Source organism: Crinia signifera, chromosome 2 (assembly GCF_055691185.1).
Source record: "Crinia signifera chromosome 2, ASM5569118v1, whole genome shotgun sequence".
In the NCBI taxonomy this organism is placed as follows: domain Eukaryota; kingdom Metazoa; phylum Chordata; class Amphibia; order Anura; family Myobatrachidae; genus Crinia; species Crinia signifera.
In genome coordinates, this window is record NC_139218.1 from 390,551,494 (window position 1) to 390,668,494 (window position 117,001).

Consider the following 117,001-nt stretch of genomic DNA (forward strand, 5'->3'; position numbering starts at 1 on the left):
CAGGGGCCCCACTTGGACCGCCTGCAGGTGCCGCCACATATTCTGTAGAGGCCGCATGGCCATGCAGGTGACTCTATCAGCAGAGTCTGCCTGCTTCTCACCACACTCCATCGGACTGACTGGAGGGGGTACAGTCTCTGTGGGCTCATCTCCACGGGTCAAGCAAGCAAGCTGGGCTCCAGCACTCGGATTTGTAGCGCGAATCTGGGGTGCCGGCAGTGTGGGACAGTTCATCCTCAGATGTCCGATTTTCCCACAGCTGTAGCACTTCTTGACCAGTCGGGGCTCCGATGATCCCTGATTACTCGCAGGGACGCTGCGGGGCGATTGCTGGCCAAGAGCACCCGGGTTGGAAGATGCTTGCTTTGGGGGGCGATGAGCTGAAGAGGGTTGTCCCCCTGGTGGTACAGTCCTTTGTAGTGGGCTGCTACTTGGGCGTTTCAGCCCCTGTGACCGAATGGCCACATACTTGTCCGCTAGCTGGGCAGCCATCTTTATGCTCGGAGGCTCCCGATCTAGCACCCACTCCTTCACTTCCTGGGCACACCTGCGGTAGAACTGCTCCCTGCAGATCACATCAATCAGGGTGTCCCAGGTTGTGGCCTTTGATTCCTGCACCCACTTCACCAAGTACTACCGCAGCTGGGTGGCAAACTGCTCGTGGGTGCTGCCCGGATTCTTTGGCAAGTCCCGAAACTTTTTCCTGTAGGACTCAGGAGTTACAAAAAACCGTTGGAGGAGGGCCTTGGCGACAACATCATAGTCCCCACAGTCCTCATTGGCCACTCCTCGATAGGCCTCCAAGGCCTCTCCATACAGGGTGGGTACAAGGTGTCTTACCCACTCCTGTTTGGGCAAATCATGTAGTTTACAAGTCCTCTCAAAAACTTGCAAATGTCCATCAATGTCCCCATCGCTGTCAGCAAACTTAGCAAACTGAATCCGTCCCACTCGGTGGGTAGCAGCTGACAACGGTCCTCGGGGTACCACGACCTGTGGTGCCCGCTCCGCATGCCACATCCGAATGATGAGCATGCGTTCTTGTTCCGTTGCCCTCTCCCCTAATTCCGCTAGCCGATCCGCTAGGCTATCCGTGCCGCCCACCCTGGGACACACGGATCCTGGCCCTGCTAGGGAGTATTGGAAAACATGGCTGCTGCTAGCGGGGGCGGGGCTTGTGAGTCTCACCGGGTCCAGATGAAGGTCCTCTGTGTGGCTGTCCTCCTGGACACGGTCACCATCAGCGTGCTGCACCTCCTCCCGACTCGACTCCTCCAAGCGCTTGAGCGCCGCCCTCATTTCGTTTACAGTTGCTTTGGAAGAATTATCCACACCCTTCTCCCGACACACGATCTCGAGGTCATCCTTCGACATTCCGCTGAAGTCCGCCATCTTGCGCGTTCTCCTGGCTGCAGTTACTCCTCCCTGAGTAACTCGGCTTCTCCAATCGGGTGACTGAAGAGCCGCCTGGGTTATCCCACCGGCTTGCCACCAATTTCTGTGACCGGACGCCTGCCCTTAGCTCTGGCTACGCCCTTCGGGTCCACAGATAGCGGTTCCTGGTCTCACGGGACCTGGCCAATAGGGGATTCCCTGTTACCGTCAGTAACCACCTGTTACTGACTCCACCCACTACGCAGTGGGCGGGGTTATCGCTGCCACCACCAGACTCCTCCTACGTGGCGTCTGGAACCACGGATACCTCCTCAGGCCCAACCGCGGGCACCTGAGTACTACCTGCGTCGACACACTGCTGGTGTCGACTGGTCCCCCACTGGTCACGGACCAGACCTCTGCTTTGGTAGCTGGCAGAGCGGAGACTCGGAGACGCTGGATGCTATGCCCAGAACAGCCGGAGAACGGAATTATTGTAATTAATTCTGTTGGTCGCAGATGAAGCAGACTTCTTGGGCAAAAGATGGTTTATTTGCTCAAGTAGAAGCTCTGAAAAGAGCCCTCTCCTAGGTCCCTAGGAGGTACAGCATACAAGTGATGTTACAGCATTCAGATACAGGCAGAAGTACAACAACTTGGGCTCACAGGCCCTGCTTATAAAGACAGAAAACACACTGGCATTGTCAGATCCTCCCACATACATTTACAATTTGCATCTCAATCTGACATGTTACTTCTAGTGCATAACGAACCAAGATTACATACTACAAAGGATGAGTCCAATTTCCTTAGAATATATAACCTCCAGGAACAGGGGAGATATTAATCTCCTGGACATGTTTACATAAAGAAACACAAATGTCTGCATTACCAACACCTGGCACACAGGATGGCCTGGGTTCAGTGACCCATCACATTTAGTACATAAATGTCCTTGTTATCCCCTTTTACACAGGGCTTCAGACACAGAGCCTACTCCCTGCTGTGTATTGGACACTCACAGACCTTCTGACAAGAGGGTCAGATTAGCATTTCATTTCCCCATCACCAAGATTTGCTAAATTCCTTCCCCCCAGAAATGTACAAAGTGCATTGTAAGTCCAGAATGCATTCCTCAATATTCAATACAATATACACAATATATGATGCAGTCCTAGCTCAGTGCCAAACATATATTTCATAAGTACATATAATCTGTGCCTGGTGCCCAGCAGCAGGCTACAACTTACATCAGCACTGCAGAAAGGGTCCTGTCCCAGCTCAGTGCTACTCATACAGTTTAAAACATGTCAAGTGCCCTTGTTCTGAATAACGGCAAAGCACGGAGAGTTAACCCCTTCAGTGCTGTAGCCGCCATTAACCCCGTGTGCCGGGCTCTCCGGCCACACTGGGTCTTTAGCTAAATTGTATGTGTTTAATTGTTCTGCATCTGCTGTCAGCCCTAAGAATTCAGACTGATGAGAGTACAGACCGTAAAGCTGGGTACACACCATACGATTCAGAGCACTGCCGATATTGGCAGTGCTTCCAGATGAATGATCTTGCGCAAACACACTTAGCGATATCGTGCATTGACATTGCCTGACCCCCACTGAACCTGCAATCATTGACGATATATAGGCAGATGAACAGCTTTAATGACCAGCGGCAGCGCACACTGTGGGTACACACTAGAGGATATGTACCATAATAGTGTTAATGATTACGTTATCGCGCATATCACTTAAATAAATCGCAGTGTGTACCCAGATTAAGGCTCAAGTACAAAGGTTGAGTGTAATAAACAGCAAAAATATGTGTGATCTATTCAATTCAGTAAAGTAAAATAAGAAAAATAATTAGAGATGTGCGGCGGCCACTTTTTGGTTTTGGTTTTGGATCTGGATCTCCCTTCGTGTTTTGGATCTGGATTGGTTTTGGCAAAACCACCCTTGTGGGTTTTGGTTTTGGATCTGGCTTTTTATGAAAAAATGCTAAAAATGGCTAAAATAACAGAATTTGGGCCTGTTTTTGCCCCTAAAGTATTATTAACCTCAATAACATTAGTTTCCACTCATTTCTAGTCAATTTTGATCACTTCACAGCTTACAAAATAGTTTTCATTTACTGTAGTTGGGCCAAAAGGGTATACCGAGGTAGCTGGATGACTAAGCTAAGCGACAGCAGTCGGCATCACATACATGTGGACCTTACACTTCCAACCTGGCAGAGCGGCACTGCAGGGGCAGACAGGGTGGCAGTTTAATAAACTATCCCAAAAAAAGAGAAATGCTCCAAAGAGCAAATACAAAGAGGTATCGGCCTTGTCATGACTGGTGGTAGAAGCTTCAGCACTTCTATCAGGTTGCTGATCTCCCACTATTTCCTCCTCCATCATCCTCCAAAAATGTGTTTTTATTTTATTTATTACTTTTATTTGTTTTTCTTAATTTACACTGGACACAGCCTGTCACACTGGACACAGCCCCTTGGATACTGGACACTGCCCCTGGACACAGCCCCTGGACACTGGACACAGCCCGTCACCCTGGACACAGCCCCTGGACAATGGACACAGCCTCTGGATACAGCTCTTGTACACTGGACACAGCCTGTCACCCTGGACACAGCCCCTGGACAATGGACACAGCCTCTGGACACAGCTCTTGTACACTGGACACAGCCGTCACACTGGACATAGCCCCTGGACAATGGACACAGCCGTCACACTGGACACAGCCTCAGGACACAGCTCCTGTACACTGGACATAGCCTTCACACTGGACACTGCCCCTGGACACTGGACACAGCCCGTCACCCTGGACACAGCCCCTGGACAATGGACACAGCCCGTTACCCTGGACACAGCCCCTGGACACAGCTCCTGTACACTGGACACAGCCGTCACACTGGACACTGCCCCTGGACACAGCCCCTGGACACTGGACACAGCTCCTGTACACAGCTCCTGTAAACTGGAGATAACCCCTGTACACTGGACACAGCCCCTGTACACTGGACACAGCCCCTGTCACACTGGACACTGGATATATGTAGTCACACTGGACAATGTATATATGTCACACTGGACACTGGATATATGTCGTCACACTGGACAATGGATATATGTCGTCACACTGGACACAGGATATATGTTGTCACACTGGACACCGGATATATGTCGTCATACTGGACACCGGATATATGTCGTCACACTGGACACAGGATATATGTTGTCACACTGGACACCGGATATATGTCGTCATACTGGACACAGGATATATGTCGTCACACTGGACACAGGATATATGTTGTCACACTGGACACCGGATATATGTCGTCACACTGGACACAGGATATGTCGTCAGTCGTCACACAGGACAGGAAACAGGATATATGTCGTGAGTGACTTGTGACACTGGACAATGGATAAGATATAGGCCGTCACACTGGACACAGCCCCTTGTATTAATGCTGCCCCTGTACACAGTGTACTACTCAGCAGCACTGCAGCCCCTGTGTGTGAGCACTGCAGCACTGAGTTAGTTAGTTAAATCACAAAAAAAACACAGGGTTCAGGGCTAAATAAAATAAATCACAACACAGGGCTTAGGGCTAAATAAATCACATCAGGGCACGGGCCACAGGACAGCCCCTGGACAGTGGACACTGCATAGGGTTACCACCTTACCCCTTTAATTCCGGACACATATTAATTACACAGGTTCTGTGGAAGTTTAAAACCAGGTGATATGGAGTCTTGAAGTCAGCCAGCCACAGAACCTGTGTAATTAATATGTGTCCGGAATTAAATAGGAAAGGTGGTAACCCTAACACTGCAGCCCCTGCGTGTGAGCACTGCAGCACCTAGTTAGTTAAATCACACTACAGGGCTCAGGCAACAAGTCTACAACACAGGGCAGTGAGGGCAGGTCACGGAGCACAGCACAGCACGGAGCACATGGCACGGAGCACAGCACAGGGCAGTGAGGGCAGGTCACAGAGCACAGCACAGCACGGAGCACATGGCACGGAGCACAGCACAGGGCAGTGAGGGCACAGGTCAGGTCACGGAGCACATGGCACAGAGCACAGCACGGAGCACACGGAGCTTCCCAACCACCCTCTTCCCTCTCCAAGATTGGAGTGAAGATGGCGGGCGCGCGTGCGTCTTTTATAAGATCCCGCGAGAATCCGACAGCGCGATGATGACGTTCGGCCTCGTTATTGGTCCGGAATTCAGGCGGGAACACCCGAGCCGGCTCGGATCTGGCCCGGATCCCTGATATTCGGATCTGTCGGATCTCGGGGATCCGGACCCGCTCATCTCTAAAAATAATCAATTTATTATTTTTGACATCAGACATTAATCAAATTAAAAAGTCTCCCATTATGGTATTGGCCACTTTATATGTATTTGTGAGTATAATAAGAGTTGTCAAACAGGAATAGATTGTTAAGGAAAGAAAATAGGAAGTGAGACCTTTTCCATCTGATTCTGTTGTACTTGTGCTGTACATGTTTACAAGCTTAGCAGGTAACAGCTGAGTGACGTCCTGGGAGGTACAAGTAAAAAAACTCCTCAAAAAGAGTATGGGGATTAATTCTATTGGTGAGTTTGATCCAGAAAACCCACTACCCATAAGGGAGTATTTTGATAAATAAAGAGTGTCAGTATAAGAGAAGGAGGTGCAATCTGTCAGTGGAGACCAGGTGTGTGCACAGCATGTCCCCAAAAAACGTACAGGTTTTTCATCCTTAGGGCTTGATCATGGTCCATAGACTGTAACCAAGCCCCAAGGGTGAAACGTGCGTAGGTTTTTGGGTCATGGACCGTGACCAAGCTGCTGGGACTTTTAGTTCCACAGCCAAACCCAATATTTTTTTATTTTATTTTTTACAACAAGTAGACTATCAATTAGGCACCCCCCACCCAGGCGTGCTAAGGATAGCCCCAGGCTTCGGCTCTGGCCCTTAGGTGTCCTGGGGGGGTGAAACCCCTTTATTGGGGAGGTCCCCATGCCCCTAGCCAGGGCTGACCAGTTAGGACGTAATGCCACGTCTATTTATATAAAAGTTACCTCTGGCTGTGGCTTTACCTTACTGACTGGAGCATTGTGCTGGTTTCAAAAATACAGGGAACCTCACACAATGGCCCTTATTCAAATCTGATCGCAGAACAAATTTGTTCTCAAAATGGGCAAAACCATGTGCACTGCAGGTGGGGTAGATGTAACATGTGCAGACAGCGTTAGATTTGGGTGAGTTATTTTGTTTCTGTGCAGGGTAAATACTGGCTGCTTTATTTTTAAACTGCAATTTAGATTTCAGTTTCAACACACCCCACCCAAATGTAACACACAAATCTAACTCTCTCTGCACATGTTACATCTGCCCCACCTGCAGCGCACATGGTTTTGCCCATTTTGAAAATAAATTTGTACTGCGATCAGATCTGAATAAGGGCCCATGAAAGTATAACTTTATTAGCATGCATGCACACACCCATACATGCCGACACACGCATACTCACCTATGCTGACACGTAAGTAGTTAGTAAGTGGCTAGTCTGGTTATACTCCTGCCAGCTGTGCTGCTGTGGGCAGCAGAGAACAATGGAAACATAAGACAAATAAGATATAAACCTTTCTTTGCCTGACAGTGGCGGCCATTTTGTTGGCTACCTTTGCTACTAGCAGCCTTTAGTTTTCAGAAAGATGGCCGCCGCCCCATGCGTCCTACAGACATAAGTTACCAGTTCTGTAACAATAATTATACACTTCGTGGGAATTGTAGTTTAATGCCGCCTTCTTGTGGACCGGGAAGGACTACAGCTCCCATGAGCCCTTGCGGCGCTCTGGCGTACAGAGGAAGTGGAACTAGGTGTTACTGTGCGGAGTGTCGCGTAGTGATTGTCCGTCAGCCGAGGACACTTCCTGCTGCAGGGTGAGGTACTGTATGAGCTGATGTTATTATTATCATGCAGGAGGTACACAGTGCAGGGGGGATTCATAGTGCAAGCAACCCCATCCTGTGTCACATGGCAGCTGGCTGGGGCCAGGGTTATACATGGTCAGCTGTTATATAGTGCAGTCCCCCCACTCCATACCTCCCAACATGACCCTCTCCAGGAGGGACACCATGCTCTGCTCCTGGACCTTCTTAATGCATGATTACCTTCATCTGTGTTAAACAGGTAAATTACTAAGAAAGGTGCTTCACTACAGGTGCTGGCAATCATACATTAATAGAGAAGTGCAGGAGCAGAGCAATGTGTCCTCCTGGAGAGGGTCATGTTCGGAGGTATGAAGTGTGTCATATCATCTGTTGGGGCATTACAGTGTGGCATATTATCTACAGGGCAGTATGGATCTTGTAATGGTTAGCATTACTGCCTCACAGTGCTGAGGTCATGGGTTCTATCCCCACCATGTGTTATATATACGGGGCAGCACGGATGGTGTAATGGTTACATTACTGCCTCACAGCACTGAGGTCATGGGTTCTATCCCCACCATGTGTTATATATACGGGGCAGTACGGACGGTGTAATGGTTAGCATTACTGCCTCACAGCGCTGAGGTCATGGGTTCTATCCCCACCATGTGTTATATATACGGGGCAGTACGGAAAGTGTAATGGTTAGCATTACTGCCTCACAGTGCTGAGGTCATGGGTTCTATCCCCACCATGTGTTATATATACGGGGCAGTACGGACGGTGTAATGTTAGCATTACTGCCTCACAGCACTGAGGTCATGGGCTCTATTCCCACCATGTGTTATATATATGGGGCAGTATGGACGGTGTAATGGTTACATTACTGCCTCACAGCGCTGAGGTCATGGGTTCTATCCCCACCATGTGTTATATATACAGGGCAGTACGGATGGTGTAATGGTTAGCTTTACTGCCTCACAGCACTGAGGTCATGGGCTCTATTCCCACCATGTGTTATATATATATATGGGGCAGTACGGATGGTGTAATGGTTACATTACTGCCTCACAGCGATGAGGTCATGGGTTCGATTACCACCATGGCCCTGTGTGGAGTTTGTATAGTCTCCCCGTGCTTGCGTGGGTTTCCTCCAGGTATTCCGGTTTACTCCCACAATCCAATAATATACTGGTAGGCTAATTGGCTCCCAACAAATTAACCCTAGAATGTCTGTGTGTGCGTGTACATGTGGTAGGGAATATAGATTATAAGCTCCACTGGGGCAGGGACTGATGTGAATGTTCAAATATTCTCTGTAAAGCGCTGTGGAATATGTGTGCGCTATATAAGAAACTGGTAATAAATAATAATAAATACAGGGGGCATTACCGTGTGGCATATTCTCTAGAAAAGTCACCTAAAACGTAAAGCTTTGTGCCGCTTGGGGCGCGAGTTGTCCGATTAACTTCATACTTTGCATGGGCTCTCAGAATAGCAAAAGGAAAAAATAGAGGATGTCCCATTGATTTTTTGGACCTTCAATTTTAAGGGACACTCTAGAGGCGGGCGGGGGGTTTGGTGCAGAGGATGGCAGCCCAGGCAGTATCCCCAACAGGCAGAGAGTGTTTTCTGTAGTTGCTGCTCGCGTGTGCCGGGCTGCCTTTGTCCATGCCAGCCGCTTTCCCTCCCTGCCAGCTAGGGATCCTGGGGCATTTTTTTTAAATCTTGGGAATCGGGATTGAAAAATGCTCATTCCAGGGATTGAAATCCTGGGAATTTTGGGGCCAAATCCCGGGATCTCGCTGATCCCGAGCCAGGGATTGGCCACCCTGTCGTTACAGATGCCCGGGAGCCGGTCCTGCTTACCGAGTGCCTAAATGCCGCACATCGGACGAGCAAATCCTCCAGCCCTCCGGATGCCGGCGATTGTGCAGCGAATCCTAAACAGGATTCGTTGCGCATATTGAACGCCAGCATTGAATACTGGCCATAGACGGTGGTCATCTAGTGTCCTGTGACATAGGGAAGTGACAACTCCTGTTATAGCAGCTTTATATAATTAGTATTATAGTCATAATCACCTGATAAATCATAGGATGCTAAGATAATGGGGGTTATTCTGGTTCACTCCTGGCAAATTCCTTCTTAGATGGACAAATCCATGCTGCACTGCAGGGGGGGGGGGGGGGCAGATGTAACGTGCCAAGAGAATTAGATTTGGGTGAGTTATTTTGTTTCTGTGCAGGAAAAATACTGGCTGCTTTATTTTCACACTGCAATATAGATCTCACTTTGAAGAAAACCCCTCAAATCTAACTCTATCTACACAAGGAACATCTGCCCCACCTGCAGTGCACATGGTTTAGTCCATTTGAGAAGGAATTTTCCAGAAGGAGTGGTGGTGGTGGGGGGGGGGGGGGGTGGGGGGTGTAAAAGTAAAATGGCTGGAGTGGAAGAGCTGATGGTGCGGTGATGTTAGAGGAGGGTATATGAGGCCTCCGAGCTTCTGTTACACCCAGGTGCTGCTGGGAAATCCCATAATCCCCCACATTACAGATGCCGTGTAGTGCAGCAAGTGACTGACACTGATGTCTTCTGTGCCCGGAGTAGATGAGCGATGCGGCTCCCTCTATGTGGCAGAGACTATGGCAGCAAATGACCTATATGGAGCTGACATTGTATTCCCTTCCCTCAGGAGACGTCACCTGAAGACCAACCATGGAGGTCCTGGTCCTGGAACATATCCGGCACTCGCTACTGACTGACAGGAACAAAGACCTGATCATAGACAAGCTGCTGAGCCTCACCATGGAGATTATCTGTCTGCTGACGAGAGAGGTGAGAGGCGCTGAGCAGTGGCCGCCAGGAATTGTGGGTAGGAGCAGGCAGATGCCCTCTGTGTGTGTGTCTCCTGCCTCTTATGGGTACAGCCATATATACAGCACAGTCTTTGTTACACAGAGATGGTGCAGAGCTGCTATCCCGTCTATATACAGCTGGGATTACTGTATATGTGGAGAATACTGTATTATATACACAGGGCAGTGTCTTACATATTGGTGCTCTCATAGGATTTCATTGTTGTGAGAAAGTCGGGGGACCAGGTGACAGACATCAGTGGCCGTCCTGTGCCAGACAGAAGCAGCTGCACACAGAGCCCAAACACAGAGGCTCCGCCTCGTGCACCAACAGAGGAGAGGAACCGTATCCGGGCACCTACTGAGGTACATCACAGAGAGACAGAAGAGGTGAGCGCTCTTATTGTACATATAGCTGTATATTTCCAGGGAGAACGCTGAGTTTAATGTTGTTGTATTATAAATGCTATAAGGGATTTGATTGATCACTGATTTATGTTGTACTATAATGTAACAATACTGATATCACTGGCCCTCTATAATCCTTGACCCATCGTCTCCTATGGTGCCCTGCAGGGGAATGTATTACACAATACTCCTAGGTGTGTGGGTAAGTCATGTAACCAGCTCTCCTATGCTGCAGGTGCCTGGGAAGTGTAAGGATATGGAGGTCTCGTTCTCTGTGACAGAGTGGGACTATTCAGGCGGACACAAGGACGATGTAATGGACCCTCCGCAGCTGCCTGACTCAGTGGGTAAGAGAACGTCTGTCATGGGTTGTGTCTGTATCCTGCACCATCCAGTCACTTCTCCCCGCCCCTCTCCCAGGTGATTGGCTGTTACTGAATGCGGCAGATTGGCCCTAATTGGCCTCCATCACTTTGCATGTGGGTCCGAAGCGACTGCCAATTCCAGCCGACATCTGACCACCGTCTATCGGATGTTGGGGCTGGTGGAATGTTGGATGACACATTCTTCCCCCAGTGTCATGATGACCCTCGGGAGGTGACATCCCACCCAGATACACGTAACGGTGCAGGGCTGTTACTCCCGACACCTAGTGACAGGTCCTGTGCAGTGATATGTGCTGCTGTTATTACTAAGCATTGCTATATGGCTGTCATTGTCTGTTCTCCCCGCAGGTGAGTGTAGCTCTAGAAGCCCCCCAGGACGATGTGAGACCCCTCTGTATTCCCGGCATCATATAAAGGAAGAGGACTGTATTCTCATAGAGGATGATCAGGTAGCGGGACTGGCTACATTATCTCTTCTGTATTATGTTACTGTCATATCCTTATCCTGTGTATCCTTCTGGTATAGACGCTCGGTGTAATAATATCTCTGTCCTTGTATGACAGGATGAGCCGGGACACAGGATGTATCACCCGCAGTGTAAGGAAGAGGAGCCGATCCCTGATCCCAGCAGCTCAGGTGAGACCGCAGCGGGATTGGGTCACATGACTGATACATTGCATTACACATTGGATAAGTAAAGGAAAATTGCATGTACTGTGGGGCCTATGGTAGCAATGGATTATTATATTACTGATTAGTGTATCTTTAGCTGCTGCCAGTGTTACAGGTGGTGACGGTGTGTGCTAGGAAGGGGAAATAGGTTCCTCATACTGTTATTCATACTGCCGGTGCCCGTTGCTCCTGCTGTCAGACCTCCAATGACCCGGGGACTGCCATAATGGTGGGCAGCCTTTCTGCATGAGACAGCAGTCCGGAGGTATGGCAGATACAGGTCTCTCCTCACACTGGGTGTATGGAGCTGTGGTAAGCTACGCTCTGCACCCGGTCACTGGGCTGGCACACATAAGAGCATAGGGGGCAGGTGATGGGTGACCTCAGTCATCTTCCTCACTCAGCTCTGACAGGAGACATTGTACCGCTGCAGCCTAATTCCTGTCAGTGTATGTAGTATCAGTGCTGAGCCAGAGGAGGGGAGGAGCCTAATTCCTGTCAGTGTGTGTAGTATCAGTGCTGGGCCTGAGGAGGGGAGGAGCCTAATTCATGTCAGTGTGTGTAGTATCAGTGCTGGGCCTGAGGAGGGGAGGAGCCTAATTCCTGTCAGTGTGTGTAGTATCAGTGCTGAGCCAGAGGAGGGGAGGAGCCTAATTCCTGTCAGCTGTATGTAGTGTAGTCAGTGCTCGGTTTGAGGAGGGGAGGAGCATAATTCCTGTCAGTATATATCGATGCGCTCTTTGACCTGTAGATAACCCCACTATCCACTACGCATGGAGTTGATTTTATATAGTCTGGCGAGCACAGTAATCCGCGTCGCCACGCTTCGGGCTCGCACTATATAAAATCAACTCCATGCGTAGTGGATAGTGGGGTTATCTACAGGTCAAAAATCGGATAGCATCGATATATCAGGCGCCGTGAAGCTACACAAGTACCGGAAGTCCTCCCCTCCCCACATCGCTATATTTACTGTAATGTAATGCTCTGTATCCATTACCCGCAGGTGGGCGCAGCACTATATATCCAGCAGACCCCTGTGAGACCCCTCTGTACTCTCCGGGCTGTATATAGAATAACTATACCTACTGTAATGTAATGCTCTGTATCTATTCCCCGCAGGTGGGCGCAGCACTATATATCCCGCAGACCCCTGTGAGACCCCTCTGTACTCTCCGGGCTGTATATAGAATAACTATACCTACTGTAATGTAATGCTCTGTATCCATTACCCGCAGGTGGGCGCAGCGCTATATATCCCGCAGACCCCTGTGAGACCCCTCTGTACTCTCCGGGCTGTATATAGAATAACTATACCTACTGTAATGTAATGCTCTGTACCCATTCCCCGCAGGTGGGCGCAGCGCTAGAAATCCCGCAGACCCCTGTGAGACCCCTCTGTACTCTCCGGGCTGTACAAAGAATAACTATACCTACTTTAATGTAATGCTCTGTACCCATTCCCTGCAGGTGGTGGCAGCGCTAGAAATCCCGCAGACCCCTCTGTACTCTCCGGGCTGTACATAGAATAACTATACCTACTGTAATGTAATGCTCTGTACCCATTCCCCGCAGGTGGGCGCAGCACTATATATCCCGCAGACCCCTGTGAGACCCCTCTGTACTCTCCGGGCTGTATATAGAATAACTATACCTACTGTAATGTAATGCTCTGTATCCATTACCCGCAGGTGGGCGCAGCGCTATATATCCCGCAGACCCCTGTGAGACCCCTCTGTACTCTCCGGGCTGTATATAGAATAACTATACCTACTGTAATGTAATGCTCTGTACCCATTCCCCGCAGGTGGGCGCAGCGCTAGAAATCCCGCAGACCCCTGTGAGACCCCTCTGTACTCTCCGGGCTGTATATAGAATAACTATACCTACTGTAATGTAATGCTCTGTACCCATTCCCCGCAGGTGGGCGCAGCGCTAGAAATCCTGCAGACCCCTGTGAGACCCCTCTGTACTCTCCGGGCTGTATATAGAATAACTATACCTACTGTAATGTAATGCTCTGTACCCATTCCCCGCAGGTGGGCGCAGCGCTATATATCCCGCAGACCCCTGTGAGACCCCTCTGTACTCTCCGGCTGTACATAGAATAACTATACCTACTGTAATGTAATGCTCTGTACCCATTCCCCGCAGGTGGGCGCAGCGCTAGAAGTCCCGCAGACCCCTATGAGACCCCTCTGTACTCTCCGGGCTGTACATAGAATAACTATACCTACTGTAAAGTAATGCTCTGTATCCATTCCCCGCAGGTGGGTGCAGTGCTAGAAATCCCGCAGACCCCTGTGAGACCCCTCTGTACTCTCCGGGCTGTACATAGAATAACTATACCTACTGTAATGTAATGCTCTGTACCCATTCCCCGCAGGTGGGGGCAGCGCTAGAAATCCCGCAGACCCCTGTGAGACCCCTCTGTACTCTCCGGGCTGTACATAGAATAACTATACCTACTGTAATGCTCTGTACCCATTCCCTGCAGGTGGGCGCAGCGCTAGAGATCCCGCAGACCCCTGTGAGACCCCTCTGTACTCTCCGGGCTGTATATAGAATAACTATACCTACTGTAATGTAATGCTCTGTACCCATTCCCCGCAGGTGGGCGCAGCGCAAGAAGTCCCGCAGACCCCTGTGAGACCCCTCTGTACTCTCCGGGCTGTATATAGAATAACTATACCTACTGTAATGTAATGCTCTGTACCCATTCCCCGCAGGTGGGCGCAGCGCAAGAAGTCCCGCAGACCCCTGTGAGACCCCTCTGTACTCTCCGGGCTGTACATAGAATAACTATACCTACTGTAATGTAATGCTCTGTACCCATTCCCCGCAGGTGGGCGCAGCGCTAGAAATCCCGCAGACCCCCTGTGAGACCCCTCTGTACTCTCCGGGCTGTACATAGAATAACTATGCCTACAGTAATGTAATGCTCTGTACCCATTCCCCGCAGGTGGGCGCAGCGCTAGAAATCCCGCAGACCCCTGTGAGACCCCTCTGTACTCTCCGGGCTGTATATAGAATAACTATACCTACTGTAATGTAATGCTCTGTACCCATTCCCCACAGGTGGGCGCAGCGCAAGAAGTCCCGCAGACCCCTGTGAGACCCCTCTGTACTCTCCGGGCTGTACATAGAATAACTATACCTACTGTAATGTAATGCTCTGTACCCATTCCCCGCAGGTGGGCGCAGTGCTAGTAATCCCGCAGACCCCTGTGAGACCCCTCTGTACTCTCCGGGCTGTACATAGAATAACTATACCTACTGTAATGTAATGCTCTGTACCCATTCCCCGCAGGTGGCTGCAGCGCTAGAAATCCCGCAGACCCCTGTGAGACCCCTCTGTACTCTCCGGGCTGTAGATAGAATAACTATACCTACTGTAATGTAATGCTCTGTATCCATTCCCCGCAGGTGGGCGCAGCGCTAGAAATCCCGCAGACCTCTGTGAGACCCCTCTGTACTCTCCGGGCTGTACATAGAATAACTATACTTACTGTAATGTAATGCTCTGTACCCATTCCCCGCAGGTGGGCGCAGCGCTAGAAATCCCGCAGACCCCTGTGAGACCCCTCTGTACTCTCCGGGCTGTATATAGAATAACTATACCTACTGTAATGTAATGCTCTGTACCCATTCCCTGCAGGTGGGCGCAGCTCTAGAAATCCCGCAGACCCCTGTGAGACCCCTCTGTACTCTCCGGGCTGTATATAGAATAACTATACCTACTGTAATGTAATGCTCTGTACCCATTCCCCGCAGGTGGGCGCAGCGCTAGAAATCCCGCAGACCCCTGGGAGACCCCTCTGTACTTTCCGGGCTGTATATAGAATAACTATACCTACTGTAATGTAATGCTCTGTACCCATTCCCCGCAGGTGGGCGCAGCGCTAGAAATCCCGCAGACCCCTGTGAGACCCCGCTGTACTCTCCGGGCTGTATATAGAATAACTATACCTACTGTAATGTAATGCTCTGTACCCATTCCCCGCAGGTGGGTGCAGCGCTAGAAATCCCGCAGACCCCTGTGAGACCCCTCTGTACTCTCCGGGCTGTATATAGAATAACTATACCTACTGTAATGTAATGCTCTGTACCCATTCCCTGCAGGTGAGCGCAGCGCTAGAAATCCCGCAGACCCCTGTGAGACCACTCTGTATTCTCCGGGATGTATATAGAATAACTATACCTACTGTAATGTAATGCTCTGTATCCATTACCCGCAGGTGGGCGCAGCGCTATATATCCCGCAGACCCCTGTGAGACCCCTCTGTACTCTCCGGGCTGTATATAGAATAACTATACCTACTGTAATGTAATGCTCTGTATCCATTACCCGCAGGTGGGCGCATCGCTATATATCCCGCAGACCCCTGTGAGACCCCTCTGTACTCTCCGGGCTGTATATAGAATAACTATACCTACTGTAATGTAATGCTCTGTACCCTTTCCCCGCAGGTGGGCGCAGCGCTAGATATCCCGCAGACCCCTGTGAGACCCCTCTGTACTCTCCGGGCTGTATATAGAATAACTATACCTACTGTAATGTAATGCTCTGTATCCATTACCCGCAGGTGGGCGCAGCGCTATATATCCCGCAGACCCCTGTGAGACCCCTCTGTACTCTCCGGGCTGTATATAGAATAACTATACCTACTGTAATGTAATGCTCTGTATCCATTACCCGCAGGTGGGCGCAGCGCTATATATCCCGCAGACCCCTGTGAGACCCCTCTGTACTCTCCGGGCTGTATATAGAATAACTATACCTACTGTAATGTAATGTTCTGTACCCATTCCCCGCAGGTGGGCGCAGTGCTAGAAATCCCTCAGACCCCTGTGAGACCCCTCTGTACTCTCCGGGCTGTATAGAGGAAGAGAACAGGACAGTGACACAGGAATATCAGGTAGAGGAACCTGCTCCGACCTCTCCTCCTTGTACATCCGCTTCTCACAGTGCAGGATATTGTGTTATTCCCATGTCCCCGCCCTGTGTGTGAGTCCTATAGTCCCGTGTAACGTGTGGGTGGGACACGTATGTGACACATGTCCTTGTATGACAGGCTGAGCCGGGACCCGTGATCTATCACCAGCAGTGTAAGGAAGAGGCCGTTCCTGCTGAGATCAGCCCAGGTGAGAGAGACAGACGCTCTGGGGGTACAATATTGCTGTATGGGGGGATATGTTATTACTAGGAATGTGGGGTATACAGTATGTTACATTACGTATATGTCATCCCTGACCGTTCCCTGGTCCCATCACAGTAAGTGTAACAGTCTGTGTTTCCCGGTCGCTGGTGACTGCGGTGCTGCAGGAGAACGGACCATTAGCCGGGAGTCGGGATACGGTGGTTTTTATTTGCATGACTTTGGTTCTATGTTACTCCGCCATATCCGTCACTATAATGTGTTTGTATAAATTGTAATGCAAAAGAAGAACTCAGCCGACACAGATACATGTGTGTGCCCCTTCCCCACAGGTGGTTGTAATCCTACACATCCCGCAGACCCATATGAGACCCCTCTCTATACTCCGGGGTGTATGGGAGAAGAGAACAGGATGATCAGCCAGGATTATCAGGTAGGGGAACCCGGTCTGACCTCTCCCAGCTCTGCTTCCTCACATGTCTCACAGTGAAGGATATTGGGCGGTATTCAATGTGGATTTTGGCGATGTGCAGCGAATCCTGTTTAGGATTCGCTGCACATTCGCCACTGCTCGCTGCGTTCCGGAGCCTTGCCGGCTCCGGTATTCAACGAGTCGGGGTTCGCTGCCCCTGACCGGCGAATTTGAGCTCCTGCGGCGGACGCCGCAGGGAGCCTGAGTACGGTGGCAGGCAGGGAGATGGAAGTCTCCCTGCCTGCCCCAGAACGTTTGTGGGGGGGAGGTGGGCTCCCTGGGAGCCAGGCAGCACAGCTGCCCCACGGGGGTGCCAGCAGGGGACGGGTATATTCGATACACTCGATCATGAATATGTAATGATCGGGTGAAGTGAATATATGAATATCTAATGTGCGGCTCGGCTCCGGCCCCCTGCTGGCTGGTCTGTGTAAAAAAAAAAATATATATATATATTTTTTAAATTAAATATATATTCATGTGCTTACAGCACATGAATAAAAATAGCATGCCCCTCCTCAGAATAAAATTCCTGATTTTTTGACACCAAATGTAAAAAACAAAACACTTTATTTTAAAAGTTCACATTCCACTTCACCATAAAAAGATAGCGATTGCTACTCAGTGAATCATGGCGAAAAAAAACTTGAAATGTATTCGCCATCTGGTCATTGAATAGGGTGATTTACCGTTTTAGTCAGAAAATCGCCTTACAGTACAAAATCGCCATAAAAACCTGGCAAATCAGCCTCATTGAATACCGCCCATTGTTTTATTCCCGTGTCCCCATCCTGTGTGTGTCCTATAGACCTGTCCTGTGTAACATGTGGGTGGGACACATATGTGACACATGTTCTTGTATGACAGGCTGTGCCAGAAGAAGGGATGGGTTACCAGCAATGTAAAGAAGAAGCCATCCCTGCTGAGATCAGATCAGGTGAGAGAGGCTGACATACAGACAGTAGTGTCATACAGGTGATACACACAGAGGTCTATGCTGCTGAGATCAGATCAGGTGAGAGAGGCTGACGTACAGACAGTAGTGTCATACAGGTGATACGCACAGAGGTCTATGCTGCTGAGATCAGATCAGGTGAGAGAGGCTGACATACAGACAGTAGTGTCATACAGGTGATACACACAGAGGTCTATGCTGCTGAGATCAGATCAGGTGAGCGAGGCTGACATACAGACAGTAGTGTCATACAGGTGATACGCACAGAGGTCTATGCTGCTGGGATCAGATCAGGTGAGAGAGGCTGACGTACAGACAGTAGTGTCATACAGGTGATACGCACAGAGGTCTATGCTGCGGGGATCAGATCAGGTGAGAGAGGCTGACATACAGACGGTAGTGTCATACAGGTGATACGCACAGAGGTCTATGCTGCTGAGATCAGATCAGGTGAGAGAGTCTGACATACAGACAGTAGTGTCATACAGGTGATACGCACAGAGGTCTATGCTGCTGAGATCAGATCAGGTGAGAGAGGCTGACGTACAGACGGTAGTGTCATACAGGTGATACGCACAGAGGACTATGTGCTGGGATCAGATCAGGTGAGAGGTCTCCAGCGAAGGTCACTATATTGCACAGATTTTATAAATCAAATCAAATCTTATTTGTCACATACAAAAATCATACATAGTACAATATGTAGTGAAATGCTTATTATACTACTGTCCTACATTACCATAGATCGGCTGAGTAGGAGTGTAGAAAAAATGTGTGGGGTAGGTCTAGAAAAAGAAAAGAAAAAGTCCCAGAACAAGGAGGTCTGTGGGAAGAAGCTTCTTCTCATTCGCTCTGTTGGCCTTCAATGAGCGGTAGCATTTCCCTGACAGAGAGAAGAGTCCATTGTTGGGATGGCTGAGGTCCTTCATTATCTTCCTGGCTTTGGTCCAGCATCGCTTGCTCTATATAGTGTCCAGGTCAGGCAGCTCGATACGGATGGTACGCTCTGCCGATCACACAACCCTCTGGAGAGCTTGTCTGTCATCTTTGTGCTGTTGCCAAACCATGCCGTGATATTTCCTGTCAGGATGCTCTCAATGGTGCAGGAATAGATGGTTGCCTATCCGTACCGCCTGCGGTCTGTCTGTCAGAAAGTTGGATATCCAGCAACACAAGGATCGGCTGAGGCCCAAGATCTCCAGCTTAGTGGTAAGTATGGAGGGGATTATTGTATTAAATGCTGAACTATAGTCAAAGAACAGCATTTTTGCATAATTCCCCCTTCTGCTGTCCAGGTGGCTCAGGGCTTCATGATGGAGGTATGCAATGGCGTCCTCAGTAGATTGGTTAGGACGATACGCAAACTGTAGCGGGTCCAGGGTGGATGGTAGAGAAGACGTGATGAAGTCTCTGACTAGTTGTTCGAAGCACTTCTCACTACTGTGGTAAGGGCCACTGTTCTTGGGAACCGGAACAATGATGGACTGTTTGAAGTATGTCGGGTTGATACATTGATCCAGTGAGAGGTTGAATATCTCAGTGAACACTGGAGCAAGCTGGTCTGCACAGGTCCTCAGGTCCCGACTCGTAATGCCATCTGGTCCTGCTGCCTTCCTTATGTTTACTCTCGTGCTCTGAGATGATGAATTAGTTTGCCACTCTGGTACGCTCCACTAGTGGGCCACCCATGGCTCTGTTTGTGCTACCACTGTTAGTGTTGTGAGCTGCAGTCTCGAAGCGAGGAAAAAAAGGAGTTTAACTTCTCAGCCAGAGAAGCGTCTGCATTCACTGATCTGGAAGATGGTGTTTTGTAGTCCGTCATAGTTCTTAGTCCCTGCCACAGACTCCTAGAGCCGTTCTGGTAAAGTTGTGACTCTAATTTCTCACAATAGCCCTGTTTAGCCTCCTTCACTACTCTGCGTACGCTATAGGATGCAGCCTTATACTCTGACATGTACCCACTGGACTGAATGGGGTAAAAATCTCTTTTCGACATGGACAGACACAAAAGATCAGTCGCTGGTGGGGGATGGGGGACGATAGTTTGAGTTGGGAGGGTAAAACTGGGGACAAAGGTCCTGCGCCTGTCACTGCTCTTAGATTATTTTTATTCTTCAGGACACGTCAGTGGCCACAGGCTAACAATGGGTAGTTGGAGTGGGAGGAAGCTTCCAGCACCCAAGAAGTTAAACTTCTTCTGCTTCCCAGGCAGACCAGGCCCCTCCCCTCCTCTACCCCGCCTCCAGGCCAGGAAGCTCAATTTTTTTTTTCGGTGCTGTCAGGAGTCACACGCACCATAGAGAGGGGCAGCTGTATGCAGTTTTCCTTTTTATTTTTTACTTTTACACTGACTGGGTCAGTGACAGAGCAGCAGCGCAGGTGGTCTATCAGATACCAGCACTGCTGCTCCACCACCCGAGCTAGCTGCTGTATCACACATGGGGCTTGTTGCAGGATCGCCAGGCTGTGCTAAGAAGCTGACGGCTGGTACACCACCCACTCCTGCTGGACCATCAGGGAGATTTGTGTGTGGGCAGTAGCAGGGGCAGCCCGGCCAGCGCCGGATACCTGCCGATATACTGGTGCTGCATGAGGCAGATTGCTGACTACCATTGGTTAGTGAGGGAAGTGGGCTTTCCTCACATAGCCACTCCCCTGGGGACAGGCCGACATCCAACAGTAGAGAGCCTTGGCTTGTCATCCCTTTACCTCTCCTCCAAGGACAAAGGTTACAGAGTGTGCTCCAAAGGGGCAGACTAGATGGGCCAAGTGGTTCTTATCTGCTGTCAAATTTTATGTTTCTATCGGACTCTCTCTTTAGCCCTTCTCAAATGGACAAAACCATGTGCACTGCAGGTGGGGCAGATGTAACTTGTGCAGAGAGATTGTTTTGGTTGTGTCCTTTTGAGAAGGAATTTGCCTTTGCCAGTAAACCAGAATAAGGGCCTTTGTCCTTTTACAGGTTTCTAAAGAGGGGATGGCCTGCTAAGCAGAAGATTGCCCGCTGGCTTTGCTCTGTCATCAGGCAGGCATACTTGGATGCTTCCCTCCCAGTTCCTGCAGGGGTCCAGGCTCATTCCACTAGGTCTGTGGATGCGTGTTGGACTGTTAGGGGTGGTGCAACAGCTGAGCAGATTTGCAAGGCGGCGACTTGATTATCCGCCAATACCTTTTGGTGCTTTTATGCCTTGGATACGTTTGCCTCCCAGGACTCGGGCACAGGTGCGTCCCCACCCGTAGGTGGATGCTTTAGGGCGTACCAGCGTTGGCCTGTGGCCCCTGACTTTTCCTGAAGAATAAAATGAGATTTATGTATTACCTGTTAAATCTTTCTTTGAGGACATCAGGGGCCACAGGGATCCCTCCCTGCCGCGCCTGCTTTAGTTACTTTACTGTTCTAGTTACCTAGTTCCTCTGTTGTGTGAATTAGGATGTGTTTCTGTGCGGTGTTTCTCTTCTTTCTCTCTTGTCTCCTGCCTTGGCTTGTTAAAAAAACTGAACTGCCTAGCCTGGAGGTGGGTTAGAGGAGGGGAGGAGCCTGGTCTGCCTGGGAGGCAGAAGGTTAACCTCTTGGGTGCTGGATGCATCCTCCCACTCCAACTACCCAGCATTAGCCTGTGGCCCCTGATGTCCTCAAAGAAAGAGTTTTAACAGATAAGACAAATTTCCTTATCAATGTGTTCTGTCTCTGCACACGTGTATCTATGTGTAACATTGGCGTCTTATTGTCATACACAGAAGCCGAGGCCGGTGTAGAGCTGGATGCTGGTGACCATCAGGAGCTGCAGGAATTCCTCCCAGAATCCAGTGCAGGTCAGTGCTGCTCGCTCTCCTATAATGTGACTTGTACCAGACTGCCCTATATCACATTGCTGGACAGAACGGGAGGCCATAGACTGTGCCCGGCGGCTGTTCTGGGTGTGAGCCGGTTCTATGGCTGCTCTGTAATATCTTGGGGAATAGATGTGTGACCTTCGGCTCTCACCCTTCCACACAACGTCACTCAGCTCACCGCTACGTGCAGGTTGGTTTTCCAGGTCATCTCTAGGACGTCACCCACATAGAGATATTTGCATGCCCGACTATGAACTGGAATCTCACACCAGACCCTCATTGGGGATGGAGAACAGGCAGGGGAGGCCCATTAGGACATGTAATGATCTTGATCCTTGTTGCAGGTTGAGGGTGGTTGTGCTCCTACTGGCTGTGCTGGGGAGGCAGCTTGTGGTTGCCAGTAGTAGCAGACAGTACTGAAGGGGATGGCCTTTCCTATGGCGCGTGTACAAAAGGGCCGCTGGGATTTGCTTCCTCCGCTGTGTAATACTCCAAGGGTGCTGTCCCAGCTGGAATTTACTGAACCTGCGGCCAGCACGCCAGTGGTCAGTATTGTTATGTGCTGCTCTGAGTACAGATTCCACCTCGGACAGGTTTACTCCCAGCATGCACTTCCACGCCTCCATCACTGGCTCATCAGTGGACTCTGTCAGAGTGGTCTCAGAAACAGCCGCCCTCTCCCACTGGACCTGGGAATACTTTGCTGCTTCCAGAATTTTGCATCACATTCCAAAGATAATTACAATTTTTGGTACAAAACTGATCAGAAACCGTAAAAAACATTTTTTTAAATAAACCGACAGAACAGCTTCAGTGTAATATTGCTAATGATGCCATAAGTAACGTTCCCCATCACAGTGACCTTGATGGGGTGTGAGGATCATTTGAGACAGCACAGAACACTGCTGGACATGGGCCCTTATTCTGGTTCACTAGCAAAGGCAAATTCCTTCTCAAATGGACAAAACCATGCTGCACTGCTGGTGGGGTAGATGTAACATGTACAGAGAGAATGAGATTCGGGTGAGTTATTTGGTTTCTGTGCATGGAAAATACTGTCTATTTTATTTTTACACTGAAATATAAATCTGGCTTTCAAGTAAAACCCCACCCAAATCTGACTCTCTCTGCATGTGTTACATCTGCCCCCCTGCAGTACACATGGTTTTGTCCATTTGAGAAGGAGTTTACCTTTGTGAGTGAACCAGAATAAGGGCCAAGGTGTATACACGTTGCTGCATCAGCCGTCATGGTAACCAAAACAGCAGCAGCGGAGTGGCCAGACACAGGTTTGCTTCTGCTGTAGGCAGTAGGGAGGAGATGATGGGGAACCGTGATTGGGGAAGGTGATGCACAGGGGGCGGGAGGGATCGATGAAACAATGTGTTCACAGAACACTTATTTATCCCTGAATAATTGTGAAGGAAGAAAATGAAGGACCTGATATTCATACAGTGGATTTCAACTGAGGATCTTCCATGCAACCCAACTTGCTGAGATCTACTGTAAGTCACGTTAGAGCTACAAATAGGGCCTCACCATCAAAGGACAGGACTGCAGCATAGCCACCAAACTGGACAGACATTTTTGGGTACAGAGTTCTAAAACTCTGATCACATGCCAAATGTTGGCTTGATGCTGGGTGGTGGCATATGACACTTAAACTTCAGATATCTAATGCAATCAAATCAAATCAAACACTTAATCCCCTCTGGGGATCTGCCAAAAGTCATACGTGCATTTGTATCTCAATTGGATTACTGCAATTACTCTACCTTGGTCTCCCAGCAATAGAACTGCACCAATTACAGCTGGTACAAAACAGCTGCCAGGCTGTTACCCAACCAACATCGTTCTAGCCACATAACTCAGATTCTCTACTCCCTCCATAGGCTGCCTATAACATGGCAAATCCTCTTCAAGATCAACTTACTGCGTTAATAAGCCTTACATGACCAAGGCCCAATGTACCTGACGCAGCTTCTGATTCCATACTGTCCCAGCAGAGAACAGTAGATGAAGGACTTAACAGTACCTAGGATCTCCCGTAATTCATCTGAGGGTCGAGCTTTTAGCCATGCGGTTACAACTTGATGGACAAAACTCAAGACTTTTTCCTGTTTTTAAAACACAATTTTTCTATTCTTTATCACAACCTATAATATATATTTTTTGAACTACCAATGAGTGTACTTTAGCACTAATTTTAATAACAAAATAATAAAAGTTCAATTTTAGGAATTACTTTTTCAATAGTGGGTCAATTTACGGAAGTGTCACTTTGAGTGCACCCTTTTCTCTCTACCAATCCTCTTTTTTTGCTCTTTATAAGCTTATGAAAATTAGAGATGGGTAGCACCACCATATAATGAAAAGTTGGTAAAAATATACAAAAAAATAACAAAAGGATAAGTGATTACCTCCTGTAATTTGTATAAAAGGAAAACTCGGTGCAGAACAAAAACTTCACTCCTAAGAAATTGCATTATACTGAGTTCTCTAGCTGTGGATGAAGAAGACCAAAGAGGGGAAGAACACGTAAAAAGACACTGCTACGAATGATTTATATTGTATCATCTGGTACTGTATCACTGTATTTTGTAAGGATACTCGCGTTATATACACCTTTAACACTGAAGGCGCAGCTGTGTACCATTGCTATATATTTTGAACTGGCCACATCAGAAAACGGGGCTTTTTGAGACTTTCTGCGGCCACTTGGATGGTTTTTATAAGTTTGGATTATGGTTATAAATGATATCACTTTATAATACACTATATTTAGTATAAGAAACAATATTACACTGTAACTCACTGTATTTAGCACATAAATAATACTACTATTAAAGGTCGCTCAGTGCACCACACACGTTTGTGTGTTTATAATAAATATATATATATATATATATATATATATATATATATAGTATGCAGAGTCTGGCACTCTCACGGTCTTATCAGTAAAGAAGACACAACACAGCAATGGTGGGTCAACGTTTCGGAAGTCGGTTTACTTCCTTTTTCAAGACAAGGTGCAATACAAAATACAAACATGCGTGTCTAACCTATAAGTGTACCTGGAGGGGTTGGTCTCATCACGTGCGGCGCTGGTCCGCCCTCGACCGCACCTCCGGCCCGGCATCTCCCAGGGGCGCATGGCTATGACGTCAGTCCCAGCTGGGAGCTTCTCAGTGCATCAGAGAGTGGGGGAGTGGCTGGACAGCGTCACTGTTTCCTGAGCAACCAAACAAAACAAAAGCAGTGCATAAGAACAGTCTGTGATATACGTGGCTGTAAAGAATAAAGTATATAAACAGTGCATAAATAAGGCTGAAAGTAACGGGTGAGTATAAGCATGGGATACACAATGAAAATATGCATGATATCCAAATTTAAAATGCATAAGCAATATAGTCGACAATGTAAAGTCGACATACACGCTCCTACTAAAGAGCAGTCGACATGCCTGTGTCGACAGGTGCAGAAAAAGGCAAATCTGCGCAAAAAAAATGCGCAAACATGGACAGAGAACCTGTCCATAAATATAAGGTATAAATGTCCACGGGACCACGGGAGAAAAAACAGTTAGAGAAACATATTAAACGAGAAATGTTCATTCAACCCCTTAGGGCTCACAGTGTCCAATGTATGAATCCATCGGGTCTCCAATTGAATGAGCCTCTTGCCCCGATCTCCTCCTCGAATATCAAAAGGCACATGATCAATAATAGTATGGCGGAATTGGGCCAGATTATGCTTGGCAGCAGCAAAATGTTTAGCCACTGGCTGGTCAGATTCTTTCTTGCTGTTGAGGGCAGCTCTGATGGAGTGACGATGCATGGCCATCCGCTCTTTAAAAGAACGGATGGTCTTGCCCACATAACATAAGCCACAAGGGCATTTTATAAGATACACAACGTAAGTGCTGGAGCACGTGAGAGGGTATCTAATAGAGAATCTTTTCCCAGATAAGGGGTGTGTAAATGTCCTGCCAGTGATCATATGGCTACAGGTAATGCAGCCAAGACATTTGAAGCAGCCATCAGGTCTGCTCTGTTTAGGTGGATTTCTCTTAGTGACGTCGGTGCGTACGAGCATGTCCCTGAGGTTGCGTCCACGGTTGTAACATGGCATAATTCTGGTATTCTTCAAATTTTTAAGGTCACGGTCATTTTGGACCATGGGCCAAAGATGTTTGGAATTCTTCTTGATAGTCCGGTCTCCAGTATCGAACATCCTCACCCAGTGTATCCGGTCATCATTGCTCACAGTGGTATTCTTCTTCTGTAGTAAGGTGGCCCTAGGTATGTTCTTCAATTTTTCTGTGGCAGCATGTAATAGAGGTTTGGGATATCCTCTATGTTGAAATTTCTCACACATTTTATTAATGTTCAGTTCCAGTTGTTGGTCAGAACTGGTAATGCGTTTAGTTCTTATAAGTTGTGAGAACGGAAGACTTCTGATGGTCGCTGCAGGATGGAAACTCTGGGCAGAGAGTAGACTGTTGCGATCTGTGGGCTTTGAATATAGATCTGTACTCAAAGTCTCGCCATTATTGATGATGGTAACGTCCAGAAAATGAATTTCACTTTGGCTCATGGACATGGTGAACTTGATAGGACAGTCGCGTTGGTTAATGTCATCGATATGATTGATGAGTTCAATGTCTGACCCTTGCCACAGAAGTAAGATATCATCGATGAATCTACAGTAGAAGAATATCTTGGATTTCACAGATGATTGGAGGAACAGTTCCTGCTCAATGGTGAACATATATGAGTTAGCGTACGAGGGTGCGACAGGAGAACCCATCGCACACCCCGTACGCTGCTGGAAAAACTCCCCATTGAATAGGAAATAATTCCTGGTGAGGGTGAGTTTGAGTAGATCCATCATGAGCTGGATAGAAGGACCACCATAGTTGTCACTGGCTCCTAAGAGATTTTGCATGGCTTGGATACCTTCAGGGTGGGGAATACTGGTGTAAAGGCTCGTGATGTCGAGAGTGCAGAGCCAAAGATTCGTGGGTAGAGCAGGCAAATTTTGTAACTTGACGAGCAGATCAGAGGTGTCACGCAAATAAGTGCTCTGTTCTTGGACACAAGGCTGTATAAAGTGGTCTAAAAACTGTGCCACTTTAGAGTAAACAGAGTCACTAGCCGAGATTATTGGTCTCCCCGGTGGTCTAGTGGGATTCTTATGAATCTTCGGGAGACAGTAGATGATGGGTACTCTCGGAAATTCAATAATGAGTGCCTCAGCAATGTCTATCGGTATCAGATGATTGGTGGCTGCCTCACGTAAGATGGTGTCAAGTTCTTTGTTGTACTGAACAGTAGGGTCACAAGGTAATTTATCATAGACACTATTGTTGTTAAGTTGGGAGTACACCTCATTGATGTAGTCATCAAGTTTTAACAAAACTGTGCCGCCCCCTTTATCAGCTGGAATGATGAAGACATTATCAAGATTTTTTAGTTTTTTAATGGCCTGCCATTCTTCTGCTGATAGATTGGATCTAGTCAGTTTACGTGTGTCATAGGTTTGAGAACACACATTATAGTCCATGGTTTTGATGAAGCTGTTAATTGAAGGGTTGGGGCATGGTGGGTCGAATGTTGATTTCTTTTTAAAAGCAGAGTATTTAGAATCAGAAGGGGGATTTGCAGTTTTATCTTTGAAGAAGTCTCGTAATTTGAGCTGTCGGTGGAATCTGGCTAAGTCGACCTTCCAGCGAAAGTCGTCGAATCTGTTGGTAGGGATAAAGGAAAACCCCTTATTTAAGACCGAGATTTCGGCTGTAGTAAGAGTAATGTCAGCCAAATTGAAGATTACATTCTCTTCTTGCTGCCCTTGTTGGTTTTCGATCCGCTTGTACTGGCCTCCTCTTCTAGTGGGTCTCCGTCTCGCTCGCGCCCGGCGCGAGTCTTTACCCCTAAAGGGGGCTTGGTAGAATATTTGGCGGAGGAATCTCCAGTGTCACTATTGGAGGAATAGGTGTCACTATTATTTGGCCGATTGCGGTTTCTTCTTTTGGTGAATTTGCGGGCATATGGGTTGGGACCCCTTTCAGTATTATTGCCAGTGAGCCATCCGTAAACTTTATATTCATCATAATCACGGTTTACCGTGTCGAATTTCTTCTTTTTGAAGGCTGTTAATTCTTTTTTATATGAGGCAACAAGTTTGTCTAGTTTGTCAAGCCAGTTCTGGGATGTGTCTGACTGGAGTTGGGGTATCTGCGTCTCTTCAAAGGCTGCTAGCTTAGTCTTGGTCAGGGTTAATTCCTTCGCAGATTCTTCTATGACCAGGGTCATAAGGTCGAAAGAGCAGTTGTTGAGAACTGCTACCCACCGTCGGCAGAACTCATCATTGTATCTGCCTATGGTGGGTATGTTCTTAACGCGAAAGCCTCGCGGAATTTTGCGGTCGCGGTAATATTCTGATAGCGTGATGCCATGCATCAGAAAGTCCACTTCGCGCTTTTTAAGCTTTAGCAGATTGTTGAATATCTCATCATTCGATGTCGACTCCACTGTGTCAGCAAATCTTTCTTTAAAGAGCACAGCTTCTGATTCGCTGTCTGAGAAGCGAAGTCTCTCTCCCAATGGTAGCTGGATTCTATTGCCGGTATTTCTGCCCTGCCGGTCAGGCGCCGCTGCAGGTGCCGCCATGGCTGTAATACAATCCGTTATAAACAGCGTGGGTGGTGAAGACGTGAAGGGTTAAAACCACACTCGCTATACCTTATGTCCCTTAAGCAGGGAAATAGCGAGGGAGAATGTCCTTAGTAGCAAAGCACATTGATCTGTAACTTCAGTCACACAAGCGGGTGACAGATAAAGGTTAGGACGGTGCCATGCAGGATGACGGTTTCCTGTGTTGAAGAAGCCGGCTCCGTATGTAACTTGCAGAGGGCAGGCACTCAGTCGAATCAGGCTGGTAAATGCGCCGGGGTGCCGGAGGGGAGATGAATAGTATGGCACTCTCACGGTCTTATCAGTAAAGAAGACACAACACAGCAATGGTGGGTCAACGTTTCGGAAGTCGGTTTACTTCCTTTTTCAAGACAAGGTGCAATACAAAATACAAACATGCGTGTCTAACCTATAAAAGTACCTGGAGGGGTTGGTCTCATCACGTGCGGCGCTGGTCCGCCCTCGACCGCACCTCCGGCCCGGCATCTCCCAGGGGCGCATGGCTATGACGTCAGTCCCAGCTGGGAGCTTCTCAGTGCATCAGAGAGTGGGGGAGTGGCTGGACAGCGTCACTGTTTCCTGAGCAACCAAACAAAACAAAAGCAGTGCATAAGAACAGTCTGTGATATACGTGGCTGTAAAGAATAAAGTATATAAACAGTGCATAAATAAGGCTGAAAGTAACGGGTGAGTATAAGCATGGGATACACAATGAAAATATGCATGATATCCAAATTTAAAATGCATAAGCAATATAGTCGACAATGTAAAGTCGACATACATACATTCTCGAACATTAATAAAATGTGTGAGAAATTTCAACATAGAGGATATCCCAAACCTCTATTACATGCTGCCACAGAAAAATTGAAGAACATACCTAGGGCCACCTTACTACAGAAGAAGAATACCACTGTGAGCAATGATGACCGGATACACTGGGTGAGGATGTTCGATACTGGAGACCGGACTATCAAGAAGAATTCCAAACATCTTTGGCCCATGGTCCAAAATGACCGTGACCTTAAAAATTTGAAGAATACCAGAATTATGCCATGTTACAACCGTGGACGCAACCTCAGGGACATGCTCGTACGCACCGACGTCACTAAGAGAAATCCACCTAAACAGAGCAGACCTGATGGCTGCTTCAAATGTCTTGGCTGCATTACCTGTAGCCATATGATCACTGGCAGGACATTTACACACCCCTTATCTGGGAAAAGATTCTCTATTAGATACCCTCTCACGTGCTCCAGCACTTACGTTGTGTATCTTATAAAATGCCCTTGTGGCTTATGTTATGTGGGCAAGACCATCCGTTCTTTTAAAGAGCGGATGGCCATGCATCGTCACTCCATCAGAGCTGCCCTCAACAGCAAGAAAGAATCTGACCAGCCAGTGGCTAAACATTTTGCTGCTGCCAAGCATAATCTGGCCCAATTCCGCCATACTATTATTGATCATGTGCCTTTTGATATTCGAGGAGGAGATCGGGGCAAGAGGCTCATTCAATTGGAGACCCGATGGATTCATACATTGGACACTGTGAGCCCTAAGGGGTTGAATGAACATTTCTCGTTTAATATGTTTCTCTAACTGTTTTTTCTCCCGTGGTCCCGTGGACATTTATACCTTATATTTATGGACAGGTTCTCTGTCCATGTTTGCGCATTTTTTTTGCGCAGATTTGCCTTTTTCTGCACCTGTCGACACAGGCATGTCGACTGCTCTTTAGTAGGAGCGTGTATGTCGACTTTACATTGTCGACTATATTGCTTATGCATTTTAAATTTGGATATCATGCATATTTTCATTGTGTATCCCATGCTTATACTCACCCGTTACTTTCAGCCTTATTTATGCACTGTTTATATACTTTATTCTTTACAGCCACGTATATCACAGACTGTTCTTATGCACTGCTTTTGTTTTGTTTGGTTGCTCAGGAAACAGTGACGCTGTCCAGCCACTCCCCCACTCTCTGATGCACTGAGAAGCTCCCAGCTGGGACTGACGTCATAGCCATGCGCCCCTGGGAGATGCCGGGCCGGAGGTGCGGTCGAGGGCGGACCAGCGCCGCACGTGATGAGACCAACCCCTCCAGGTACACTTATAGGTTAGACACGCATGTTTGTATTTTGTATTGCACCTTGTCTTGAAAAAGGAAGTAAACCGACTTCCGAAACGTTGACCCACCATTGCTGTGTTGTGTCTTCTTTACTGATAAGACCGTGAGAGTGCCAGACTCTGCATACTATTCATCTCCCCTCCGGCACCCCGGCGCATTTACCAGCCTGATTCGACTGAGTGCCTGCCCTCTGCAAGTTACATATATATATATATATATAACAGTGTTACAGAAACAAGCAGAGGCACTCCAGCGGTCTTGTGAAAAGCAAAAGGTTTTACTGTGATACGACGTTTCGGGGATACAGACACCCGCATATACTGTGCTGTAGGATTGTGCCCTGAGGAAGGGGGTTATACCCCGAAAGCTTGGCTATGCTGAAATACACATCCTTGTTGTTTTGCTGAAAAATTGCCACCCGAGTGCCAATCTTTTTTGGATATTGTTTAATGTCCTAGGACCTATGGCAGGGTCCAGAAGAAGCCGGCGGCACTCAATTGGCTTGGGTGCGAACCATATTTACATAAAGCACAAGGGTTATACATACAGCCCTCTTACTCTGCTTTTTTCATTTGCACAGCACTTTAAGCGCACGTCCTGATGCAAATACCACGCACAGGTCTAGAAATGTTGACAATGACGCTGTATGTATAACCCTTGTGCTTATATAAATATGGTCTGCACCTAAGCCGATTGAGTGCCGTCTGCTTCTTCTGGTCCTGGGACTATATCTCTATATGAATATATGAGGAAGGCACCATGGCGCTTGCCCCAAAGTGAGTGCCGAACAAACATACCTCTATCTATCTGTCCAGGGAGGAGGCGGCACTCCAATTTCAGAAAATAACTTTTTAGTACTCATGATCATCCAGCTTAATCCTTTACAGTACATGATTAACACAGCATGGTGCGAAGTCAACGTTTCGGGACTTATAAACCCCTTTTCTCATGACTACCATGTATAGATTAATCCTCCTCTCTTACGCAGACACAGCATTGCCAACATCACTGTATTTTTATCTATGTAGATTTGATGCTTATAAGCTGATGTACATATGCAAAACTACACAGAATGTCTCGCACATGATGACGCGACCCATCCGCTGATGTACAGAGGGTTTATCTCAGTACTTTTGTCCCCAACAGGTCCGCACGCCTCCTCACACTATCCTGAGATGACGCATCAGTGCTCGGAGTGTCAGCAATGTTTCCCTAATCATTCAGCCCTCGTCACCCATCAGCAAACGCATAGTGCCAGTAATCTGTGTAAGTGCTCGGTCTGCGGGGTGTGTGTCAGCTCTAAACTGGCTCTTACCACCCACCAGCGATCTCACACCGAGGACAGAATGTTTCACAGTGGGAAATCCTTTCATCAGAGGTCCCGTCTCCTGTCACATAAGAGGACTCACACTGGTGAGAGTCCATATTCATGCACGGAGTGTGGCAAATGTTTTGCTTCCAGATCTGCTCTCATCATGCATCAGCGGGTTCACACTGGCGAGAAGCCATATAAATGCTCGGAATGCGGCAAATGTTTTGGCCAGAAATGTAGCCTGGAGAAGCATCAGCGCATCCACACAGGGGAGAAGCCGTTTCCATGCCTGGAGTGTGGGAAATGTTTTATAGACCAATTTGGTCTCGGCCTACATCAGCGCACTCACACCGGGGAGAGGCCGTACCCATGCATGGAATGCGACAGATCTTACATTAGCAGATCTGCTCTCGCCAGTCATCAGAAGACTCACACTGGGGAGAGGCCGTATCCATGCATGGAGTGTGGTAGATCTTACACAGGAAGAACTAATCTCATCCTGCATCAGCGCACTCACACCGGGGAGAAGCCGTATCCATGCCTGGAGTGTGGTAGATCTTACACAGGCAGATCTGCTCTCCTCTGTCATCAGAAGACTCACACCGGGGAGAAGCCGTATCCATGCATGGAGTGCGGCAGATCTTACACCAGAAAATCTAATCTCATCCTGCATCAGCGCACTCACACCGGGGAGAGGCCGTATCCATGCATGGAGTGCGGTAGATCTTACATAAGCAGAGCTGCTCTCCTCCGTCATCAGAAGACTCACACCGGTGAGAAGCCGTTTAAGTGCCCAGAATGCAGCAAATGGTTTTCATACAGATCCAACCTTGTTTTGCATCGGCGCACTCACACCAGATAGAGGCCGCTTGCGTGTTCCCAGTGTGAGCTTTTCTGATGGTTCAAGTCTTCGACGACATGAGAAGGACGGTTGTAGAAGATAAAAACAGCACGTCACATACATAACAAGTCTTAGATACGAACTGCGGGCAGACGTCTTTTCCTGCCAAACACAAGGAACTCTATCCCGCTACAAATCCATTGAAAAATGCGCATTGTGGATACAATAGAAAGCTCCCTTTTGAAAGCATGATGTGTTTATTTGGCTGACCACTGCATCTGCGTTCCTCAGAGTTTTCAGTTGCTTTATGCTACTTTAGAAGAGCTTGGACAGCCCATCTTAAGACCTCAGTCTGCTTTGAAATCTTTGCCTGGGAGAGACCTTGCTGATGCAGTACAACTACCTTGTGTCTTTTTGCTGTGCTCTGTCTTCCCGTGATTTATAGCCTGTGACCATGTTGCGTTGCAGGAGTGGCAAATGTAATGTGCGGAGAGTTTTAAATTTGGGTGTCCGTATTTACCCTGCACAGAAACCAAATAATTAATCCAAATTTATCTCTGCACGTGTTACATTTGCCCCACCTGCACTGCAGCATCGTTTTGTCCATTAGAGAGAAAAATGTCTTTGATAGACTCTCTGAACAAGGTTCTACAATCCTTCAACATCCCTGACACTGCAAGTCTACCTAGAAGAAATGATGCTTTATTGAAGACTAAGGACCGTCACACCAAATATTAGTTATGATTTACATTTCTCTTCTGTTCATTCACTTTGCTTTTCATTCATTGATAAAAAGAAACTATTAACACTTGTATTTTTAAATGATTTCTTGCTTTGTAGCATTTACACATTTGCCCAAAGTGTTTGCACAATAAAATACTCTGTTCTCCACTCAGCAAGAGGACTTCATTCTTCTAGGTGCTCTGAGATGGTATTGGGCCTTATTTTGTACTTATCAGGTGTTCATGTTGCACTGTCCATTTGTAAACCGGAATAATAAACCATTGTATTCTGGGCTACCATTCTAAAATTGTGGGACCCAGTATAAACTGAAGAAGACAGGGTTCTTTCCTCCAATGGTCCGGTAGTTGCAAAGAACCAGGTACAGACAGTGCGACCCTAATCTATGCTGCCTATGGTGCTTGTCCCGACAACGCATCGCACCTAGACGGACGGTGGCGCAATAAGCCGCACAGCATGGTGTTTGGTGTTACTGGATGAGTGCAATTCCAGAGATCATCCACCAGATGACGTTTTTTATAATCAACGCTGCTCATGAGTCAGATGCTTAATGCAATGCTATAGTGAAATAATTCACATTGCGCGTGAAGTCTCCATTGAAATGCACTATAGCGCAAGAGCTACTTTACTGTACTGTTCTGTATGTTAGACATTTTTCTCTGAAAATACTATTGCATAGACCTGCTTCTCATTACGCTATTTATAACGGTTTATCGGGATAAGGAGCGAGTCTACAGTATGGTTGAAATACTGTATATACTGTAGGCCAGACTCGGGTTAACAAAATGGCATAGGTTACACTTGTGTAAGGGCACTGATGTTCGTGCGTTTCGTTACTCTACTGTACACTTTACTGTACACTGGTTAAACAGGATGCTAAAGTGTTATTGACATACAGACTCAAGCTACCGGGTTTCAGCCAGGGCTTCATGGGAGCTGACATCTATGGAGCTATTGACGGCATAGGTTACTGTAACTATTGGGTTTCAGCCAGGGCTTTCTCCTTCCCTGAGAGACTGCTCTTTTCGCAGAGAGGGAAGCAGGCGTAAATGTAAATGAAATGCTGATACAGCACTTCACTCGCTTTGGCCAGGTGAAGGCACTAGAGAGAGAGCACGAGTTCTGTACAGTATGTTAAAGAGTTCACTACTACAGTATGCTGTGGATTGTGCGTATTGAGATGCTCGGAAAGTTAGTTATGGAGTTTTTATTCTTCACTCCATGGGAGACACAGGGCTGATGTTGGGTAGTAGTATTGGAGGAAGGACCTGGCACAAATCGGGTTAAACTTTTGCCTCCAGGCAGCCCAGGCTGCTCCTCCTCTTTACCCCGCCCAAGGCAGCCAGCTTTCAGTTTGGTGCCGGCAGGAGCCAGATGTACCTTTCTATAGCTGGGTGTTGCTCTAAGCAGCCTGTTTTTATATTTATTTGTATCTTAGTTTTTACACTGGGTGGCAGTGCCGGATTTCCACCACATTACTGGCAGTGTGAGGAGTTTGTCTTCCCGAGGGGAATTTCTGTCCCCAGGGGGAGGTGGGCTCTCCCCATTCGTCTCTCCCCCAGCCTTGTGGAGCCTTCCCACCCCAGGCTTCCCACTCCCTGTCTCACACAGAACCTTCTTTTGCGGCACTTCTGGAGAGTTGGGATTTCTTCCCATGTGTGCCTCTCCTCTATTAAGGTCAGGTCACACTTTTTTTCATACCACCCTCTGATGTGGTTGTTTGAACAGCTTAATTACAGATCAGGTAGAATCACTGCGCTTGCCTTATGTTGGTCAGTTTGGAGCCTGGCACTGCTTAGCCTGACCCTTTTGGTTCAGTGGCAGTAGATAGATGGGCTTATACGCTGCCAGTGTGTGCAGAGTGTTAGATATTGTGTAAAACGTCAGTGTGGACACCCTGAGGAAGGACAATAACGTCAGAAACGTGTTGGTGTAGAAGGACGCTGGACCCAGGAGTGACCAATATCCACCCTCAAACATCAGGGTACACCTCTCAATTCCAGCTCATCCTGGGTGAGAAGTATAAGATTGTTGTTTATTGGTCCTACCTGCTAAAGCTCCTATTTTTATCAGTATTATTCTGTTTTGGATTGCTGGATTAAATATCTTTGGAGAAAAGTGCTATCTCTTGCATCTTAATTCTGGGAGGATCCAAACCGAAAAGATACTGCTACGTGAACTTAGGGGCCAGTGTTCTGGTCAGTTGACTTTCGGTTGGAGCATGCTGTGTAATAGATGAGGTAATACCTATCCCCAAAGATACCTTTATGTGACTATAAGGACCAGTTCCAAGGTCAGTAACTTACCTACTGCCCCTTATGTAAAGTGTGATCCATAAAGTGAGAGCCACGGGATAAAAAGAAAACGTTATGTGCACATAGGGACCAGCACTCAGATCAGTGTGGTCCTGTAGGAATCCCTTGAACCCTCAAAGAACTACAAGGGGATCTAGAGAGAGTGTCTACAAACAGATATATATATCTATCCCTTATATGTAGATCAGCGCCTGGTTAATATCCTATTGTTTGGTGTTTTTGAGGATTTGTAAAGGAGTGGTGCTCCTTGGATAGGAAACCGACTGAAAGTCTGAGAGCGCAGTTAGACTGGAAAAACCTTGTATTGCACTTGGTGGGTCTCCGTTGTATGGTGGAATGCCACATTGGAGATTTTCAGTTATTTCAGTGGTCTCAAGGAGACTACGCATTCAAGTTTCAAGGTTGATATGCCAGCCTGTTCTTGGTTTCAAGCTACAACATGCTATAAGCTGTGCCTAGGGTTTGGATACTAAGCCACTCATTTATATATCTTGGCGATCATTAAACTGGGGACGAAGGCCCTATGCCTGTCACTGCTCTTAGATTATTTTTATTCTTCAGGACATGTCAGTGGCCACAGGCTAACAATGGGTAGTTGGAGTGGGAGGAAGCTTCCAGCACCCAAGAAGTTAAACTTCTTCTGCTTCGGGGGGCGTGGCTACGGCGGCAAGGGACTGAGACGTGTGGCGCGGGGGCTCCCTGGACACCCATCCTGAAATAACCTCCTGGTCCGACGGTCCGCTCCCCCTGAGCATACACATACCTGAGGTAACCCCCGCTGTACCCGGCGCACTGCTTGAGACTCGCGGGCGCTGCTCCTGGAGGCTGAGTGTGCAGTCGGCTTCCCCTGATATCTCCAGCACTTCCGGCCGCGCGAGGCTCCTGCGGCTGACGCGGATGGTCGAGGGTGAGCTGCGGCTATCGGGACTGGGACGGCCATCTCCCCCCGCTGAGTGGCTGACATATACCCGGGATAGCCCGGTGGCAGGCGCAGATAAGCCCCGTATCAGGCCGCAAATAAGGCCTTCCTATCCTCTGGAGCTCCGGCGGCCATATTGGAGTTGGCGGGCTGTGGAACAGTATATATAGGAGCTATACAGCACCCTGCTGTTGTTTCTGAGTGTTGAATAGCAGTGGCTTGGCTGTGTCATAGCTGTGGCTGCTATCTGCACGCAGTTTGATGTGCCCGGTCATTTGGACTTTTAACCCCCTGTCTGCCACACAGAACTTCCTGCTCACTGTCTCTCAGCTCATCCTATAAATTACACTAAGCCCTACAGCACCCCGCTGTTACTCCCGTGTCCAATAAGAGTGGCTTAGCTGTAGCATAACTGTGGCTGCAGCCTGCTGTCTATTTGCACGCAGTCGGATGTGAATTGTCATTTGGACTTTATCCCCGTGACCGCCACTGTCATACAGAACCTCATGCTCACGGTCCCTCAACACACCCTATATATTACAATAAGCTCTGTGCTTCACCAAATACCACTGCAACTTAGCATCCTGTCCACTGTTGTGGAGCCTGCCTAAAGGGTATACGGGAAGTTCCCACTCCTGCTTCCACTTACCATGGTGAAACAAAATCATACTCCTGCGGCCAAGCTGGCTAAATATGCAAGAGTCCCTGGGGCGCAGAATCAATCTGCATCTAATGTGGAGGACCCGCCTGATTCCGAGGTTCCAGCTGACCCCAAGGAACTGAATGCTGATGCACCACCTGAACCTGCCTCCTTACAGCAAATTCTAGATGCTATATCAGGTACGGAAAAGAGGCTGTCGGACAAGATCGAAAAAGTACAATGTGACCTGTCACTGCTCCGACAGGATGTGCAACGCATTCGTGAACGGGTGGGGGAGGTTGAGACTCGTGTTTCTACAGTTGACGTGATTGATCCCCTAAAAACCACGGTGTCTACTCTGACACAACAGGTCTCTACTATCCAGAACAAGTTAATGGACATGGAGGGCCGCTTGAGAAGAAACAACGTGCGGTTTGTCGGTCTACCAGAGAAGGAGGAAGGCTCAGCACCTGAGACGTTCCTGGAGGAATGGCTCCTAACAACGTATGGTAAAGAATCCTTCACTCATCAGTTTGCAGTCGAGAGGGCACACAGGGACCCTACTCGGCCTCCTCCACCCGGGGCCCCTCCTAGGACATTTATTGCGAAATTTCTACACTATAAAGACCGAGATACAGTACTACGGTTAAACCGCATCAAGGGCCCTATGACCAGGAATGGTGTGAACATCTCTACATTTCCCGACTTCGCCATGGAGGTGCAAAAGGAAAGGGCTTTGTTTGGGCCCGTGAAGCGCAGGCTGAGAGATTTGAACCTCCCATACTCCATGTTGTTTCCAGCCAGATTGCGGGTGGTGGCAGACGGCGAAACAAAGTTCTTCAGCAGTCCCCGTGAGGCGGCGGCATGGCTGGACCGCTTTGCACCCGGTGCTAGACAGCTGGCCCCGGCCTGATTCTCCGTATGACTGTGTGTGTGTGTGGTAAAATGTGGTTTTTCAAATCTTGATAATGACACAATGTCTTCCTCTCTATTGCAAATGGGTTGGGGAGACTCTAGAGATAAGTAGCTGTGGACATTGCCTTGCATATTTTTGATATTGCCGTTATCAGTTTGTTTTATATAAGTGATGCAGTTCCTGTTGGGTCTATAAGATTATCTATAATCTATGCTCTGGGGGGGGGGGGGGGGTTTGGGGGGATTTAGGGATCCTACTTATACGAATATGTGTCTGGGGGGCTCCCTTGCTTGTATTGGTAGCTATTACTTAATTGCCCTCAGAGTTTATTGGGGGAGGGAAATTATTGTATTTGCTCTGTTCCGATAGTTAGTTGTTTAGGGATTCAAGTATGCACTGTTCGGGGAGGTATACAGGGAAGGGGGGGGAGTTATTGTGGGATCTTCTCAGTTATATTTTTTTCTATCTCTTTTTTCTTTTCTTGTCTATACTATGTAGAGTATCATGCATTCTATTTTAATGTATATTGCTTATACCGGGGAGATTCAATGGTTCTTGGTTGGGTGATGGTGATGCACCTCACAACCCAAGGGGACTATCGAGGTGACGATCCTTATTACTGTGTTGTGCTTTTCCCTCCATGACGACACACCTCACTGTATTAACCTGGAATATCCGGGGAATCAATGATAGGATCAAGCGCTCCCTAATACTTAAGCTAATCAAACAATATGGCTCAGATATTACATGCTTGGTGGAGACCCATCTGGAAGGAAATAGGCTACTTTCATTACGTAGGCCCTGGGTGGGCTGGGCTTATCACGCCTCTCACACCACACACTCCGGGGGGGTTTCCATTCTTATAAAAAAGACGGTGCAGTTTGTACTAATTTCTGTTAAAACAGACCCTCTGGGACGATATGTTTTCCTGCACTGTAAAATACACTCCCGACCTTTTTTTGTTCTGGCAGTCTATATTCCTCCTCCCTTTAATTATGAGGTCTTGAGGCATGCTGTTACGTTTGTTTCCCAGTCGCCTGACACGCCAGTTATATGTCTTGGGGACTTTAATAACCTAATGAATCACGGTTTAGATAAGTGGAGACCTCCTGGCTCTGTCCGCCTCGAGGACTGCCCATCAAATTTTGCAAATTACATTACATCGCTTGGCCTGGGGGACGCGTGGCGTGTTAAACACCCGGACGCGGTCCAGTTCTCTTGTTACTCCAGGACTCACCACTCCTTTTCACGAATTGACCTTGCCCTGGTCTCCTTGTCCCTGTTACCTAGAATTGTGGATATATGCTACAAGGCTAGAGGTGTTTCAGACCATTCTCCTCTCATGCTGACAGTGGATGTGGAGTGCCGGAGGGGACAGTCCCACTGGAAACTACATCCCTCATGGTTGCTCCAATTTGGTGAGACCTCGGATCTCCAAAATCTATGGGAGGGGTACTTTAATGATAATGTGGGCTCAGCTACTGTTCCAATGGTTTGGGAATCATTTAAGGCATATATGCGAGGCACCTTGATATCTAAGATTGCATCTCTCAAGAGGTCTGCTAGGGCTAGGGGTGAAGAACTGGAGGAGAGGTGTCGGGACCTGGAGATTAGATATTTAGACAGTGGCCTGGAGGGGACTAGAGTGGAGTGGGACCTGGCACAAGCTGAGTGGATCACACATCTAGAGGACCGAAATGCCCGTAACCTCCTATTTAGATCCCATCGCATATATATGAGTGCTGATAAGACAAGTAGTCTTTTGGCACATTTGGTACATTCGGACCGCCCCGCAAACTCGGTTTCCCAGATCTATAGACCTGATGGTGTACTGCAGACCTCTACTGTGGATATAGCCGGAGTATTTTTTAACTTTTTTCAAGATTTATACAGTTCTAGACTGACATGTTCGGAGGGGGACCTCTGTAGATACCTAGGGTGCATTGAATTATCCCTGTTATCCACTGAGGCTAGAACTTCTTTGGATGCCCCTATTACGGTGGCCGAGGTTGAGGTCCGCTCCTTTTCCGGGGGGAAGGCCCCGGGTACCGATGGCATACCGGTGGAGTTATATAGGTCAAATTTAGACCTGTTTGCCCCCAAACTGCTAGATTTATTTAATAGTCTTTTTGACCTTAATGTCCTGCCAGACTCTATGGGCAGTATTCAATGTGAAAGTTCTCCGTGCATGGAGAGCGTTTTATTTCGCTCTCCATGCACTCTCCGTGTTCCGGAGCCTCCTGCTCCCACTATTCAATGTGGCTGATGCTCGCCGCCACTCGCGGCGAGTCTTAACCCCTGCAAAATTTAAAAAAAAAAACCTTTTAGTTTAAAAGTTCACATTCCAGCTCTCCATTAAAAGATGGAGAATTGCTACACGGAGAGAGACGGAGAAAATCACTTAGAAAGACGGAGAATATTTCACATTGAATAGGGTTGCTCGCTTTTGGAGAGCAAAATGCTCCGTCCAAGGCGAACAAAGCACAAATTCTCCATAAAACACGGAGAACTTTTCTCATTGAATACTGCCCTATGTCGGAAGCGGTCATAATAGTCCTCCCTAAACCTGGGAAGGACCCTGAGTACCTGGATTCCTATAGGCCTATCTCCCTAATTACGACAGATGCTAAAATCCTGGCTATACGGCTAAATAGAGTAATTCTATCCATAATTCATCCGGACCAGACCGGCTTTATGCCAGGCATGTCCACCTGCACTAACTTGAGGCGCCTGTACACACATATTCAGGCTGTCCATATGGAAGAGTCGCATTCGGTTGTGGTCTCATTTGATGCTAATAAGGCCTTTGACTCTGTCGAATGGCCCTATCTGTGGCAGGTAATGAAACTTATGGGGTTTGGACCTCGGTTTTTGAAATGGGTGCAGCTGTTGTACCTTCACCCGATGGCCAGGATTTCTGTCAATGGCCATACGTCACCCCCTTTTCGGCTGGGACGAGGTACTAGGCAGGGATGCCCGCTCTCTCCTAGTTTATTTGCCATAGCAATTGAGCCATTGGCGTGTGTGCTCAGGAACCATTCCGATATAGTAGGACTAACATTGGAACAGAGAACTGACACTGGCGCTTTATGCAGACGACTTGTTATTGCTCCTAAATGACTACAGGTTATCTATGCCAATTGCCTTACAGATGATGGAGGAATTTGGTAGATTCTCAGGCCTTACTATAAACTGGGCAAAATCATCCATTATGCCCCTGCGGGGTTCCCCACCTCTAGACCCGGGTATCCCTCTTCCACTTCGCTGGGTTTCCCAGTTTAAATACTTGGGAATCCTTGTCACTAATAATAGCCACGATTTTATTCCTCAGAACTTAACTCCGATTCTATCCTATATTAAAGACAAAACTTCAGTTTGGAGCAAAATGCCCCTAAACGTTCTTGGCAGGGTTAGTTTGACCAAAATGATCATACAACCTAAGTTGTTATATGTTTTACAGCAGGCGCCAATCTATGTCCCGGTCTCCTTTTTTCGACATCTGAATAGTTTGCTGTCCTCCCTGATTTGGGCGCCCTAGGATTAGCATTGATACACTTACCAGGCCGAGACCAGATGGGGGTCTGGCCCTGCCACAGTTTAGACTTTACTACCACGCTAGTCAACTTTCCCATATTAGGCTTTGGATACAGGATAATGACCGGTCATCACTTCCCGCTGTGTTCCTACATCACATTTGCCCCGAGGTGACACCCCTACAGTTATTATTAGGCGGCAAGATGCCCAGATGTGCTCCCCCACTGGTTGTCCAAGCCGTCAAGATTTGGCAGGAGGTCCAGCGGATAGTGGGCTATACTGATATTGATCCGGAGACTCCCCTCTGGCACTCCATGCAACTCTCTGAAACCGCGTGTATGTCGGGTAGGCGGCTCTGGTCGTCTCGGGGCGTGGTGACTATTGGGCAGCTCTATGAGGCCAGTGTGCTAAAGTCATTTCAACAGTTAAAGGAGGAGTATGGACTGTCTCAGCTATATTTTTTTAGGTACCTGCAACTGCGACATGCCCTGGGTACACAATTTAACAATAGTCCCCCTGTATTGACACCTTCCCCGACAAGGACTTTTATAAGTAACTTGGGTCAGACTAAGACCATCTCTTTGACATACTCACTTTTACTGTCCTATTTACATAAGGACCCCCTGCCCACTCTGAAGTCTAAGTGGGAGGTGGATATTGGGCAGCTTGGGGAGGAAGAATGGGAGGAGGCGTTAGCACTTCCCAGACATGCTACGGTCTCTGCGAGATTTCAGCAGGTGCAACTATTCATACTGCACAGGACATTTCTCCTTCGGGAGACATCAGTGGCCACAGCGTTACAGTGGGTAGTAAGGAGATGGGAGAGCACCAGCACCCTAGAGGTTAAACTTGAACTGCCTCCCAGGCAGCCGGGCTCCTCCCCTCCTCTACCCCGCCTCCAGGCCAGGAAGCTCAGTTTTTTCGGGTGCTGGCAGGAGCCAGATGCACCTAATAGAGGGGCTGCTATTTAGCAGCCTAACTTGATTTTTATATTTTATTTTTCATTTTTCTTTTACACTGACTCTGTCAGTGACAGAGCAGCAGCACTGGGGGTCTGCACAGACACCTGCGCTGCTGCTCCATCACCCGGGTCCGGAGCTGCATCGCCACTCGAGGGTGGGGACCTGCAGCGGCCCCCGGGCACTGGGGAGCCACAGCCGCCACCGGACGCCGGGGACCTGACAAAAGGTAACGCGCTCCCCGCTGGGAGCGCGCGCGATTGCGCTTGCTGGGCATTGCGGCTGCAGCAGTTCGGCGGGGGGGACCGCCGACTGCGCTGACAAGCGGACGGCTGGTTCGCCACCCGCTCCCGCTGGACCACCAGGGAAACGGTTTGTGGGCAGCGGCGCCAGGTATGCGGGGCCGCCCGGTAGCGCCGGACCCCTGCCATTTTTACCGGCGCCGCATGTGGACACCTCCCTGGGGGCCATTTGTCAGCAGGGGGAGAAGGCTCCCCCCACATCAGCCTCTCCACCCGGGGACAGTAGGCAGGGAACTGTGCTCAGCACAGAGAGTTCCCGCCACTGAGATCCCTTCCTGCCTGCCTGCGACATGTGAGGAGGGACACGGAGGAGCTCATAGCCACCCGGAGTTCCACTCCTTCACTGCCAGGTCATTTGGGCATGTCCCCCCTGTACCCCTCCTTCGGGATACTGTACAGTACTGTGCTCTGAAAGGAGCCTTGTGCCATTAATTGCATTGCCCTTGTATGCTGCATTGTTTGTTAACAGTTTAGCTGCCTGTCAGTTTAATCTGTGTTACACTGTACTATATGGCCATGTATTGCTGGTTAGGTCATGCTGACTTAACATGTGTGGAGGGACACAGAGAGCTTAACAGCCAGTCTGGGGTTCCACTCCTTCACTGCCTGGGCTCCCCTGTAATAATCTCCTCCAGGAGTCAGGTTCAGTGTTGCCAACTCTGAAATGTAAAACAAGCAACTGATGACCAAAAAACAAGCCCAAAACAAGCCCAACATAATCCTAAAAAGCCCCAAAACAAGCCCAACTTACATTTGATTATAGATAGATAGATATTTTACGTTTTATTTATACAATCTACATGTAATGTCTTTACAATGATATTTTATCAGCACAAAGCTGGCTTTTAAAGAATACTGTAATACTTCCTGCTTTGCCTCATTAACGAGGCGAAGCAGGAAGGGACATCAACAAGATGTATTACCATATTGTCTGCGGAAACGGGCGAGCACAAACTCCCCCCTCTGGCAATGTCCCCTTGAGGAGACAGCGCATCAGTTAACACTGACGCGCTGTCTCCTTCCCCATGGCCGGCTGTACTGGGCATGCGCAAGATCTCGCTACTCACTTGAGATCCGCAGGGACAGTGATGTTGCTGTTTTGTGTACAGGGCTTCGTCACCCTGCAGCTCTTGAAGTGGATAGCGGCAGGGGGTGGAACAGTCAGCGCTGTGGACCGTTCATATCGGCCTTGCATATCGGCATGTGCACACCGGCTCCTTCTTACATGGGGGAGAAGCGGTATCAGTGCACATAACATGCGCTGATACCTCCTTCTTCCCTATAGCGTGCCTTCATACAACTGCCCCAATATGAGATATTTTACTTTCATTTTTTCTCTAAATAAAAATCTCAAGTGAACATTTTCCTTTGTACGCACTGAGAAATATTTACCATACATGGTGCGACAGTCGCTGTACATTTTGTACTAGATTGCATGCGTTTTGAATGCGATGCAATGCAATCTAGTGAGAACATACTTTTCGTGCTGTGCAATGTGCGCAGGAGCGCACATCGCCCCCATTAAATTGTACCATGTGTGGACATCTTAAGAAAAGATAGAACAATCTTACTACAAGCATCATTGTTAAAATCAGATTAGCCCTACTGAATACACACAAGCAGCAACATAGATAATGGGAGTCATTACCATTTCTATAAACCCTGTGTTTGTCCCTTATCTCTGTGCTGAACAACTAAATTACAGCGAAAAACAACACCAAGCCCAAAATAAAACAAGCCCAAAACAAGCTACTAAAAAAATTATAAGCCCAAAAACCAGCAACAAGCAACCATCAAAAAAAATAAGCAACTCACGAAAAAAACAAGCCCAAATCCGCTTGTTTCAAGCTGACTTGGCAACTTTGGTCAGGTTACAGAGCAGACAGAGTTCAAACTGTGGGCACAGCAGAGCCAAGTGCAACATTGTATCCTGTGAATTAACACCATCACTGCCTGTCAGAAGCATAAAGGACAGAGCGGATGGTGTAATGGTTAGCATTGCTGCATCACAGTGCAGAGGTCATGGGTTTGATTCCCAACATGACCCAGACTGTGCAGAGTTTATCTGCCTGTCAGATACAAGCTGGCTGTCAGATGCAGACTGCGTTGTCTGTACCATATAGACTGCCAGTATATCTACTGCACCTGTATATATAACTGCACTGTATGTCTATATCACTGCTTTGTATGTCTATTACAAGCTGGCTCAGATGCATACTGCATTGTCTGTACCGAATAGACTGCCGGTCTATATCACGGCAGCTGTCTATTGTATGTATATCACTGCACTGTCTATATCACTGCATTGTATGTATATCACAGGCTGGCTGTGCACTGTGTAACACTATCACTGCCTGTCAGAAAGGCTGCCTGCCAATGATTGCTATATGTGCCTAGTACTAGCTTACTGCGTACTGTGGGGGCAGCACAGCTCGGGTCGTGGGTTCAATTCCCACTATGACCCTAACTGTGCAGAGTTTGTACGTTCTCTCCGTGTTTTAGTGGGGTTACTCCGTGTACTCCGGTTTCTTCCCACAATGCAAAATTTAAAACAGAAGTATGCTACGGCTAGTACATATGGGCCAAATGTCTACGCCACCGCAAGGTATACGTAGTACCAGCTTACGGTGTATGGCTTGAACACGATCTCTGTTGGTCAGAGAATACTGTGTTAGCGGTACCATATAGGCTACCCGCCTATTCTATGGCATTGTATGCCTTCTATACTTGTAGTACATTGTCTTACCTGTGCTTTAGTAGCCGGTTCACAGTGCTATAATACTGCAACGTCTTCCAGGGGTACCAGTCCCAGTGACTCTGGGGCTCCGGCGCGGATGTCTTGTACATCCTGTAATGCTGGCCTATGCCCCCATTACTAGTACAGGACGGCTTATACGCAGGCTGCTACAATGCCTGGGCGATGCCCACAGGTACAGCCTCCTCTAGAAAACAGGAGCCTGCTTGGGCCACGTTCTTTACTCCGTTGCCGGTGCAGCTAGTAGCAGCCTTGGATCGGCATTATCCCTTGGGTGAGTGCTTATCTGCCTCCGGACAAGGTCCCCAGAAATGCCATCCCCATCCTTGGCGGGTGTAGCTCCCCGCACAGTGGAAGCGCTCTGTACCTGCAGGTAGACGCAGATACCCCCGTCATCCAGACTCCTCCGTCAGCAGACACAGAGAGGAGGACACCTGGGATTAGCATTGTCTAGAGGGGACCGTCGATGACGGTATGGAAGATGGGGGGCCTGTGATAAGGTGAATCCCCCCCAGATCGTCTTGAGGTGCCGACCTTGGTCTCAGCTGTCAAATAGGTCCTTACCTTAAACGACCCCGCTGAGCTGCCTACACCTTTTGGGTGTCTCCCTAGGTGTATTCTGGGTTTATTCCGTAAATCTGTGAACTCGAATAAGGTCATCAGTTGGGAGATTCCTAACAGGAAGTTTAGCTTGCCATCGGCAGTTTCCCTTCCTTTTACCCCCTTCCACAGGAGGACATAGTCCCCTGGGAGACTGTCCCTAAAGTGGACGCACTCCTGCCCCAGGCATCTGCTTGGGTGGCTAAGGCCTTAGTTGCTTGAGCAACTTCTCTCACAGCGGACGCTGCATAAGGGGTGTCGGAGGAAACCCTGCTGCCTTCTATTGAGTTTTAGGTGACACTTTACCTGGGGGTGACGGCTCTAGAAATTACACCAATCGCCTCCAGGGGGTCACCCTCGGCCATAGCTGCACATACATACCAGTGTCTGTGCTCTTGGAAGGCCTGAACTCAAAGTCCCTTTTGAGGGTTCCTTTTTATTTGGGCCAGTGCCAGATATGGGGGCCGGTTTAGATACCATTCGGCAGAGGATATCCCTTCTGGGGGATTGCCATCTGGCTCTACAGTCCAGGATCAGACATCTCTTGTCCCCCTGGCAGGTGTCTGTGCATGCCTGCGTGGGGTCCCTGGGGTTGGTGGATCGGCCTTCGAATTGGCAGAATAGGCTCAGTTCCATGCCAACCCTCTACAATACTGTCCAAGGAGCAGCACGGATAGTGTAGTGGTTAACATTACTGCTTCACTGCGCTGAGGTCATGGGTTCGATTCCCACCATACCCTCAAACCACCACTGTGCGGGTCCTGGTCTTGCGACCCGGAGGGGGGGCTTGCCTGGTAGACGCCCTGTCCGCTCCGTGGCCGTCCACACTGATGGCGCCTTTCCACCACTTTCCTCCTTGTGCGAATGTCTCGCAAGCTGAAGCCGGAGGGCAGCACGTTGATTCTGGTTGCTCCACCTTGGCCCAGACGGATCTGGTTTTCGGATCTGCAGTCAGTAGCCCCTCCTATTCGCTTACCCCTGGACACAGGCATGCTCTCATGGTCCGCCTCTCTCTCTTTCGGCTTTGAGGCACTTGGCTTTGACGGGGTGGCTGTTGAGACCTCCCGGGTAAGACCCAGCGGGTTTCACTCCACCATGCTCAGGGCGAGGAAACCTCCCTAGATGGGGTGTACCATCGCATATGGAGGGCTTACTTTTCCTGCTGCGAACTCTACGCTTCAGATTCCGGGACTTACTACCTGGCTAGGGTTCTGTCCTTCTTGCAGAAGGGTCTGGAGGCTGGGTTGCGTTGATCATCTTTAAAGGTTCGGATTTCAGCCTTGCACATCTTGTTCTGTCGACGGGTGGCCCTGTCGACGGATGTCTGTACATCCCTGCAGGATGTCTTGCATATCCAGCCTCCCTTAGTTACCCCAGTTGCCCCCTGGGATCTCTCTAATCCTGACTTCTTCAGGGCCCACCTTTTGTGCCCTTGCGGTCGGTGGACCTGTGTTGACTCGCCTGGAAGATCGTTTCCTTGTTGGCGATAGCTTTGGCCAGGGGAGTCTCTGACCTGTCAGCTCTGTCCTGTAAGTCCTTGGTTATAACCGGGCGGTTTTTCCTACCGTCCCTTCTCACCTACCTTAGGTGGTGTCCGGCTTTCAGGTCAACCAGGACATTATTGTTCCGGCATTTAGACAGTCTGTTGTTACTACGGCTTGGTCCTCCTTGGACGTTGTCCGGCCGGGGCGCATTTATGTGCTATGTGCACCGTTCTAGGCTGTTGCACTAGTCAGACTCTCTCTCTCTTTGTACTATATGGTGTTCGGATGAGAGGGTGGCCCGCCTCTACGCAAACTACTGCCCGCTGGAGTCGCTCTGGCAGGCATATTTGGACACCTCCCTCCCGGTTCCGGCAGGGATTCAGGCACATTCCGTTAGGTCTGTGGAGGTGTCCTGGGCTGTAAGAGGCGGTGCTAAAGTTGAGCAAATTTGCAGGGCGGCGACTTGGTCGTCCGCCATTACTGTCTTGCGTTTTTACGCTTTTGACACGTTTGCCTCCCAGGACTCGGCCTTCGGCCAGAGTGTGTTGGCTGCGGCACAGGCGCGTCCCCACCCATAGGTGGCTGCTTTAGGACGTCCCACTGTAACGCTGTGGCCCCTGATGTCTCCCGAAGGAGAAAATGAGATTTATGTCTTACCTGGTAAATCTCTTTCTTCGAGGACATCAGGGGCCACAGGGATCCCTCCCTGCCGCGCCTGCTTACTTCCGTTATGGTTAAGTTATGATTATGTTATATTATCCCTCGGTTGAGGGTACTAACATGTTCAGAATGTGTTTCTGTGCGGTGCTTCTCTTCCTTCTATCTTGTCTCTTGCCTTGGCTTGTTAAAAAAACTGAGCTTCCTGGCCTGGAGGCGGGGTAGAGGAGGGGAGGAGCCCGGCTGCCTGGGAGGCAGTTCAAGTTTAACCTCTAGGGTGCTGGTGCTCTCCCATCTCCTTACTACCCACTGTAACGCTGTGGCCCCTGATGTCCTCGAAGAAAGAGATTTACCAGGTAAGACATAAATCTCATTATCTGACCCCAACAAAATTGGTGACCTTTGGAGGACGTGCCACCCCAGACTGTCCTAAATGCCACTCCCTGCAAGGGAGCTTTTGGCATCTACTGTGGGATTGTCCCTTGGTCTCCTCTTTCTGGGCTGGTGTTCAGGCGACTGTGGTTTCCACTGGGCTCTCTGATCAGGCACTGACCCCCAAGCTATGTGTACTGGGCAGTAGGGAAAATACCCCTCTTACCAATACAGAATGTCAGTATGTAATAAATCTCTGTTCTCTTGCGAAGGTGGTGATAGCTAGGCACTGGATGGCTAGTCTGGGACCTACATTGGTGGAGTGGAAGGCCCTGGTAAACACTACTGTACAGAGTGAAAAATATGTATATATGTCCTGCGGTACTATGGCTAAGTTTGATAAAATTTGGAACAGATGGTTGGAATCCCCACACTCTTCATTTCATTCATAATATCACTGGGTCCGCATTCTAGTAACCACTTTGGGGAAATAGGGATGTGTCTGGACTAGGTTATTACTATTTCGCGCCGACCGGCTCCTACCTATCTATTCGTTAGGAGATGTTGTTTCAATGTGATGCTCTCTTGGTATGTGGGTTATATCCCCTCATCGATGTTTGCATGATACCCTCTTTTCTTATATACTTTCTTTTCCTTTTCTCTTTCTTCAAATATTAGAAATTGATATATTGGTATAGATATTTCAAATGTACAGAACTCAGACATTAAGAGTTTAACGTTGTCTTTATTTCTATAAGTGCATAACACCATACACAATTGTATGCAGATTATATTCATGTTCGAAATGGATATGCATAATTATCTTTGTATGTGTTTGATCAATGTGTTACGATGATCTGTACAGTTTTTATTTTATTGTCTAATAAAGAAACTTTATTTAAAAAAAAAACGTCTTCTGCTTCCCAGGCAGACCAGGTCCCTCCCCTCCTCTACCCCGCCTCCAGGCCAGGAAGCTCAATTTTTTTTCGGTGCTGTCAGGAGCCACACGTACCATAGAGAGGGGCTGCTGTATGCAGTTTTCCTTTTTATTTTTTACTTTTACACTGACTGGGTCAGTGACAGAGCAGCAGCGCAGGTGGTCTATCAGATACCAGCACTGCTGCTCCACCACGCGGGCGAGCTGCTGTATCACACATGGGGCTTGTTGCAGAATCGCCAGGCTGTGCTAACAAGCTGACGGCTGGTACACCACCCACTACTGCTGGACCATCAGGGAGATTTGTGTGTGGGCAGTAGCAGGGGCAGCCCGGCCAGCGCCGGATACCTGCCGATATACTGGCGCTGCATGAGGCAGATTTCTGACTACCATTTGTTAAGTGGGAAGTGGGCTTTCCTCACATAGCCACTCCCCTGGGGACAGGCGCCACATCCAACAGTAGAGAGCCTTGGCTTGTCATCCCTTTACCTCTCCTCCAAGGACACAGGTTACAGAGTGTGCTCCAAAGGGGCAGACTAGATGGGCTAAGTGGTTCTTATCTGCCGTCAAATTCTATGTTTCTATCGGACTCTCTCTTTAGCACTTCTCAAATGGACAAAACCATGTGCACTGCAGGTGGGGCAGATGTAACTTGTGCAGAGAGAATTAGATTTGGGTGGGGTTTTAGTTCAAAGTGAGATCTATATTGCAGTGTAAAATAATGCAGTCAGTATTTTCCCTGCACAGAAACAAAATAACTCAAATCTAACTGCACAAGTTACATCTGCCCCCCCCCCCCCCCCCTGCAGTGCACATGGTTTTGTCCTTTTGAGAAGAAATTTGCCTTTGCGAGTAGACCAGAATAAGGGCCTTTGTCCTTTTACAGGTTTCTAGAGGGGATGTCCTGCTGCTAAGCAGAAGATTGCCCGCTGGCTTTGCTCTGTCATCAGGCAGGCATACTTGGATGCTTCTCTCCCAGTTCCTGCGGGGGTCCGGGCTCATTCCACTAGGTCTGTGGATGCGTGTTGGACTGTTAGGGGTGGTGCAACAGCTGAGCAGATTTACAAGGCGGCGACTTGATTATCCGCCAATACCTTTTGGTGCTTATATGTCTTGGATACGTTTGCCTCCCAGGACTCGGGCACAGGTGCGTCCCCACCCTTAGGTGGATGCTTTAGGACGTCCCAGCGTTAGCCTGTGGCCCCTGACTTTTCCTGAATAATAAAATTAAATTAATGTCTTACCTGTTAAATCTCTTTCTTTGAGGACATCAGGGGCCACAGGGATCCCTCCCTGTCGCGCCTGCTTTAGTTACTTTACTGTTCTAGTTACCTAGTTCCTCTGTTGTGTGAATTAGGATGTGTTTCTGTGTGGTGTTTCTCTTCTTTCTCTCTTGTCTCCTGCCTCCTGCCTTGGCTTGTTAAAAAAACTGAGCTGCCTAGCCTGGAGGTGGGTTAGAGGAGGGGAGGAGCCTGGTCTGCCTGGGAGGCAGAAGAAGGTTAACCTCTTGGGTGCTGGATGCATCCTCCCACTCCAACTACCCAGCATTAGCCTGTGGCCCCTGATGTCCTCAAAGAAAGAGTTTTAACAGATAAGACAAATTTCCTTATCAATGTGTTCTGTCTCTGCACACGTGTATCTATGTGTAACACTGGCTGCTTATTGTCATACACAGGAGCTGAGGCCGGTGTAGAGCTGGATGCTGGTGACCATCAGGAGCTGCAGGAATTCCTCCCAGAATCCAGTGCAGGTCAGTGCTGCTCGCTCTCCTATAATGTGACATATACCAGACTGCCCTATATCACATTGCCGGATAGAACGGGAGGCCATAGACTGTGCCCGGAGGCTGATCTGGGTGTGAGATGGTACTATGGCTGCTCTGTAATATCTTGGGGAATAGATGTGTGACCTTCGGCTCTCACACTTCCACACAACGTCACTCAGCTCACCGCTACCTGCGGGTTGGTTTTCCAGATCATCCCTAGGACGGCACCCACATAGAGATATTTGTATGCCCACCTTTGGACTGGAATCTCCCACCGGACCCTCATTGGGGATGGAGAACAGGCAGGGGAGGCCTATTAGGACATGTAGTGACCTTCACCCTTATTGCAGGTTGAGGGTGGTTGTGCTCCTACTGGCTGTGCTGGGGAGCAGGCTTGTGGTTGCCAGTAGTAGCAGACAGTACTGAAGGGGAGAGGCCTTTCCTATGGCGCGTGTACAAAAGGACCGCTGGGATTTGCTTCCTCCGCTGTGTAATACTCCAAGGGTGCTGGCCCAGCTGGAATTTACTGAACCTGCGGCCAGCACGCCAGTGGTCAGTATTGTTATGTGCTGATCTGAGTACAGATTCCACCTCGGACAGGCTTACTCCCAGCATGCACTTCCACGCCTCCATCACTGGCTACTCAGTGGATTCTGTCAGAGTGGTCTCAGAAACAGCCGCTCTCTCCCACTGGACCTGGGAATACGTCGCTGCTTCCAGAATTTTGCATCACATTCCAAAGATCATTTCAGTTTTTGCTACAAAACTGATCAGAAATATAAAGGAAACCGCAGAAAGCATTTTTAGAATAAACCAAGAGCTTCAGTGTAATATTGCTAATAATGCCTTAAGTAACGTTCCCCATCACAATGACCCTAGATTTGGTGTGAAGATCATTTGAGACAGCACAGAACACTGCCGGACATGGACCCTTATTCTGGTTCACTAGCAAAGGCAGATTCCTTCCCAAATGGACAAAACCATGCTGCACTGCTGGTGGGGTAGATGTAACATGTACAGAGAGAATGAGATTCGGGTGAGTTATTTGGTTTCTGTGCATGGAAAATACTGTCTACTTTATTTTTACACTGAAATATAAATCTCACTTTGAAGTAAAACCCCACCCAAATCTAACTCTCTCTGCACGTGTTACATCTGCCCCCCTGCAGTACACCTGGTTTTGTCCATTTGAGAAGGAGTTTGCCTTTGTGAGTGAACCAGAATAAGGGCCAAGGTGTATACACGTTGCTGCATCAGCCGTCATGGTAACCAAAATAGCCGCAGCGGAGTGGCCAGACACAGGTTTGCTTCTGCTGTAGGCAGTAGGGAGGAGATGATGGGGAACCGTGAGGGGGGGAAGGTGACGCACAGGGGGCGGTAGGGATAGATGAAACAATGTCTTCACAGAACACTTATTTATCCCTGAATAATTGTGAAGGAAGGAAATGAAGGACCTGATATTCATACAGTGGATTTCAACTGAGGACCTTCCATGCAACCCAACTTGCGGAGATCTACTGTAAGTCACGTTAGAGCTACAAATAGGGCCTCACCATCAAAGGACAGGACTGCAGCATAGCCACCAAACTGGACAGACATTTTTGGGTACAGAGTTCTAAAACTCTGATCACATGCCGAATGTTGGCTTGATGCTGGGTGGTGGCATATGACACTTCAACTTCAGATATCTAATGCAATCAAATCCTCATTCTTTCTTTTGAGGAACATAGCCAGAATCAAACACTTAATCCCCTTTGGGGATCTGCCAAAAGTCATACATGCATTTGTATCTCGATTGGATTACTGCAATGCCCTCTACCTTGGTCCACCAGCAGAAGAACTGCACCAATTACAGCTGGTACAAAACAGCTGCCAGGCTGTTACCCAACCAACATCGTTCTAGCCACATAACTCAGATTCTCTACTCCCTCCATAGGCTGCCTATAACATGGCAAATCCTCTTCAAGATCAACTTACTGCGTTAATAAGCCTTACATGACCAAGGCCCAAGGTACCTGACGCAGCTTCTGATTCCATACTGTCCCAGCAGAGTGCAGTAGATGAAGGACTTAACAGTACCTAGGATCTCCCGTAATTCATCTGAGGGCCGAGCTTTTAGCCATGTGGCTCCAACTTGATGGAACTCCCTTCCCCACACAGTTCGAGACCCCCGCTCTTGAATACTTCAAAAACAGACTCTTTTTCCTGTTTTTAAAACACAATTTTTCTATTCTTCACAACCTATAATATATATTTTTTGAACTACCAATGAGTGTACTTTAGCACTCTTTTTAATAACAAACTAATAAAAGTTCAATTTTAGGAATTACTTTTTCAATAGTGGGTCAATTTACGGAAGTGACAATTTGAGTGCACCCTCTTCTCTCTACCAATCCTCTTTTTTTTGCTCTTTATAAGATTATGAAAATTAGAGATGGGTAGCACCACCATAAAAGTTGGTAAAAATATACAAAAAAATAACAAAAGGATAAGTGATTACCTCTGTAATTTGTATAAAAGGAAAACTCGGTGCGGAACAAAAACTTCACTCCTAAGAAATTGCATTATACTGAGTTCTCTAGCTGTGGATGAAGAAGACCAAAGAGGGGAAGAACACGTAAAAAGACACTGCTACGAATAATTTATATTGTATCATCTGGTACGCATATCACTGTATTTTGTAAGGATACTCGCGTTCTATACACCTTTAACACTGAAGGCGCAGCTGTGTACCATTGCTATATATTTTGAACTGGCCACATCAGAAAACGGGGCTTTTTGAGACTTTCTGCGGCCACTTGGATGGTTTTTATAAGTTTGGATTATGGTTATAAATTATATCACTTTATAATACACTATATTTAGTATAAGAAACAATATTACACTGTAAGGCACTGTATTTAGCACATAAATAATACTACTATTAAAGGTCGCTCAGTGCACCACACACGTTTGTGTGTTTATAATAAATATATATATAACTGGGGTTTGGCACTCCTTGTAACAGCATTCAGTTGCGCCGGTGCCAGCACTGTAGAGATATGGAAGACTTGTGGTGGGGCACTCGTGGCTTTTATTCAATAGGCAATAAAATAGCCGATAGCAGCAAATGCAGCAACGTTTCAATTTATTATTCAAATTGTCGTCAGGTTACAATAAAAAGAGAAAACTACATACCTTTATAGGACATCACACCTGGGAAGTGAGGCTGAGACGCCGGGTGTTCGAGAGGCCGCCCACAAGAGGCAGCATAGTGACGTCATGCGCTCAGCTAGTGGACAGCGAATGGAGGGCCTGGTTGTCATGGAAATGACACTCAAGCTTACTCCAGTGCTGTAGGGGAAAAAAAGACCAAAGTGAAAAAAAAGGCGGAAGTAATGGGAGGCAAAAACTGAACGGTAGAACTTGCTATTTAAATATCACTTGTTTTTTGTATTGTACACTTGAAGAAGGGGGGTCTGTATCCCCGAAACGTCGTATCACAGTAAAACCTTTTGCTTTTCACAAGACCGCTGGAGTGCCTCGGCTTGTTTCTGTAACACTGTCTATCCATTGTGCCCGGAAGGCACCCGCGGCAGCTGCCCTGTTGTCTCTGGAGTGCTGGGCTGACACACACTCTCTCTATCTATCTATCTATCTATCTATCTATATATATATATATATATATATATATATATATATATATGTCCAAGACTGCCGGCACTCAACAGTAGTATGCAGCAGGCCCCGGTGCCAAACGAGTAAACATACACAATATCCAAAAAAGAATGGCACTCGGGAGGCAATTTTTTGGCAAAACAACAAGGATGTGTATTTCAGCATAGCCGAGCTTTCGGGGTATAACCCCCTTCCTCAGAGCACAATCCTACAGCACAGTATATGGACAAACAACACACATAAATACCCTAACAAACAAGCTCACCTGCTCCATGCTCCAGAAGCCGGCCGCATGTACTGACCGGAAGTTGTCATCGGGACGCGCACTTCCGGGTACACTCTGCTCAGCGTTGCTAAGCAACGGGCAGAGCTTGCGTTCCACTGCAGCCATGTTCCAGACATCATCACAGTCCATAGGCTGCAGCGTGACTCTAGGAGCAGCTGGAGGGGGAGAGACAACCGACATTACAGATTATTACCAACATAACATATAGGGCGGTATTCAATGAGGCTGATTCGCCAGGTTTTTATGGCGATTTTGTGCTGTAAGGCGAATTTCTGACTAAAACGGTGAATCACCCTATTCAATGACCAGATGGCGAATACATTTCAAGGTTTTTTTCGCCATGATTCACCGAGTAGCAATCGCTATCTTTTTATGGTGAAGTGGAATGTGAACTTTTAAAATAAAGTATTTTGTTTTTTACATTTGGTGTCAAAAAATCAGGAATTGTATTCTGAGGAGGGGCATGCTATTTTTATTCATGTGCTGTAAGCACATGAATATATATTTAATAAAAAAATATATATATATATATATATATATATATATATATATATATATATATATATATATATATATATATAAAATTTTTTTTTTTTTTTACATGAGCAGGTGGCCGGGAGCCGAGCCGCTCATTAGATATTCATATATTCACTTCACCCGATCATTACATATGCATGATCGGGTGTAGTGAATATACCCGGTCCCCTGCTGGCACCCCGGGGGGGGGCAGCCTGTGCTGCCTGGCACCCGGGGAGCCCACCTCCCCCCCACAAACGTTCTGGGGCAGGCAGGGAGACTTCCATCTCCCTGCCTGCCACCGTCCTCATGCTCCCTGCAGCGTCCGCCGCAGGAGCTCAAATTCGCCGGTCAGGGGCAGCGAGCCCCTGACTCGTTGAATACTGGAGCCTGCGAGGCTCCGGAACGCGGTGGGCAGTGGCGAATGTGCAGCGAATCCTAAACAGAATTCGCTGCACGTCGTCAGTATTCTCATTGAATACTGCCCATAGTGAAAACAAACAGTGAAAAATATAAACATAACATAATGCAAGTACAAGCAGCAGTAAATATATTTACAATAGAGAATTCCGGTTAATTTTATCATTTAAACCGTGTGGAGATATGGTACCTAGACGGTATATCCATCTGGATTCCATTACCAGCAATCTTTTAGCCCTATCTCCACCATGGAGAGATTCCGGCACATGATCAATGATAAAATATTTAAGGGCAGATGGAGGATGATTCATATTCTTAAAATGACGTGCCGCAGGCTGATCAATGTCACGTCACGGGTGGCTAATGTGTATACTAAGCCACCCGGCTGTTCTAGCTGCCACAGCTGCGTTACATGTAAATACTTGGTTGTGTGTAAAAGTTTTTTGCATCCCCACAACGGAAAGGAGTATTTGCATTATGTTATGTTTATATTTTTCACTGTTTGTTTTCACTGTATGTTATGTTGGTAATAATCTGTAATGTAGGTTGTCTCTCCCCCTCCAGCTGCTCCTAGAGTCATGCTGCAGCCTATGGACTGTGATGATGTCTGGAACATGGCTGCCGTGGAACGCAAGCTCTGCCCGTTGCTTAGCAACGCTGAGCAGAGTGTACCCGGAAGTGCGCATCCCGATGACCACTTCCGGTCAGTACGTGCGGCCGGCTTCTGCAGCATGGAGCAGGTAAGCTTGTTTGTTAGGGTATTTATGTGTGTTGTTTGTCCATATACTGTGCTGTAGGATTGTGCCCTGAGGAAGGGGGTTATACCCCGAAAGCTCGGCTATGCTGAAATACACATCCTTGTTGTTTTGCTGAAAAATTGCCTCCCGAGTGCCATTCTTTTTTAGATATTGTGTAATGTCCTAGGACCTATGGCAGGGTCCAGAAGAAGCCGGCGGCACTCAATTGGCTTGGATGAGAACCATATTTACATAAAGCACAAGGGTTATACATGCAGCCCTCTTACTCTGCTTTTTTCATTTGCACAGCACTTCTGCACTTTAAACGCACAGCATCACCAACATCACTATTTTTATCTATATAGATTTGATGCTTATAAGCTGATGTACATATGCAAAACTACATAGAATGTCTCGCACATGATGACGCGACCCATCCGCTGATGTACAGAGGGTTTATCTCAGTACTTTTGTCCCTAACAGGTCCGCACGCCTCCTCACACTATCCTGAGATGATGCATCAGTGCTCGGAGTGTCAGCAATGTTTCCCTAATCATTCAGCCCTCGTCACCCATCAGCAAACGCATAGCACCAGTAATCTGTATAGGTGCTCGGTCTGCGGAGTGTGTGTCAGCTCCAAACTGGCTCTCACCGCCCACCAGCGATGTCACACCGAGAACAGAATGTTTCACAGTGGGAAATCCTTTCATCAGAGGTCCCGTCTCCTGTCACATAAGAGGACTCACACTGGTGGGAGTCCATATTCGTGCACGGAGTGCGGCAAATGTTTTGCTTCCAGATCTGCTCTGATGATACATCAGCGGGTTCACACTGGCGAGAAGCCGTATAAATGCTCGGAATGCAGCAAATGTTTTGCCCAGAAATGTAGCCTGGAGAAGCATCAGCGCATCCACACCGGGGAGAAGCCGTTTCCATGCCTGGAGTGTGGGAAATGTTTTATAGACCATTTTGGTCTCAGCCTACATCAGCATACTCACACCGGGGAGAGACCATACCTATGCATGGAGTGCGGCAGATCTTACACAGGAAGATCTAATCTCATCATACATCAGCGCACTCACACCGGGGAGAGGCCGTATCCATGCATGGAGTGCGGTAGATCTTACATAAGCAGAGCTTCTCTCCTCAGTCATAAGAAGACTCACACTAACCAGAAGCCGTTTAAGTGCTCAGAATGCGGCAAATGGTTTTCAAACAGATCCAACCTTGTCTCGCATCGACGCACTCACACCAGATAGAGGCCGCTTGCATGTTCCCAGTGTGAGCTTTTCTGATGGTTCAAGTCTTCGGCGACATGAGAAGGACCGTTGTAGATGACAAAAACAGCACGTCACATACATAACAAGTCTTGGATACGAACTGCAGGCAGACGTCTTTTCCTGCCAAACACAAGGAACTCTATCCCGCTACAGATCCACTGAAAAATGCGCATTGTGGATACAATAGAAAACTCCCATTGGAAGCATGATGTGTTTATTTGGCTGACCACTGCGTCTGCGTTTCCTCAAAGTTTTCAGTTGCTTTATGCTACTTTAGAAGAGCTTGGACAGCCCATCTTAAGACCTCAGTCTGCTTTGAAATCTTTGCCTGGGAGAGACCTTGCTGATGCAGTACAACTACCTTGTGTCTTTTTGCTGTGCTCTGTCTTCCCGTGATTTATAGCCTGTGACCATGTTGCGTTGCAGGAGTGGCAAATGTAAGGTGCGGAAAGTTTTATATTTGGGTGTCCGTATTTACCCTGCACAGAAACCAAATAATTAATCCAAATTTATCTCTGCATGTGTTACATTTGCCCCACCTGCACTGGAGCATCGTTTTGTCCATTAGAGAGAAAAATGTCTTTGATAGACGCTGAACAAGGTTCTACAATCCTTCAACATCCCGGACTTTGTGCAAGTCTACCGGGAAGAAATGATGCTTTATTGAAGACCAATGACCGTCACACCAAATATTAGTTATGATTTACATTTCTCTTCTGTTCATTCACTTTGCTTTTCATTCATTGATTAAAAGAAACTATTAACACTTCTAATTTTGAATGATTTCTTGCTTTGTAGCATTTACACATCTGCCCAAAGTGTTTGCACAATAATATACACTGTTCTCCGCTCAGCAAGAGGACTTCATTCTTCCAGGTGCTCTGAGATGGTACTGGGCCTTATTTTGTACTTATCAGGTGCGCATGTTGCACTGTCCATTTGTACATTTTAAAACCTGAATAATAAACCATTGTATTCTGGGCTACCATTCAAAAATTGTGGAACCAGTATAAACTGAAGAAGACAGGGTTCTTTCCTCCAATGGTCCGGTAGTTGCAAAGAACCATGTACAGACGGAGCGACCCTAATCTACGCTGCCTATGGTGCTTGTCCCGACAACGCATCGCACCTAGACGCACAATGGCGCAATAAGCCCGCACAGCATGGTGTTTGGTGTTACTGGATGAGTGCAATACCAGCGATCATCCACCAGATGCTGCTCTTTAAAATCACCGCTGCTCATGAGTCAGATGCTTGATGCAATGCTATAGTGAAATAATTATTTATTTATTTATTAACAGTTTCTTATATAGCACAGCAGATTCCGTTGCGCTTTACAATAGTAGACAGTGATAAAACAAACTGGGGAACAGACAGACTTGGGGGTAGGAGGGCCCTGCAGCAAGCTTACAGTCTATTAGGGATATAGGAGGGAAACACAAGGACAGGCATCAGTAAAAGCAGAACAGTCCCACCAAGTTACAAGTCCAGAAGGGAAGCTATATAGTACATAAGTGCCTCAGAGGGTTATGAGTGTAGAACTTAAATATGATAGGCTTGCCTGAAGAGGTGAGTTTTCAGGGAACGCTTGAAAGTTTGGAGGCTAGCGGAGAGTCTCCATTGAAATACACTATAGCACAAGAACTACTTTACTGTACTGTTCAGTATGTTAGATAGACGTTTATCTCTGAAAATACTATTGCATAGACATGTGTCTCATTGAGCTATTCATAACGGGTTATCGAGATAAGGAGCGAGTCTACAGTATGGTTAAAGTACTGTACATAGTGTAGGCCAGACTCTGGTTAACAAAATGGCATAGGTTACACTTGTGTAAGGGCACTGCTGTACGTGCGTCTCATTTCTCTACTGTACACTGGTTAAACAGTATGCTACAGTATGTATGACATACAGAATGGAGCAGCACAGACTCAAGCACCGAGTGGGTCAAAAAAATGGCTACCGGGTTTCGGCCAGGGCTTCATGGGAGTTGACCTCTATGGAGCTATCGGAGGCATAGGTTACATGTGTAACTACCGGGTTTCATCCAGGGCTTCCCTGAGAGACTGCTCTTTTCACAGAGAAGGAGGTCGGAGTAAATGTAAATGAAGTGCTGATACAGCACTTCAGTTGCTTTGGCTGGAGGAAGACACTATAGAGAAAGCACGAGTAATGTACAGTATGTTAGAGAGTTCACTACTACAGTATGCTGTGGATTGTGCGTATTGAGATGCTCGGAAAGTTTGTTATGGAAACAGTTTTTATTCATCACTTCATGGGAGACACAGGGCTGATGTTGGGTAGTAGTATTGGAGGAAGGACCTGGCACCAACGGGTTAAACTTTTGCCTCCAGGCAGCCCAGGCTGCTCCTCCTCTTTACCCCGCCCAAGGCATCCAGCTTTCAGTTTGGTGCCAGCGGGAGCCAGATGTACCTTTCTAAAGTTGGGTGTTGCTCTAAGCAGCCTTTTTTATATATATTTGTATCTTAGTTTTTACACTGGGTGGCAGTGCCGGATTTCCACCACATTACTGGCAGTGTGAGGAGTCCATCTTCCCGAGGGGGATATCTGTCCCAAGGGGGAGGTGGGCTCTCCCTGTTCATCTCTCCCCAGCCTTGTGGATCCTTCCCACCGCAGTCTCACACAGAACCTACTGCTTCTGCAGGACTTCTGGAGAGTTGGGATTTCTTCCCATGTGTGCCTCTCCTCTATTAAGGTCAGGTCACACTTTTTTTTTTCATACCACCCCCTGATGTGGTTGTTTGAGCAGCTTAATTACAGATAAGGTAGAATCACTGCACTTGCCTTATGTTGGTCAGTTTGGAGCCTGGCACTGCTTAGCCTGACCCATTTGGTTCTGTGGCAGTAGATAGATGGGCTTATACGCTGTCAGTTTGTGCAGAGTTTTAGATATTGTGTAAAACGTCAGTGTGGACACCCTGAGGAAGAACAATAACGTCAGAAACGTGTTGGTGTAGAAGGACGCTGGACCCAGGAGTGACCAATATCCACCCTCTAACATCAGGGTACACCTCTCAATTCCAGCTCATCCTGGGCGAGAAGTATAAGATTGTTGTTTATTGGTCCTACCTGCTAAAGCTCCTTTTTTTATCAGTTTTATTCTGTTTTGGATTGCTGGATTAAATATCTTTGGAGAAAAGTGCTATCTCTTGCATCTTGATTCTGGGAGGATCCAAACCTGAAAGATACTGCTACGTGAAGTTAGGGACCAGTGTTCAGGTCAGTTGACTTTCGGTTTGAGCATGCTGTGTAATAGATGAGGAAATACCTATCCCCAAAGATACCTTTATGTGACTATAAGGACCAGTTCCAAGGTCAGTAACTTACCTACTGCCCCTTATGTAAAGTGTGATCCATAAAGTGAGAGCCACGGGATAAAAAGAAAATGTTATGTGCACATAGGAACCAGCACTCAGATCAGTGTGGTCCTGTAGGAATCCCTTGAACCCTCAAAGAACTACACGGGGATCTAGAGAGAGTGTCTACAAACAGATATATATATCTATCCCTTATATGCAGGGCTGTGGAGTCGAAGAGTCGGAGGCAATTTTGAGTACCTGGGGTCGGAGTTGGCAAACAATGCACCGACTCCGAAAATTATAATTAATGACTTCTCTACTGTAAGAATAAAGACCAATGCATGCAGTGCCTCACGTAACCGCAAAACGAACACGTTAAGTGACCGTGAAAAAGCATGCTTTTCATGTGCTTCACTATATGGCACACAACGCACAATTCGGAGCACCAATACTTATAAATGTATTCTCCCTTGTAGTTTACAACTTATTTCCAACGTTCAATAAGGTTTTCAATACCTCGTTGGTAGAAATCACCTGGTGTAGACTCGAAAAATTCATTCAACCAAGCTCTCCCATCATACGCACAACAACTTTTTGCGCGGATGAAGATCTTGTTTCATGCGCGGGGTCGTTTGTTTACCTTGGCTAAACCATTTTTCGTCGCCAGTAACGATTCGGTAAAGAAATTGTTCCTTGTGTCCATGAATTGAACAGTGATAAGCAAGCAACCCAGCAGAGATTGTGGCTCGTTGATTTTTGTTGTCACAAAGCATGCAGAACTCATGCTCCACACTTCTGAACTTTTCCTATTGTTTTTGTTCCCAAAACAACCAAATAATGTGTTTTTTATCTTTGAACTGGTAAAGTTCCTGTTCCTGATGTTTATGCCTACTGCTACTATCCAGCCATTTAATTAATTAATAAAACTTTGTTTTCATTGTGTTTGTCCTTTGCTTAAACCAGGCATGTCCAACGTTGGCCCTCCAGATGTTGTGAAACTACACATCCCAGCATGCTTTGCCACAGTTTTGCTATTAGAGAATGCTAAAACTATTGCAAAGCATGCTGGGATGTGTAGTATCAAAACATCTGGAGGGCCAACGTTGGACATGCCTGGCTTAAACTGTTCAATACAATAGACTGTTGGCTTCCCAGCCTCTAGTTTCTGTAGTAATAATATGTATGTTGCCTTTCTTTCCTTTAAGGAATGTATCAAATACATTTGCATATTAATACAGAGGAGTCGGAGTCGGCATCAGAAGTACGAGGAGTCGGGGTCGGAGTCGGAACATTTATCTACCGACTCCACATCCCTGCTTATATGTAGATCAGCACCTGGTTAATATCCTATTGTTTGGTATTTTTGAGGATTTGTAAAGGAGTGGTGCTCCTTGGATAGGAAACCGGCTGAAAGTCTGAGAGCGCAGTGAGACTGGGAAAAACCTTGTATTGCACTTGGTGGGTCTCAGTTGTGTAGTGCAATGCCGCATTGGAGATTTTCAGTTATTTCAGTGGTCTCAAGGAGACTACGCATTCAAGTTTCAAGATTGATATGCCAGCCTGTTCTTGGTTTCAAGCTACAACATGCTATAAGCTGTGCCTTTGGATACTCAGCCACTCATTTATATATCTTGATGATCATAAGGGCCGATCTTGGTCGGCAGGGTATCTAAGAGTTAGAGTGGCTGGACGACCTGCTGATTATTGTACAGTCCACAGGGCTCGGTGAACTGCAAACTCCTTCGGTGGTGTTGCACACCGCTCACAGTGGGTTTATTGAATGGCACAGATCATCGATCATTCCCTCAGTCTGCGCTGCACTTTCTGCTCTCCTGGGAGTTTTCTCCCCAGATGGCAGATACAAGGCTCCCCAGTCACGCTTACAGAGTTTCCCATCCCACGTGGCAGAATCTGTACATCTATGCAGGTCCGTCATAGAAACACCTGCTATCTGATCAAACATGGATCGATAGCTTGAAACCCTCTCCTCAAATGGTGGGTTATACCTCAACTCTTGACGGGCCATTGAGGGCATTGTTTCGCTTGGGTCCCTTGCAGGGGGTGATAATAGCCGAATACACAAACTCATGCCTGGCTCCCGTGTCCATAAAAGTTTTGTCTCCGAAGGATCGTCTTTCCATCTCATGAGTTGGGTGCTGTCACCTTTCCTCAGATGTTTCAAAGACATGTAGTCTCCACAAGACTGTCACTTAGCTATCACCCTGTTGAAGTTGAGTGCGATCTTCTGGCCAGAGATTGGCATTCCAGCCTTATCGGACATCTTCCAAACAGGAGTCTTCAATGTGAAGGTGAATTTCCTGATTGGTCAGTACCGTTTACGTATTGCAGAGGGTATACTAATGCTAGTTTAGAGTATACCAGAAATGGTTAGGGCATCCCGCCACAGTTACAGGGTTTCCTAGTAGAGCCCTATCAGTCCAGGGGACCTCCCGCTTGATGTACAGGTTCCCTGCATTATCAGATTAAAGCCAGTTGGCCATCTGTGGCTGTGGTGTTCTACAAAATCTGAGGAAGTATTTTTCCTTGGGATCCCCTGGAAATTTTAACTCCATGACTCCTGTCTTTTTCTGGTTGTGGCCATGCCTGTAGTAGGGCTTAAAAGAGGGTTATGACTTTCTTCTCTGAAAGTCCCAGTTTTCTGCTTTACCTATGCTTTGTTCTAAGAAGTGTTTCTTGATTACCTACTAGAAGAAGGTCTATTGTGTGGCATTTCACAGTCAGACACATTTTGAAGCCTAGGTGGCTGTTTGATGCTTCTGGTGTTCTCTTTCATTCAGTGATACTTTTTTGCTTAGGGCAGTGGTTCCCAAACTGTGTGCCGTGGCTCCCTGGGGTGCCTCAGGACACATGCAGGGGTGCCGCGGGTTGGTGGTCCAGGAACAACTCAAATTATTAATGGTTAATTATTTATGAGCAAAACCAGTGCTGGTGGCTGCCAATCATAGAATGTGTACAAACAGAAGCAAATCATGCCCTTTACCACATAACTGTCGCTAAGAATCGCATCTAAACCCAATCTACTTAATTTTTTTGGGACCTAGGGGTGCCGTGAAAAAAATTCTGATTCTCTAGGGTGCCGTGAATCAAAAAAGATTGGGAACCCCTGGCTTAGGGGAAGACTATATTTCTATAGCCTTGGCTAGGTGAGTCTCTGCTTTTTGTGCTCTTTCCTGTGGCTTTTCATTCTTAGGTTTTTCACCTGGATAGAGTGGTCCTCCGAATCCCTGTGGTGTGGATTTCACATCAGCATAAGAACGTGTTCCAACCTTCTCAGTGGTCTGGGTCCTCTTCAGGAGTGGTCTTTCTGAGGCTCGTATAGTCTATCCGTATATATGTCAGGTGTACCAGGGCATTCCGTAAGGCGGCTGCCCTCTTTGTTCTGTGTGGTTTCCAGCAGTATATTTGGCCTGCAACTGTTGCTCTCTGGCTCTTTCATTTAAAATTAACTCCTTTTCTTCCTTTTCCAGCTGGGTTGAGAGCTTCTTCCACTTGTCCGTAAGTGACTCATGGACTGGTTGAGCTAAAACGGAACAGATTTGTAGAGCGGCGATTTAGTCATCCGCTAATATGTGTTTGCATTGTTGTGCAATTGAAACTTTTGCTTCCTTATGACTCTGCCTTCAAGCAGGGAGTTGTTAGTGCAGGATGTTCAAGCGTCAGCCCTGTGTCTCATATGGAGCGAAGAATAAAAGGAGATTTGTCTTACCTGTTAATTCTCTTTCTTCGAGATCCATGGGAGACACCGCTGGGGGGCTGCTGCCTCGTCCTGGGCCGCTGCAGCATACACCTCCTCGCCGGGTGTCTTCTGCCGTGGATCTTGTGCTGTGGCCGGGGCCTCCTCCTAGAATGACAATCTATATTTGTTTGATATTCCCAATGTCCTTTCCTAGTAATGTGCTGTATTATTAAAAGATTTTAAAAGAATCACAGGTGCAGTTAATTGTACTTGTGATTTTGTGAGGAGACCTGAAAAAATGCATTGTTGGGGGGTCCTTAAGCACCAAGTTTGGGAACCACTGGACTAAGGTATTTGAATAAAGTATTTTTATTTTGCAGGTCGTAAATACAGAACAGAACAGCATATCAGACTTTGTGCATGTGAATCGGCCAATCCAAGTCAAGCATATAATGTTAAAATGTACATTGCTTTCACATACAGTGTCACCATCTTAAATATATATCAAAATACATTGTAGAATCAATTGAATAAAAGGAGAGAGAGGAGATGATATCGCCCTTCTGTTCTGACTGAGTAGCATTATTAATTTTCTTTGTTGATTTTGAAATAAACCTTAAGAGAACGAACAATAGAAGAGAAGAGGAGAGAAATAGAGATGAAGAAATAGAGAAAGAAGAAAGATCATTAGTCACGAATGGGTGCGCATATTAGGGGTTCAGTCCCATTCAGGGTGGCAGACCAGTGTGTACTCATAGGTTAAGCAGTTCTTAGACGAGTATGAACGGTATGGTTATCAGCGTCCACAGTCAACACTGCAACCAAGCCCCACACCATCAAACATGTGCAGAGTGCGGAGACTCCAGCCACCTGCCCCATATCTTGTCAAATTTAGGGAGGGTGCCCCGAGACATGTATACATATTTTTCGTGCTGTACTGTGGTGTTAACCAGAGCTTTCCATTCCATTACCGTGGGTCCCAGGCTAGCCATCCAATGCCTGGCTATAACGACTTTAGCTAGGGAACACAAATTGGTCACGTATTGTCCTTCCGTATTATTTAGTGACGTATTTGCTTTACTACCCAAAATACACATCTTGGGAGTCAGGGCTTGCCCAGATATTCCCGTGGATGTAATGACCGACCTAACCGTCACCCAAAATGCGTTAACCAGAGGGCATTCCCAGAGGAGGTGCCACAGGTTCCCCTGTGTGGAACCGCACTTTGGGCAGGCCGAAGAGGCCAGTCCACCGAATTTAACCAGAGTAGATGGAGTGAGATACGTTCTGTGTATGATAAATAGCTGAACTTGTTGAAATCTTGCGGAGACCGTGGCATAACGTGGTGACGCCAGTGTCTCCTCCCACTCCTCCTCCTCAAAGGCACCCACATCAATCTCCCACTTGGTCTTAAGGGCGGGGAGCGAATCTTTATGTAAGAAGGATAGTAGAAATGAATAGGCCAGAGAGATGGTCTTGACCTGTCCGAGATTAGCCAGGAAAATTTTTGCCGGGGAGGCTAGCAGCTCAGGGGGGCCGTTGTTAAACTGGGTATTTAAGGCGTGGCGCAGTTGCAGGTACCTAAAAAAGTGCACCCGGGGCAGCCCAAACTCCTCCCTTAGCTGCTGGAAGGACTTCAACACAGCTGCCTCATACATTTGTCCAATCGTCACCACTCCCCCAGACGACCACAGACTCCTACCCGACAGACAGGCAAGTTCAGGTAATTTGGTAGAATGCCAGAGGGGAGCTCCAGGATCTATAGCCGTGTATCCCATCAATGATTGGGCCTCCTGCCAGATCTTGATGGCCTGAACCACCAGAGGAGGGGCACCCCGGGGTATCCTCCCACCCAATAGTAGCTGCATGGGTGTGATGTCGGGACATATTTGGTGTAGGAATGTGGTCGGGAGCGAACTCTGATCAGTGTCTTGCGCCCAGTGCCTTAGGTGCGAGAACTGGCCAGCGTAGTAGTACAGTCTGAACTGTGGTAAAGCCAGACCCCCATCTGTCCGTGGCCTAGTAAGAGTGCTGATACTGATTCTGGGGCGTTTATTGGCCCATATCAATGAAGACAGAAGACTATTTAGATGTCTGAAAAAGGAGGCAGGCACGTACACCGGGGACTGGTTTAGGACATATGTTATTTTAGGCTGTAGGATCATTTTTACCAAATTGACCCTGCCAATAACGTTTAGGGGCAACTTGGTCCATATCGACAGTTTGTCTTTGACGACGGACAGCAGTGGATCCAGGTTCCTTGGTATAAAGTCCTGACTAGTATTAGTGATAATAATCCCCAGGTATTTGAAGTGGGATACCCAGCTAAGTGGGAGAGGCGTGTCTAGGGCCAATGGTGGTGGGCCTCGCAGGGGCATTATGGAGGACTTGGACCAGTTCACAGTGAGACCGGAGAAACTGCCAAAGTCCTCCATCAGTTGCAGGGCGATCGGTACAGACAGTCTATAATCTTTTAAAAAAAGAAGTAGGTCATCAGCATAGAGTGCCACTGTGTCCGTCCTCTGACCCAATTGGAGCCCAACTATGTCTCTGTGTGTCCTAAGAATACAGGCAAGCGGTTCAATAGCTATAGCGAAAAGACCAGGGGAAAGGGGGCATCCCTGTCTAGTACCCCTTCCTAACGCAAAGGGAGGTGAGACATAGCTATTGACAGAGACCCTGGCCATCGGGCGGATATACAACAATTGGACCCAGCTTAAGTATTGTGGACCGAAGCCCATACGTTTCATTACCTGCCATAGATAAGGCCATTCAACTGAGTCGAAGGCCTTATTTGCGTCGAATGAAACAATGGCAGAGTACATTTCCTCAGCATGGGTGGCCTGAATATGTGTGAACAGCCGTCTTAAATTAATACCGGTGGACATACCTGGCATAAAGCCGGTTTGGTCCGGGTGAATAATGGACAATATTACACTATTTAGCCGAATAGCCAGGACCTTCGCCAATATCTTAACGTCTGTGGTGATCAGGGAAATAGGTCTGTACGAGTCGGGGCGCTCAGGGTCTTTCCCAGGCTTAGGTATAACTACTATAACGGCCTCAGACATAGAGTCCGGTAGGACATTAAGGTCGAGAAGATCGTTAAATAGCTTCAAAAGTTTAGGGGCAAACGAGTCCAGGTGCGTCCTGTATAGCTCCACTGGGATCCCATCTACCCCCGGGGCCTTACCCCCGGGGAATGACCGGATCGCTGTCTCTATCTCAGTAATTGTAATAGGTGCCTCGAGGGAAGATCTAGCCTCCTCGGACAATGTGGGTAGGTCAATACGGCCTAAATAGTCGGTGAGTTCCCCCTGCGAGCATCTTAGGCGTGAACGGTACAGCTCCTTATAGAAGTCAAGAAATACATCTGCTATTTCCCTCGGGGATGTCCTCATTACCCCATCAGAATCAAATATTTGGGCTACAGAGTTGGCAGGGCGGTCCAGGCAAACCAGGTGAGCCAGGAGGCTGCCTGTTTTGTCAGCATTCATGTACAGTTTGTGGGATTTGAATAACAGGCTACGAGCGTTACGGTCCTCCAGGTGAGAGACCCAGGTACTCTGCGCTAGCTCCCATTTTACCCTGGACTCCTCCGATCCCTCCTCTAAGTGTGTAATCTCTGTGCTCCGACATTCGTCCTCCAACTCTACACCCTTTGCTTTGTGTGTTCGTTTAACAGAGGCAATTTTAGATATAAGGGTGCCCCGCAGGTAAGCCTTGAATGCCTCCCACACTATCGGGGCAGGGGCTGTGCCTGTGTTTATGTCAAAGTACCCGTCCCACAAGGACTGGAGGTCCGGGGACTCACCAAGCTGCAGCAGCCAGGAGGGATGCAACTTCCAAAAGGACTGTCCCCTCTGGCATTCCATCCCCACCGTCAGCATCAGAGGAGAGTGGTCTGAGACGCCCCTCGCTTTATAGCAGATATTTTGGAGTCTGGGCAGTACTGAGGGAGTAACGAGGGCCAGGTCAATACGTGAAAAGGAGTGGTGAGTCTTAGAAAAGCAGGAGTACTGGGCTACCGCAGGGTGCCTCATTCGCCAGGCGTCCCTATAGCCAATTGACTCTACATATTTAGCAAAGGCTGTGGGGCGGTCTTCAGTAGGGACGGAGTCAGGGGGCCACCATCTGTCTAGCCGTTGATTCATTAGTTTGTTAAAATCCCCAAGACATATGACTGGTGTATCAGGAGATTGGGCCACATAGGCAGCCGCTTGTTTTAAGACATCATAGTTAAAAGGGGGGGGGACGTAGACCGCGAGGATAAAGAAGGGCTGGGAGTATAGTTTACATTGAAGAAAAACGTACCTGCCCAGTGGGTCAGTTTTCACGTCTAGTAGCATAAATTGTACAGACTTGTTTATTAATACTGAGACCCCTCTGGAGTGAGTAGTGTGGGAGCTGTGGTATGCCCATCCCACCCAGGGCTTGCGTAGTGACATTAGTCTGTTTCCCTCAAGGTGGGTCTCAATCAGACAGGTGATGTCCGAACCATACTGCTTAACCATCTTGAGCACTAGGGAACGTTTAATTCTATCATTCAACCCCCGGACATTCCAGGCTAAAATATTAAGTTGCGTCATATTGAATTATAGGGTGCGGGCCGTAAGGAGCTGTTGTGGCAGTGCCTCCACCCTGTGGACCTAAGTAAACTACAACCATCACCTGAATAAACATCGCGCCCCCCAATGGTATGCATATTGAGTCAAAATCCCTAGCATGACTAATAGAGAGAAAGAAAGAAAAAAAACAAGAAAACATAGAAAAAACAATCCCAACAAAATACACCCCCTCCCTGTATACCTCCCCCAACCTAGGCATACTTGTATCCCTAAACCTAATAACTAAAGAGACCGAGAAAAGGTCACAATATCTACCGAACTATGGGAGCAGTCAGTTAATAGCTACCAATACGAGCACCGGGGCCCCCTGGCCGTATATTACCTTCACTTGCCTAAAACAACATTTATGCAGAAAAAACATACACAGCATTTGTCAAAGTTCCCCCCCACCACCCCCCCTCCCCCCCCCTCCCCCGCATAAGGCATAACAAATCAAGTCAAATGTAACACAGCTCTAATCATATTCACGGTAGTCAGCAGCATCGGCACCACTCTTGTGACTTGGGATCTCCTGGAGGGCTCATAGGAGATGAAAAGAAAAAGGGTGGCTAAGTAGGTGAGGATCAAGTCCTGCTTCTGGCTGCTGCAAGGTATCAGGCCGGGGCCATCTGGCGAGCACCAGGCGCAAATCTATCAAGCCAGGCTGCCGCCTCGCGAGGGCTGTTGAAGAATTTAGTCTCTCCCTCCGCCACCACCCGCAACCGGGCCGGAAACAGCATGGAGTATTGAAGGTCTAGTTCTCGCAGTCTGCGCTTCACGGGGACAAAAGAGGCCCTCTCCTTCTGCACCTCGATGGCGAAGTCGGGAAATGTAGAAATGGTGGCGCCATTTCTAATCATAGGGCCTTTGGTGCGGTTCAGACGCAGGATCGTGTCACGGTCCTTATAATGTAGGAGTTTGGCTATAAGGGTCCTGGGTGGAGCCCCCGGAGGTAGCGGACGGGTGGGGATTCTGTGGGCCCTCTCGACAGCAAATTGGGAGGTGAAGGACTCTCTGCCAAATGTCTCAATAAGCCAGGCCTCCAAGAAAGCCTCTGGCGTGGCGCCCTCCTCCTTTTCCGGCAGGCCTACGAAGCGGACATTGTTTCTCCTCAAACGGCCCTCCATATCCATTAATTTATTTTGGATGCTTGTGACCTGTTGTGTCAAGGTAGAGACTGTGGTTTTCATAGGGTCGATTGCGTCTTCAACCGTTGAGACCCGGGTCTCTACCTCCCCCACCCGCTCCCTGATGCGCTGCACATCCTGTCTAAGGAGGGATAGATCGCACTGTACCTTTTCCATTTTATCAGATAAACGCTTCTCAGTGCCAGCAATGGCCTCCAGGATTTGTTGGAGAGATGGGGGTGCAGGAGAAGTATCATCAGAAGGGGCTTCAGAGTCAGCTGAGTTGCCAGGGTTCTGCCCAGAGTCCCCCTGGGGTGCCTGCGGGCCCTGCGCCTCTTGTCCCCTTGCAAATTTGGCTAGCTTTGCTGCCGAGGTGCTATGATTCTGCTTCACCATGATTATATATTGCCGGGGTGTTAATCCCGCTCCTCAGCAGAGGCAGGCTCTATTGATGCAGATTGTAGTGCTAGCTCAATGGGTGGGGTGTGGGAAGATATAGGCTACCCTCACCAGGGCATACAGTACAGGGCAATGGGAGGTCTGTGGTGATGTGCCCCGAGCAGTTGCAGCAGGTATAGGATATGGAGTCCCACTGAGGGGCTATTGCAGGCCCGCTTCCTTATGTAATTGTATGTGGCCTGCTGAGCCTAAAATGGCGCCCGCAGCACAGGGCGCACCTGACACCAGGAGGGTAGAGACAGGCTGTTTCCTCCACACTGGACGCCGCTTCAGGCGAGGGGCATTAGCTGGTGTGTTTTACCCTCACCAGGGCAGACAGTGCAGGGCGGTGTCAGGCTATAGCGGTGGTCCCTGGGCAGGTCAGCTAGTTGGGGATGTGAAGTCACGCTGGCAGGGTTGCTGCAGGCTGTGTGGCTGTGTGAGCGCTGCTGAGCCCAAGATGGCGCCCGCAGCGCGAGACTCACCAGGCTCCGGGCAGGCAGATTCGGGATATCCTCCCCACAGTGGGTGCCGCACTCAGGACGATGTTGCCGGCGGGTGAGTGTTTCGGAGGAGTCACCCCCTCAATGCAGCCTCAGCAGCGGGCGTCCGGGCGGAGGTACGCTGTGCGGCGGGGGGAGGCAGGCCGCAGTCCTCTCTTCGGTCCGGCGGGCTGGTAACGGCGCCGGGACCAAGACTGTCAGGCGGGCGGCTCGTGTGGGGTAGGGTTAAGTCACCGGGCAGCTGCTGGCGGTGTTATCGGGTGCCGTCCAAAGCTCAGGATGGGTAAACGGATGGGCGACCAGGGAGCTCCGTTCATACACGTCCTACACGCTCGCCGCCGTAGCCACGCCCCCACTGGACTAAGGTATTTAGTACCTCTCATGTTACATAAGTGAGAGGTATTCATTAAAATACTAAGAAGTGTTGTGTTCGAAAAAACAAAAGCGCTAAATGAAGTCTTATACTGTGCAGCCCCAAATCAGCTCGGCCACACAAAGTATGGGACCCCATGCCCCAAACTTATCTCTAAAACTGACAGTGTATAAATCTGTAGGACTTCCTGTCAGTGCCTCTCAGTGTGCAGTCTGTGGATGATTAGTTAAGAACAGGAAAAGTGTGGGGGAGGGGGCCACTCCAAGCTGAAGAACTCCTGACCTTGTACACTATATAGGTGTTACGATCCGCCTCCAGCGGGTCGGTGTAAATATGCAGTTAATAAATTATGTATGTAGTTTATATGTTTCCCCTGGATCAGTACTCTGTGGTTTGCTGATCCATCTTGCCTGGGTTTCATGCACACCTTGGTCTTGGGTGTGGCTGCATGCTAGGTTATTCAGCTGTGCTTCCAGCATGCAGACCCTGCCAGTTCTAGTTCTGTTTAAGTCTTGTCTGAGTCCTGTCATAGTCCTGAGTATTCCAGCAAGCACTCCTGCCTGTCCCTGTGTACCTTTGCTGCAGTCTGAGAGACCCTGTTTGAACACAGACCCCGTCTGACAGAGATAAGTGCTAGTTTTTCCACCTTCAGTATTTCAGCTATCCCTGTTAGAGTTTTGCTGTGTGGAGTATATGTCCCCTCTTTTTTAGGGGTTTTGCCATCCAGCTTCTCACAGATTATACAGTATATGGTTTATTAACATCTTCATGCATTGTTGCATTTATGCCATTAGCCAGGACATACTGTGTTTACATCCACCTGTGTCTCTGTAATTACAAGTGTGGGTGTGAGGAATTATTTGCATAACATCATCTTGCATGGTTGCATTCCTGGGAGTTCAGTAGAGGATTGTTCCCATATACTTCCACTCAACTCACTTGTGTTTCTGACCACTTTTTATGATATGTTCCACTGTCTGTCTGTTTGTTTCCATAAGTTTAAGTCAGTTAGCCTTTTGTCCGTCTATCAATCACGGTTGATGTATTGTCCTACATAAGACCTGGCGGCATCTGGGTTGGAGTGGGCCTAACTCACTCCTTCGGACACGGCTGCTATAGGTGAAGTCTAGCACTGCATGCATCAATCAACCACTAGGAGAGACCACAGAATCAGGTGTGGTGCGTGGTCAGTCTACCTCCGTATTTGCACACGGGGACTCCCCAGAGTCCTAAAAATAGAGTTTGGCAATGCTGCAATAATAGCTTTGGTGTGTGACAAGTTCAAGTTGTGCCAGTGTTGGCAGTCCTGTGGGTACTTTGACTGAGGCAGGTGGGATGTTCTCTCCTCCGCTGGCACAGCATTGCAGACACCACTGTGTTTCTATTTATATACATTTGATGCTTGCAAGCTGATGTACACATGTATAACTACACAGAATGTCTCATACATGATGGCGCGACCCATCTGCTGTTGTACAGAGAGTTTATCTCAGTACTTTTTTCCCCAACAGGTCCGGCCGCCTCCTCACACTATCCTGAGATGATGCATCAGTGCTCGGAGTGTCAGCAATGTTTCCCTAATCATTCAGCCCTCGTCACCCATCAGCAAACGCATAGCGCCAGTAATCTGTATAGGTGCTCGGTCTGCGGTGTGTGTGTTGCCTCCAAACTGGCTCTTACCACCCACCAGCGATCTCACACCGAGGACAGAATGTTTCACAGTGGGAAATCCTTTCATCAGAGGTCCCGTGTCCTGTCACATAAGAGGACTCACACTGGTGAGAGTCCATATTCATGCACGGAGTGTGGCAAATGTTTTGCTTACAGATCTACTTTCATCATACATCAGCGGGTTCACACTGGCGAGAAGCCGTATAAATGCTCGGAATGCGGCAAATGTTTTGGCCAGAAAGCCCACCTGGAGAAGCATCAGCGCATCCACACTGGGGAGAGGCCATACCCATGCCTGGAGTGCGGCAGATCTTACATTGGTAGATCTGCTCTCCTCCGTCATCAGAAGACTCACACTGGTGAGAGGCCGTATCCATGCATGGAGTGCAGCAGATCTTACATAGGCAGATCTGATCTTATCATACATCAGCGCATCCACACTGGGGAGAGGCCATACCCATGCCTGGAGTGCGGTAGATCTTACATAAGCAGATCTGCTCTCCTCAGTCATCAGAAAACTCACACCGGTGAGAAGCCGTTTAAGTGCCCAGAATGCAGTAAATGGTTTTCAAACCGATCCAACCTTGTCTCGCATCGGCGCACTCACACCAGATAGTGGACGCTTGCGTGTTTCCAGTGTGAGCTTTTCTGATGGTTCAAGTCTTTGGCGACATGAGAAGGACCGTTATAGATGATAAAAACAGCACGTCACATATATAACAAGTCTTGGATACAAACTGCGGGCAGACGTCTTTTCCTGCCAAACACAATGAACTCTATCCCGCTACAGATCCATTGAAAAATGCGCATTGTGGATACAATAGAAAACTCCCTTTGAAAGCATGATGTGTTTATTTGGCTGACCACTGCGTCTGCGTTCCTCAGAGTTTTCAGTTGCTTTATGCTACTTTAGAAGAGCTTGACCAGCCCATCTTAAGACCTCAGTCTGCTTTGAAATATTTGCCTGGGAGAGACCTTGCTGATGCAGTACAACTACCTTGTGTTTTTTTGCTGTGCTCTGTCTTCCCATGGCTTATAACTTGTGACCATGTTGCATTGCAGGAGTGGCAAATGTAAGGTGCGGAGAGTTTTATATTTGGGTGTCCGTATTTACCCTGCACAGAAACCAAATAATTAATCCAAATTTATCTCTGCACGTGTTACATTTGCCCCACCTGCACTGCAGCATCGTTTTGTCCATTAGAGAGAGAAATGTCTTTGATAGACTCTGAATAAGGTTCTACAATCCTTCAACATCCCTGACTTTGTGCAAGTCTACCGAGAAGAAATGATGCTTTATTGAAGACCAAGGGCGGTCACACCAAATATTGGTTTTGATTTAGATTTCACTTCTGTTCATTCACTTTGCTTTTCATTCGTTGATTAAAATAAACTATTAACACTTCTATTTTTGAATGATTTCTTGCTTTGTAGCATTTACACATCTGCCCAAAGTGTTTCCACAATAAATACACTGTTCTCCACTCGGCAAAATCACTTCATTCTTCCAGGTGTTTTGAGATGGTACTCGGCCTTATTTTTTACTTATCAGGTGTTCATGTTGCACTGTCCTTTTGTAAACAGGAATAATAAACCATTGTATTCTGGGCTACCATTCGAAAATTGTGGTACCAGTATAAACTGAAGAAGACAGGGTTCTTTCCTCCAGTGGTCCGGTAGTTGCAAAGAACCAGGTACAGACGGTGCGACCCTAATCTACGCTGCCTATGGTGCTTGTCCCGACAACGCATCGCAGCGCACCTAGACGCATAGTGGCGCAATAAGCCGCACAGCATGGTGTTTGGTGTTACTGGATGAGTGCAATTCTAGGGATCATCCACCAGATGACGTTTTTTTATAATCACCGCTGCTCATGAGTCAGATGCTTAATGCAATGCTATAATGAAATAATTCACATTGCGCGTGAAGTCTCCATTGAAATGCACTATAGCTCAAGAACTACTTTACTGTTCAGTATGTTAAACATTTTTCTCTGAAAATACTATTGCTAAGACCTGCTTCTCATTACGCTATTTATAACGGGTTATCGGGATAAGGAGCGAATCTACAGTATGGTTGAAATACTGTACATACTGTAGGCCAGACTCGGGTTAACAAAATGGCATAGGTTACACTTGTGTAAGGGCACTGCTGTACGTGCGTTTCGTTACTCTACTGTACACTCTGCCTCCAGGCAGCCAGGCTCCTCCTCCTCTTTACCCCGCCCAAGGCAGCCAGCTTTCAGTTTGGTGCCGGCAGGAGCCAGATGTACCTTTCTATAGTTGAGTGTTGCTTTAAGCATGAAGATTGGAAAAATTGTGATATAGACAAACTAGCGCAGTGAATACTTGGAGATATATGTTCGGGTTCCTCCCTTTCCAAGACAAACTTTCTCTCAAGCAGGATATTGGTTATCAGACCATGATGAGTCGTGAAACATAAGAATAAATAAACAAAAATTACAATACAGATATTGTGTATGTGTCTCTTAATATAAACCCCCTAACTGGTGGTATATTCAGTGTGCAAGATGAATTTGATTCCACGGGGTGTACCGAAACTCACGTTGGTTTAAGATGGTACTCCTCTTATCAAGGTTTCTTTTGGTATGGCCCCAGGGAACTCAACTTCTCAACATAGATGAACGTTTTCTTATATATGTAGGTGACGGGATAGGCAGCAGTGGGCAGCTGAACAAAAATGGTATATTTTGACCGCGTACCTCACTTACATGTAAATTAGATGGAGAACATATATAAAGGTTTCTTTTTGTTGAAAAGAAGGGCGTACCCCTACTCACGGTGTAGTCTGTGATATTCAAACCTATAAAGGTTTATTTTATATATGTTTCTCCTTAGTGCAGTTTAGAAGATTGGGTGACGTCAACTGTGTCTCAACAGACCCGATAACTCCAATGCCCCGAAATCCAAAAAAGTGTGGCTGTTCACTCTCCTCTGACAGGATCTACGCATTTCGGTCAGGATGACCTTTATCAAGATGTGTCAGAGTAGAGTGAGAAGCCCATATTTATGTGATGAACAGCCAATAGAGGAAAGGCAGGAAGTGACATGTACAATTTTTCAATATTGTCTATTTTCCATATAATTCACTCTAAATATATATTCCAACCTAGATGTAGGCAGTTTAAATACAACATTCTGTAAAACAATTAGAAATTCGACATATTTAAAATAATTAAAATGTCCACATAGTATATTCATGTTCATAGGCATCCGTTGCCATGGGAACCTGTTTTTCTACATCCGGTCACGGACCTCTTCGTGAGGACTATATAGTGATATATACAAGTTGGTCAAACCTTCCAATGTGTATATTAGATGGTGGACCTGGTGAAACTAGATTAATGCTTGTGGGTCCCGGCGATCGTGAGTCTGTAATGTTTTTTCAAGACTCCGGAAGCACCGCTGACACGCAGCCAGCCGGAAGTGCGGCTCTCTCATAGGCAGACACTGGAACGCAAAGGCGCGTGTCAGTGATGAGGTAGAATAGACTGGCGGGGAAATAGATGGAACGCACACGAGGGTTAGGTGGAACGCACGCCGGGGGATGTGCTGTGTTGTCATCAGCTCCTGATTGAATAATATAGGATAGATCTTCCGGATTAATTCACGGGTCTCCATGGCAACCGGATGTTTCAATATACATGGACTATATATATGGACTAAAGCAGCATCGATCTGACTCTAACTTCACAGATGACTACCTATGCTGTGAGGGCTCTGTGCCTGACAGGCAGACTCCAGCTACATTTGAAGTGCTGCCTTTCTCTCACCCCAGCCTAACTACAATCTGAGGTTTGACACAAGCTCCTAGATAATGTCATTACAAAGGCGTGAACACAACAATGGGGCATGGCCTTGTGGGAGCTAGGACACACCCATTTTCTGCATGGTATCTGCTTTTTGTCTTACCATAATTTTGGTCTCATTGCCTCTGATTGGTTGTCCGCGAGGTCTCTCATGCCAAATGCCACCCAACTCAACTGACAGTTCTCAGGCAGCAGGATCACATACGATACACCAAATGCAGACCTTTTAGCATATATTGTATGTATTGTATGCGATCCCAACCATGGCTGCGAGATCTGACAAATCCTTCTGGCAGCCAGGCAATCGCCGGATCCGATTGGATACACAGGGGACATTGGATCGGACATAAAACACATACGATATGACACAAGTTTAGACTTTGGGTTATAGGGGTATTAAAAGTAAAATGACCATCTCTATTTGTTTAATATCCCCAATGTTTATTCCTAGTAATGAGCTGTAGCATTAAAAGATTTTAAAAGAACCACAGGTGCAGTTAATTGTACTTGTGATTCTGTGAGGAGACCTGACAACATGCACTGTTGGGGGTCCTTAATTACCAAGTTTGGGAACCACTGGACTATAGTGTTAATTAGATGGCTATATGTTCATACATGTTACATAGGTGAGAGGTATTCATTAAAAGACTAAGAAGTGTTTTGTTAGGAAAAACAAAAGTTATAAATGAAGTCTTATACTGTGCAACCCCCAAATCAGCTGGGCCACACCAAGTAGGGGGCCCTGTGCCCCAAACTCATCTCTAAAACTGGCAAACTGTATAAATCTGTAGGACTTCCTGCCAGTGCCTCTCAGTGTGCAGTCTGTGGATGCTGGAGACAAATACTAGTTAAAATCAGGCCAGGTGAGGGGGAGGGGCCACTACAAGCTGAAGGACTCCTGGCCTTTAAATGTTCTATGTACACAATATAGAGTTTGGCGATGCTGCAATAATAGCTTTGGTGTGACACAAGTTCAAGCTGCGCCAGTGTTGATGCTCCTGTAGGCACTTTGACTGCGGCAGGTGGGATGTTCTCTCCTCCGCTGGCACAGCATCGCCGACATCACTGTATTTCTATTTATATACATTTGATGCTTATAAGCTGATGTACATATGTATAACTACACAGAATGTCTCGCACATGATGCTGCGACCCATCCGCTGATGTACAGAGGGTTTATCTCAGTACTTTTGTCCCCAACAGGTCCGCACGCCTCCTCACACTATCCTGAGATGACGCATCAGTGCTCGGAGTGTCAGCAATGTTTCCCTAATCATTCAGCCCTCATCACCCATCAGCAAACGCATAGCGCCAGTAATCTGTATATATGTTCGGTCTGCGGAATGGGTTTCAGCGCCAAACTGGCTCTTACCGCCCACCAGCGATCTCACACCAAGGACAAACGTTTTCACTGCTGTTACTGTGGGAAATCCTTTCATCAGAGCTCAGATCTTCTGTCACATAAGAGGAATCACACCAAGAAGAAGCCATTTTCTTGCACGGAGTGTGGGATGTGTTTTATCAGCAGATCTGCTCTCACCAGACATCAGCGGGTTCACACTGGTGAGAAGCCGTATAAATGCTCGGAATGCAGCAAATGTTTTGCCCAGAAATGTAGCCTGGAGAAGCATCAGCGCATCCACACCGGGGAGAGACCGTTTCCATGCCTGGAGTGCGGGAAATGTTTTATAGACCAATATCGTCTCATCTTACATCAGCGCACTCACACCGGGGAGAGGCCGTACCCATGCATGGAGTGCGACAGATCTTACATTAGCAGATCTGCTTTCGTCAGTCATCTGCAGACTCACACTGGCGAGAAGCCGTTTAAGTGCATGGAATGCGGCAAATGTTTTAACAAAAGATTTTGCCTTGTCACGCACCAGCGCACTCACACCAGATAGAGGCCGCTTGCGTGTTCCCAGTGCGAGTGCTGCTTTTCGGATGGCTCAAGTCTTTGGTGACACAAGTGGGATCACGCTGATGCAGTAGAACTACCTTGTGCCTTGTTGCTGTGCTCTGTCTAGCCATGGCTTACAGCCTGTGACATGGAACGGTCGGTCTTCCACAGCCGCACCTTTCTAGCATAGTTTGGCTGTTCCTCACCCAGTGTTAAACCTACACAGCTGTTTCTGTTTCAGTTAATGACTGTGTTTCTACCTACATATGAAAATGATGATCATCATCACCTGTTTGGTATGATTGGTTCATCATACATTGGACTATGGGCCAGATTCAGAGTTGTATATTTGGGTGTCCGTATTTACCCTGCACAGAAACCAAATAATTAATCCAAATCTATCTCTGCACATGATACATTTGCCCCACCTGCACTGCAGCATTGTTTTGTCCATTAGAGAGAAAATTGTCTTTGTGATCAACTCTGAATTAGGCCCTACATTCCCATACCTCCCAACTGTCACGATTCCGTCGGTAAAGTCCCGATTTTCGGGTCCTGTCCCGACGTCCCACCCGCGGCAGGCATTGTCCCGCTGCGGGGGGGTGGCAGTTGGGAGACCCCCCAATGTAGTAGAATAGACGCTGTGCGCATGCGCACAGCGTCTATTCTCGTATGAAAATGAGGTCGCGGCTAATTAGCATAAGCCGCGCCCTCATTTGCATACGCCACGCCCCCTTTTCGGGCGCTCGCGCGGCTTCGCCGCGCGAGTGTCCCTATTTCTTCACATGAAAAGTTGGGAGGTATGCATTCCTTCCACATCCCTGACTTTGTGCAAGTCTACCTAGAAGAAATGATGCTTTATAGAAGACCAAGTACGGTCACACCAAATATTGGTTTTGATTTAGATTTATCTTCTGTTCATTCACTTTGCTTTTCATTCATTGATAAAAAGAAACTATTAACACTTCTATTTTTGAATGATTTCTTGCTTTGTAGCATTTACACATCTGCCCAAAGTGTTTGCACGATAAATACATTGTTCTCCGCTCAGCAAGAGGCCTTCATTCTTCCAGGTGCTCTGAGATGGTACTGGGCCTTATTTTGTACTTATCAGGTGCGCATGTTGCACTGTTCATTTGTAAACCGGAATAATAAACCATTGTGGTCTGGGCTACCATTCAAAATTGTTGAACCAGTATAAACTGAAGAAGACGGGGTTCTTTACTCCAATGATCCAGAAGTTTCAGTGAACCAGGTACAGACGGAGCTAGAGTATCTTAATCTACGCTGCCTATGGTGCTTGTCCCGACAATGCATTGCAGCGCACCTAGACGCACGGTGGCGCAATAAGCCGCACAGCATGGTGTTTGGCATTACTGGATGAGTGCGATACCAGCGATCATCCACCGCTGCTCATGAGTCAGATGCTTAATGCAATGCTATAGTGAAATAATCCACATTGCGCGTGCGTGAAGTCTCCATTGAAATGCACTATAGCGCAAGAACTACTTTACTGTACTGTTCAGTATGTTAGATAGACATTTTCTGTGAAAATACTATTGCATAGACTGGCTTCTCATTACACTATTTATAATAGGTTTGAGTTTCATTTTTTTATTTTTCCAAGATATGTTTTACAGAGGGTACTTTCAAATGATTAATCTTGCAGAAATTAACAACGAGACCTCATCGCAGTGAGGCATGATTATAACATAACAATGAACTACGTCTGAGTCGTAGGCTGAAACACATATACATAGAATGGAAACCAGCGGAGCATGTAAGTATTTAAAAGGCGTGCTCCATCTCTACATTCAAAGTTGTGCGTGTTGCATTGAGCAGCAAGTGCACTTTATTAATAAGTAATGTTAACTCCTTTAGAGTTGGAACAAAAACTGTATATAATTAGTATCTATAACTAATTTCTATTGTTAAGAGAGGGGGGGAGACAATTTGAGACAAGAGGGTAATAGGGGAAGGATAAAGGAGGGGGGGGGGGGGTCAGCCATCACAGTAGACATTATTATCGGAGGGAGTTACAGAAGTGTGTGTTTGGTCTCATGCAGTGTGTCGTCATAGCAATCATGGATACGTTTGTCACTAAGAGGGAATGGGGTTGGTGGTTTGTGACGTGATTCTAGAGTGAGTGGTGGGTAAGTGGATCTTCATCTGTCGTTATTAAATTCAGCGCCGTCTTCTTCTGAGATTCCGAGATCATCCTCAAATAAGGGGACCATTTTTGAGAAAGAAAATGGGGGAGGTTGAGTTTGATAACAGTATTGAGCGCTTGTCGAATAAGAGAATTTGGTAGAGTCTGGAGTGTAGCTCAGTCAACGTCGGAGAGGCCGGGGTTATCCAGTGTGTCAGGATGAGCTTTTTTGCTAAAGTAAAAATTATCGTGAGTAGGGGGATGTATTGAGAGCAGTTAGATGCAGACGTCCAGTGGTCAAAGCGCAGGCATAAGCATACTTGGGGATCAAGAGGGAGGCGGGTGTCATACATGGAGTTGATGAAGTTCATTACTTTCCTCCAAAATTGCAATATCTTGGAGCAGCTCCATAAGCAGTGATAAAGTTTTGCGTCTGTCATGCCACATTTTGGACATCGACCAGTAGCATCTGGAGACATGTGTTTGGATTGGGCGGGGGCGATGTATAATCTATGAATGGTTTTAAAGTGTACTTCTTGCAAATATGAAGACTGTAGTTGTTTCATCATGGAGGGGATCGCTGAAAGCAGTAGGCACGGATCGGTGAGGTCTGGGATGTCAACTGACCAGGAAAGTGTAGAAGAGGATAGGTTTGTGGGGGTTATGTGGGACAAGAGAATGTCATAAAGGTGCTTCATTTTGACAGTGTGGTTGCGGGAGAGCATAAATATGGGTAGAAGGGGATCCGTATCCTGTGTAGCTATTATTTTAGGTCTGATTGTGTCTAGGAAATGTCTGGCTTGCAGATACATGAAGAACTGGTTATTGGGGAGATCATAAGTAGTTTTTAGAGAAGCAAAGGACAGGGTAATTCCTCCTGGATCAAACATTTTGGTGGCCAGGTCTAATCCCTTGCGCTTCCAGGTGAGGTACTGGGCGTTTTGTAGGGAGGGTCGAAAGGAGGGGTTGCCCCATAATGGAATGAAGAGTGTAATTGAGTGGTCTCTGTGAAGGGAGTTGTTGATTTTGATCCAGGCTTCATAACTGCTACTAAATAATACATGTTCTCTAATGTGAGGGGGGATAAGTTTTCCAGGGGTATGCAGTAATGCAGCAGGTGAGTAGGGAGCAAATAACTTTGCTTCAAGTTCGATATTGGTGTACGTGGAGGTGGATGTTAACCAATCTGAAATTATACGAAAGTGGGCTGACCACGAATATAGCTGAATATTTGGTATGCGGAGTCCTCCATCTGATTTGTTTAGCATGAGTTTGTGTATAGCCATATGGGCTCTCTTACCGTTCCACAGAAATTTAGACATGAGTCTATTTATTGTTAGAATATCGGTTTTGGGGACAGTACACGGAAGGAGTTGTAGGAGGTACAATATCTTCGGGAAAATGACAGATTTTAGGACTGTGGCTCTATTTAGAAGAGATATGGGTCATCCTTCTAGTTGCGTTTTAATGGAGGATAGCATGGGTGTGAAGTTTATTTTATATAGGGAGTGGAGTTTTTGGGGGATAAGTACACCAAGGTACTTTAGGCTGGTATGTTGTAGTTTAAATTGGGACAGGGTTGGATGAGATATTATGTCTGGGGTGATGGGAGAGAGCGGGAGGATTTCAGACTTAGTGATGTTAATTTTGTATCCTGATATAGGGCTATAAGAGGAGATGATATCCATGATTGCTGGGATAGAGGTGAGAGAGTTTGAGACTAGCAGGATCATGTCGTCCGCGAAGAGTTCGAGTTTTAGTTCTATTGCACTGACCATGATTCCTGTGTATTTTGTAGATGCTCTAAGTGCCATAGCTAAAGGTTCCAGGGCGATTGCGAAGAGGAGGAGGGAAAGAGGGCAGCCATGCCTAGTTCCTCTAGTAATCGGGAATGGGGGCGATAAGAAACCGTTACAGGCTATTTGGGAAGATGATGATTTATATAATGTCTGGAGGAATGAAATGAATTGGGGGGGGGGGGGGGGAGACCGAATTTCGACATGGTGTTAAAAAGATGTGGCCATAAAACAAGGTCAAAAGCCTTTTCTGCATCAAGGGATAAAATTAAATCTAGGGAAGAGGAAGTAGAGGTTTGATATTGGGTTTGGATAGCAGCTAGGATTTTTCGTATGTTTTTGACGGGGTATCTACCTGATATGAAGCCTGCTTGGTCTGGGTGTATGATATGGGGGAGAATGAGGGCTAATCTATCTGCTAGGATTTTTGTCAGGAGTTTGTAGTCACAGTTGAGTAGAGATATCGGACGATAAGATCCCGGGTGCGATAAATCCCTGCCTGCCTTGGGTAATACCTTTATTATGGCTGAGTTGAAGTGAAACGGGGTTTCATTGTTTTGCAATATGTAATTGAATACTGAGACTAATATTGGGGCCATTTTGTCTATATGGGTACGATAGAAATCTCCAGTGTATCCGTCAGGGCCTGGGGCTTTTGCTGGTTTTAGGTGTTTAATCGCTTTCGTTACTTCCTCTAAGGTAATGGGAGTCACTAAGTTTCCTAGAAGCTGTTGTGGAGGTTGAGGATAATTCAGAGAGGACCATCGGTTGAGATAGAAGGGTCAACTGTAGTGGGAGTGGATTGGGAGAAGGATTCGTTATAGATTGAGGAGTAAAATTGAGCCATAACGTGGGAGATCTGGGTATTTGAAGTAGTCAGTGTACCATCTGGAAGCTTTAGGGGGTGAACTATCATGGGGGCTCTGGAGGAATTAAGGATGTTGGTTAGAAGTTTGCTGGTTTTGTTGCCAAACTTATGGTATTTATAGTTAGCTGAGAATTGGATTTTGTCCACCATGTTTTGCAAGGTTTCATCTACAAGTGCTTTATCATGTAGATATTTGGTTTTAAGAGCTAGGGATGGGTGAGTCGTGTACGCTGAGTAGGAGTTAGTGAGAGCTTCCTGTTGGAAGAGGTAGGACTTAGTGTATTGTTTTTTTAGGGCGGTTTCAAATGTAATGATAGCTCCTCGAAGAACTGCCTTAGCCGACATCCAGTAAATGGCTGGGTTTTCGGACAGTGTATGTAGGTTGTGCGTGTCAGGTTTTTAAGAGAAAGGTTTGGAATTTGGGGGAGTGTATGAGGTGTGTTGGGAAGCGCCAGGATTTGTAAGTGGAGGATTCTTTGGATATTTTCAGCAAAATGGAAATAAGGGCATGGTCTGATAGTATGATAGGGTGTATTTGGGAGTCACTAAGCTGGGAGAATAGAGAGATAGATATGCAAATGAAGTCTATACGAGAAAAGGTCTTGTGGGCTGCCGAAATACATGTATATTCTTTGAGAGTCGGATGGAGTGCTCTCCATGAGTCGACAAGTTGTAGGGAGTTGAGTATGAACGGGATGCCTAAATTAGGTAATTTTCTATTATGACTGGATGTGTTAGATCTATCTAGGATAGGATGGGAGGTAAGATTAAAGTCTCCACATAGAATTAGTGAGGTCGAGGCGTGTGGCATGAGGAGGCTTATAATTTTCTTGTAAAAGGGTTTGGAATAGTTGTTCGGGGCGTATACCGAGCACAGGGTATAATCTGTGCCCTGGATTGAGCAGTGTACTACTAGATATCTGCCCTCTGGGTCTGGGGTAATCGAGTTGACTGATATTTGGAGTGATTTTGATGCCAAAATGACAATGCCCCTTGCTTTGCTATTGTATGGTGCCGAGGCAATTACTGACCACTGGAACATCTGCAGTTTGGTGATTTCAGAGGGGAGGAGGTGAGTCTCTTAAAGACAAACTATATCAAGAGCTTGTTTGCGTAAGTATAAAAGTACTTTCCTGCGTTTTACTGGAGAATGGAAGCCTCCGACGTTGAAAGAGCCCAGCTTGAGGTCAGTCATATAGGAATGGGAGAAAGATCCATCTGGTTTCCTTCAGTTGGTTCGTGGGATATACTGCGTGGTCTGGGCTGGGAAAAGGAGGATGAGAGGAAAGTGGGGGAGGGGAGGACAAAACAACACAAGACATAGAACCTGTAGAACATAGGAAAGTTAGTACGATCAACATACTATACTCCTTCGAACCAATATGGGCATTCCGGGAGCAGTAATAGTGAAACATTTCAATGTAATACTTCTAGAAATAGGGTCAGAATTCTTATAAAACTCGGTGGGGTGATAACTAACGGTACACTGCAAGCTTGTGACCCATTTGTGTCCTGGGTATTTCCCTGAGATGGGCTTTCCAAATATATAAAAACTGAGGAAAGGCTTCCTAACAGGGTAATGCAAGGGATAGGGGAGGGGAGTGGGGGGGGGGGGGAGAGAGGTAAATATAAATTTGGCAACTATGCGTCTAGTTATCCCTGCACAATCATCGTGGAAATTAACAGGAAGTGTCTAATTAGAGATTTGATCACTAGAGGATATATGCATATAGAGAGTTCGCATTCACTAAGTCATTAAGGGTATACAGGATTAGTTGGGGAGTTAGATGGGTTGTACATTACTGTACTAGTGGTATGTCCATGGGGGATCAGCGTTGAAGCATGAGGAAGGATCAGCAATCAGAGGGTTATTCAGGGCTGTCCATGATGTCCGTAGCATCTGGGTGGAAGTGTTCTTTGAGGAACTCACGCGCGTCATCGGGCGTTGAGAAATCGTAGTGGGTGTCGTTCAGGAAAATCCTCAATCTCGCTGGGTACATTAGGGCAAATCTGTGCTTTTCTGCAACTAGCGCCGAGCAGATGGGGGAAAAAGCTCTGCGCGCTTTCGATAGTTCGACTGAAAAGTCTTGGAATAGTCTCAGGACATTACCTTCCCATTTCAGGGTTTGGACTTTGCGGGACGCTTTCCAGAACGAGAGCTTATGCACATAACTGAGGCATTTAAATAGAACTGCACGCGCTCGCTTGTCGTGTGATTTTGGTGGAGGGCCCACCCTGTGCACCCGTTCTACTACGAGGCCTTTACATTCTTCCTGGATGCCCAGTAGTTGAGGCAGGGTAGTGGTGACAAATGATTCTAGTTCAGGGCCTTTAACAGTTTCAGGCAATCCCACTACTCTAATGTTATTGCGCCTGGATCTGTTTTCGGCATCGTCTATTCTATTCCAGAGTTGATCTTTCTCCTTTTGGAGCCTCAGAATGTCTTTCTGAGCATTATGTAAATCATGGGAGATTGCTCCTATGTTTTGTTCATTATCTGTTACCCTCACCGTCAGGTGTTGTAGCTGTTGGGTTATCTCTGTAACCGCCTTATTGAGAAGCGGTGTCATGGCTGCAGATATGACATCCACTATGTCTCTATATGTAACTAGGGCCTCAGGGTCGCGGGGTACCTGTGTGTTGCCTGGAGCTTCGAGAGTGCCAGCAGTTTTCTTAGATGCTGGGGGTTGCGGTGCTGAGCCCGGAGCCGGCGCCATCTTGGATTCGGCACGGCGTTTCTCCTGTCGCGGCGTGTGCGCCTGGGGGAGGCTGCTGCCGGCTAGAAGTTTCTCCATCGGGGTCAGGGGAGTGTTAGGAAGCCTCCGGTATCAGTAGTGGAGCGGGGAGTTGCCCGGAATGTTGGCGGTGAGCGGGTCAGTAAGCGGAGCTGTGCGCTCACGCTGCTGCTTGCATGACACCGGAACCGGAAGCCCTCACTATTTATAATAGGTTATCAGGATAAGGAGCGAGTCTACAGTATGGTTGAAGTACTGTACATACTGTAGGCCAGACTCGGATTAACAAAATGGGATAGGTTACACTTGTGCAAGGGTACTGCTATATGTGCGTCTCATTACACTACACTGGTTATACTCAGAATTATGCTACAGTATGAATGACCTACAGTACGAGCAGCACAGACTCAAGCACCGAGTGGTTTAACAAAATGGCTACTGGGTTTCAGCCAGGGCTTCATGGGAGCTGACATCTATGGAGCTATTGACGGCATAGTGGAACTGCTGGGTTTCAGCCAGGGCTTTCTCCTTCCCTGAGAGACTGCTCTTTTCACAGAGAAGGAGGCCGGCGTAAATGAACTGCTGATACAGCACTTCAGTCGCTTTGCCTAGGGGAAGACACTATAGAGAGAGCACGAGTTCTGTACAGTATGTTAGAGAGTTCACTACTACACTATGCTGTGGATTGTGCGTATTGAGATGCTCGAAAAGTTAGTTATGGAAACCGTTTTTATTCTTCACTCCATGGGCGACACAGGGCTGACCCAGGGTAGTAGAATTGGGGGAAGGACCTGGCATCAAACAGGTTAAATTTTCTCCCCTCTACTCTGCCCATGGCAGACAGCTTTCAGTTTGGTGCCGGCAGGAGCTAGATGCACCTTTCTATAGTGGGGGGCTGCTCTAAGCAGCCTGTTCTTATATTTATTTGTATCTTATTTTTTACACTGCTTGGCAGTGGTGGATCCCCTCTGCATTTCTGGCGCTGTGAGGAGTTCATCTTCCATGGGGGATCTCTGTCAGCAGGGGGAGGTAGGCTCTCCCCGTTACCCTCTTCCCCGGCCTTGTGGCTCCTTCCCACTGCAGGGTTCCCACTCCCTCTCTCACACAGAACCTTCTGCGGCACTTCTGGAGAGTTGGGATTGCTGCCCCTGTGTGCCTCTCCTCTATTAAGGTCAGGTCATACTGTTTTGCTCATACCAGCCTCTGATGTGGTTATTTAAACCGTCTAGTTGCAGATAAGGTAGATACACTGCGCTTGCCTGTTGTTGGTCAGTTTGGAGCCTGGCACTGCTTAGCCTGACCCTTTCGATTCAATGCCAGTAGATAGATGGGCTTATACACTGCCAGTGTGTGCGGAGTGTTAGATAATGTGTGAAACGTCAGTAATTGTGTGTGCAAAGAAGGAAATAATCATGAGCACGTTGCAGGTTCATTTACTTAATGCAAATGTATACAGCAGAAAAAGTATCAAAACAAAAAATGGGCATAGTGTCTGTTAAACAAAATGGGAAGGTGGGGGAAGTTCCTTAGATTCCCCTCAGATGTGGGGTTCCCGGATGTCTTTGGGGATTTCACTGCAGTGTTGCCTCAGGGGGATTCCCAGTAGTAGTTCAGACGGTCCTTTAGGGATCCCTTCACAATCCCATAGGTTCCTCACCTGGAGCCTATGGTCCCCCTCAGCGATTTGCAGTGTAAAGATAAGTTGGGGAGCTATTGCGGAACTCAGCAATAGTCGCTCAGGCCCTGCGTAAATAGGCGGATTCTGTTGCTAGTGGTTTCCTGTGGGTACCCCCATATGCAGAACTATTATGGTGACGAACACTACGCATTGCCTTTTTTTGGAGTGAAGCAGCATTAATGTGACTCTAACTTCACAGATGACTACCCATGCCATGAGGGCTCTGTGCCTGACAGGCAGACTCCAACTACATTTGAAGTACTGCCTTTCTCTCACCCCCAGCCTACAATCTGAGGATTGACACAAGGTCGTGCTCCTAGATAATGTCATTACAAAGGCGTGAACACAAAATATGTGGCATGGCCTAGGGCCAGCTAGACCACAACCCATTTTAAAAATTTGGCGTGGCCTTGTGGGAGCTAGGACACGCCCATTGTCTGCATGGTATCTGCTCTTTGTCTTGCCATAAAAAAATTTGGGCTCATTGCTTCTGATCTCGCCCAACTCAACTGCAGTTCTTGGATCGCACACCAAATGAAGTCTTTTTACCATACAATGGGGCAGATGTATTAAGCCTTAACAAGAGATAAATGCAAGGGTGATAAAGAGAGATAAACGCCCAGCCAATCAGCTCCTTACTGCCATGAAACAGGTTGTGTTTGAAAAAAGTCAGTAAGGAGCTGATTGGCTGGATGCTTATCTCTCCTTATCACCCTTGCATTTATCTCTTGTTCAGGCTTAATTCATCTGCCCCAATGTATTGTATGCGGTCCCAGCCATGGCTGCGAGATCTGACAAATGAAGTCTTATACTGTGCAACACCAAATCAGCTGGGCCACACCAAGTAGGGGGCCCCGTGCCCCAAACTCCTCTCTAAAACGGACAAATTGTATAAATCTGTAGGACTCCTTGTCAGTGCCTCTGTGTGCACTCTGTGGATGCTGGAGACCAATACTAGTTAAAAACAGGCCAGGTGGGGAGGGGGGGGGGGGGGGGGGGCAGCGCCATGCCACTCCAAGCTGAAGGACTCCTGGCCTTTAAATGTTCTATGTACACAATATAGAGTTTGGCGATGCTGCAATAATAGCTTTGGTGTGCGACAAGTTCAAGTTGTGTCGATGGTCCTGTGGGCACTTTGACTGCGGCAGGTGGGATGTTCTCTCCCCCGCTGGCACAGCATCGCCGACATTACTAATTTCTATTTATATACATTTGATGCTTATAAGCTGATGTACATATGTATAACTACACAGAATGTCTCACACATGATGACGCGACCCATCCGCTGATGTACAGAGGGTTTATCTCAGTACTTTTGTCCCCAACAGGTCCGCACGCCTCCTCACACTATCCTGAGATGACGCATCAGTGCTCGGAGTGTCAGCAATGTTTCCCTAATCATTCAGCCCTCATCACCCATCAGCAAACGCATAGCGCCAGTAATCTGTATAGGTGCTCGGTCTGCAAAATGAGTTTCAGCGCCAAACTGGCTCTTACCGCCCACCAGCTATGTCACACCGAGGACAAACCTTTTCACTGCTCTTTCTGTGGGAAATCCTTTCATCAGAGCTCAGATCTCCTGTCACATGAGAGGTATCACACCAAGAAGAAGCCATTTTCTTGCACGGAGTGTGGGATGTGTTTTATCAGCAGATCTGCTCTCATCAGACATCAGCGGGTTCACACTGGCGAGAAGCCGTATAAATGCTCGGAATGCAGCAAATGTTTTGCCCAGAAATGTGGCCTGGAGAAGCATCAGCGCATCCACACCGGGGAGAGGCCGTATCCATGCCTGGAGTGCGGGAAATGTTTTAAAGACCATTATGGTCGCGTAATACATCATCGCACTCACACCGGGGAGAGGCCGTACCCATGCATGGAGTGCGACAGATCTTACATTAGCAGATCTGCTCTCGTCATTCATCTGCAGACTCACACTGGCGAGAAGCCGCTTAAGTGCTTGGAATGCGGCAAATGTTTTAACAAGAGATTTAGCCTTGTCGAGCATCAGCGCACTCACACCAGATAGAGGCCGCTTGTGTGTTCCCAGTGCGACTGCTGCTTTTCGGATGGCTCAAGTCTTTGGTGACACAAGTGGGATCACGCTGATGCAGTAGAACTACCTTGTGTCTTGTTGCTGTGCTCTGTCTAGCCATGGCTTAGAGCAGGGGTGTCAAACTCAAATTCATCGGGGGCCGCATCAGCAGTTTGGTCACCCTCAAAGGGCCGCTGTATAATAATAATGCAATGACACCACAGGCTGCTCCCGCTGTATAATAATAAGGCAATGACACCACAGGCTGCTCCCGCTGTATAATAATAATGCAATGACACCACAGGCTGCTCCCGCTGTATAATAATAATGCAATGACAGCACAGGCTGCTCCCGCTGTATAATAATAATGCAATGACACCACAGGCTGCTCCCGCTGTATAATAATAATGCAATGACACCACAGGCTGCTCCCGCTGTCTAATATAACAATAGTAATGCCATGACACAAATTATTATACAGGGGGAGCAGCCTGTGGTGTCATTGCATTATTATTATACAGAGGGAGCAGCCTATGGTGTCATGGCATTACTTTTATATTATATAGGGGGAGCAGCCTGTGGCGTCATGGCATTATTATTATACAGGGGAAGCAGCCTGTGGTGTCATGGCATAATGCCATGACACCACAGGCTGCTCCCCCTGTACAATAATAATGCCATGACATCACAGGCTGCTCCCCCTGTACAATAATAATGACACCACAGGCTGCTCCCCCTGTATAATATAAAAGTAATGCCATGACACCACCACCAGATATATAGTTTTTTTATGTAACTTACTGTATTTTATCCCTCAGGCTCCTTTACTGCTGCTGTGGCTCTAGTAATTTCAATTCCACTCTCTGCGCCGCGGCCTGTCCTGCTGCGGCCCCCCGACTCGGCCTGCCTTCCTTCCTCTCTGCAGGCGCATGGGTGGGAGGCGTCATCGTCATGACGTCCCCACCCAGCATCTGCCACTGCCTCGATAAGAGGGAACAGGCTGCCGGGCCCTCCTCCACGTAGCCGTGGAGGCCGGCGGCCATGTTCCTGTGGCTGCAGACATCTTAAAAGACCACAGGAACATGGCCGCCGGCAGTGAAAAAAAAACCTCTCAAAAAAGATCTTAAAAAAGAAAATAAAAGGTGAAGGCTGGCGGCTGCGCAGGCCACATGACGAGGTCTGTCGGGCCGGATTTGGCCCGCGGGCCTTGTGTTTGACACCCGTGGCTTAGAGCCTGTGACATGGAACGGCCGGTCTTCCACAACCGCACCTTTCTAGCATAGTTTGGCTGTTCCTCACCCAGTGTTAAACCTACACAGCTGTTTCTGTTTCAGTTAATGACTGTGTTTCAACCTACATATGAAAATGATGATCATCATCACCTGTTTGGTATGATTGGTTTATCATACACTGGACTATGGGCCAGATTCAGATTCGATAGCAATTTTTTTCTGTAATGTTGCGCTGCAGGTGGGGCAAATGTAACGTGTGCAGAGAGTTTTATAGTTGGGTGTCTTTACCCTGCACAGAAACCAAATAATTAATCCAAATCTATCTCTGCACATGTTACATTTGCCCCACCTGCACTGCAGCATTGTTTAGTCCATAAGAGAAAAAAAATGTGTTTGTGATTGACTCTGAATAAGGTCCTACATTCCTTCCACATCCCTGACTTTGTGCAAGTCTACCTAGAAGAAATCCAATTAACCCTAAGGTTAGGAAAGCTGCGCTAATTTGTTACTGTCTCTTTAAGACACACACCATGGGGGTTATTCTAGTCCATTCTTTCTGACAAAATCCTTCTTAGATGGACAATACCATGTGCACTGCGGGTGAAGCAGATGTAACTTGTGCAGAGAGAATTAGATTTGGGTGGGGTTTTTCTTCAAAGTGAGATTTATATTAAAGTGTAAAATCATGCAGTCAGTATTTTCCCTGCACAGAAACAAAATAACTCACCCAAATCTAATTCTCTCTGCACATGTTAAATCTGCCCCCCTGCAGTGCACATGGTTTTGTCCATCTAAGAAGGATTTTATCAGAAAGAATGAACTAGAATAATGCCCCATGAGTTGAATTAACGTACAATGACAAGCTGGAGACTGTTTTAGAAGAATATCAAAAAAAGAACATTTATTTACATATATATATATATATATATCTCTTGAGTGGTAGGCGGCCGCCTATAAAACACAATATTTTATATATAATGAATTTTTTTAAAAACAAACATGATGATAAAACGCATATAATATAATAAAACCATGCACATTTGATAAGCCTTAAAATATATTATTACTGGGCTTTTTTCATTCGGAATAATACTAGAAATCTCCAATTTGCAACATCGATGTTTCCACAATTGTGTATATAGTGATAGTCAAATTACAAAGTGCCGGGTGGGGAATAATGACCCCGGGCCACGGCACTTCACAGTGGGGAGTCTCTCAAGATTGAGGGATTTTTGGGACAAAGGCAGTTCTTTATATGCTGGAGGTGAGTGTAGCGTGTTATGCGTATCTCACCTATAACTCCAGATAGAGATGTCCTTTCTCCCTTGGTGTTAGGACGGAGTGTCCCGCCGTATGCAGTGATGACAAGGAGTTTTTAGCCGGGGGGGGGGGGGAGTGCAGTCGAGTGTTTTGCACTTTGGCGTTAGGTCTGCTTACCACCTGGTATCAGCGTGTCTCTCACCCACGCTTGTCTGCTCTCTACTGCTGGCAGTCTCCGTCAGATGACTCTGGCTTGGCGGCTCAACACAGAAGTGAGTGGAGCTGATGAGTTGGTATCCACAGGATTTCTGCAAGTAGGGCAATATATATCAGATGTCCTGGTCTGTTGCAGGTATGGAATATCCAGTCGCTGGGAAATGCTTCTAACTAGTTTCGCCCTCCAAAAGGGCTTTTTATTTTCAATTTAACTTTATATATTATTTACTCATCAATACATTAGCGCCTGATTTAGGTCACCGAAATTCGCTGACCATTGTTTTGTTTTGATTACCTAGAACAGTGTTTTTCAACCACTGTGCCGTGGCACACTAGTGTGCCTTGAGCTGTTCTCAAGTGTGCCCCCAGATCTAGAGATGCCCAAACCAGTTTACAGCCACCACCAGTTCTACTGTTATTTACTGGTCTCTTCTTTTCATGTAAAGGGCCAATGTATTTTATTTTTGTTACCTGTGGGGACCAGTGTGATTGTTTTTTATATGGGGGCCAATAGGTTTGGTTTTTTTCCTCTGGGGGCCGATGTGTTTTGTCCTGTGGGGATCTCATGGTGTGCCTTGGCAATTTCAAAATCTTATTTAGTGTGCCGCAAGGTAAAAAGGTTGAAAATCACTGACCTAGAAGAAATTATGCTTTATTGAAGACCAAGGACGGTCACACCAAATATTGTTTTTGATTTAGATTTATCTTCTGTTCATTCACTTTGCTTTTCATTCATTGATAAAAAGAAACTATTAACACTTCTAATTTTGAATGATTTCTTGCTTTGTAGCATTTACACATCTGCCCAAAGTGTTTGCACAATAAATACACTGTTCTCCGCTCAGCAAGAGGACTTCATTCTTCCAGGTGCTCTGAGATGGTACTGGGCCTTATTTTGTACTTATCAGGTGCGCATGTTGCACTGTCCATTTTGTACATTTGTAAACCGGAATAATAAACCATTGTGGTCTGGGCTACCATTCAAAATTGTGGGATCTAGTATAAACTGAAGAAGACCGGGTTCTTTCCTCCAATGATCCGGTAGTTTCAGCGAACCATGTACAGATGGAGCCACCCTAATCTACGCTGCCTATGGTGCTTGTCCCGACATCACAGCGCACCTAGACGGATGGTGGCGCAATAAGCTGCACAGCATGGTGTTTGGTGTTACTGGCTGAGTGCAATACCAGCGATCATCCACCAGATTACGCTTTTTAAAATCACCGCTGCTCATGAGTCCCATGAGAGGGAAGCAGGCGTAAATGAAATGCTGATACAGCACTTCACTCGCTTTGGCCAGGTGAGGGCACTATAGGGAAAGCACGAGTTCTGTATAGTATGTTAGAGAGTTCATTACTACAGTATGCTGTGGGTTGTGCGTATTGAGATGCTTGGAAAGTTAGTTTTTATTCTTCACTCCATGGGAGACACAGCGCTGACGTTGGGTAGTAGGATTGGAGGAAGGACCTGGCACCAAATGGGTTCAACTTTTGCCTCCAGGCAGCTCAGGCTCCTCCTCCTCTCTACCCCGCCCAAAGCAGCCTGCTTTCAGTTCGGTCCCAGCAGGAGCCAAATGCACTTTTCTATAGTGGAGGGCTGCTCTAAGCAACCTGTTTTTAATATTTATTTGTATCTTAGTTTTTAACCTGCGTGACAGTTGTGGATCTCCACCGCATTACTGGTGCTGTGAGGAGTCCATCTTCTCTGGGGGATCTCTGTCAGCAGGGGGAGGTGGGCTCTCCCTGTTAGTCTCTCCCCTGGCCTTGTGGAGCCTTCCAGCACAGGCTTCCCACCCCCTGTCTCACACACAACCTTCTACGGCACTTCTGGAGAGTTGGGATTGCTGCCCCTGTCTGCCTCTCCTCTAATAAGGTCAGGTCACACTGTTTTGCTGATACCAGCCTCTGATGTGGTTATTTGAGCAATTTAGTTACAGATAAGGTAGATACACTGCGCTTCCTTTTGTTAGTCAGTTTGGAGCCTGGCGCTGCTTGGCATGAAGGGTGTCTCTGACCCTTTCCGTTCAATGGCAGTAGATAGATGGGCGTATGCACTGCCAGTGTGTGCTGAGCTTCTTAGTCTGCTTTTAGCCCTCTATGGTTCCTCTGGGCTCTGTTCCATTACCTCTTGCCACCTTTAGAATTCAGACAAGCATAGGGGTCAGAGTTTCTTAAAATCTCAAATGCAGATCACTGGACCCTCCAGGCTTGATGGCAAGCAGAAAACAAGGTTTTGATGGCAAGCAGTCCTGGTTGTTTTGGGGAATGGGCTCTAAGCCTTCAGCCAAGTTTTTCCTCACTGAGGAAGCAGATGCACTGGAGGACTCCACATTAGGAGGTCATCCTTGTTGGGTCTCAGCTGTATGGCGGGAGGCAGCATCGCAGATTTTCAGTTATTTAAGTGGTCTCAAGGAGATTACGCATTCAAGTTTCAAGGTTGATTCTTGGGTTAAAGCTACAACATGCTATATGCTGTGCCTTATTTATGTTGGCGATCATGAAGGCCGATCTTAGTCGGCAGGGTATCTAAGTTATGCCCCTTTCCCACTGCAGGCTTTACACGTGTAAATGCCGTTTTTTTAGCCTTTTTAAACGGCTAGAGCTGCAGTGGGAAAGCTCCAGGTTGCTTTACACGGGTAACAAATACCGGTTTTTGTTACCCGTGTAAAAAGCAGTGTTTTTAACGTGTAAGAGCCGTTTTTTCGGCAGTGGGAAAGGGGTAGCCCTTACACGTTAAAAAAAAAACGGCATGGGGTCCCCCCCCACTGCCGTAACCAGCACCAGGCTGAAGGAGCCGGGGCTGGTATTAAAAAAATCAGGAAACCCGACAAATAGGGGTTCCCTGATTTTTTACAACCAGCCCCAGGCTCCAGGTCCGGGGCTGGTTCCCAAAATACGGGGGACAAAATGACTAGGGGTCCCCCGTATTTTAAGAACCAGCCCCAGACCAAACAAGCCAGCAGGGTAATGTCACAGCCGGGGGACACTTATAATATAAGGTCCCGCGGCCAAAACATTCTCCCTACCGACCAGTCAGCCTGGCCAGGGGCCCTGGGGGAGTGGGGACCCCCCCAATAAAGGGGTCCCCCCCCTCCAGGACTTACCTGACCAGGCTGAAGCCTGGTGCTGTCCTCGATGCCCCTGGGCGGTGGGCATCGAGCTGATGGTATGGTGTAAAAAATAGAATAAAAACCATTGTCTTTTACTGGTGAACTATGAGTCCCAGCAAGCCTCCCCCGCAAGCTGGGACTTGGAGAACCACAAGTCCCAGCCTGCGGGGCATTAAAGGGCCCGCTGGGTCTTGTAGTGCCACAGTAAAAGAAAGAGTTAAATAAACACACTGACACACGTGAAAAATAAAAGTTTAATACATACATAACACATACATACTGATACTTACCTATCTTGAGCCCGTAGGTAGCCCTGGTCCTGATGTCCTGGTCCGTGTCGGCGTCTGTATCCATGTCGGCATCCCTGTCGGCGACGGCGTCGGCGGTCCGGAGTCCGAAGAAATCCATTTGGGAAGCTGTGGAAGGAAACCATACTCACCTGTCCCAGCGCGACGTAGTCCAGGTAAGGTCTTTGCAAAAAAAAAAAACCGACACCCGAAACCAGACCGGACTGACGGAGACGCACGTGTGTTTGTTTACATCGTGCGGCTCCGCCTCCCGAATGCCGCTATTGGCCGCCTTGCGGCCTAGCGGCTCCTGATTGGCCGCTAGGCGGCAAGGCGGCCAATAGCGGCATTCGGGGGCGGAGCCGCACGATGTAAACACACCGTGCGGCTCTCTGCCTGTTCGCTTGGTTCGGGTGTCGGTTTGTTTCTTTTGCAAAGACCTTACCTGGACTACGTCGCGCTGGGACAGGTGAGTATGGTTTCCTTCCACAGCTTCCCAAATGGATTTCTTCGGACTCCGGACCGCCGACGCCGTCGCCGACAGGGATGCCGACATGGATACAGACGCCGACACGGACCAGGACATCAGGACCAGGGCTACCTACGGGCTCAAGATAGGTAAGTATCAGTATGTATGTGTTATGTATGTATTAAACTTTTATTTTTCACGTGTGTCAGTGTGTTTATTTAACTCTTTCTTTTACTGTGGCACTACAAGACCCAGCGGGCCCTTTAATGCCCCGCAGGCTGGGACTTGTGGTTCTCCAAGTCCCAGCTTGCGGGGGAGGCTTGCTGGGACTCATAGTTCACCAGTAAAAGACAATGGTTTTTATTCTATTTTTTACACCATACCATCAGCTCGATGCCCACCGCCCAGGGGCATCGAGGACAGCACCAGGCTTCAGCCTGGTCAGGTAAGTCCTGGAGGGGGGGGACCCCTTTATTGGGGGGGTCCCCACTCCCCCAGGGCCCCTGGCCAGGCTGACTGGTCGGTAGGGAGAATGTTTTGGCCGCGGGACCTTATATTATAAGTGTCCCCCGGCTGTGACATTACCCTGCTGGCTTGTTTGGTCTGGGGCTGGTTCTTAAAATACGGGGGACCCCTAGTCATTTTGTCCCCCGTATTTTGGGAACCAGCCCCGGACCTGGAGCCTGGGGCTGGTTGTAAAAAATCAGGGAACCCCTATTTGTCGGGTTTCCTGATTTTTTATTACCAGCCCCGGCTCTTTCAGCCTGGTGCTGGTTACGGCAGTGGGGGGGACCCCACGCCGTTTTTTTTTTTTTTAATTCTCCCCCCCCCCCCCTATCTTTACACTGCTTAAACGGGTTTTTAAACGGGTAAGTGGGAATGTGACAAAAACAGCTTTTAAACGGTAATTTACCGTTTAAAAGCTGCAGTGGGAAAGAGTCTTATGGCTCTTACCCGTTTAAAGACCCGTTTAAAAAAAACGGGTCATTACCCGTGTAGGCAGTGGGAAAGCAGCATTAGAGTGCCTGGACCACATGCTGATTATGGTACAGTCCGCAGATGGGCTCCGTGAACTCCGGACTACTTTGATGGTGTGACAGTGGGTCTATCGAATGACACAGATCATTGATCATTCCCTCAGTCTGCACTGCACTTTCTGCTCTCCTGGGAGTTTTCTACCTAGATGGCAAATGCAAGGCTCCCCAGTCATGCTTACAGAATTTCCCATCCCACGTGCCAGAGTCTGTACATCTATGCAGGTCCGTCATAGAAACACCTGCTATTGGATCAAGCATGGGGCGATCCCTCGAAATCCTCTCCTCAAAGGGGAGTATACTGGGTTATGAAAAGGGTAATTGCCTTGACTCTTTATGCGCCATTGAGGGCGTGGTTCCTTGCAGGGGGTGATGCTAGACTAACAAACAAACTCTTATGCCTGACTCCCGTGTCCATTAAAGTTTTGTCTCTGAAGGATCGTCTTTTCATTTCATGAGAGTGGGGAGCTGTCCCGTTTCCTCTGATGTTTCAGAGACATTTAGGGCCTTATACTAGTTCATTCTTTCTGACAAAATCCTTCTTAGATGGACAAAACCATGTGCACTGCAGGTGGGGCAGATGTTACTTGTGCAGAGATAATTAGATTTGGGTGGGTTTTACTTCAAAGTGAGATCTATATTGCAGTGTAAAAATAAAGCAGTCAGTATTTTCCCTGCACAGAAACAAAATAACTCACCCAAATCTAACACTCTCTGCATATTTTACATCTGCCCCCCTGCAGTGCACATGGTTTTGTCCATCTAAGAAGGATTTTGTCAGAAAGAGTAAACTACAATAAGGCCCTTAGTCTCTATAAGACTGCCACTTAGCTATCGCCCAGTTGGAGTTGAGGGCGATCTTCTGGCCGGAGATTGGCATTCCAGCCTTATCTGACATCTTCCAAACAGGAGTCTTCAATTTGAAGGTGGATTTCCTGAGTGGTCAGTCCCTTTTATGTATTCCAGAGGGTATACCAATGCTAGTTTAGAGTATACCAGAAATGGTTGGGCATCTTGCCACAGTTACAGACTTTCCCTGTAGGGCCCTATCAGTCCGGGGGGACCTCCGGCTTGATGTACAGGTTCACAAAATGGGGGAAGTGGTTGTGGAGTCTGCTTATGACTGTATTAATACCCTATGGTGTGGTGGGTAGAGAGAGACGCTTAAAGTTTAATAGCTATCCTGACCAACTTGAATACATGGGCACAAAAGCAAAAATAAAAGAAGTTGAAAGGCGGATGCATTCCATTTAACGATTTGGTTCAGAGAAATCTGGTGGGGATCAATATCCCTATTATAAAAAGTAGGGGATCCTACCATCTTTATTGGTAATATCTAATAAGGAAACTCCCACTGTTTTGATGCGAAATAAAGAGATTCAAATCAAGACATATACATCACATTAAGGAGCACAGTACAGACTCCACAATCGCAGAGTAGAAGAGGAGCAGAAGCTTCTGTGGGATGTTGAACTTCCTCAGTTGCCTCTGCTGCACTTTTCCAACAATAGTATAGTATTGTTGGGCCCCCATTTAAGGTCTCGGGATATTGTGGTTCCTAGGAACTTGAAGGAGTCCACTAGCAACACCACACTGTTAGCAATTGTTAGCGGAGGAACACCAACAGCCTTCTTCCTTGAGTGGGTTGAGCTCAATATGGTTGCTGCTGCACCACCGGGCCAATCGGTCCACTTCTTGTCTGTATGCCGATTCATCCCCGTCCTTGATAAGGCGAATGACAGTAGTGTCATCTGCGAATTTGATTATCTTTACTGATTGCGCTTCTGAGGTGCAGTCATTGGTGTTCAGGGAGAAGACCAGGGGTGAGAGTACACAGCCCTGGGGGGCTCCTGTGCTGATGGACGGCATTTGGGAGGTGAATTCCCCTGCTTTCACAACTTGTTTTCTATCAGTCAGAAAGTCCACAATCCGAGAACACGTGGCTTCAGGGACTCCTAGATGGAGTAGTTTGGGGTGGAGGATGTTGGGGATGATTGTGTTGAAAGCCGAGCTGAAGTTGACAAACAGAACCCTTGCATAGGTCCCAGGCATATCCAGGTGCTGCAGAATGTAGTGCAGGCCCAGGTTGACTGCGTTCTCAATGCATCGATTTGATCGGTAGGTGAACTGGAGGGGGTCTAGCTAGTGGCCAGTCACAGCTTTCAGGTGGTTCAGTACCAGGCGCTCAAATGTTTTCATGATCACAGTCGTCAGAGCTATTGCCTAGTAGTCGTTCAGATTTGTAATAGTGGATTTCTTGAGGACCGGAACAATAGTGGAGCTTTTGAAGCAGGAGGGAACCTCGTGTAGCTCCAGTGATTTGTTGAAGATCCTGGTGAATATGGGGGAAAGTTGACCAGTGCATACTCTCAGGGCAGATGGTGACACCCCGTCAGGACCTGGTGCTTTCCTTGGTTTGGCCCTCTTGAACATCTCCACTTCTACTTGGGTGACCTGGAGTGACTGGAGTTGGCTGTCGACATTTGGGGCAGCACAGAGGGTATGGTTTGGTTCACAGTGGACTACTTTTTTAACCTGCAATAGAAGTTGTTCAGCTCATCAGCTAGGTCTTGGTACATGGCCGTGGGTTTGGGTGTTTTCTTGTAGCTGGTTATAGATTGCATTCCTTTCCACACAGACCCAGGGTCATAGTGGACAGGTCATTTGTCAGCTTGTCAGAGAATAACTTTTTTGCTAGCCTGATTTCTTTTGTGAGGGAGTTCCTGGCTCAGTTCTTTTGTGCTCTGTCACCACTGCTGTAGGCCTCTTTGGCTCGGCAGAATTGTCTGATCTCGGCGTTGAACCAAGGCTTGTTGTTTTTGAAGATGCGGTAGGTCTTGGTGGGTATACACATGTCCTCTCCTCACAGTAGCTTATGTGACAGTGTCAGTCAGGCCATTAAGGTCAGTTGCAGAGGCTTCATAGACCCTCCAGTCTGTGCAGTCGAGGCAGGACATCTTCCCCTCATTAGTCCATTTCTTAACTGTCTTGATGACAGGCTTAGCCGCTCTCCACTTTTGCATATAGGTAGGGAGTAGGTGGGAGAGAGGCAGTGGTCAGATAGTCCGAGTGCAGCATGGGGGATTGACCGGAAGGCAGATTTAAAGGTGGTGTAGCAGTGGTCAAGGGTACGCCCTTCTCTGGTGGGGCACATGACTTGTTGTTTGAACTTAGGTATCTCCTGGCTTAGGTTAGTTCTGTTGAAGTCACCCAGCACTATGAACAGAGTCCGGGTGTTTTTACTTCATGTCAGATATGCTGGCGGGCTTCCTTTGTGCAGGAAAGGATGGATGTGCACTCTCACTAGGCCAGAATAGAAGGGTTTGCAGTTGATACATAGCATCTCCAGGTGAGGATGTTAATGTTGTATACTTTAAGTAGGTCTCATGTGCAATTTGTATCAATTTATATTACTGGCTTGCTGCCCAGACATGAATAGAAACAAACGTAACAGTATAAATTGAATAATTCACAATTCTCCACACTTTGATCTTTGCAGTCTAATTTTAGTGGGACAGTGCCATCCTTTGGTGCTTCCTGGTATTGTCAGCTTCTTAATAATTTTCTTTGTTTAATGGTCCAGCATAGATGGGCATTCAGCAGGCTGTTCCTATTACAGCAATTTACACAGGGGTCTCCTGTGAGATATGTGAGTGAGACTGTCATGATTGGATGCCATCTTGTCATGACCGACCGCCATTTTTATGCCAGAAGGAGCGTAATTGTACCACGCCATTCTGCCCTAATTGTAAATGTAATGGAGAAAGTGACCTGCCTTTGCCCTGGATGGTTGGGAGGACTGGGGAGTGAAGCAGGAAGGCAGATGGGATCTCTTTCCTTTGAAGTCCATGCTCTGTTTACAATACTGTTTCTGATATGGTGTGCTATCTACTCATCCTGTATTTTTATGAAAAAATTGTGGGTAAAAAGGTTATTCCATCTGTTTGAAAACTCAACAGGAAAGCAGAGGTTATCTCCTTCCCCCCTGCATCTATAAAACTTGTACTGAAGTCCAGGATCTCTGGCAAATGTCTTCCCAGACCAGAGAGATGTCAGGAAAGCAATTCCCTTAGAACTCTAGAATGACACCTTATTTGAGATAAGAATTAAGAGGCCCCAGGGGGAGATTGAATGGCTAAATTGCTCATCTTCAAAAGGGAAGTCAATTAGCCAGCCCCTGGGTATATCCTAAGGAAACCCCTGGACAGGGAGATTCCTGAGGTGGGGGCTGTGATTGTGTGTGTTTTGCAAATCTTAAAAGTATGTGTCTCACAAGACATATTGTTCATTTTCTTGGGAATGGGATGGGTCCGATACCTGTCTCTGAAATGATCCAGTATCCGGAGAGATTTCCACTCCAAACCCAGCTTCATGCTGTGTGTCCTTGAAGGGGTTTGTTTCTTTATTCCCATTTTGTTTTTATTTCGAAACTGTTTTTTACGTTTGACTTACCTATTAATCATATATCTTGTAACTTATGTTTTCTGTAATATACTGTGAGCCTTGTAGTGTTTTCACTTAATTGAAAAGTCATAATTAGTTCTGGTATCTGCTGTTTTCCAGCCCAAGCCTCTGACGAATTCACCAGAGCGCTACCGTGTAAATCATAATTTGGTGTGTCGGCAAAATCAAAGCTGTCGCGGACTAAGTCCAAAAAGCTTACTTTGATTGGTGGCAAGCGGAATCGTGGTGAAATACGCACACGCTTGGGATACTCAGTAGAAGTGTCACGTGGCCGCGATTCTCAGATTGTCGTATCTGGGGAATCGCCGACTAGGGTCGTGACAGAGACCTTGTTTGATCTGTTCACATTACTGGTCAAAAACATAGGTATTCTACATCCTATTATTATAGTATAAATACAAGCACAATATATTCCCCTTTTATCAACACATACTCTGCCCCCTAGCTACATGTGTTTCGCATTTCCTCCTCAGGCTAACCTGAGGAAGAAATGCGAAACACGTGTAGCTAGAGGGCAGTGTATGTGTTGATAGATACTAGAATTGGGGGGGTGGGAGAGAAATAAAAATATAGACAGATATTGAGGTCACAGGATGGCACTCCTAGGCAAAGTATAATCAAAGTGCCTGGTCCATAAGTTAAGCAATACAGTAGACTTACCCCCACACAGCATGGAAGGAGTCAGAATCGGCACTCAAGTATGAAGAAATCCTTTTATTCCATAAAGGTAGAAACAGGTAGCAGTAGCAGCTGTTGGGACATCTACTGCTGCTACCTGTTTCTACCTTTATTTACTGAAATTGTGCATTTTCAATGTGTTTCTCTCACCCCCAGCCTAACTACAATCTGAGGTTTGACACAAGGTCATGCTCCTAGAAAATGTTTACAAAGGTGTGAACACAAAAATGGGGCATGACCTAGTGCCAGCTAGGCCACAACCCATTTAAAAAATGGGGCGTGGCCTTGTGAGAGCTAAGACACACCCATTTTCTGCATGGTATCTGATTTTAATCTTACCATAACATATTTTGGTCTCATTGCTTCTGGTTGTCCACCCCTGCACTAGCGCAAGGTGTCTCATGCCAAATCTTGCCTAACTCAACTGGCCATTCCTGGGTATTGCAAATGATACACCAAATGCAGTCCTTTTAGCAGATATTGTATGCGATCCCAGCCATGGATGCGAGATCTGACAAATCCTTGTGGCAGCCAGGCAATTGCCGGATCCGATTTGATACACGGGACATTGGATTGGATGTAAAACACATGCGATATGACACACGTTTAGACTTTGGGTTATAGGGGTATTAAAAGTAGAATGTCAATCTCTATTTGTTTAATATCTCCAATGTTTATTCCTAGTAATGTGCTGTAGCATTAAAAGAACCACAGGTGCAGTTAATTGTAGTTGTGATTCTGTGAGGAGACCTGAAAACATGCACTGTTGGGGGTCCTTAAGAAGCAAGTTTGGGAACCACTGGACTAAGGTGTTAATTAGAAGGCTTTATGTTCATACAGGTTACATAGGTGAGAGGTTATTAATTAAAGTACTAAGAAGTGTTTTGTTAGGAAAAACACAGTTATAAATGAAGTCTTATACTGTGCAACCCCCAAATCAGCTGGGCCACACCAAGTAGGGGGCCCCCGTGCCCCCAAACTCATCTCTAAAACTGACAAACTGTATAAATATGTAGGACTCCCGGTCAGTGCCTCTCAATGTGCAGTCTGTGGATACTGGAGACCAATAATAGTTAAAAACAGGCTAGGTGGTGGGGAGGGGGCCACTCCAAGCTGGAGGACCCCCGGCCTTTAAAAGCTATATGTACACAATATAGAGTTTGGCGATGCTGCAATAATAGCTTTGGTGTGCGACAAGTTCAAGCTGTGCCACTGTCAGCGGTCCTGTGGGCACTTTGACTATGGCAGGTGAGATGTTCTCTCCCCCGCTGGCACAGCATCGCCGACATCACTGTATTTCTATTTATATACATTTGATGCTTATAAGCTGATGTACATATGTATAGCTGCACAGAATGTCTCACACATGATGCTGCGACACATCCGCTGATGTACAGAGGGTTGATCTCAGTACTTTTGTCCCCTACAGGTCCGCACGCCTCCTCACACTATCCTGAGATGACGCATCAGTGCTCGGAGTGTCAGCAATGTTTCCCTAATCATTCAGCCCTCGTCACCCATCAGCAAACGCATAGCGCCAGTAATCTGTATAGGTGCTCGGTCTGCGGCTTTCGATTCATCTCCAAACTGGCTCTTACCGCCCACCAGCGATGTCACACCGAGGACAAACCTTTTCACTGCTCTTACTGTGGGAAATCCTTTCATCAGCGGTCAAGTCTAATATACCATCACAGAACACACACAGGGGAGCGGCCATTTTCATGCCTGGAGTGTGGGAGATGTTTTTACTGCAGCTCTGCCCTTACTACACATAAGCGGATTCACTCCGGGGAGAAGCCGTTTAGGTGCATGGAATGCGGCAAATGTTTTTCCAAGAAAGCCGACATGGAGAAACATTTGCGCACTCACACCGGACAGAAGCCATTTCCATGCCCGGTGTGCGGGAGATGTTTTGCAGACACGTCGGCCCTCAGCAGGCATCAGCGGCTACACTCTGGCGAGAAACCATTTAAGTGCTCAGAATGCGGCAGATGCTTTTCCCATAGACCCAGTCTTGTCACGCACCAGCGCACGCACACCGGGGAGAGGCCATTTCTGTGTTCCCAATGCGGCCGCTGCTTTTCTGATCACTCAAATCTAAGGCGGCATAAGAAAGCTCATGCCAACCCTGGTACATAAACTGCCTGTCGCATGCATAACGCGGCTTCTCTACAAACAGACTTCTTTTCCCACCAAACGTAGGCCTTGGAATTGTGCAAGAGGCTGTGTCCTATTCTGGATCCATTTAAAAATGCACACTTTGGATACAAGACACCACCTTTTTTTATTTGTTACTCAGAATGAAGGACCTCAGAACTGTCTGTCACGTGTCACTTTTATGTGTTTGTACAGTCAGTACTGCCATGGGGGGGGGGGGATATAGTAGATGATCCTAGCTGCAACGGATTGGTCGTGACAGATCACAGATGGGATAATCATCTCTGGTAGAGGCATACCATGAAGGAGTACCGGTAGAAAGTTCCCAAGGTCCCCCTCTATGAAGCGAAGGTTTAATATCACAATGGGCCATCTTGGATACTTGCTGTGTTCTGTCTCATTATTTGGTCATGTGCTGTCACCTTTACATCCTCCCCCCAACATTCCATTATAAAAACACCCTGGAGGAGTTTAGAGAATTATGCGCCAAAACAGATAAAATGAAGGTAAAAGATAATCTCACTAAGCAGGAAAGAGAGGCAATGAAGGCAATGTGTGATGATCCAAATCTTACTATAAAACAGGCAGATAAAGGAGGGGGGGTGGTCCTCATGGAAACGGAGGACTACCTCAAGGAGGCCTATAGACAATTGAATAATGAGGATTATTATATAAAACTGTCCGAAAGTCCAACGGCTAAATTCCAAGGGGAATTAAGGCACCTTTTGGATGAAGGTATTGCAGTGGGAGCGATATCCAGGGAAACCAGCACTTTTTTGTTTATTCCGCACCCGGTCACATCCACATATTATTTTCTGCCTAAAATCCATAAAACTCTAATCAATCCCCCCGGCAGACCCATTATTGCCGGGATAGGATCAATGACCAATAATTTATCTTTTTTTGTGGATAGCCACCTTCAGAAATATGTAGTAGAATTAAATTCACATATTAAAGACACAACACACTTTTTAAGTAAAATTAATGAAGTGGTGTGGAAAGAGGGTTATTATTTTATCACGTGTGATGTAGAGTCACTGTATTCAAATATTGATCATACATTAGGAATATCAGCAGTAGAATATTATTTATCTATGGATAAGGACATGTCACCCCAACTTCGCACATTTATTTTACAGGCTATTAAGTTTATATTAACACACAATTATTTTATTTTCGATTCACATTATTTTTTACAGTCACGGGGGACTGCCATGGGGACCAGGTTCGCCCCAAGTTTCGCCAACCTCTTTATGGGTCGCTTCGAGGAGCGGCACATCTGGGGGGGCGGACTGGGGGCGAGCCTGGTCCTTTATGGCAGGTATATAGATGATTTAATTTTTGTTTGGGATGGGGATTTGGATTCGGTCACTCAATTCACTAATAGTTTAAATTTGAATTAATTTGGTCTTAAATTCACTAGCACATTTCACAAGGAGAAGGTTAATTTCCTGGATATCGCTCTCACTGTAAAAGAAGGGGTCATCACTACGGAAACGTATGTGAAGAGTGTTGACCAGAACCGCTACCTGAATTATAAAAGTAATCATTATGATAAATGGAAAAATAATATCCCCAAAAGTCAATTTATGAGAATTAAAAGGAATTGCTCGTCACACATTGCCTTTAAAGCCCAGAGTAAAAATCTGTATGATGCATTTGCTGAACAGGGCTATCCGGATAGACTACTAAAAGAATCTTTTGAAGTAGTAGAAAAGATAGAGAGAGAGGGGATCTACTAAAATCTAACCCACAAAAACAACAAAAAAGTGAAAGAGGAGGAGGTCCGTTTTTTGTTACACAGTTTAATACACAAGCTAACAAAATAAAAAAGATTGTAAAGAAAAATATGTACCTGCTTGAACTTGATGAATATATTAGACCGGAAATTAATATTAATAACACAGTGGTTTTCAGACAATCCAAAAATCTAAAAACAAAACTGGCCCCCAGCATGTATAAAGATAAAAATAGAAATAATAGCCTAAAGCCAACATGGCTACCAGAAAAACCAGCGGGATACCACGTATGTGGCAATGAAAAGTGCCTTTCATGTAAAAATTTAGATAGAAAATATGTTAATTTCAAATCACAAATAACAAAAGATATCTTCCCTATAAAAAATTTCATGAATTGTAGAACTGAATATATCATATACATATTGACCTGCGGATGCGGGCTTCAATACGTGGGTAGAACAATAAGAAACCTCCATGTTAGGTATATGGAACACAGAAGACATCATGGGGATGTCAAGAACCAACAGTCTCTACAAACATATGACTTTCTGTCAAAAAGGTGAAACAAAAAAATATCACAATGATAGGAATTGAACAAGTTAAACATACGGTTAGAGGGGTAGACAGATATACCCAGTTGTGCAGAAAGGAAGCCTACTGGATTTTCTGTTTGAGAACATTGACCCCACATTGTTTGAACGATACGATTGAGATGAATGGCATTTAGGATAATGGAATAATAATTGTTTTAGTGGGTAAATTTCCGGTTTAATAAGGTTCGATAGGTTTAGTGGGTTAGATCTTATCTGGTGTGTGTGTGTTTCTGTCCGAGCGGGAGAGTGGAAAACAGGGATAGTATCCTAGCTGTTTTTCCCTCCCCAGAAGATAGGTGGATCCTTCCTCCTATAGATGTTCTCTTGATAGTATGTACCTCCCTTCCATTTCCCATTCTCTCTCTCCTTCCCTTCCTCCCCCCCCCTTTCCCCCCCCCCCACCCAAACTCCTTTCCCTTTGGTTAATATGTAATCCTATAGATTGTAAGCTTGCAGCAGGGCCCTCCTACCTCCAAGTCTGTATGTTGTTACCCAGTTTGTTTTATCACTGTCTACTATTGTAAAGCGCAATGGAATCTGCTGCGCTATATAAGAACCTGTAAATAAATAAATAAATAAATAATCTGAGATATTGATTTGCATCTAGTCTCGAATTTATAAATAACCTGATAGGATATAATCTGGCGTGTAAAGTGATCTTCATATTTACTAATGAACGGGGTCCCATAGAAGCATCTGAAAGAACGTATAAATATTTCAAAAATGTAAAATAAAGAAATATAAAGTTTTTATATAAAAAATAATATATAATAGAGAAGTTTTTGAGATAACATGCATGAATTAGTATATTGAGATAATATACATGAATTATTATATTATTATCATTTTTATCATTTTTATTATTATACTCATATGTATTTTTGTCATTAATATTAATATTTTTTATTTTTATATTTATGTGTAGATTTATTTTTATTTTTGTTTTTATTTTATTTTAAATAAAAAAAATGTCATTTTTTGAATACCATAAATGAATTAGATGTGTATTATTAGTTCACATGTACGCCTCAGTATAAATTTAAATGCAAATAAAATCCAGATGAAAGTGTTATAATGTACATGTGAACTTTATAGGGTTAATTTGACTAATTTAATATGTAGAATCATGTTATGTGGTACTGTTTAGACACGGAGCTGGCATATGGGTATGGGACAATGAGCAAGCAAATATTTGGGCTGAGCGGCTTATAATGAGGCATAAGAGGCTTAATAAATGTATGAATAATAAAAACTGCATGTTATTGACTCTCATTAGTAGGATGGACTTTATGTGAAGAACCCACCAGAAAAATGGCCGCCGTTGTATTACTAACCCAAAAAATGGCTGCTGGGTTGTGATATGCGGACTGAAATAAAGATGGCCGCGATTGTGTTTATAAAACAAATAAAAGGAGATATGGCTGCCACAGTGTGAATACGAATGCGAGGCTTGACCCGCAGAAGGCGGAAATCATGAGCACAATAACGCAGGGCTGACATATAAAGTTAAAACAAAGATGGCCACCGTGAATGAGAGTGAGGCTTGATATATAAAGCTAAATAAAGATGGCCACCACAAATGAAAAAGAGGCTTGATCCGCAGATAGCGGAAGTGTAAAGCAAAATAGCTGCCGCAACATAAGAACCTGAAAAGGAGGCTTGACCCGCAAAATACGGAAGTCGCGGAAGCCCGCGAAAGATGACACTATAAAAATCGGCGAGGAGAGGGACAGGGCATCCAGCTGAGGAAGCCGCCGAATATATTGAAGGCGGAGAAACGCGTTCTGGAGCCCGCTTGAGCCCTATTTTGTACTAGCCACCACAAATACCTTTGGATTACAAATATCCCACTGGGGATCTGGGACACTCATCGTTCATGGGACCAGCGCCTGGAGCTTGAGATTTACTCCTCCAAAATAACGGAGTGGACACCCACTGCGGAGATCCAACAACAATCTATGGCTCAGATATAGGACCTGGTTTCCTTACTTCCACCCAGTATATTGAAAAGGACGTTCCATGTGGACTGGTAAATATTTGCTTAAAAGCCCATTGTCTCATTAAGTAATTACATGCAGTTGTGAGCCTCATAGCCAGCCCGTGTCTAAATAAGTTTATATGTTATATGTTGTATGTCTAGTATGTCTTATTTGAGTGTTATGATACCTTTGTGAAAATGCGCATTATTCATTTTTAAATGTATACCATGGTTTTCTTCTTTTTTATTAAACAAAAATATATGTAAAAAGCAATTTCTTATCGAAGATTTATTGTGACAACTTTTTTTGAGTGTGACAGCGCCATCTAGTGGGGAATCAGTCTCCACACACCTTGTCTTCCCAATGCGGCCGCTGCTTTTCTGATCACTCAAATCTAAGGCGGCATAAGAAAGCTCATGCCAACCCTGGTACATAAACTGCCTGTCGCATGCATAACGCGGCTTCTCTACAAACAGACTTCTTTTCCCACCAAACGTAGGCCTTGGAATTGTGCAAGAGGCTGTGTCCTATTCTGGATCCATTTAAAAATGCACACTTTGGATACAAGACACCACCTTTTTTTATTTGATAGTCAGAATGAAGGACCTCAGAACTGTCTGTCACGTGTCACTTTTATGTGTTTGTACAGTCAGTACTGCCATGGGGGGGGGGGGGGGGGGATATAGTAGATGATCCTAGCTGCAACGGATTGGTCGTGACAGATCACAGATGGGATAATCATCTCTGGTAGAGGCATACCATGAAGGAGTACCGGTAGAAAGTTCCCAAGGTCCCCCTCTATGGAAGGGAGGTTTAATATCACAATGGGCCATCTTGGATACTTGCTGTGTTCTGTCTCATTATTTGGTCATGTGCTGTCACCTTTACATCCTCCCCCCAACATTCCAGCAATGACAGTGGGTGTGAGTCTCCATATGTCTGCAACAACCAATGTCATGTGGACTGATCTCATGGACTCTGTGTCTGGGGGTCATGTAGGCAGATATTATGGACATGTGAGGATCTCTGGGAAGGCTATATAAGTGGGTCTGGTGGACATGTGAGGATGTTATGGGAATGCCATGTAGGTCGGTCTGACAGACATGTGAGTGGTGGGTGGGATGTGGGCAGGTCTGGCAGACATATGAGGATGTCTGGGAAGGCCATGTAAGTGGGTCTAGTGGACATGTGAGGATCTCTGGGAAGGCCATGTAGGTGGGTCTGGTGGACATGTGAGGATGTTATGGGAATGCCATGTAGGTCGGTCTGACAGACATGTGAGTGGTGGGGGGATGTGAGCAGGTCTGGCAGACATATGAGGATAGCCTGTGTGAATTATACAGAATAGACAATGTGCGCAAATAGCAGACAGAATAGTCCACAACTTCAGAAAGAAAAGGCTCTCCTTAGAAACCTCCACCAGAACAACCAAACAAACACAATTGGAGTTCCAGACTTATCCGGCGCTTTGTAGCGTATCGCTTTCCCTGAAACTCTTTCAGCACATACTCCACATGTGGGGAATATAAACAGAATCTAATCTGCTGCGCAGTCTAATGCCGGGCAGCGTCTGAGCGTATGCTCAGACGCTGCCCGGCTTCTCCCTTACCCGGCAGTATGGCTCTGCGCAGCGTGACGAGGCCAGAGGTCACGCTGCACAGGCCAAGTAGCAGCTGCACACAGACGCGTCCAACATGACACGCCCGCCCGCCTGACCGGCTCCTGTATCCTGCCTGCACGGCTCCTGCTGCTCACCCGCTCGCCTCCCGGCTGCTCACCCGCCCGCCTCCCGGCATCAATCAGCCGCCCACCCTCCCGGCCGCACCGCACATGTAAGTAAATATGCGGGGCGGCCGGGGCAGGTTTTTTAATCAGGGAAGCCAATCCCGGGATCCCGGGAATCCCGGGATCGGGCATTTTTCAATCCCGAATTCCGGGATTGAAAAAATGCTCCTGGATTGGCAACCCTAGTAGGTGGCTCTAGTGGATATGTAAAGATGTCTATGGGGCATATGGGTGGGTTTGCCCACACCATTTGCCGACAGCAGTAGCGCTGCTGATACATATGCCCACACCATTTGCCGACAGCAGTAGCGCTGCCTGTACAAATGCCCACACCAGTTACTGACTGTAGTAGTGCTGCCTGTACATATGCCCACACCAGTTACTGACTGTAGTAGCACTGCCTATACATATGCCCACACCAGTTACCAACACTAGTTTATCTTGCATTCTGTCTGTCTTCTATTTTTAATTGTCAATCTTAGAATAGAATAGAATCAACTTTATTGACCATGTGTGCTTGCGCACACTAGGATTTTTTTGCGGATTACAGTGCAGCATCAAGCAGGAATACATTACATTACATTGAGACATTACATGCGGGGAACACATACCCGCCGAGCAGAACAGCGCCTAGGCAGTCATCAGTGGCACCACTGGTCGTTGCAGCAGCCAGGTAGGTAACTGTATGAGCAGGGACAGTACAGTTATCACACAGGGAACACATGCCTGCCGAGCTGCACAGCACCTAGGCAGCCATCAGCGGCGCCACTGGTCACTGCAGCAGCCAGGTAGGTAACAGTATGAGCAAACACATTACAGTTATAGCACAGACAGTACAGTTATCAAACAGGTTACATACAGTATGGCTGAGTGCACAGATCCTAGGCAGCCATTCGCGGTGCCATTTGCTATGGTGGGAGGGGGGTGAGGGGAGAGAGACACTAAGGCCTGGGGAGAGTCAGTCAGTAAATCCTGGGGCTGGAGTTGGGCCCTCCCTGGGCTGAGTTCCACGCCGCTGCCCCTGATAGTCTTATCATACCTCCTCCCTGGGGGGGCACTCTGCTGGTGCTGGGGGTCAGCGGCTGGGGCCGTGGGCCTGATCACTTCCAATGAGTCCAGGGGCCTTTGTTGGGGGCCTCGGCTGAGTAGTAGGCCAGAGTGTGAGACAGGGGAGCAGTGGCCTCCTCTCCTACCGGCATGCAAGGGGGTGGGCCAGGGATCCTCCTCACCTCACCGATGGTTGCCGGGATCCTGGGCATGAACCTGGATGCGTTCAGATATTGGCATGGGGCCTATGCTAGGCCGGACTGCCGCTGCCCGGGGGGGATCCCGGCCTTCTCTTCTCCCTTTGCCGCTGACAACTCTCCGGCCGCTGCTGCTCCGTCCCTGATGGGCTCACTCTCATAGCTGCCAGCGGGACCTCCAGGCTTACCCGCAGCCGATGCTTCTCAATGCCGTGCCCGATGGTGATTCCGCATCTGGGGGGCAGCGGCTGTGGCGCTGCTCGTCTCCAACCGGAGGGCGCCTCACCCGGCGTCAGGGACTCTTTGTATCCCCCTGCATCTTCCCCCGACCTCCCGCCGTCCACGCCATCCTGAGCTCCCCTTCTCCGGAGGCCGGGGGATGGGAGCTCCCAGGATGGAGGACGGAGCTCTCCTGCATGCCACCTCCCCGGCCCCCACCGGAAGTCTCATCTTTATAGAGACTGTTATTTTGAGGGAGAAATCTGAGTGTGATTTTGGTTGTGCCTGTATCTGTATAATGTATTGTTACTAGGTGTGAACAGAAACTAGGAGGAGGAGCTTAATCTAGGTGTGAAGAGAGATTAGGGGGAGGAGCTGAGTGTAACAGCTGCCTGACATACTATATAACTATCTTCACAGGAAGAGGAGCAGCAGAACACAAGGACATGCACTGCAACTAGAGGGAGGAAGATTCAGGGGAAATTTGAGGAAGAATTACTTCACAGAAAGAGTAGTAGCTAAGTGGAATAGCCTCCCATCAGAGGTGGAAGAGGCAAATACAGTAGTACAATTTGATGCTTGGGATAGGCATATTGATATCCTTACAAAAAAATAAGGATCAAATATGGTTTGAGGTAACATGTTTAAAAAGGGGCAGACTAGATGGGCCAAGTGGTTCTTATCTGCCGTCAAATTCTATGTTTCTAGTAGCGCTGCCTATACATATGCCCACACCAGTTGCCTACAGTAGTAGCACTGCCTATACATATGCCCACACCAGTTGCCAATAGTATTAGCGCTGCTGATACATATGCCCACACTAGTTACCGACAGCAGTAGCGCTGCCTGTACATATGCCCACACCAGTTATTGACTGCAGTAACGCTGCCTATACATATGCCCACACCAGTTGCCGACACTAGTAGCGCTGCCTGTACATATGCCCACACTTGTTGCTGACCGTAGTAGCGCTGCCTATACATATTCCCACAGCAGTTGCCTTCAGTAGTAGCGCTGCCTATACATATGCCCACACTAGTTGCTGACAGTAGTAGCGCTGCCTATATTTATGCCCACACCAGTTGCCAGCAGTAATATGCCCACAAGTTTACTCACCTAGTTCAGGCTGGCAGCACTGCCAGCTAATCCTCTCCTGTTTCCTTTTTTCATCAGACATGCGCTCCCTGTAGCTCCACCCCCTTCTGTCCTTGGTGCCACAACCCTTTTCAGTCCCTGTCACTGACCAGCAGTTTAGGAGCCGGGAGGGAGCTTTGTGCTGCTGATGCCACTGCGTGTCATGCAGTGTGACAGGTGCAGCAGGTAGCCACAGAGGACAGCAGGGGATGTAGTTGCTAAATTGAAGTGGGCTAAAGGACCTTTCATGCCCAGGGAGAAGAGCAAGGCCGGGGGGCTTGCTCCTTCACAATCCATGCCACCACTGGTTAATTGTAGTAACCAGGTGGCGAGCAGAGCGAGCCACTGTGCCCAAAGCGTGGCAAGCAAAGCGAGCCCGCGAGAGTCCATTTGGGCCCCTTGTTCCGACCTTGCTCCTACTCTGTCCACCCCCTCTCCTCCCCTGTCACGTGACAAGGTCCCTTAGCCCACTTGAATTTAGACCTAACCGATGTAGAGACACTGGGCCTCTACTGCCCAGTGCCTCCCTGCACTGCATCCTCTGCTGAGCTGGTAGCACCGGCCCTGAGTATGTAGCTTCTATTTTACTCTATGAGTGTCAAATGGAGCATAACAGCTGTACTTGTTCTATGAGCATTATGATCATATAACAATACGGGTTGGGATCATTTGGTCTATTGCATTATGGTCGAAAGTCATTAGGTCGAATCCATTAGGTCGACATGCTAAAAGGTCGACATGACTCTAGGTGGACATGGGAAAAGGTCGACATGATTCTAGGTCGAAAGGTCATTAGTTCGACAGGTCATTAGTTCGACAAGGTCATTAGTTCGACATTGTCTATGTCGACATTCACAAGGTCGACATGGGGTTTTTCACTGTTTTTTTACCTGAATGTCAACACAGTCGACATGGACACAGTTTAAAGTGCACTGCATCCCCTCGCATCGCTCGCTGCGCTCGCTATGCGTCGGGCACGGTGCCTCGCTACGCTCGGCACACTATTTTATTCTCCCACCACGCCCTAGTGGATGGTAGGGCATGAAATACCGCCTGTCGGCACATGTTGGCTCAAAAAACAGTGAAAAACTCCATGTCGACCTTGTGAATGTCGACATAGACAATGTCGAACTAATGACCTTGTCGAACTAATGACCTGTCGAACTAATGACCTTTCGAACTAGAATCATGTCGACCTTTTCCCATGTCGACCTAGAGTCATGTCGACCTTTTAGCATGTCGACCTAATGGATTCGACCTAATGACTGTCGACCATAATGCAGTAGACCAAATGACTGCATCCCAACAATACATATTGCTTGGTGTAACTGAGATCAGTTGGAAAAGGACATTCAGGTGATAGTGGGGATCTGCTTTTAATCATCTGCCATCAGCATTGAAGGGGTAAATGAGGGTCTTTATCTAAATTGTATGTGTTTAATTGTTCTGCATCTGCTGTCAGCCCTAAAAATTCAGGCTGATGAGAGTACAGACCGTAAAGCACTGCACAGTACACGTGTGCCGGGGAGCCAATCCTTGCCAACAACAAGGGAGGGCAGGCCTTACAGGCTGACTGACAGCCAGGCCAGCCCAGGAGAGCAGAGCAGAGCCCTTACTTTCTAAATATTATCCAGGGCAGCGGACAAAACTAATAAAAAATTATTAAAAGACTGGCACCCTGGCCAACTGTAGCAAACGGTTCAGCAGAACCGATAGTACATTAGGTATTGGTTCTGCAGAACCGATAGTACATTAGGTATCGGTTGGTTCTGCATAACCGGTGCGAACTGGCTGAATCCCACCACTGCATTTGGGGTACCTGTGGGAATAAAAAGGTATTGTA

At 47.1% G+C, this 117,001-nt stretch overlaps 3 protein-coding genes across 3 annotated transcripts; all 3 read left to right on the forward strand.

The window, feature by feature from the left end:
• The first annotated feature begins 7,098 nt into the window (after nucleotides 1-7,098).
• On the forward strand, nucleotides 7,099-91,846 carry LOC146058576 (uncharacterized). The gene is made up of 14 exons (XM_083170855.1): nucleotides 7,099-7,325; nucleotides 10,010-10,152; nucleotides 10,386-10,562; nucleotides 10,816-10,927; nucleotides 11,315-11,415; nucleotides 11,531-11,603; nucleotides 16,458-16,558; nucleotides 16,715-16,784; nucleotides 17,131-17,231; nucleotides 18,138-18,207; nucleotides 21,964-22,038; nucleotides 51,848-51,922; nucleotides 79,602-80,300; nucleotides 90,751-91,846. The coding sequence occupies exons 2-14, from the start codon at nucleotides 10,033-10,035 to the stop codon at nucleotides 91,551-91,553; spliced, it is 2,577 nt and encodes an 858-aa protein (XP_083026981.1). The 5' UTR covers nucleotides 7,099-7,325; nucleotides 10,010-10,032; the 3' UTR covers nucleotides 91,554-91,846.
• LOC146058215 (uncharacterized) lies at nucleotides 30,721-33,940 on the forward strand. Its single transcript, XM_083170359.1, has 2 exons — nucleotides 30,721-30,864; nucleotides 32,035-33,940. The coding sequence occupies exons 1-2, from the start codon at nucleotides 30,846-30,848 to the stop codon at nucleotides 33,060-33,062; spliced, it is 1,047 nt and encodes a 348-aa protein (XP_083026485.1). The 5' UTR covers nucleotides 30,721-30,845; the 3' UTR covers nucleotides 33,063-33,940.
• Nucleotides 91,847-104,192: 12,346 nt separating the features above from the next.
• LOC146058218 (uncharacterized) lies at nucleotides 104,193-109,393 on the forward strand. The gene has a single exon (XM_083170361.1). It carries the CDS (start codon nucleotides 105,647-105,649, stop codon nucleotides 106,445-106,447), a length of 801 nt encoding a protein of 266 aa, XP_083026487.1. The 5' UTR covers nucleotides 104,193-105,646; the 3' UTR covers nucleotides 106,448-109,393.
• Nucleotides 109,394-117,001: the final 7,608 nt, after the last annotated feature.

Coding starts and splice junctions, on each gene's coding strand:
- LOC146058576 (XM_083170855.1), top strand. CDS start 10,033: ATGGAGGTCCTGGTCCTGGAACATATCCGGCACTCGCTACTGACTGAC. Junction 11,416..11,530: donor TTCTCATAGAGGATGATCAG/GTAGCGGGACTG, acceptor CTTGTATGACAG/GATGAGCCGGGACACAGGAT. Junction 18,208..21,963: donor CCCTGCTGAGATCAGATCAG/GTGAGAGAGGCT, acceptor TGTCATACACAG/AAGCCGAGGCCGGTGTAGAG.
- LOC146058218 (XM_083170361.1), top strand. CDS start 105,647: ATGTATAGCTGCACAGAATGTCTCACACATGATGCTGCGACACATCCG.